The sequence below is a fragment of the Camellia sinensis genome, chromosome 13 (assembly GCF_055761805.1).
Source record: "Camellia sinensis isolate YWXY chromosome 13, ASM5576180v1, whole genome shotgun sequence".
In the NCBI taxonomy this organism is placed as follows: Eukaryota; Viridiplantae; Streptophyta; class Magnoliopsida; order Ericales; family Theaceae; genus Camellia; species Camellia sinensis.
In genome coordinates, this window is record NC_138973.1 from 86,464,167 (window position 1) to 86,608,345 (window position 144,179).

General features: G+C 34.3%; 7 protein-coding genes, 1 long non-coding RNA gene and 1 pseudogene across 33 annotated transcripts; 3 read left to right on the plus strand and 6 right to left on the minus strand.

Moving 5' to 3' along the window:
• Positions 1–10,262: 10,262 nt before the first annotated feature.
• Positions 10,263–13,721, plus strand: LOC114276646 (putative serine/threonine-protein kinase WNK10). Of its 8 annotated transcripts, none has more exons than XM_028218443.2 (7): positions 10,263–11,144; positions 11,420–11,457; positions 11,621–11,848; positions 11,939–12,159; positions 12,243–12,400; positions 12,484–12,877; positions 12,960–13,721. In XM_028218443.2, exons 1-7 carry the CDS (start codon positions 11,040–11,042, stop codon positions 13,580–13,582), a joined length of 1,767 nt encoding a protein of 588 aa, XP_028074244.2. In that variant the 5' UTR covers positions 10,263–11,039; the 3' UTR covers positions 13,583–13,721. The 8 variants fall into 8 exon arrangements, with proteins under 8 accessions (XP_028074244.2, XP_028074246.2, XP_082758882.1 ...); XM_028218442.2 differs by having other exon boundaries at positions 10,330–11,144; positions 12,957–13,721; XM_082902755.1 differs by having other exon boundaries at positions 10,356–11,144; positions 12,243–12,391.
• A 1,039-nt stretch (positions 13,722–14,760) lies between these two features.
• LOC114276648 (uncharacterized) lies at positions 14,761–16,984 on the plus strand. Its single transcript, XR_003634329.2, has 4 exons — positions 14,761–14,970; positions 15,269–15,348; positions 15,641–15,685; positions 16,709–16,984. It is a non-coding gene; the product is annotated as an uncharacterized LOC114276648 (long non-coding RNA).
• On the minus strand, positions 16,551–17,581 carry LOC114276647 (early nodulin-like protein 8). The gene is made up of 2 exons (XM_028218446.2): positions 17,206–17,581; positions 16,551–17,097 (listed from the first exon to the last, which is right to left on the minus strand). The coding sequence occupies exons 1-2, from the start codon at positions 17,414–17,416 to the stop codon at positions 16,688–16,690; spliced, it is 621 nt and encodes a 206-aa protein (XP_028074247.2). The 5' UTR covers positions 17,417–17,581; the 3' UTR covers positions 16,551–16,687.
• Positions 17,582–25,974: 8,393 nt separating this feature from the next.
• Positions 25,975–32,251, minus strand: LOC114276649 (Metal-dependent protein hydrolase). 2 transcript variants are annotated; one of them, XM_028218447.2, is made up of 8 exons: positions 31,744–32,251; positions 31,500–31,646; positions 30,357–30,455; positions 28,542–28,733; positions 28,227–28,346; positions 27,753–27,824; positions 26,987–27,207; positions 25,975–26,389 (listed from the first exon to the last, which is right to left on the minus strand). In XM_028218447.2, exons 1-8 carry the CDS (start codon positions 31,996–31,998, stop codon positions 26,302–26,304), a joined length of 1,194 nt encoding a protein of 397 aa, XP_028074248.1. In that variant the 5' UTR covers positions 31,999–32,251; the 3' UTR covers positions 25,975–26,301. The 2 variants fall into 2 exon arrangements, with proteins under 2 accessions (XP_028074248.1, XP_028074249.1); XM_028218448.2 differs by having other exon boundaries at positions 27,075–27,207; positions 31,744–32,060.
• A 5,835-nt stretch (positions 32,252–38,086) lies between these two features.
• Positions 38,087–41,574, plus strand: LOC114276651 (homer protein). The gene is made up of 3 exons (XM_028218451.2): positions 38,087–38,628; positions 40,656–41,019; positions 41,216–41,574. Exons 1-3 carry the CDS (start codon positions 38,206–38,208, stop codon positions 41,401–41,403), a joined length of 975 nt encoding a protein of 324 aa, XP_028074252.2. The 5' UTR covers positions 38,087–38,205; the 3' UTR covers positions 41,404–41,574.
• Positions 41,575–41,792: 218 nt separating this feature from the next.
• Positions 41,793–46,813, minus strand: LOC114276650 (uncharacterized). Of its 3 annotated transcripts, none has more exons than XR_003634330.2 (6): positions 46,407–46,792; positions 46,020–46,320; positions 44,731–44,889; positions 43,555–43,850; positions 42,086–42,324; positions 41,793–42,007 (listed from the first exon to the last, which is right to left on the minus strand). XR_003634330.2 is itself a non-coding variant. In XM_028218449.2 (6 exons), the coding sequence occupies exons 1-6, from the start codon at positions 46,611–46,613 to the stop codon at positions 41,999–42,001; spliced, it is 1,101 nt and encodes a 366-aa protein (XP_028074250.2). In that variant the 5' UTR covers positions 46,614–46,813; the 3' UTR covers positions 41,793–41,998. The 3 variants fall into 3 exon arrangements, 2 of the variants coding, with proteins under 2 accessions (XP_028074250.2, XP_028074251.2); XM_028218449.2 differs by having other exon boundaries at positions 42,196–42,324; positions 46,407–46,813; XM_028218450.2 differs by having other exon boundaries at positions 42,180–42,324; positions 46,407–46,749.
• A 20,868-nt stretch (positions 46,814–67,681) lies between these two features.
• On the minus strand, positions 67,682–72,056 carry LOC114276652 (zinc finger matrin-type protein). Its single transcript, XM_028218452.2, has 6 exons — positions 70,836–72,056; positions 70,544–70,756; positions 69,869–69,948; positions 68,671–68,746; positions 68,429–68,557; positions 67,682–68,259 (listed from the first exon to the last, which is right to left on the minus strand). Exons 1-6 carry the CDS (start codon positions 70,944–70,946, stop codon positions 68,110–68,112), a joined length of 759 nt encoding a protein of 252 aa, XP_028074253.2. The 5' UTR covers positions 70,947–72,056; the 3' UTR covers positions 67,682–68,109.
• Positions 72,057–76,441: 4,385 nt separating this feature from the next.
• Positions 76,442–107,001, minus strand: LOC114276653 (uncharacterized). 16 transcript variants are annotated; one of them, XM_028218455.2, is made up of 23 exons: positions 106,606–106,937; positions 99,038–99,292; positions 98,764–98,888; positions 98,588–98,632; positions 88,138–88,219; positions 87,986–88,054; positions 87,722–87,892; positions 87,572–87,637; positions 84,583–84,651; positions 84,396–84,467; positions 84,169–84,230; positions 81,875–82,150; positions 80,467–80,603; positions 80,192–80,286; positions 80,085–80,123; positions 79,941–80,000; positions 79,412–79,513; positions 79,265–79,316; positions 79,114–79,175; positions 77,917–77,981; positions 77,748–77,799; positions 77,108–77,246; positions 76,442–76,974 (listed from the first exon to the last, which is right to left on the minus strand). In XM_028218455.2, exons 1-22 carry the CDS (start codon positions 106,768–106,770, stop codon positions 77,178–77,180), a joined length of 2,190 nt encoding a protein of 729 aa, XP_028074256.2. In that variant the 5' UTR covers positions 106,771–106,937; the 3' UTR covers positions 76,442–76,974; positions 77,108–77,177. The 16 variants fall into 16 exon arrangements, with proteins under 16 accessions (XP_028074256.2, XP_028074262.2, XP_028074255.2 ...); XM_028218461.2 differs by having other exon boundaries at positions 79,114–79,169; positions 106,606–106,928; XM_028218454.2 differs by having other exon boundaries at positions 79,114–79,169; positions 84,396–84,488; positions 106,606–106,928.
• A 37,150-nt stretch (positions 107,002–144,151) lies between these two features.
• LOC145805531 (secreted RxLR effector protein 161 pseudogene) overlaps positions 144,152–144,179 on the minus strand; it is a 498-nt pseudogene continuing 470 nt past the window's right edge.

The window sequence follows — 144,179 nt, forward strand, 5'->3', positions numbered from 1 at the left end:
TGTTCTTCTCTACTTTTAGAATAAATCAGAATGTCGTCTATAAATACAACAATAAAGTTATCGAGGAATGGTTTAAAAATTCTGTTCATAAGGTCCATAAATGCAGCAGGTGCATTGGTAACTCCGAAAAGCATAACTAGGAATTCGTAATGTCCATACCTCGTTCGAAAAGTAGTTTTGTCAATGTCCTCTGGTTTAACTTTCAGTTGGTGATATCCGGATCTGAGATCAATCTTAAAGAACACTTGAGCACCCTGTAACTGATCAAATAAGTCATCAATACGCGGCAATGGATATTTATTTTTCACAGTTACCTTGTTCAGTTCGCGGTAGTCAATACAAAGTCTCAGTGAGCCGTCTTTCTTTTTCACAAACAAGACAGGTGCTCCCCACGGTGAAGTACTGGGCCTGATGAATTTCTTATTTAGCAACTCTTGCAATTGAACTTTCAACTCTTTCAGTTCAATCGGAGCCATTTGGTAAGGAGCTTTAGATACTGGCTGTGTACCCGGAATTACATCAATGGTTAACTCAATCTCCCTATCAATCAAATCCCCTGGCAGATCATCTAAAAAAACATCTGGGAATTCTCTAACTATAGGAACATTGGTCACATCAGTATTATCATCAGTAGGTACAGTCAATATAGAATAGAAATACCCTTTACACCAATTTCTAATCAGTTTAAAGGCTTTCATGGAGGAAATCAGATACGGGGGAGGTACTACTCCTACTTCGTTAAACACAAATTCAGGCAAACCAGGTGGACGGAAAACTACTTGTTTCGTCACACAATCTATGGTAGCATGATACTTCGTTAACCAGTCCATCCCCAATATTACATCAAAGTGGTCAATGTTCAATGGCAATAAATCAATATACAGATGCATATCCCCAACAATAATTTCACATACAGGGTACATATAAGCACAAGTCAAAGATCCCCCAACAGGTGAAGATACAGCTAACAGATAATTCATGGGTTCTAATGGTCTATTCAATTTTCGCGAAAAAGAATGCGATACATATAAATGTGTAGACCCCGAATCAATCAGTACGTAAGCATTTTGGGTACAAATAGAGAGGATACCTAACACGACGGTCTCGGTATTTTGTACGTCTCCCGGTACGAGTGCGAACACTCGGCGTTGCCTCATAGGCTCTTTCCCAGTAGCTTTGGGGTTGGGTTTTGGTAGAGCAGTTGATGCTGCGCCGCTGGCTGCAACTTTACTATTGCTTGAGGAGCAGAGGGGCAATCTTTTACCATGTGGCCTACCTTGCCACACCTATAACAAGCACCAGATAATTTATAACAAACCCCTTTGTGTTTCTTACCACATTCGGAGCAGGGCAGTATGGAACCACTTCCCTGACTAGAGCTGGTAGTTGACCCTGAGTTTTGCTTTTTGTTCAGTGGGTTGTTTCTGCCTTTCTTGAATTTAAAATCCCGTTTCTTCCCGCGCCACTCAGTTGCAGGTGTTTCAGTCTGTTTCAAAGCTTCGATATTTGCTTCGCCCATAATGGCTCGATCAAGGACATCCACATACTTCAATAGTTTCAAAACATTAATCCTATCAAGGATTTCAACATTAAGGTCGCCTTCAAACTTCTTGGCCTTTTTGTAATCTGTATCAACCATGTGTGGTGCATAACGGGCAAGTTCTGTAAACTTTGTTTCATAGTCTCCTACGGACATGGTACCTTGTTTCAGTTGTTCAAATTCAGTCACCTTTCTGTCCCTGACACACTAAGGGAAGTACTTTTCAAAGAAGGACTCCTTAAATTGAGCCCAGGTCATGACAGTATTTGTATCACGGATCAACATCCACCACCTTCTAGCTTCTTCTTGTAAGGTGAAGGTAGCTAGCAACACTTTATGTGCTTCAGAGCACGGAAACACTTCAAACAATTTTTCTGTTTCAAGAACCCAAGCCTCAGCCTTTAAGGGTTCAAGGCCTCCCTGAAAGGATGGCGGTTTCATCTTACTAAATTCTGTGTCAAAGCTACGATATCATCATTAACAGGTGGCTATGGTTGTACTGGAGGAGGTGGGGGCTGTTGGTTCTGTTGTTGCTCTAGTCTCTGAGTTAGTAGTTCCACCATTCTCTCCAACCTTGCCATTCTTGCCTCAGAGGATTCAGTTTCATCAACATATCTTGCGTTGTCCATCTCACTATAGGCAGTTATAACAATTATAAACATAGGCAGTTGCATACTTAGACATATTATCACATTAACAGTTAGATTCATGTCTAAGCCACACACACTTATCATGCTCATGTAATGCCCTAATCACTTTTCTAGGACATCCTATAGCCCATTTGGACACGTGTGTGCGGTATAACTCGTGGTTTAAGTATCGCTCTAATACCACTCTGTCACGACCCAAACCCGCCCCTATGGGTTTAGCACCGTAACCGGCCAGTAATCCGTGATTACCGAAGGCATGTTTAACAGTCAAACAATAATACAGAGTACAGGGGCATGACAGAAGCCAAAACAGTAAATAGACAATGTCCAATGAGCTGTGACAGTCTGTATGCAAAAAAACTTTTCATATAGATTCACATTCTGAAACAAAACAGTATGTACGATATATACAATCATTCAAGACAGGGACTTAATCCCTACTAGAATAGTACAGTACAGTAACATTCAGTCTATACAGATTATAAACAAAAAGGGAAAATCTAAAACTCCCCAAGCAGCCTCAGCTTGAACAGATCAGGAACCTCGAAATGAGGCACAAAGGTTGGCTTAACAAAACTGGAGTTTACCCTGACGCTTCTAGCAACGGTTCGGTGCCTGTACACCTACATATATATATAAGCAGTGAGCTAAAACCCAGTGAATAACATAATGCGTAAAGAGGTTAAGAATGAATGTCCTTTCGGTATTGGAAACAGTCAATTGATTCAGTATAACAGTCATTCAGTCATAACAGTCATATGTGGTACATCTATTAGCAGAAACAGTACAGTAAACAGTAGGTCTTGAGAGACCGAACAGTCAATGATGGCCATCAGTAATGGTTCCAAACATGGGAATCGACAGAGATCTCTGTAATAGTAGCTGTAACAGTTCAGTAACAGTATATTGCTATAGAAGCCACAGTACAATTCAGAATAGAGAACAAACATTTATTCAGTTAACAGTAAACAGTTCAAAAAATATTCATTTTCGAACATATCTTTACAACATTGTTACTCACAGAGTTCTAGGCTACAGATAAGCTAGAGCGCGTCTCCGAAAGCCAATCCTACACAGTTACAGAATGAACACACACTAAGCTACACAGTTGGGAAAAATAATAACTTAATCCCCATCTTGACTCTGTGTGGTTCTACCTCAATATCCTCATCAAGATGCCTTAAACTAGGCCTAAGAATGCCTAGAATGAAATGAGGATGTAAGGATGCACTTAGAAAACATTTTCAGAATTTTCAGAAAACAGGGGTCTCGCTCGAGCGTGGGATTCCCCGCTCGAGCGGACATGCAAACAAAAGCCTCCGCTCGAGCGTAAACTTTCACGCTCGAGCGTACTGAAAAAGTACTACATGTGTGAAAATCACGCTCAATTGGGCGCTCGACACCCGCTCGAGCGTGTGACATAAGTCCTCGCTCGAGCGTCCAATACTCCGCTCGAGCGGACTGTAAAATAGTGCAAAGTGTTGGGAGCACAAATTTCACGCTCGAGCGCCAGTCACTCCGCTCGAGCGTGAGTCCAAAATCTGAAAATTCCAAATTCGAACCTCAAGTTCAAAACCAAGTTTTAATGTACTAAATTCAATCCTTTTGGGCTAATTTTCTAGAAAACATTTCAAAACCCATAATATAACATGTTTCAAAGATCAATTTGAGAAATCAAAGCCCAAAGGTAGTTCAATTAATCCCAATTTCAAACCAATTTTCATGAACAAAGCTCAAACATGACATGCATGAGTTTAAACCAATTCAAAACTTCAATTACATGCTCTAATGAGCCAATTTCTTCTAAAACATGGTACAATCATGAACTATGATCAAAAGATGAACATGCACGAAGCAATCTCATGAACAATTACTTCAAAACTCAAAAATGGCAACATGCATGCATGAATTAAGCTACAATACAACATTATAAGGCTCAATTGTAACAACCCTCACCTCAACTTAGTCATACTTGCATACATTTATGTATGATCTTGTTTTGTTATGTGCATTTGCAAATCCTGTCTTGTTTTGCTTGAGTGTTGCTTGCATGCTTTGTTCTTGCCTGGTGTGTTGCCGAGGTCATCTTAAGCCTAGACATCTTAGAACCTTTCCACACTTAGAACTATCTTGGAACCACTTCGGTTGACCTCCATCTTCACCCTGGAATATTGGCCGAGATGTCATCATCTAGGCCGAGGTGTGCATCACCTAGACCGAGATGTGCATCATCTAGGCCGAGATGTTATTAACTAAGCATTCTAAATCCCTGATCCTTGCACTTACTGATTTTGTTCCTGGAATGGTATGACCTAGACCGAGGTGTGGCACAGCTTAGTCAAGTGTTGTCCTTCTTAGCCGAAGTCATTGCCACTCTACTTGCCGAAGCTTTGCCCTTAGCCGAGATCATCACTTGCCGGAGTGCTCTTGCTGTCTAGCTTGTTGAACACACTTTGTCATGGTCTTGTCTTGTCAGTCAGTCGCCTTTTTTAGTAGAGCCAATCAGTCGATGCCACGTGTCCCAGCAGAGGGTTAAGTCAGTGACTGTCGAGAAAAACATATCATTTTGTATCAAATCTTGTCTTTTACAGAGAGAGGCTCTAGGAAGGAGAATGAGAAGTTTTTAGTGAGATGGTATACTTCCAAGCTTGATCGTTGGAGTTTGAACCGTTAGATCCAAGTTTTGAGGTTAGAATCTTAATCTACTCTTGTTGTTCTTATTGATCATTTAGCTACATTGCACGATCGAATCTGTTTTGCATGCCATGCATTGATTTAAAGTCGGTTTTAATAAGAGAAAATAGTGTTCTTGTGTTCTTGAAGAAAAGTCTTGTTTTGATCCGAAAGTTTGTATCTAGAACCATGTTTTTGTATTTGTTCTCACAAGATCTTTGAATATGGGTGCCCAGGTCCATGTTTTCAAACTCAAAGCACGAAATCTCAGACCTTGTAATAACAAGTTATGATTTTAGCATGCATGTTCTTCATCTTTTCCATCTTCATGTTCTTCATGTTCCTCCAAGGGAAACCCAGATTTTCCCGACTTCGCTTTTGTATGAGGCTGTTGAGACCGTACCTCGGCGAGATGGTGTGGGACCTCGGCCAAAACCTGGTTGGTGCCCAGCACGTTCTCCCGAGATAAGAAACAATGTTTTGTTTTGATTTAACTTAGTTTTGATGAATGCCGAGATCATCCGTTTGCATGTGAATCTTGCTTGAAAGTACGTTCGATAGACTTTGTCATGTGTTTGTAGGACTCGGACTTTTGCCTTGATCCCGACGTTTGAAGAACTATGTGAGTGGTATTTTTAATAAAGCTATGTTATCGATGTTTTGATGAACTTTGCTTTGCTTTGTTTTGAAAGGAATTTGTTAAGCATAAATGATTGTCCCTATTTTGTATATCAAGCATTATCTCGTTTTGATGACATTCTTGGGAAGTCCTTAGTGCCAGGGGATTATAATGCAACTGCACATCTTGTTTTGAAAGTCCCTTGTGCTGGAGGACTCTAAACTTTCGTAGTACTCTCGTGTTAGGAGGCTACGGGCCTTCGTAACATAGGTCCTTTGTGCTAGAGGACTCTAACTTTTGTAGCACCCTTATTTGAGATATCTCCCTTGCTTTGTCTTGTTTTGCCACTGACGGTTTACCGCGTGGGTTTGTTTGCCGGAATGTCATCATTTGTAATATGTTGATGCTAGTAAGCATCCCTTGAAGCTTTAAAGATTTGCTAGATGGACGAGGTGCATCCCTTGTTATATAAAGTTTTGATATGTATCGTTTTGAAAGGACTTCGGTCATTATTCATGCAAACCCTTTATTATTTATATCATTCACTGAGTATCCAAGCTCACCCTCTCTATATATATGTAGGTGATGAGCAAGAAGGCGGTGACGCCTAGATGTGATTCGCGAGCTTGTTTTGGATTTTTGTTATGTCGGCTTGACTTGTATTCATCTCGGCAGTCTTGAAAATTATGCTTCTCGACTTGTAATACTTGCATTTTGCATACGTCGGCTTGAGAAGCCTTTTGGTCAAGATGTAATTTGTACTTTACTTCATTTGTAACTAAGTTGTAACCCATGTGAAGATGTTTGCCATTTCATTTGACTTACGCACAGCTCTCATGGACTATTCTGATTTGTATGTATTGCTTCCGTACTTGTGAGCCCCATATAATTACTCTGTTGTGTGTGGATTTTGAAGATTGGCCTTCGGTAATCTCAGATTACTGGCCATCATGGCACCATCCTACTAGGGGCGGTTTGGGGTTGTGACATCAATCTAGGCTTAGATCACTAAGGACACAAGAACCATGCATAAATCAATTCAAAAATAAGTTCAAGAAGGTGGATGTTCTACCTTAAGTCTTGAATTAAAGGTCTAGGAGCTCAATTTTGCAATACTCTCTTCAATTCCTTCAATTTCCAAGCAAAACAAGATGAAAACCAACTCTCTTAGTTCTCTCTCTCTCTATGGTCGGTTGTGCTTAGAAATGAGCTGATGAAATGTGTATGAATGAGTGTAGTAAGGCTCAAATAGGGTCTAAGGTAGTGGCCCACTCACAATGACATTTTGGTAGATAAAACCAACTTTTGTGTTTTACATTATCTAATCTAATTTAATCACACTAAATCACATTTTGAATAAACATGCTATAAATTCGCATAAATTCTAATGATCATAAAACACTAATCGATTTTGGGTTCGGCCGCCGATAAGGCCTTTAATTTGTAGTTTAAAGCATAAAACATAGACAGATAATTTAACAATCAAACAGATAGGAATGCATTTAAACTAGTACATTCAATCTATCAGTTCAGTTTTTCAGTCAGTTCAATTACTTATCATGATCAGTCTCAGTTTCGCAGCAATCAGTAACTTAATCAGTAATCAGTGGTGAGGGTTATTACAGTGTGTGTGTGTGTGTGTGTGTGTGTGTGTGTGTGTGTGTGTGTGTGTGTGTGTATGTGTGACAATGATTGATTTATTTTTAGGGTTTAATTTGTGTGGTGGTGGGTTAGGTTATATTAGTGGTGGTTGTTAGCTCAATGAAAGTGGTCAGTTAGATTGGTGGTGGCTATGTAAGTGGAAATGGCAGTAGTATTTGGCCTTTTTTTCTTTTCTTTTTTTCCTTTTGTAGATAAAGGAAAGGGCGATGATGGTGGTTGATGGTCATGGTAAGAGATGTAAAGTGGAGAGAACAATGGTGGTTAGGGGGGGAAATGAGATTGCAGGAGAGGGTGGTGTTTAGGAAAGGTAAACTATGATGTTGGTGGCCATGTATGGTGGTGTGATGACAATGGGTAGTAATAGTAGTTGTGAACAGTGAAATTAGTAGTGGTTATGTGATAAGGCTTGGTGGTTAGAAAGAGATAGAGAGAGAGGGGTGGCGACTGGAGGAAGAGAGAAGGCAAAAGAGAAAAAAAATTAACTATTTTTACAATTATTTTTGAATTTGTCCAAAAAAAAAAAAGTTGTCATTTTAATTTTTTTTTTCTCCACTCATTTGTTATTTTATTTTATTCTTCCATTTATTGGGAATTTTCTTTGAAAAAACCAAGGGTTGACTAATGATTATGAGTCCAGACCCAAAATTAACCCTTTTGATTGTAATTTGGATTTTCCCTACAAAAACTAAAGTGCTATAGTTATGGGGGGCAAAGCATGTAAATGTAAAGAGTAGCTCTATTTACGTACCATCATTCACGGAGTTAGATTTCGTTCTAGTTTGAACTATAAACGATGTTGATCAAAAATCAACAAATATTATTTTTAGGACTTCAGTGGCATCTTATGAGATATCAAAATTTTCGAGTTTCAAAGAAATATAGTCACGAAGCTCAAACTTAAAAGAGTTGACAAAAATAAATATTATTTCTCACTCCAACTCCATACATGATTTTGATTTTTACTTCTCTCAATTCACACCTCATGATACTCATAATATCTTCATCTTTAACGTCTAACCCTAACCCATCAATCACTGGTGCATTTCTACCGCTGGTACCACTTCACTGTCCTCCGCTACCCTCCTTCCTCATCGTCCCTCCCCAACTTCCAATCCCTTCCCTCCTTCCCAACCTCTCTCATTTCTCTATCACTGATTATCATCATCATTCTTCTTCTTCTAACTTTCAAAACCTAACCCTAGCTCACTACCACAAATCCTCCTCATTCATGAACCTCTTTTTTCTTCTCCTTCTAACTTTCAAAACCATAACCCTAGCCGACCACTCATTGCCACAAATCCCCCTTCTACAAACCTTCAACTGCGAACCTCCGTCTTCTTATAACTTTCAAAACCTAACTCTAGTCTACTATCTGTCACCACAAAACCATCGTCTTCTATTTTGTTTGGTCAGTGATAGTTGTTCATGTTCACCATAATCATTAGTTTAGGAATTGGTCGTGATAATGAGAGGGTTCTACCTACAGTAGGTCAGAGCGGATCCTCTAGAGTAACTCTCTAGAGTGATCTCCTAAAGTGGATGATCGGACGGTTGTGGTTAAGCCTCACCAAAACGACGTCGTTTTGGTGAAGACTTTCAAAAAAAAAAAAAAAAAAAACCAGATTCGGGGAGAGAAACTATCAGAGCCATTGAATACTTGAAAGCAGTTCTGTAGTTGTAGGGGGAGGAGGATGGTTTGGTGACTGGGGGGGTCGTTTGGTTGGTAGAGATGAAGATGCAAGAGAGGAGAGGAAAGGTGCAGAAGAGTGAGAAGAGAGAGGGACAGAGGTGAGAGGGAAGGAGAGAGAAAGAGACTTGTTGACAAGTGTTCTGGACAGTTTTGGGTTTGGGGTTTCTTGGGTTGAGAAAGAGACAGAGCTACAGAATAAGAAAAGAAGGACTAGGATGGAGTTGCAAAGAACCAGAGCCATGGCAGAGAGAAAGATTACTAGAGAGAGAGCGAGGTAGTAAGTGAGTGAGTTCCAGTGGGGATCTATGTGTTTGTGTGTATGGGTATGGTCAATGAGTGAGTGAGAGGCGATTTGAATCCCCCCCAGTCACCAAACCATCATCCTCCCCCTACAACTACAGAATTGCTTTCAAGTATTCAATGGCTCTAATAGTTTCTCTCCCCAAATCTGGTTTTTCTTTTTTCTTTTTCTTTTTTTTTTGAAAGTCTTCACCAAAACGACGTCGTTTTGGTGAGGCTTAACCACAACCGTCCGATCATCCACTTTAGGAGATCACTCTAGAGAGTTACTCTAGAGGATCCGCTCGCACAGTAGGTGGTTTACAATGGCAAAAAGCTAGTGAAAAGGTAGTGGTGGCTGGCAAAAGAATGATAAGCAGTTGACGAGAAGAAGCCATTGTAGTAAAGGCTGGTGAAGAGATGGCAGTGGCTGTTATTAGCTGAAAGTAACGGTGAGGGTTGTTTGGGATAAATAAGTAAATTTTTTAATTTTTTTATGAAATATGAGTTGGGTATGGGTTGGGTTTGAAATAATGTGGTAGAGAAATGATGTGATTTAAATAAGATGATGTGAGTTAAATAGAATAGTAATTTTTTGATTTTTAAACTTTTTTTTCTTTATTATGCCAAACCAAACCTAAATAAAATTGAGAAAGTGGTGTGAATTAAAATAATTGGTAGCCATAGTAGTAAAGGCTAGTGAAGAGATGGCGGTGGCTGTTATTAGTTGAGAGTCACAGTAATAATTAAAGGGTTGTTTAAAATGTTCTAAATAAGTGTATTTTTTAATTTTTTATAAAAAGATGTATAAAAAAATAGAGAAGAGATATTGATTGATGTGATCTAAAAAAGATAAAAAGATAAAAGTATGAACTTATTTAGAGGTTGTTTGGAATGATCTAAATAAGTATACTTTTTATATTTTTACGAAAAGATGTGCAGAAAAATAGAAAGGTGATATAATAAAAAAAAGATAAAAAGATAAATTATTTTTGAGTTGTCAAACTTAACCTTAATCTTCCCCCAAACCAGGCCTAAATAAAATTGAGAGAGTAGTGTGAATTAAGATAATCGGTAGTGTGTAAATACAATTTATCCAAAGTCAAACACAAATCACGTGTAATGCACGGTTGGTTGTATTTGACTTGTATGAAACACACACAATCAATTTGTGTTAAAAATCAAATTATGGATAAGCTCTTATGTTTATCTTCCCACCCATCATCGACTACTACTTTTTTGTTTAGTGTCTCTCCCAAACAAGCCCTCCATTTCCTACCAGAATAAAATCTCCTCTCACATATCCATATATATAAAAATAAATGTTTGGTGCCATAAAAGAAATGTTTTGGTACCAACCATGTCCCTTTATATATAAATAATCACTACCGTCCACCTGTCCTACTTTTTCGATTCCCAGCTATTCTCAAGCAACTCTCATTGATTCAATTAGGGTTTGCTCTTTTGACTCTCTCTCTTCTCTGCTCGTGTTTCATCGATTTTGGGGTCTCTCTCTCTCTCTGTGATGATGGGGGCTTGATTTTAGGATCTCAATTTTCAACCTGTAATCATTGACCCCTGTATTTGTCTCTTTCTCTCTGAATTTTCATTACCAATTTGGATCAAACATTTATATATATGTATAAGCATATGATTGATGGAGAGTTGAATTGAGAATGGCTAGGTCAATTGGAGAAGTTAGCGCTGCTGGTAGTGGAGTGATGGATTTGAAGTCAAATAGAATGAGCTTTGTGGGATGTCGATTTTGGTTTCGATCGGCCATTGACTCGTATTCGGTCGCTTGCGAGGCATTTTCTGAACAGTTTTTCCTCTGATTCCAATTTGGAAAATCGCTTCTTGTTCCTTCTGTTTGGTGTTTTTTTGAATTCTTCTCTTCTTCTTTGTGGTTCTTTTGTTTGATTCGCAATGGATTCGTTAGCTGTGAATGAGATTTATAGGAAATTAAAATCAAAATTAGAGCCTGATGAAGCTGATGTCGTGGAGAAATCTCCAAAGGGTCGATACATTCGGGTATGATAGTATGATAGAGATTATATGAATCTTTTTTTATTATTATTTGTCTTTTTGTATCAATAGTTTGTTTTGGATTCAATAGATTTCATATGATTAGTAATTAATTCAATGTCAATGACTAATTTCAAATGAACAAAAATGTGATTTTTTTTTTTTTTACAATATGCTTTCTTTGAATGTGAAAATTGGAAATTACGTATCCATCAATTATTATTCTCTCTTTTGATTTACTGGGTTTAGTGATACCATCACCGTTGTTTTTCTTCCTTCAGTATAATGAAATCTTGGGGAGAGGAGCATTCAAGATTGTGTATGGTTCCTAGACCCGTCTTTTAGTTTTTTTTTTTTTGTTTTTTGGGCTTAAATTGTGTAGTTCATATATGACATGGTTAATGCTGCTCTTTTATTGCTATAAATCAGCATCTGCTTGTAAAATTAATTTGCTTCGTTTTCTTTATTATTGTTATGCGTAGATATAAGGGATTTGACGAAATTGATGGAATTGAGGTTGCTTGGAACCAAGTGACTATTGAGCATGCATTGCAGTCACCGGAACATCTGGAAAGATTGTATTCGGAGGTTCACTTGCTGAAGACACTTAAACATGAAAATATCATTAAGTCTTACAGTTCTTGGGTGGATGATAAGAACAAAAGTATCAACATGATTACTGAACTATTTACTTCAGGGAATTTGAGGCAGTGAGTTCTGTTGACTTTCTTATTTATTTTCTCACTTTGTTGCGTGGCATCTGCATATATTAATTATTGTATGGTCATTTTGGGGTTTAGATATCGTAGGAAGCATAAGAGTGTTGATATAAAGGCCATCAAGAATTGGGCTAGGCAGATTCTCCAAGGTTTATGTTATCTTCACAGTCACAATCCACCTATTATTCATAGAGATTTAAAATGTGACAATATTTTTGTTAATGGAAATAATGGTGAAGTCAAAATTGGAGATCTTGGCTTGGCAACTATCATGCAGAAGCCTACAGCCCATAGTGTTATTGGTAATTATCTCTTTCTTTGGAAATTTAACAATTCGTTTGAAACATCTCTTTTAAAATTCTTAATCTATTTGTTTTTCTTGTAGGTACTCCTGAATTTATGGCTCCAGAGCTTTATGAGGAGGAATACAATGAACTAGTTGACATATATTCTTTTGGTATGTGCATGTTAGAGTTGGTAACATGTGAATATCCATATACTGAATGCAGAAATACAGCACAGATATATAAAAAGGTCTCATCTGTAAGTTCACAAACCGCTAGTATTACATCTTTCATTCACAAAGTGATCATTTTATTGTCTTCCTTAACTTGCTTTTGTTGTAGGGTATAAAGCCAGCTGCTCTTTGTCAAGTGAAAGATCCCCAAGTCAAGCAGTTTATAGAAAAGTGTCTTGTTCCGGTATATCTGAGATTGTCTGCAGCAGAGCTGTTGGAAGACCCTTTCCTTTCATTTGAAAACTCAAAGGAAACTCTGCAGTTGCAGAGTTATGTGCCTAAATCAATAGATTTGCAAAAGCCTGATTCCCTTACCATGGAAACAGATTCTGAACACAATAAGCTTTCGGTCAGTACTTGTACAAAAAGTGCCATTGAAACTACTCATGTTTCAGCTTTAGAATTGAGGAGATCCAATGGCCACAATGAATTCATATTAGAGGGGGAGATGAATGATGATGACAACTCATTTTCATTCACATTGCGCATTGTTGACTTGTGTGGTGAGTAACAGTCCTACGTGAATAAAGTCTTTCTTTGATTTTCTCATAAGCATGGGCTAAAAGTTATTTTTGTTTCTAGCAGGTCATGCGAGGAATATTCATTTTATGTTTTTCCTTGATGCTGATACTACACTTTCAATAGCTGGTGAGATGGTTGAACAACTTGATTTGCCATATGAAGATGTCACTTTAATAGCTGAGTTAATCGACAACTTGATTGTGAAACTTGTACCCAATTGGAAGCCTTCGTTTGGAAATCCTAGCAATTTACAAAGTTCATCCAAGGGTTCTTCACATGGGAATGATGAAAGCTTTATGAGGTGCTCTTGGGCTTCAGGATCTGCTGGAGTTTCTGGTGAAGTAGTTCTCAAGCAGCATGTTTCCACATCAAATACAAGTAATGAGACATTAAGAAATGAATGGAATAAGTTTTCAAATAGGCTTCAGTTTGAAAGATGTGAAATCATGAAGAATTCAGAGCTTTCTTTTTCATGTAGTGCACTATCAAATGATTTGGGTTCATTGAGTATCTCTACTCAATCTGTAGCTGCATATGAAGATCAGTGTGATGAATTGAAGCTGGAGCTTGATGCAATTAAAATGCAATATCGCCAGTCGCTCCATAAACTCATCAGGATGAGGGAGGAAGCAATAGAAAATGCCAAAAAGAAGTGGATCACAAGGAAGAAGATATCTGTTGTTTGATGTAAATACATTTTTTCAACATATTCTTGCTTGAGAGAGAGAGTTTTGGTCTTCTTAAACAGATGGGTTATTCTTGCGATGTCAGTTTGTTTCAGTAACTAGTGATTTGGCATCTATAGAATTTGATTTGTTTTTGTTATTTTTCAAATATTCACTGCTTATTTTTAAATATTTTTTTAATATTTATTTTAAATATTAAATTTTAAAAAATTTTGGATCACCCATATATATCTAAATCATAATAAATTATTTTGCTAATACTTAAAATAACAATATTTTTTTTCAAAAAAATTAAAAAATAAAATATTTTTCTTCAAAAATAAAAATAAAAAAAATATTTTTTTGAATATATATTTTTTTAAATAGAGTTTTGAAATGAGTTTGATTATGAGTTTTGAAAATAGTTTTTGAATTGAGTTTTGAAAACTTTATTTGATTATAAGTTTTGAAATTTTTTGATTCAAATAATAATTTGAAAAGAGAATGAGACGCCACCCTAGTTTTTATTTTTATTTTTTTGTAATTTGTAATTTCTCTTAGGCTTAGTGGTGAAAAGTTTTTTAACACTGCAAATCTCTGTATCATCTACTATTTGGTGATTGCTTATGTTGTTTATGAAGCCACTGGCTGTCTTATTAAAACCTATTCCTAGGCCTACATTGCAAAAGTGTGTAGTGTAAGAAGCAGGCTGTAATTTCCAATTTGAATGCTTCTGTTATGTCTTGCTCTCAGTAATTCACAGACATTTGGAGCACCACTTCACTTTGCAAATGTCAAGACCAAAAAGAATCTGTGTTCGTGATTGATGATACTTTAGTTATTGACAGGCTATTTGTTGTGAGGAATAGCAAAACCTTGTTTACATATCAATCTATATGCATGTGTATGTTAGCAGTGACCCAACTGTTGACTGCCATCAAACCAACCCTTGCCATGGAGTGCTGGGCATGATATTGTGAAAGAACAGAGCCTTGTATAGGAAACACCTTGCCTGAGAGATTTATATGCCAAGGTGAGCCAATCCTTTTCCTTGACAATCAAAAAGCTTGAAATGTGCTTAAAAAAAAAAAAAAGGCCAATTTCCAGCCATTTGGCATTTCTAACAACCTATGTGAGGGAATAGGCCTTTTGATGTTTAATTTTGTCAATTAATTTGATTTATCATATGGTTATTCAAGAAGGACATTATCAGCTGCATTCATTCATGAATCACGTCCAACATTGATGCTTGTTGAGTTAATAGGCCTTTTGTTCTATGGGTACACATTTCATTGTGGCTGGCTCATATATAACTTTGGGAATTTGAATGTTTTGAGGAGCTTATTTGGGTGAAGACAAATCAACTTCTGCGAATAATCTGAACTGGGCAAACAGGCCATTGGCCTGTGGTAAGTAGCATTGCCTTTTTGGAATAAAGGAAATCCAGTAGTAAACATGAATATTGATACTGATGTCACATGTGAATGCCCGCATCTTTCTTGATTTTATGGCTTATGGTTGTATTGTTTTTCTTCTTCTTCTTTTTTTCTTTTTTCTTTTTTCTTTTTTCTTTTTTCTTTTTTTGTTATGAAGATTGTTTATTGCTATTGTATTCTTATGGTTATTATTGTTGCCTTACTTCACTCGAATATTCTAGTTCTGGCATTATTGAAGTAAAGTTGAGTTAATGTGCATGCCCTTTTGCAGTTGTGCCTCATGCTGGATAGGACAGATCCAACTAAAAGAAAGCTGGAACTGTTTGCTCACATGCATAACACTCATGCAGGGTATGCTTTCTTAATCTGCTTATCTTCTGAACTAAAACATTTATTTTCTGAAAGAGAGCACCTTCTGATTCAACATTTTGGCATGCATGGGGGGGAAAACAAAAAAAATAAGAATACTGGTTATGCTGAGTTTTACCAGGTTACGTATTTGCAAAAATTGTGTTCTAAGAAAATCAGTGTTCTTTTTTTCCCAAAAATCACTCCTCACTTATATTTTTTGCATTCTTATACCATATGTATGGAAGCATTGTGCAATCTTTCGTGTAATTCTATCTTCTTGGTTCTCTTGTAGCTTTTCAAAAATGATCTACATTTGCTGATCTTTCAATTAAATCAGGTGGATGTCACTTGTTCTCTCTCTCTCTCTCTCTCTCTCTCTCTCTCTCTCTCTCTCTCTTTTAATAATAATTTGCACTAACTTCCGTGATCCAAGGAAATGAGACTGGGACAATGGTCAATTCCAGCTATCAAACTTGTTATTCAAGTATTTTTATCAAACTCAAGTTCATACAAACTTTATTTCATGAACACAAATAGTTTCGAACTTATTTTTTTTACTTCTGTTATTTTGTGAAGTCGTATTCTAAAAACATGACTTTATTGAGGTAAAGTCGTGTTTTTTTTTACTCCAATTAGTTTATTGTAAAAAAATTTAAAGCATGATTTCAAAGTTAAAAAGTAGAATTTATTCGAAAACATAACTTGTTTCGGTAAATCTAAAATCTTGTTTCTAAAACATAACTTCAAAAAAATCAATTATGTGATTTAAAAAAATAAGCTCAAACTGCTTAGGTTTGATTTAAAAAAATCCTTATTATTCAAAAATACAATGACCTTTACCAACCCCCGCCGCCCCCCAGATAGAGAGAGAGTATGCATCTTTGTTTTTAACGTACTTTAACACTTTTTGGACTAGAATAGTTTGATTGGTTGTTTGACATGAAAATTGGTGCCATTTTTTCTTAGAAAAAAGCAAAAGAGGAAATATTTGATTCTTTGATGTCTTTTTATGTCTCAAAAGGAGTAGAATCAAAGCAAGAACACATGTTACTGTGTAAAGTTGGAAATAAATAAAACACATTTGCCATTAGAGAAGCATAACACTCCTTACTAGATTCAAACTCTTACCCTCTTATTCTCTTAATTTTCAGGGAGGGAACCAAAAAAAAAAAAAAAATCAGATTAATCAAAATACAAAAATATTCATGGAACTAACCAAAAAACCCACTTCATAAAGGGAAGATAGACATATTGGAATAATAAATGGTTACAAAAAAATCAATGTCAACTGGATATTTATTTTTATGAGATGTGAAATTACCATAATGTCCTCTTAATCTTATATGCTGCCACTGACCAGTGCACACATCAAGAAGAATCCAATGGACGCCGAGATAACCACCGGACTAGTAGTTAGCAGCGATGACGATGATGATGTAGAGGGAAGCGAAGAGGAAGGCGCCATTGGGATCGAGCCAAACACGTTAGGGTAAGAAGGTGCAGTTGCTGGACCATGAGAGGGTGAGAATGCTATCGAAGACGCATTTCCAGCAACAGAAACATGGAGTTTCTGGGATTTCTCGCAATGACCCTGTACGCCGCTGGTGAAGTAAAACTCTCCTGATTTGGTGATGTTGAAAAGAGAATTCCCATTGTTCATGTACAAGATTGGATTTTTAAGATTGCAGGTGTTGTATGATTGCTCTGTGACTTGAATAACTGAATCTTGACTTGGTGGGTATAGGAACACTGTACAGAAACACAAAGCAGATTCAAAATGTGATCAAAATTGATACACAATGTAGGGAAGATGAAAGAAGAAAGGGAGAGAATGAGTGTGTGAGACAAATAACTTACTGAGAGAGTCTCCAATGGTGAATATATGATTGTTGGACTTGGCCCAGTTGGTGTAGACATGTGGATTTGATGAAGTGGGTATGCCCCAAGCATCTAAATCTCCTACCTTGTATTGGTAGCACTCAACTTTGTTTTGCATCAACAAAAGGAGAAACTGAAGAGCATACAACAAGAACTGGTATTTTGGACTAGTAACACCACTACTAGCCATCTCTCTCTCTCTCTCTCTCTCTCTCTCTCTCAAATCTAGGAGGGGGAAATATTATTGGTGAGTGAGTGAGTGTCTGTGGACAGATTGGCAGAGGGATAAAGGACAAGTTGAAGGTGTTTTTACCTGAATGCCCCCTCTTCTTCATTTCTTGAACTGTCCAAAGGCAGGGTTTTTTTGTTCACTATTTAGTTTACTTAAAAAATGTTTACTTAGGTTGTGTGTTTGACTAGTGAATTTTAACTTTTTCCTTCCCCTTTCCTTTCTGTCCACAAATTCCTACTCAAAATCCAAGATCCAAACAGTCAAAAGTCCATATGGGTAACATTCCAATTGTCCAAACACTAATAAATTGGATGCTGAAGATGATGAGATGATTTTGACTTCGATGGTTGGGTGTTAAGTTAAAATCAGATAGAGTGAAAGTGGGTTAATAGGAAGCCAAAAGAGTAAAGGAGCTCTGATATATGTATAGAGAGAACAGGATATAAAATATACAGATATGAAATAAAAATTATTACCATTTATAGTTGCGAACATATTATTATCTCACATTTATATATTCTGTGTTCGATTTTCTCTATTCACTTGAACCTTTTAAATTTTAATAAAGGGGTGGAGTAAATAAAAAGGAGTCAATTATAAGGACGATAGATAGAGAGCAATAGAACATGGGACAGTTGGACAAGAATGGATGCAATCCAAATCCATCAACATGGGGGGGTATGATAGAGTACTGAAGTTGTCATATAGTAAAGTTAAATGCGGATAGTGTCACAAACTCACAACTCATTATCATATATCTATCATTCATACATGTGTAAATGGGACATGAGAAAACAGTGAATTCTGTCTCCACTCACATGCAGAGTCTTCTTCAATTAAATGAGGTCTCTGTCTCTCATATATTATCTTCAACCGACTTTGATAAAAAATACAAAAATTGACTTATGCTAAGTGCTAGCCAGTTCCCCAGCATGGGTGATTGGGGTGAAATGTTTTGGAAATAAGTTTAAAAAATATTATCAAGTGTTTTTAAATAAGTTAAGTGTTACAAAATTGACAGAGAATGTGTCATGTTATTTTCTTTTGTGATGGGACAAAAAATATATTCATCCTTTCTCCTGAAGGTTTCATACTATAGTTTTGCCCACATAACACAAAAGACCCTAGATTCCAGTTAGGGGTTTCGCTTAGTAAGCACTTCAATGATCAAGTCAATTACCTCTCAAAGAATTCTTCATATCTATCTGAGTGGCCAGATATTGCATACCTTTGTTGTGAAGGCTCTTACTCTATTTATAGAGTTCTATTTGTTCTTTTGAAATGATGAATGTACCGTTAGAAGTGATCCTTTGTGACCTTCCTTTTTGATAGGATCTATTCTCCTCTGTTGTTTGTCCTTTCGTACATTTTTTTCTATTTCAAAAGATTTTTTGGCCGCATCAAACCCTTTTGTCCTGTAGTCAGCCATCGACAGCCGATGAAGGATCTTTCCACTTGGCACCTCTTTACTTCTCTGCTAAAGTGGTGGTGCCGATATGGATACCGCTGTCACGCTACGGTCAGCGTCTTCTTGATCATGTAATATTCTCAGTGTTTATAAGTCTGTTCTCCACTCGCACATCTTTTTTCTTTTTGCTAATTTGCTATTGTATTTGGTATAAGATCCTTCGCCCCAAAATTTTTCTATCTCATTGTTCCAATAATTGGATCATACTTTGAATTCACATGTCTTTAGATTTCCAAAAATAACCAACAATTGAGAGTGCATTAGAACATAATTATGAAGGATGCATTACATTGCTATATATCATTACAGATTTTCCATATTGCAATTTTTCAAGTTAGCATGTAGAGCATGTTTGGTGTAGCTTGTAAGAGCATCCACAATAAGAGCATCCACAATGAACTCATTAAGAGTCTATTTGTGTTCCATGTTAGACTGGTTAGCTAGTGAATGTTATCTTGAAGCCACAATAGATTCATTAAGATGGCCAAAACTGTCAGGTGTTAATTGTGGCGAGTGAGTCAAAAAGAAAGGGACTGATTGTTGTTGCAATATCCACTGTACTTTTTATATTTATGTTATTATTTGTTTATAAACATTTTAACACATATCTTAATATCTCCATTGCAACATCCCACACACTCAACTAACCAATCTTAACACACAAAATTGAATTTCACTTTTTGTCATATAATACATTTTAGCCTGGTGCCATGTGCTGCTATTCCATTATATGAGGTGTGTATACATAATAAAATAAAATAAAATAAAATAAAGTGTTTATACAAAGGAAATGAAAAGGAGAGCATTAACAAAAGAAAAGTGAAATATTGCTTTACCAAATTAAATACAAAAAACATAAAGACAAATATTAAATTCCGAAAATTAATAGTCTAAAGTAGAGAGAAAAAATTAAGGACGACAAAGAAAATAATGCAATTAAATTAATTTTATTCCATTGGAAGAAGAGTGGAAACTTCATCATCACTAGATTCACAATAGTTTCCAAAAAAATAAGAGTCAAAAATTTGATTTGAGGGTCTAATTGGATATTCAAAAGGTCAAACTCTTGAACCAATATAAGAGACAGTATTGCAAAAATTTCTTTGTATGCAACTACTAGTGCAGTGTGACCACTGACCATCACTACTTCATTTATTCTCATAGTTTTAATAAATAATAAATAAATCAAAGATCATTTTCAAGGTGTATAATAACATGACCCTATTCGAATTATTTAATTGTCACTAATACAGTTACATTAGCTTTAAGAGCATAGTATTGCAATTGCAATTGCAAATGTGCCAACTTGCCCAACCAACCATTAGTTAGGTTTTAGACCATTCCCTACCACCCTTCATTCGTCAAACGTTGCTCCTTCATTTTTCATCACCATCACATGACTCATTCTGTAAGAATTCCAAATAAGTCTGTATATTCAATTGTGTCAATTTACAAAGAGTTCATCAGCTTATATAGTCCTAAATCTATGACTGAAAAAGGAAATACTAACTAATTCATATTTACACAATTGTGACATATATACACAACATGCCATATATACAATATATTCTTACACTCCGCTCAAACCCAAGGTGTTTTAACAAAAAATACTGAGAGTTTGCTAAGAAAAAACTAAAACCGAGCGATAGTATAAGTCTTGGTGAAGAAGTCCGCAAGTTGCAAAGCCAAGGAGATTAAAGGAAGCGAGATAGAGCCAGACTGCAGATGCTGTCAGACAAAGTAACAATCAATCTCAATGTATCTCGTCCGTTCATGGAAAATAGTATTGTAGGCAATCTGAATAATACTGCGGTTGTCACAATAGAGAGACATCGGAGAAGACTAAGGTACACCCAACTTAGTCAAGAGACAACGAAGCCAAACAATCTCAGCAGTGGCATGAGCCATAGCACGATACTCTGCCTCGGCAGTGGAATGCGCAACAACAGTCTGTTTCTTTGCCTTCCAAGAGATCAAAGAATTACCAAGAAATATGCAGAAACCAAAAGTGGACATGCGATCAGTGACATCACCAGCCCAATCAAAATTAACATAGGCCACCAAGTCCAAAGAGGAAGTAGAAGACAACAGTAAACCCTGAAATATAGTGTCTTGGAGATAGCGAAGAATCTGAACCAAAGCAGCCCAATGGGTAGACCGAGGAGCAGAGACAAACTGGCTAACCACATGAACAACATAGACAAGATCAGGACAAGTAACCGTCAAATAGACTAAGCAACCCACGAGCTCTCAATATAACGTGAGATCATCCAGAGGGACACCATTAGCAGAGTTAAGCTTCACATTAATCTCAATAGGTGTATCAGAAACCTTAGTATCAGTAAGACCGGCACGGTGAATAACCTCATTAGCATACTTGGCCTGAGACAGAAAATAGCCCTTTGGAGAAGTGGCAACCTCAATACTAAGAAAATACCGCAGTGGACCCAGATCATTTATTTCAAAGGTGTGGAAGGGATGTTGCTTGACCTCAGAGATAGCAGAAGACTCAGAGCTAGTGATGATCATATCATCCACATAGAGTAGGAGAGCAACAAAACCAGCCAAGGTATATCTCAAAAACAAAGTAGAGTTGAAAGTAGAAGGATGAAACCCAAGCTCGGTAACAGCAGTCTGAAAGCGATCATACCAAACACAAGGAGACTATTTCAAACCATACAGAGCACGCCGAAGATAACAAACATGCCCAGAGGAGTGGAGAAGACCAGGGGGAGGACGCATGTAGACCTCCTCAGTGAGATGACTGTTAAGAAAAGCATTCTTAATATCCATCTAATAGAGAGGCCAATATCGAACAGCAACAACCAAAATCAAGGTATAGACAGTAGTCATCTTGGCAACACAGGCAAATGTCTTCTCATAATCAATACAATACTCCTGTGAGAAACCCTTGGCAACCAAGCAAGCTTTGTAGCATTCGAGAGAACCATCAAAATGAGTCTTGACTTTATAGACCCATTTGTAACTAACCAGATTCTTGTCAGTAGATAAAGAAACCAACTCCAAAGTGTTAGTCTTCTGTAAGGCAAACAGCTCATCCTCTCCTGACAGGCCTCCGTGTAAGACTATGGTTTTGAAAAAGACTGAATAACAGACAAAAAGGTACGATAGGAAACAGAAAAACATGTATTAGACCAACCCAACTTGTTTGGAGGACGACGCTCACGAGTAGGATATCGGTGTGCAGTAGGATTAGAGTCGTCAGAAGTAGAAGGAGCAGCAATAGGAGTAGAGACAACTGGTGGTAAAGGAGCCTGGTGACGAGAATAGACCAACAACGAAGGGAAAAAAGAAGCCAAATGAGGAGAATGAGCCATAGGTGACATAGACGGAGAAGTAGGAATGGGCTCAAGAGGAACAGTGGAGATGTACTCATCAGACGAGACCTTAGAAGGAAAGGGGTCAATGTGAACCAAATCCTCTTTGGAAACTGGAACAGTGAGAGGGAGAAGCTGAAAGTAAGATAGACGTTCGAGAAAGGCAACATGACGGAAGACATAAAGGCGACGAGAGGCAGGATCGTAACAACGGTAGCCTTTCTGAGTAAGACTGTAACCTAAAAAAACACAAAGGACAGATCGGGCACTACGTTGGGTCCTATCTTTGCGGAAAAGAAAGACAAAACAGGCAGACCCAAACACACGAAGAAGGGAGTAGTTTGGAATTTGGGAGAACAAAGCCTCATAAGGAGACCGACCAGAAAGAAGAGGAGTAAGCATGCAGTTGAGAAGAAAAGCAACAGCCGGAACTGAGGCAGAGAGAAAAAGAGACCTAGCTGTCTCAAGAAGATGACGGTGTTTACGCTCGGCTTGACCATTTTAGGCAAGTGTATTTATACAAGAAGTTTGGTGAATGGTACCCAAATTGGCCAAATACTCACAGAACTCATTTTTAAAATATTTTCCACCCAAGTCAAACGGTAACACTTTAATGGTAGACCCAAACTAAGTAGTAATCATAGACTGAAATGTACGGTATATCTGATAAAAATCGGACTTACGAGTCATAAGATAAACCCAAATGTAACGAGTGCAATCATCAACAAATGACATATAGCATGTAGAACCCCCATTGGTGAAAATAGGAGAAGGGCCCAAACATCAGTATGAACTAAAGAAAACGGTGTAGTAGATATAGAAGTACTGTTACGGAAAGGTAAGGCTGTCATTTTGGCAAGTTTACACCCCCGACACTCGGTAAGTTGACTATGAGAAACTTTACCTAGTATACTGACTGAGCTAAAAACCGTAAGCGGTCAACAGACAAATGTTCTAATCTGGAATACCATAAATAGAAAAGACTGGACAGAGAATCTAACTGAGAAGAAGAAAAGACAGTCAGAGAGGTAATCATAGACAGATACAATCTTTCCATCACATAAAGGTCTCCAATTCTACAGCCAGTCCCTAACTGCTGCTTAGACATCTGATCCTGCACAGAACAGATAGAAGAAGAAAATATAACATCAAAACCAGAGGCATCAAGTTGACTGATAGATAATAAACTGACAACTAACTGAGAAACATAAAAGACAGAGGGAATAGAGACAACAGACATAGCAAATGGTAGGACAAACCCAATAGATATAACAGACATATCAAACTCATTAACAGCATTGACAGTAATAGAAAAGAGATGAGGAGTACAATTTTGAAGTAATGAGAGATGGGGAGTCATATGATGAGAGGTGCCAGAGTCAAAAATCCAGACAGACAAAGAAATACCTGAAGAAGACCCAATCAAACCTGAATGAAGAGAGGAAACAATGGAAACAGATGGTATATACTGAAGCTGACCAATCTGAGCACTCAGGGAAGCCAAGTCAGGATTAATTGCGGGAGCAGATCCAGTATAAGCAGCAAGAGAAGCACGGAATTGGTTTTGAGACTGCTGAAAATATGGGGCAAACAAACGTCCCTTCTTGGGACAATGGTACTTCCAATGACCTCTCTAATGGCAAAAGGCACAATCATTAAGAGCTAGAGACGTCGTAATAACCAGAGCAATGAAGGGTTCAAGTGTAATAAATACAAAATAGACCAAATTAGCCAAACTAAGGTCAAAGGTAATAACCAAACCCAAACTAACTAAATCAGAGATCTTGCAAAACAAAGAGAGACTTCGAGAACCAGAGAGAGACAAAAGGAGATTGTAGTTGAGAGAGACGAACCGCAGTGACGAAACAGATGACTAGACAAAGCAAACGAACCATATCCAATCTCAGATGGATCGCGAATCGAAGATGACGAGCTACGATTTGAAGCAGATAGGTCACAACTGAGAGAGAAATCCTGGGAGGCATAGAACAATAACTGAAACAGAGATGGGTCATGATCTCGATACTAGGTAGATCGTGATTCCGACGAGACCAAATACTGATTGCGAGTCTGGTACAATCATGACTCCAGAGAACCACGAACGAGAAGTCTACAAATCGAGAAAAAAAAGCTTCGAACCAAAGAGAACTTTGAACTTTGAACCAAAGAAAACTTCGAACGATTAGAGACAGAGCTAGGGTTTTACACACGGCTCTGATACCATGTAAGAATTCCAAATAACACTGTATATTCAATTATGTCAATTTATAAAGAGTTCATCAGTTTATATAGCCCTAAATCTATGACTGAAAAAGGAAATACTAACTAATTCTTATTTACACAATCATGCCATATATACATACAACATGCCATATATACAATATATTCTCACACATTCATGGTAAGCCTCATCGCCCTACCCGCAAAAGTAAAGCTGAAATCTACTCATGAACTAAGCATAACAAGTTTTTTTTGCCCGCTTTGGGTTAGGTCACGAGCCAAAACTTTAGACCCAAGCCTTACCCAACAGACTTAATCCAAATGGGCTCGTGATTGGACATGCAAGTCAGGTTGATGGGCAAGCCAATGGGCTACTTCTCATGAAGCAATGAGACAGGCTTGTCGGCTTAGCCCAACGAGCCATGATTTAAATCTTAATTTTTTAGTTTTTTTCTTTTTCTTCGTATTATTTTTCATAAATTTTACGAACTCATAGGCCAGCCTGATTGGAAACCCAGCCGGCCATCTCTTATTTGCCAACAGGCTAGGTCAAGTTTCAAACCCAAGGCCCAAGCCCAATCTTAATCGGGTCAGGTAAAAGCCCAGCAGGCCGGGCAAACCTTGCTGCGTCGCTTTGGAGCAAATGATAGGCTTAATTCATGTTATTCAAATACACACAAACTTAAATCCCTGCAAATCATCAAACGATAACTGCACTTCTTATCCACACCACTAGATAGTGGGATTGTTTAATGCAATTTATATGAATTATTTAGAAAAAAATTACATATTAGTGGTAGTTAGAAAAAATATTTACAAAAAAAGTGATAAATATTATAACTATTAATAATTAAAATTACAAAAAAAATTCAACTTTATGCAATAATTTTTCAAAATTCACTCCGAAAAGTAATTTCCACAATTACTTATAGTAACTTCGTTTTCATTTTCATTTTCATTTTCTAGAAGTTTGATGCAATTTCTTATAACTTATTAGGCAAACTCACATAAATAAACTAAAAAAATGAATTTATGAAAGTTGAGAAAAATGTATTTTTAATTTGAAAATGCTATAGATCTCAAATTTTCTATCAAATAAATAGCTAAATATCTCACATGAGAAGTCCACAAAGGTATAGACTCCATACTTACGTAAGACATTTAATCATTTATTTGATAAAAAATTTGATATCCCTATCATTATTCTTTTTAACTTTTACTTCGTAATTACTAACTTTTAACTCACAAGAAGCAAAACTAAGCAGGCGCAACACTGTTTATGTTGATGCCTTCCCAAGTTCCCATCAAGAAAATTGATAGGGAGATGTTACAACTATAACTTTTTCACAAAATTTCTTAATCTAAACCCAAAATATTATAACTTTTTCACTACAAAATCATAACTTCTTTTCACTGAAAAATATCATAACAAAATCTCAAAATGTCATAACAAAAATCACAAAATGTTATAACATCATTATCATTTCCAATTTTAAGATGCACATCATAAATTTGCTATTCATAACTTTACTATAAAATGTCATAACATACATCACAAACAATCATAACGTTTATCATTAAAAAAAATCTTAACTTTTTTACAATGTGCACTATTTGAAAAGGTGCACATTGTAAATTTCTCCAAATTGGTATGAGAGAGAGAGAGAGAGAGAGAGAGAGTTGAAACAAAATTACAAATTAGAGTTCTCCGGCAAAGTTACAGCCGAGGTGATCACCACCATGTTTAGTATGCAAAATTCTAAGGTTTTGCTGCTATGCGCGCAAAATATTAATAAAAAATAAATAAACAAAAATTACTAAATCTTCTGCCTCTTCTCTGTTCTCTGCAACTCTGTTGTTGGGGCTTCATCCAATTGGTTGCATTTTAGATCTTCTGATGGTGTTCTGAAAAGGATTAGACAAAAACAATAAGCCCATCATCCTCTCGTCTTCCCACAATGTTGGCCCAAATTTTGGCCCCTATATGCTTAAAAATGAAATGTTATAACACAGTAGCTTTGCCATTTTCTATCAAAGCAACGATTATATGCAAGCCGTCAAAAGTAAAGACCAGATGGAGAACCAAATATTGTGTGAGTGAGAGAGAGAGAGAGGCTTGATTTCCCAGCAGCAACACAACCAACTTGCCTAAGTACGATGACCAATTATACTCATTTTGACAACTCAAAAATTGAAAATCGTGGCAATTAGAAAACTTGTGTGAGTGTAACAAATTAATTCAATTGTAAATAATAAATGATGACATGATGATTTCAAAATCAAATGAGTGAACTTTTTTTTGTTTTTTCCTTTCCACTCATTGTTTGGGAAAATGTCAAGCAAAACAAGATCTAAACTCGCACTTCGGTGTTAAATGCCATTGCCATTAGCAGGGAAAATTGGCAGAGAACAGCAGCAATTTCAGCACATCGGGCAGAAATATGATCACAGAAGTATCTAATCACCATATCAAGACACCAGTAAAATGGATTCTCTGCTTACATCTTCAAAGCAGCTATTGCCATAGACAGTGCACCCTCGTAAGTTTGGTTTCCACCAATAAACCCACTCATGTGAACAAAAACACAACCTGGGATTCCAGCCTCTTTTGACAGTTCCTCATCTCTCAAGCCTCGCCATTGAGATGGGAGAGGTTTGCGGCTCTCAAATTTATCAGGAGATATTGCCACAGCCTGCACCCGCCAATGTTTGCTCCTATCATCCTGCAATTTTTATAGACTAAATAAATCAGATGTTTTCTTCGCTAGGTTGGTGACAACACAAAATAAATTAGGAGAATGGATATGAAAGGAGAAAAAAAAAAAAAAAAGCATGGGTTGGGAAAGTCACATAATTATATTTTCTTTCTAATGCCTAGATATTAGGGTAGATAGAAGACAACGGAAACTGCAAGATTATATCACCGAAAAAAGAAGAGGAGAACATGAAATGCTCAGGATTGTTAAAAATTGAAGGTATTGGACAAAGTTTTAAAGATATTAGTGAACCTCGTGTTGAAAACCTGACATTTTCTCCAGTTCCAGATTGGCCAAAAAACCAGAGCAATAATATATATGCAAAGGGGGTATATGAATGCCTATGCTCCCCATACTATACTCATTTTTATCATTTAATTTCAGATGAAAGAAAAACTAATCATTTTCTCATAATTGCATGAAGATACAGTCGGATTTTATCTAAGAAGAAGAAATGACATTGGTCTCATCCAAAAAAGAAACATAGAACTGCGCAAGATAGACATGAATACCTGGTAAAGCACATATTTAATGGGTGGATCAATCTCCATCTCCTCCTCCAGCTCATGCAGGTGAAGCTTCCACTGCCAGGCAGATAAAATCAAATAAGGATCCGTAAACTGTCCTGGACATAGTTGACATAAATAGTTTCTGTATACATTAAGCATGCTCATATGACAAGTTTTACATATATAATATTATGTACTATCATTTTCCAAAGTAAGATGCTCTTATTTAGGTTTAGGAAAAAGTTTTTAAAGGGCACCTTCAATACAGTAAGGTGACATGCAAAAACCTAGCAAGTAAATTTCAGAGAAGTTAGAACAGTGGAAAAGTAAGACTTGCAGGCCTATATACAGGCACTGAAGGGGTGACTCCTTTCCAATAAAACATCGAACTGATAAATTAATATCATCTAAGAAAAAGCTGATAAAGAAGGACAAGACTATATCAGGCTGATGGAGACATCATCAGTGACTACTTACAGGGCAAAATCTGCTCAAAACCATAATTTCTCCACTGCGATCAATTCCTTGTCTCTCTGCAAGACACTCCATAACAATCGACCGTGCTGGTAACCACGATCTTGCATGAAACCTAACACTCTAAAGAACAGGAAAGCATTGTTAGACAAATTGGAAAAGACAAAAAGAAAAATATATATAAATGATTATTCATAAAAATTTCCTTGAGTCAACCCTTTAAAATTCAGCTGATGTTACACATAAACTTCACATTGAGATGTAATGAAATTATTATAAATAAATAACAAATAGTGGTGACTTTCAAGAAAATCTCACATCCAAAAACTCACTGCCAGCCAATGCCATTGCCCGTTGAAAGGCTTCGTTCTCCTGCTCAGGTGACTGATCGGGGTCCATCCAGTCCAAATTCAATCTTCCAACTCTTGCAGACAAATTTGTATTATTCACATATCTTGGAGGCTGGTCTGTGTCAAATTGATTAATTCCATTGTCAATAGCATCAATTGCCTGTAACAAGCAAACAAGAACATAAAAATTACAGATTTACACTAGCACAAAGATTGGGAAAAAAGCATTCACAAACTATCTATCTGGATAAGAATACATCTATCATGAAAAAATAAAAACAAGTGAATAGCACCAGCCAAACAAAGCAGGAAGTGTGTGGAATCTTCCTCCATTTCCTGGACTCCCATAGCAATAGCATTACGTTTGAATGAAAAGTCCAGGGTTCCCATGAGAAATAGACCTAACTTTGACGTTATTTGCAAAATGTGGCTCTCTTATATTTGAACCCGCATTCTCACACTTGATAGCCAAAGCTTGAACTTTTACAATAAGCATGAAATATGGCATTCTAGTTCCCAAGGAAAAAATATTTGTTTATTCAAATCTTAATATATGAAGCCCTCTCTCTTTTTTTTAACGAACTCCTCCTCCCACCCCCATTCTAAAACCCCTACTTATCATTCTTGAACCAAGAAAGAAAAAGTTAAATAAAATAACTGCATAGGCCACGAACTACGGCTAGGAACAGACATGGACCGATGCTCTGCCCCGCCTGCCATTGATTTATAGGGTTTGAGATTCATTCTAGGCCTGTAAGGCTGGGATGGGCAACTTTTTAGTGCAACTTATAATCGTGGGGGGAAATGGGAAGAATGCTTGAATTGTAGCCAAGCCCGGCCGATAATTTCATAATGCCACACCAATTGTTGAATCAACGCAGTCAACATATTATATTTCTGGAATGACCAAATTCCCTTCTTCAAGTCAAAACACCCACTATTTGTAACCTCTCATCCTATCCTACCATCTTTCCATAACTTTCTCCTTCATTGTTCCATGCCAAAATCACAACAGACAAATTACCATCATCTCTCTCAACAACAGTTCATTGGAAATTATCTCTTCAAAGCTCCTCTGTCTCGCCCCACCAAAACCATTTTGCCCATATTTTTGCATTCTTCAAAGATTGAGCAAACCAATTGATTCTGCCCAGATCATTTAGGTATATAAAATTGCATTTACACTATATTCCTTCTCCGCAGAGTATTTGCTAGAGTTATATGCCAACATATATTAATATAAAAGTAAATATACAACATTCAAGCATTATTCAATAAATCTAACAAAAAAATAGATTGAAGCTAATAATCAAGTAATCATAGAGAAAAAGGGGAAGGGGGGGGGGGGGAATTAAAAAAACACGACACTTTTGAGAAGGACAAAAAAAAGTGCTAGAGAACTAAGCTCATCTAGCCATGATAGCAACTTCGTCTTGTAGAAATTTGAAGACTGAAAACTCAAAGCATGTAGATCTAAAAAGTGTGCAATGTAATTTTTATATGACTTTAGCAATTAAAAATGAAAAAAAAAAAATAGGCTTATAAGCAGAATTTGTTGACAATAGAGGCGTAACAGCACTGTAACGACTTTTACAGATGTTACATAACCATAGTGGCTATTACAGCGATGATTTTCAATCACACCACTATGGTGGTTGTAATGAATGTCGGTAAGGTAACCACCCATACGATTATGTAACAGCATTACACAATGATTCAATTCCTTTTTAAAAACAATGGTCACCATTGGAAAGAAGCACAAGAAATATGCAAAATTTGATACCTCCATGAAACTTTTATAAATAGCCAAGTATAATCGATGCACATCTGGATGTCTATCATCAAGCTGAAGCTCCTTTGCAATTAACTCCATCCCATAATGCTAAAGATAAGAAAAACAAATTAGATGACAACTATAACAACGACAATGCTATAATAAATTATTAAAATATATATACATATATATATTAGAAGTTATGCTACACTTTCAAAGTGAACACTATGCATCATTTTTTTGTTGGGCAGAAACATTTTCGACAAACATCTCACATTTTCTAGCATTTGGCTCAACGGAAAACAAGTCCATATATATAGAAAATGTTTTCTATTTTTAAAATAGGAAAACGTTTTCTGGACTAAAATTTACCAATGTCACTACACTACTACACTACCACTGCCAACATAACCTCCACAACCACGTCACCACCGCCACTGCCACCGTGGCTGCTGCCACTACCACAACCACCATCTCCTCAGCCCTACCACCACCACCACCACCACCACCACCACCCCACCACTAATACAATCATTCACTTCGTTGCTACTGGCTTTCATTCTTGACATACCAACAATCAATCTAACACTCTATTTGGATGGTGTGATTTGATGAGAAATGAGGAGAAAGAGAACTCCTTTCTCATGTTTGGTTTATAAGTTGAGTAAAAAGTGGTGAAAAAATGTGAGAAAGAGAACTGTCTTACTGAACATATTTCATTTCTAACCAAAAGTGGTAAGATTCGGTGAGAAACAAGTTGATTAGTTGTAAAATATTTGTGATACCACGATTGTCCTTTAAAATACAAAGAAAGAAAGAAAGAAAAAAATCTCATTCATATCCCTCTTTCACCTGCCTTTGTTTTTGCACTCATCCAAACATGATAATGAGAAAATACAATCTTTTCTTTTCTTTTCTCTTCTTTTTCTCACTTAGATGAGAGAACACAATCATTTATTTTCTCACATAAAAGAGGCCTTGCTTCTTCATCCGTATTCAGAGTACATTAGTAGTTTCAAGAGGCAATCAAACATAGGAAAACATTTTTTTCCGGGATAAAAATATTCGTAAGCAAACAAACGATAAGTAAATTACACTGACTGCAGAAATTGAAGCGTAAATGGGAATGAGTAATAAAGTGAGCATTTTTACCTTGTAAATAAGGCCAGCACTACTGAGCTTAGTAGTGAAACCATGTCCAAAAACCTCCTCGAAACCTTTCTGGTGATGATCGTAGCGATCTCGACTCGGATCATACACTCCTCCAACATCAAGTACAGCATCAAGCGTTTCCAGCACCTGAAAACAAAAAAAAAAAAAACGAAAAACAAAAAAAATTATGAATGGTAAAAGAATCTAACTTGATACAAAAACACAACAATTGAATGATAGTGACCTTAGGATCTCTGGTTCGAACGATTTCGGCTGCGGAGAACTTGGTGGTGAGGCGAATCATGAAGCAGCCCAAGGCTTCGTCGCAGTGGAAGCTTCCGTCGTGAGTGCCGACTAGTCGCTTTGGAGTGGGCGAAGCAGAAGCAGCTGAGAAAGAAGGAAGCCTAGGGTTGGCCATGAGGAGAGAGACAAGGAGGGATGGTCTCTGGAAGTTGAATAGCTTCAGATTGTTCTTCAGCCCCTTCGCCACTGAGAACATGCCTCTCCCTCTCTCGCTTGATCTACCGTGGTATTACGAACCCCACCCATAAGACATCATCTGGAGTGATTTTTCCGTAAAGTTTCCTTAGATGTAACAGTAAATTTCAATCACCCAATATAGCACTCTAAGGAAATTTTACGCACTCTAGGAAATTTTACGCTGTGTTTGGTTAGGGGATTTGAGAAGGGAAATGGAAAGGGAAATGGAAATGAAAGGAAAAGGAGAAAGAATTAATAGAATTTCAAATCCCAACTATGTTTGGTTGTGTTGGTTATAAAATAGAATTGATGTCCTAAAAGGTCTCCTATTTCTTTATTTATTTCTGACCCCCTTTCTTTTTCCATATATTTTTTATTATAACCAAACATAAATAGGATTACATTTCTCATTCCTTTTCCAAATCCCACTCCAAAAACCCCAACCAAAAACAGCATTAGAAAAATTTCACTCTAGAGGATCCTTGGTGCACCCATAAACCCTCTATTTTGGGTTTTCGACTTAATAAAAAGGACAAATTACACTTTTTCCTTCATAGTTGGTTAGTTTTATATTTGGTTAGTTTCTCACTTTTATCTCAAAATATGCTATTTTTACCGCAATAATTTAAAGTATTAATTTTGTTATTTTAATATAACACTAATAATCTGATATGGAAAACAAAAATAAATCAAAATTAAAACATCACATTACATCACAATAGATGAGATTTACTATCAACTCATTAAAGCTGGTTTTAAATCTCAAGAATTAAACTCTGAAACATTTTTCTTATTTTTACTTTGATATTTTATATTTTAAATTTTTCTCAATTTATTTTAAAAATTAATTTTTATTAAAAATTAAATAAAAAATAACATATTAATAATCACGTGATATAAAAATGTTTTACTATATATAACTCACATATCTAATATAAATTTAAATTTCAATGTAATAAGAACATCTCCAACGATTTACCTAATTTTTCACTAAATCTGAGTAAAAAAATGACCATTTTCTCAATCTGATACAGAATGCTCCAATGGTTGATTTTCATCAAATCTGCTCCAAGGACAACCGGCTGGTCGACTGGTAAGGCAATTTTTTTTTTTTTTAATTGTTTGAACCTACCTATTTGAACTGTTTGAATCTTTTAGTGGTCGACCGGCCGGTAAAGCAAAAAAAAAAATTTTTTGGATTGTTTGAACCTACCCATTTGAACTGTTTTAACCTTTTAGTGGTCGACTGGTTGGTCAACCGACCGAGCAACCGGCTGGTTGATCGGTTCCTTTCCTTTAATGGTCACAAACAGTAATTTGCTGAAATATATATCCTGTTCTCAGTTTGATGATTTTTCTGTTCAATTCTCAATTTGATACCAGTTTGGTGAAACCGTTGGAGCTTCAAAAAGTACCTTTTTCACCAAATTTAAAATTTGATGCCAGGTTTGGTGAACCGTTGAAGATGGTCTAATATATTGTTTTTATTTTATCTGATGGTTATTATTAGGGGTGCAACTTGGGCGGGCTCAACCCGAGCAACCCGAATCTAGCCCGAATTTTTTTAGGGCTTGGACAAGATATTTTTGAATTTGGTACGAGTTTGAGCAAAAATTCAAAAGCCCAAATTAAATTTGGACGGGCTTGGACAAAGACGTCAATCAACCCGAGCAATCTGAAACCCGAATTATATATATAAAGATATATAAAAATATTAAATATACATATAAATTATTAGTTGTTACATGATATTAAAGTAATTTAGATTATTAAATCATATTGAATGTATATTATTATATATGTGAATAACATAAAATCTTACTTTTTTTTATTTTCACTCATAAATTATAAGGACTACTATAGCGGCATCTGTCTTACATTATATAAATTATTTGTTTTGGTGGTATTAATGATTTTCTATATAAAAAATATATAAATACAGTCAAATTTTAATAATTTAATAATGTAACTAAAAAAAACTAAAATTCATTTACAATTCTAGCAACTCGGGCAATTCAAGTTTAACTCGGGTTGGGCTTTGACAGGCAACCTCGGGTTACAATTTGAGCCTAGCAGGTCTGGACAGGTCTCAACACAACTTGGGCCGGGCTTGGACAACCTCCCAACCTGACCTAACCTGCCCAAGTTACACCCCTAGTTATTATGGCATTTTTCTGTCTAATTTTGAACGTAAATTAACTTTATAAGTAAATTAGAAAAAATATGAAACATGAAAAATCAAAGTAAAAAAATAAATAAATTTTAAAGATTAAAATGAAAAATTAACCAAATATAAAAGGGATAAAATGTAATTTACCCGAATAAAAATGAGTAAATTACATTCAAGGTTGAAAACGAGCCGTGTAATTGAAAGTTGGATAATTTAGTGGATTTAAAATTATATTTAAATTTGATTTATTTATATAATATAGTTGATTTTAAACCATCTTTTAATGAGTCAAACACAAATTGAACTTGAGTTTTATTTTTATAGTGTATTAAATTTATCTTTTTTTTATTCAAATGAAAAGGATAACAAAGTAGCAGAGTTTCAGAACAAACAACTAGACAAATAGAGGGCATCAAGCCCTGTGAGAATTAGCAGAAACCATGTTTGCAATGAGAAAAGAGAAGATAGAACTAGGAGGGTCATCAAGGAATACCAAATGCTCCGATTGGTTTACTCCAATATTGGCAAGTGCATCAGCATATTGATTTGCTTCTCTAGGGGTATATTGGATTCTGCACTTGCATCTCTTCAGCATGAAATTGGCATCCTCTATTAAGCTTTGTAAGGGGATATTCTTTCAACTCCATCCTGAATCTGTTGCATTACAATCTGGGAATCTGTCTCCATCTTTATGTTTGTCATATCTTTTTGCATGATAATGGTGAGGCCTCTGTAAATTTCTCAAAGTTCTGCTTCCAAGCTTGTGTAGTTTCCTAAGTACCCATGGTAGCTCCACAACCAGGTGTATGTGTCATTCCTCAGTAAGCCTCCATACCTAGACTAACCTGAGTCACCTTTAGAGCATCTATTTGTGTTCAGTTTTAATTTTCCTGCAAAATGAGCAAACTAATTAATTAGTCTTGGTTCAGAGTAAGTAGGGTGGAGGGGGTTTTGAAAAGCTTCTTAGATTTCTTTGGCCTGTTGGAAGATTTTAGCTATACTGACATGGGCAGGTTGAGTTTGATTGTTGAAAACCTCCTTATTCCTATCTTTCCAGATATTCCAAATGGTTTAGATTGCTGGCCATGGGAGATCAGCTATCATGTCTTTACATTGGAGGTTAGACTTTAACCATTCAGGTAATGTTTTACTGTCTACTGTTATCCACCAATAAAGGTATTTCAGTTGGAGCCAGATGGCTTTTACTTTGGTACAACCTCTAAGCAGATGTGGCATGTCCTCTGTATGGGTTTGACATCTGTAACAGGTATCAAAATTAGTGAGTTTTCTTATCAGTCGAATCTGATTGGTAAGGAGCCTACCATGCATGGCCAACCAGGGGAAAGTTTTAAGCTTGTGAGAAGCTTTCATTTTCCATATCCTTGGCCAGTCCAGTCCATCTTCCTCCTGTTTAGTAAGAGCATGGTAGGCTGCTGAGGTAGAGAAATTGTCATTTGTAGTTCCTGGCCATTTATCAAATCAAGTAATAAATCGTTCAAATTTGACTGGAAATTTAACTAATTTAAAATTGTGTTTATATTTGACTTATTTACATAATAAAGTCAATCTCAAATGAGTTTTTAACATATCAAATACAAACTTAAATAATTTGATTATTTTAACACCTTTAGGCTCCATTTGTCTTTAGAGGTAGAATTGAAGAAATTAATAGTGAGTGAATTGTTAGTGAGGGAATTGATAGTGAGGGGATTAAGTAAAATTGTATTTGTTTTTATGATAGTTATTTAGTATAGGGATTGTTAAATTATTTTTATATAAAATAATAAAACAAATAAAAAATACAAAAACATTAAACATTAATGTTAAAAAAAAATGCCCAACATGTAAAAAATTAAAAAAATAAATAAAAAAATTTCCAAAAATAAAAAATAAAAAAAATAAAACAATGAATTTTACTTAATAAAAAATACAAAAAATTTCAACATTAATGTTAAAAAAAAATGCCCAACATATAAAAAAATAAAAATAAATAATTTTTTTTTAATTTGGCGGACTATTTTTTTAATACGACATCACCTCCACCTCCACCTCCACCTCCTTCATTCCAATCCCCCTTCTAAGGCCCAACCTAATCCCCTCCTCCATTTCAATCCCTTCCCCAAATCTATAAACATAACATTAAATGAACTCCACCTCTATCATAATCTCATCCCTCCCTCTATACCCAAAAGAAATGGGGCCTTACACTCAACTATAGTTCATATCTATGCATACTCTATTTTATAAGCAGTAAAAATAACTTGCAAAAAATCAATTTGAACCATATTACTAAGATCTCTTTTGGAAAGTTAAAAAAAAAAATCAGATAATTGACTTATTGGCTTATTTGAATTATATTATATCTCTATTTTTTTACACATCTTTTCATAATAAATAAAAAAAATCAAATTTTTTAATACTTCTCAAAACAAACCTTCTTTTATTTTTTAAAATAGATAACAATTATAAATTCAAATTTAAACTATTTATTTTATAAAATAAAATATGTTTTATTCATCAATATGGATTAAAGGTTATTTTGAGAAGATGGTAAAAAGTGACTTTTTGACTTTTAACTAAGTTTTTGGCTTTTTTAGACAAATAATTTGAGAAGTTAGTAAAAAGTTACTTTTGATTTTTTTGATTAATATTTGTTTATGATGCCAAATTACAATAAAATAACCAAACTACCCCCATTCAATTTAAAATATTTGCAACTTCACTCATGTAGCACATTTTGACTCATGAAGGGTAAAATTGTAATTTCATTTATAGCTAAAAACCAACTTTCCAAATAAAAAAAAATGCAAAAAAGCCAACTTTTGGCTTTTGCTACAAACTAAAAAAAGTGACTAAAAGTCAAGTTCCCAAAACACCCCTAAGTTAATTTTCATAATTAAAATCTTCATTTCCTTTTTTTAAAAAAATAAGAAATTAATTTGCAAAAATAAATAAAAAAATGTTTTTATAAATTAAGCCTACTCTCAAACCAAATAAAATATAAAGGAATATTGTTGTGAGCATCTTCTACAAAGATGAATGATCACATTTATTACTATTTTGGTAATTCAAATAATATTTCTACTATTTGGCTTTGTTCTAAGCAAAAAAACCCAAAAAACAAAAGTGATGTGAAAAGAAAAGAGAGAAAGGGTGAGAGCCATATTAAAATAAAATTCTTAAAAAACTAAACAAGAGTTTTTTCTTTTATCAAATTTGAATAAAAATTTAATGAAAAATTTGACCTAATATAATGTATTTCAATAATTTTCATTAATTATGTCGATCGTCCGATAAAGAGTAAATTTTTATCAAATTTATTTTACAATCCATTTCTTCGAGAGATTATCCACTCAGTGTCACCTGTAAAATTTGATAAAATATTAAATGTTCTCTTAAAATATATTCAGTGTGTTAGGTTTGAGTTTTTTAGATAAAATTTTTTGAAAATTGAGTTTTTTAATTTTCATATTCTTTTGTTTTTAGTAAATATTTTTTAAATTTTAAACATTTTTTTTACTTTTTTAGATGCACCTTGGTTAGATGTATCTAAAAAGTAAAAAATTTGTGAAAAAATATTTTAAAAAATTAATATATACATAAAAATACAAAAAATGTACTAAATTTTTGTTTTTTTTTTGTATTTTTGGTATTTAGTGAATTTAAAAAAAAATTACAATTTTTTTACTTTTTAAATGTATTTATGTTAGGTGTCTCTAAAAAGTAAAAAAATTATTTAAAATATTAAAAAAATTCAATAAAAACAAAAAAATACGAAAAATAAGAACGTAAAATTTTTTTAAATATATTTTCTGAAAAATGAAAATAAACAAGCTGATTACTCACTCCATTTGATATCAATGATAAAATAATTGAAGAACTGTTTTTATTAATTTTTTATCAAATTAAAATTTGATGAAAACGTACGTATTTATATTTTTCATTTTTTTTTAATTAAAACGAAGTGACGAGGACAAGTACAAATCCCATATCCCTTCACCATCCCAAGCTCAAAGCAATCCTATCCCATGCTCTCTGAAAAATCAAAAGTTGACAATGGCAACCACTGTGAATCCCACCTTGATCTCTTATCGAAACCCTAATTATCCATTCCTACTCAGAGATAATCTCTCCTTCTCATCATCACCGACCCTCACGAAATTCTTTAGCAAGCCCTCGTCGTTGTCAATTTCTCCCCCAACTCTAATAACTGTGAAATGCTCCAACAATTCGGAACAGGGACAATCGGACGGTGTTGGTGGTGGTGGTGGTCTGAAGGAGGTGTTGTCAGGAATGGTGGACGAGCGAGTGGAGGAACTGTTGAACAGAGAAGAGAACAGGGTTTTGCTTGATGGGTTAGAGAAAGCGACCCAGAGAGTAGAAATTGCGAAGAGAGAGCTTGCAGAGATCCAAAAACAGGAAATTGAAGCGAAGCAGTTGAGGGAGTACGTCAACCAGCTCGAATCCAGAACTTCTGAGGTCTCTCCTCTATCTTCCTGTTCCTCCCCACGTTTGGGAAATTCTATTTTCGCACCTCTATAATATTATATCAAAATACACCTAAAGTAAAGTAAAATGACTATAATAAATATCAAAATATATTTTTAAGATTATATTTTAATTTTCTCTATACATATATTTTTTTTAAATCCTAATTTAAAATGTAAAGGACGATTAATTTTGTTCTTGTGTCAAGAATCAAAAATTATACACAGCAGTTAAAATCTAGATTGTTGTTTTCTTTCTATCACATCAAAAATCTCTTTCTTGTTTTTCTTCACCTACTCTGTGTAGTGGTTACAACAACTTTTATTTTTTTCTCTTTTCACTTTTTGTTTTGGTAAACCAAATTATCATACTAAAACACTCTGATCTTCGAATGAGGGTTCATCAAGACATTGCAGTGATGATTCATACATCAGGTGTGTAGAAGAGGGCTTTCAACCGAATGGATAAAGGTGTGTGGAAAGAGGGTTTAGGTGGGGTGTAGAAGGATATGAGTTAGGATATAATTGGAACATAAAATGTATGGAACGAGAAGAATAACCAATAACCAAATTAATAAGTGTGTGCACTGAGAAATGATGTGTACTGAGATAAATAGGTGTGTGGAAATAGAATTTTTTCCCACTTGATACGTGTGCAATTGAGGTAAGTAAGAATAAAAACAAATAATACAGAAATTAGTATCATAATATGTATATTGTCTGAGTGGTAAGAATGTTATTAATAAAATCAAAGGTTTGGGTTCAAACTTTGCTCATGCCTTCAAATCATAATTTTTTATTTTTAGGACAGAGCCTACCAAAGACTTGGATACCAAATTCAGTGCTGACATATATAATAGTATAGATATATATACTAGTGTTGATGCATTTGTAATATTATATTAAATTTTTGGATAGTTTCATGGTTGAAGAAAATTGATTAGCTGTTTTGGTGATTTTTGATGAGGGTCCTACTAACAAGGCACAAGAAAAAGACCAAAAAAAAGTGCACTTTTTATTGATTTCATAATTTCACCCTTTTTTAAACTATAATATTTTTTACACAAATCTCAAACAATGCCGACGGGGCACTTATTAGCATTTGACTTTGATGAATGAAAAAAATCATTTTACAGCTTTTGACTGTGGTGATAATTGAATGTGAATGATATTTTTGAAAAAATAAAAAGCGTGACAATGTTCGTACTAAATTAGGTGTATGGTTTATATAGTAAAATAGTTGTATATGTTTGTTTTGACATACATGTATACCTTTCTTTTTGTGAGATGTACTCTTTCTTGTGGCAACATTGTTGATTGAATATATGCTTGAACTAGTTCCTGTCTCTTTTAGGGCCAATACATTACTGTGATACTGCTAGCTATTCAACTACCAGAACTATGTGAACTTTGATGGCATAAAATTTTGAATCCCAAACTTGTCATTCTGCGAGAGAAACTTGCAATCATTTTACCCAAAAGAGAAACGGATGAAAAAGAAAAACATGAAACAATGCTCAATTTCCATTCCTTGTTCAATTGAAATGTATTTTATGGAGTTGAGCTTGTTCGCCGACTTTGAATTTATATTCATAAGCCAACTTCCTAAACTAAATAGTACTCTGCTTCAGAGTCAAATTAAGTAACAAAAATAAGAGAAAAAATATGCAACTTGGATCAAAGAGTCTAAATATACAGTTTACAAATTGAGATTTGCTTTGTAGGACCAACTAAATTACAAAAAGAAGTTGCATATGTCAAATACGATGGCACTCGTTGAACAATGGAACGACTTATATTATTCAAGTAGTAGTTTGATTTGCTTCATGTACAGCTTACAAAAGTGTTGATCTAGAGATTTTGACGGATTGTATAATGCATATGTCAAATACAATGGCACTCGTTGAACAATGGAACCACTTACATTATTCAAGTACTAGTTTGATTTGCTTCATGTACAGCTTACAAAGGTGTTGATCTAGAGATTTTGACGAATTGTATAATGCATATGTATTGAAGATTGCAGAATGTGAGAGGGAAATATTAGAAGCAAGGGCAATGGTGGAAGAAGCACAGCGCTCTCTAAACATTGATGGGGATGATTATGCTATTATTGAGGAGGTAGAAACTGAAGAAATCGATAGAAATGAAGAGAGGTTGGAGTCTATAAAAGCTGCTTCTATTTCTGCCTTAGTTGGCAGTCTTGCAGGGCTCCCCATTTTCTTCACTCAAGTAACCGACATTTCTCAGCTAATTCTCCCTTTAGCAACCACCTTCATCAGCTGTGCTCTATTTGGAGTAACTTTTCGATATGCAGTAAGAAGAGACTTGGATAATTTTCAGCTAAAGACAGGGACTTGTGCAGCCTTTGCCTTTGTAAAAGGTATAATAATCTATCTTACTTTGATTCACCAAGATTAGGGCCTGTTTGGTTGTCTTCCCATTTTCTGTTTCCCCAAAACATAACTTGTTTGGTGAACTATTTTCAAAAACTGTTTTCGCATGAAAATAGAAACAATGGGTATTTTCAGAGTTTTCATCGAGAAATATACAAATTGAATTTGCATTTTGCTATGCAGGTGTTGGTACAGTAGATGGTGGACCACCTTTGGAATTGGAAATTGGGAGCTTCTTGTCACATGCTCTTATTGGTGCAGTTTACATATCTGAGAATCTTTTAATCTTTTTATTCGCTGCGGTCGCTCTGGATTTCTGTTACAAGATGAGGGTATTAAGTCCATATCCTATTCAAAAATCGGCTTCATAGACTATTAGTAGGTGAAGGGCTATTTTTTGACAACACAGAAAATTGCTTTCTTTTGGTGGATGTACAATTTCTTGGTCACCTGGTTTTAATACCCATCACTTGAATTTCAGACGTTGTAAATGAAGTAACCAAAATCTTTCAAGCAATTAGTTAAGAAAATTGTTTTATTCACTGGATTTTTTCACACTGCTTTGTATTACTGATTGTACTGACGATTGATTCTTTGTTTGGAAATAGTTAACAAGGAAAGAGTGAAGGAGGGTAATATTTTTTCGCCATGTAATTGGTGATATGAAATGGTGAAAGTGTATAAACTATATTTCATTGCTCATCTTCAACACCTATTATTAATGGATATACAACAATCATACAACATCATAGAAAACAAGTGACAAGAAAAATATAGTAACATATGATGGTTAGACCCATTACAGAGCAGTTATAACTAGAATCTAAATCGGAATGCAAACCTGTGCCACCCCGAAAGAAAAAATATATATAAATATATTCGTCAAACAATACATCTTTATCCAAGTATTGAATTACGTAGACATCCAATCGAATCTTGAGAATGCCTGCTACTTTCAGAATAATTCTAGGAGTCCTGAAAATAAAAACATGAACATGTCATATTTCATGAACTATATAGAATTAACAAAAAATGCACAATATAAAAGCTAACCTTAAACTAAGATGAAAAAGAGTTAATCTAAACGGTTATCAGCGTCTAACTGAAGGGTGATATTTGAGACACCAAGAACTTAATAAGGCCCTACTATTGTAAACTTAGACCTGATAATCATCTTGCCCGCTAGGTGATGACCAATAACTCAACCTACTATGTTCACTCATGCTGAACTTCGTCTTTCTTGATGTAGCGAAAGCTTTCTCGAGGTCCAACTGTGACAAAGGCCTTGGTTCCTGTAAAAGAATACAAACAAAAGACCATGTTTAGGATATACATATACCTAGTTTTCCATTGGATTCATAGTTCAACTTATAAAAATATACATCAAGTCAATTAGTGAAATCTTTTGAGTATTAAGCAACTACAATCATATAAGGTTCGCAACATTGCAACTTGTTTGCCAACATTGTCCATCTGGTTGAGCCAATCCAGGAAAAACCACGGGTCAAAAAAGTGATTCCCATCAAAATTTGGGTCGAAATTCAATCCAAACTGGCAGCTTTCTTGTTAAACTCCTCCAACTCAAAAACCAGACTCCAATAACATTCCTGTCTAGAGTTTAGGTTTGGGTAGGATTATGGACATGGGCTTGGCTAATGATGCACGCCCCTCTAACGTCAGCCCTAGCAAAATGGCCCATAAATCCAATCATTTGTTTTTTTTATCACCTAATAGTTCATGCTCTTTAAAGCTAGCAAGGGGTTCAAAAGTATTTTACGTGTTGATTGAGAAAAGGAACCAAAAAACATAGAAAAAAAAATTCAAGACAAACTTTAGAACTTCAGGAGCAATGACAAAACAAAACTGGGACAACCGATATGGACCCGTTGGAGCAACAATTTTAAAAATATCAAAATATCAGAACATGAAGCAATAGATACACAAGAACTGATATATACCATACATATATAAATGATTTTTTTTTTTTTACAAACATTTTTACCTTACAAATACATTTATATTTTATTACATCAAAATAGTAAGAAATCATTTCCCAGACATTCTATAAATTGGAGGAAATCATTAAAAAAGTCCTATTATGTATTTCATTAAGCTCTCTGTTCATTAAACAATTGGAATTTTTAGGCTATAGTATTTCTAAAATTTAAAAACTTGAAGTAGGAAATTAATAGCTATAAATTCATATTACTTTCATTTCAATTATTGGCCCAAGTTATTTTCTTTAAACTTGTAATGTGTCTAAGCAATAGTCACATTTGTCTCCTAAGTGTTTGAAGTGTGTCTGATTGTAAAATAACTAAGAAATAATATGAAAACTTTGGACGAGTGTCTGACATGTGTCCAATGTCGGTGTCCGACAGACCGAACATCGACGTCTCCATAAAGATCTGTTCACACTTCACCCTTCCATTAATTTGTCCATAACAGATGTCCTCCCACTAAACAAAACAATAACACATCAAAAGAATAATTAAAGAATATAGGCTAAGATGAAGACTTACAAGAGGCCGTTTCCCACTCTTTTCCTCTTGTAAGAAATCCCTCAGAGGAAAATAGGCCGCCTGCTTGCAAAGCTCAAGCAAATCTGAACCAGTGTGCCCCTCGCACAAGCTAGCAATGTGGTTGAGGTGAATATTATCATCTAATCTCTCACCCTTTAAAATCACCTTCAATATCTTCTCTCTATCACCAAGATCAGGTTTTCCAATCTCAAATACCTGAGGTAGACGCCTAAGTATTGCCTCATCAAGATCAGCTGGCCGATTGGTTGCAGCAAGGACCATAACTCGAGCATTCTCTGGATACAAATATGAATTAAGTAGTCAAATTCCATCACAAAACCGCCGTATTCAAGATACAGTTATTATTTAACAGGAACCTGCCCAACAAACAAATCAAAGAACTACCTAATGCTCAGTTTAGTCATCATGAACACTTTTCTAACAAATAAATCAGGCTGAAACAACTCCCTCTAATATTTCGATCTGTCTTCTCAGCAAACAAATAAAATAAGCAAATTTGTCACGCATCCATGCATCGTAAATAAATATATGAACAGCTTTAGGACAGGATCAACAGCACTTAAAAATTATATATCATCAGCCTACCCCAGGAAAGCATAAGGCCTTCCTATTTAAGAGTCCTATATCTAAATGTCCAAAGTTGTTTGGGATGACCTAAATAAGTGCACTTTTTATCTTTTTACGAAAAGATGTGTAAAAAAGTAGAGAGGTGATGTGATGGAAAAAAGATAAAAAGATGGATTATTTTAGAGTTGCCAAACTTGGCTAAATAAACAAAAAACTGCCAATATAGGTATTTCTTAAGGAAAATAGTCAGTTTGATAGGAAAAGAATGAAACACAAGAATATTCTCCAGTGAAAAGATCTAGGCCAAATATCAACGCAAAAACACCTTGTCAGTTTGATAGAATTCCATAAAATAATTTATCGCATTATATTTTAAAAAATAATGCACAGTTGCATAAATGATATGTTGATTACTACAATAACGAGGCAATCATGATGTATAATAAATTAATAATACAACAAAATAAACAAATAAAATATTTATATGAGCATAAACGAAAAGTACATGCAAATCATTATGGTTTTACTTATGATATTTGAACCTAATACATATAAAAATTGATAATTCATCCAGAGAAGAATACTCACGATCTGTGGTAAAACCATCCCACAAAGCCATGAATTCAGTTTTCATGTTTGTCAACACTTCGTTATCTGTCGCACGGCGTTGTCCCAAAAAACTGTCAACCTCATCAATGAAGATGATTGCAGGCTGGAGCTTATTGGCCAAGGTGAACACAGCTGACACTGCAACAAGTTGATACATCAGATGGTCTAGAATGCTGATAAATCTAACTTACAGGAAGAAACAAAAGTTTAAATTAAGTGTACATACATGGGATATGATTGGCTCTGTTAGAATAGTCGTCTTTTATATTATATTAGTGAGGGTACTATTGTCATATTATAGTTTTTAATATAAATATCTGCTAAGGTAGAGGGTTTGTTACACAACCTGATACCTATTCATTTAATTCTCTTTTCTGATCTCCTCTCTCTTTCCTTCTCCACTCACTCTAACCCTAATTTCTCATTTTCTACACTTCAACTAGCTCCATATACATCTGATTACAATTGGGTATACAAGAAATGCAAGGATTGGAAATTTTCCCTTACAAAAACGTCTACACTATCAACTAAACTTAAACTGTAATTATATGATATGTTTGTCATTACTATCATCTCTACATATGAGTGCTTAAAGTTCAGGAACTGTTATCAACTTTATTTCTTGTTCATAATGCAGTCAAATGCCTATGTGGGCAGTGGGGAAAAAATCTAGGCTGATGATAGAAAAACACTACGGAAATCCAATAACTAAGTAGTGAGTCCTCTTATGATGGTAATTGTATTAGGCCATAGTATGAAATACCCTTAACTAGGTAACTGAAATTCCTAAATCAAACTAACAGATCTCTTAAGAGCTTGATGCAATCAAAGATTTCAGTAAAACCCCACTCCAATTTGCTACCAACAAGCAATCCCTTGTAGGGGGTAGCCGCCATCAGCCCAACACCAATCGACACAAATATAAAAAATCTCTTTCCCATCTCCAAAATTTAGTCACCATATTCAACAGAACTATTGAATCCCCAGTGATAATTGTTACTTATATCAAGTCCAGTATTATTGAGGCTTAGCGGATATTGATAATCAAAGACTCCCAATTTCGAATTTTTACTACATTGCCACATAACATTTGTTGATTCACTTATTGGAAGTCAAATATTTTCACCCTGGTCTAAAGATTTTAATACACACGAAATAAATTCTATGAATGCTATGAATTCATTGAAAGATTCTCCCTTTAGTCAAATTGAACAGCCTATAAATGCCTTTGGTCACATCACAGACTGTGAACAAACAATGATGCATACCTAGTTTCTGAGCATCACCAAACCATTTACTCATCAAACTGGAAACCCTAACATTGATGAACACAGCACCAGACTCCTTCGCAATGGCCTTGGCAAGCATGGTCTTGCCAGTCCCGGGAGGGCCGTACAACAACACACCCTTTTGGGGACCAAGAAGCTTTCCATAGGCAAACAAATGCGGCCTACGCAAGGGAAGAATCACCAATTCGAACAACGACTGCTTAATGTTCTCCAATCCCCCAATAGAATCGAATTCCACATCGATGTGGTCCGGATTCACGACATCGCATGCTATCACATCCTATTGACCAAAAAATATAAGTTGAAACAAATTGTAAAAATGAGAGAAATTGAAGGAAAATGAAAAAGGAGATATTGAAGAATTGCCTCGTAAGGAGTGGTGTGAATGAGAGGACGACCTAATCGCTTGGAGAGTTGTCTCTTTTGTTCGAGTGCTTTTTTGGAGGCGTCGCGATTGGTGTTGTCTAGGCGTCGAAGTCCTGCGAACAAAACTAAACAGCTTAGTGCGGCGCTGGCTGCGTAGAATAAGAGTTCTTGCAATATCTTCTTCCTCATGTCTGTACTGTCTCCCATGGCCGCGAATTAGGGTTTCAACATTCAAACCAATACGAAGGTGTGACCGACGCAGAGAGAGAGAGAGAGAGAGAGAGAGAGAAAGAGCAGTTGCGTGTGTGTGTCAGCCGAAAGAACCCGAATGGCATTTGTATGGGCATCAGGATCCCTCCTTAATTTCTATCCTTCTAACTTCTTCCTTGTTGGGTGAAAAAGTGGGTCTAATTTTGATAATTGAAATCGATCACATCTATACCATACATGAAGTAAAAGAGGACGGCTGTGGGAGTTTTAATATGTCAATTTAATTTTTTTATTAAAAAAAATTTAATATTTATTAATTTAGTTAAAAAAATTTTATCGATATTTATTAATTTTTTTTAATCAATATATCTTTTTATACACTTGTATTTATTGATTTGGTCAAAATTCTCTGATCAGTATTTAAAATTTCCTCATACAATTAATTATAAATACAATTTGTGTATAGTTACTGCAGTACTATTTTCAACTTCTCTCGTATACTATGGTTAGTGATAAGATTGTTAAATTATTTTTATAAAAAATCTTAAAAAATATAATTTATATATTAAAAAAAATCTAAAACAAATATAAATATGTATAATTATTCCGTGCATAGCACGGGTGATAGACTAGTTTTAAGATTAGTTGAATATGTCATATTTATAAAAAAAATCAAATTAATTAAATATTAAAAAGTATACAAACTATTTTTAAAAAAAAAATTTAATAAATAATTTTTAAAACACATATTTTCTGTGACTTACAATTTTAGAAAATTCAGATGACTTACAATTTTTTATTATTATTTTTATATTTATGAAATCCCTATAGAAGCTCTCCATTAATTGGACAATAGTAACATACGAAAATAATATTTTTAATTTGTTATAAATTCAATTAAGCCTGATTTTCTTATTATATTATTGTGAGTGAGTTATGAATTTTCAATTATAAATTTCTAATATTTCTTTGATAATCATGTAAATTGTTAGCCTTTTGGTCAAATTTTATTTTTTAATTTTAGGAAATATAAATTGCATTTATAAAAGAGCAAAACAAAGAGTTAAAATACAAGGAGTTCATGGACATAAAGAAAAATGTCTAAGACCCCCAGTGGGGGTCATTGGGGGTCGTGCGTCTAGACCCGTGATTGGTCCAAAAAAAATTTTTTTTTCAGTGAATGGCAGCACGCCACGTCACTGGGGGGTCGGAAGCAACGCTGGGACATAAATTAGGAGAGTATCGGCTAAAAAATAAAAGAAATAAGCACACTGATGACCCCAGTTACCCAAAATGAAGACACCAAGGACCACAATTGAAAAATGCATGGAGCTCCTCCAAGAAAACTAAAAATCATAAAATGGAGCACAAAATAAAAGCAAATCAAACCAAACCTTAAGTCCTATCAAATGTGATTGGCTACATGAATCCTTCTTCTCCATGTGGCCCTATCAAAGGCCATTTCGTTTGTTAAATTAAGTAGATCCATATCTTTATTTACAACGCTAACCAACGTTAATCTAGGCCTACCCTGTCCCCTAACACTTTCATCTACCGTTACAGCATCGTATCTCTTCACTACGGCCTCTGTTGATCTCCGTTGAATATGACCAAACCATCTTAATCGATTCTCTCTCAACTTATCTTCTATCAGTGCTGCTCCTACTCATTCCCGAATACACTCATTCCTAATTATATCTTGTCTAGTCTTACCACACATTTACCTTAGCATTCTCATCTCACCTACACTCATGTTCTTTTACATGTTGTTTCTTTGTTGCCCAACGCTCCGTCCCATACAATATCGCTGGTCTAATAGCCGTTCTATAGAAATTACCTTTAAGTCTAGTGGGTATTCATTTAGCGCACAGTACTCCAGATGCACTTCTCCACTTACACCATCCCGCCTTAATCTTATAGACCACATCCGCATCAACCTCCCCCGTTGTCGTGATAATCGACCCTAAATAACAAAAATATTCACTCTTAGACAGTTCTTGGTTCTCAATCTTCACTTCTCCTCAGCTTTGATTATTACTGTTACTAATTTTACATTCCATGTACTCTGTCTTAGTTCTGCTTATCCGGAATCCTTTAGATTCAAGAGCTTTTATCCAAATCTCTAACTTTGTATTAACTCATTCTCTAATCTCATCCACTAGCACTCTATTGTCTGCAAAAAGCATACACCATGGCACGTCATCCTGGATATTCCTCATCAATTCATCCATAACTAAAGCAAAAAGATAAGGACTTAAGGTAGATCCTTGGTGTAACCCTACAGTGATAGGAAATTCATTTGTCTCTCCAGCAGATGATCTAATAGTGGTCACCAAGCTTTCATACGTGTCCCTAATCACATCAATGTAACCTTTGTCACCCTTTTCTTCGCTAACACCCACCATATCATATCCCGAAGCACTCTATCATATGCTTTCTCAAGGTCGATAAATACCATATGAATGTCTCTTTTCTTTTCTTTATACTTTTCTATTACTCTCTTCAAAAGATAGATCGCGTCCATTGTTGACCTGCCAGGCATAAATCCAAATTGATTCTCTGACACCTCTGTTATATCTCGTAATCGGCATTCTATCACCCTCTCCCACACTTTCATTATATGACACATTAGCTTGATTCCTCTATAGTTGTTGTAATTCTGGATATCTTCTTTATTCTTATAGATTGGCACTAAAATACTCTTCATCCATTCATCTAACATGTTCCTAGTCAACAAAATTTTGCTAAACAACCTAGTCAACCAAGCAACCCCTTTTTTATCCAAATACTTCCAAGCTTTAATAGAGATATCATCTGGTCCTAAAACCTTATTTAATTTCATCTTTTTAAGTGCAATCTCCACTTCAAAGTTCTTAATCCTGCGATAGAACCTATAGTCTTGGTTTATCGTATTACTGGCTATTTCTTCTCCTATTGCCGTACCTCCATGTTCCTCATTTAATAGTTTCTCAAAATAGCTCTTCCATCTTTCCTTAATCTTTTCATCCCTCACCAATACCTTAGAATCCTTACTCTTGATACACTTAACTTGATTAAAATCTCTTATTTTCCTCTCCCATATCTTAATATGTTTGTATACCCTCTTCTTTCCCTCCTTACTATCTAGTCTAGTGTATAGGTCATCATAAGCTTTCAACTTAGCCTCTCTCACTACTTTCTCGACCTCCTTATTAGCCAATCTATAACTTTTAAGGTTTTCCTCAGTTCTATCATTTTGCCACTTTTTAAAACACTTTTTTTTTGCCTTAACTATTGCTTGAACCTCTTTCCTCCACCACCAAGTTTCCCTAGAGCTGGGTCCCATTCCTATTGACTCTCCAAGCACTTCCCTTGAGATTCTCCTCATACAATTGGCCATCGAGTTCCACATAGTGTTAGCATCATCTTCCAAGTTTCAAGTACCTTCCTTATCCATTCTTTTCTTAAATATTTCTAATTTATCCCCTTTTAGGTCCCACCATCTTGTCCTACGACGCCCACTATCCTTCCTAGCTTGGTATTGCCCTCTAAAACATAAATCTAGTATCAAGATCCTATGTTGAGAGGTCAGGCTCTCTCAAAGAATCACCTTACAATCATTGTATTTTAGGCAGTTCACTTTTCTCACTAAGAAGTAATATATTTGGCTCTTAACTGACCCACTCTTAAAGGTTATTTAATGCTCCTCCCTCTTCTTATACATAGTATTGGCCAATACCAAGTCAGAAGCTAATGCAAAATCTAAGATACTCTTTCCAACCTCATTTCTGTCACCAAAATCTTATCCACCATGCACCCTTTCATAGCCTACTTTATCTATGCCTACATGGCCATTAAAATCGCCACCTATAACCAGGTTCTCTCCTAGGGGTATCTCCTGTAAGATCTCATCCATTTGCTTCCAAAATCCCTCTTAGTCTAATCATCTAATCCTACTTGAGGGGCGTATGCATTAATAACGTTCACTATATTCCCACAAATAACTAGTTTAACTAATATAATCATATCCCCTTTCCTAATGACTGCCACTACATTCTCTACAAGTCCCTTGTCAATTAGGATTCCTACATCATTCTTGCATCTATCCTTACCACTATAATACAATTTAAAACCGGTATCCTTAATTTTCCTAACTTTCTCACCCGTCCACTTAGTTTCTTGTACGCAAACTATACTAACTCTTCTCATAATCATAACATCTACCAACTCCATCGTCTTACCAGTTAAGATTCCTATATTCCAAGTGGCTATCCTAAACTTATAGTCTTGGACTAGTTTCTTTACCCGCGCCCGTCTAGCAAAACGCGAGAACCTTTGCCCATTTTTCACCGCACTGAGGCGTCGATGTGGCGCCTCTTGCTCACTTTTCGAAACACCCGGAGCCAGGCGCAACGCGTAGGGGTGAGCATGGTCCGGATTGGACCGGATTGGGATAAAACCAGGACCAATCCGTTATTTACGGTTCCTAAAAAATTGGAACCAATCCAATCCGTTTAAATCATGGAACCAATCCGAACCAATCCATTTAAATACGGATTGGATCGGTTTAGGACCACGGATTCACATAATTAAATAACAAAAATATATATATAACACTTGAATTTCATAAAAATATAAACATAGCGCTATATTAGTTCCATAATAGCAACATGTTTTTCTATAATAACGACATACTGTTCTAGAATTTAAACAACCATAAGAAAACTGGTTTCACCATAAGTATTTAGACCATTGCAAATTAAAACTTAAAACTAACAAACAAAAGTAATAAAAGAAGATATTATACGATTTTAGGTTTGAGTTTAGATTTTACATAGAATAAGAAAAGATACTATGGGGGAGGATGTATAATAAAAATATAGACTATTTGTATACGGTCCGGATCGGTTCCAATCCGGAACCGTGGGATTCAATCCGGAACCAATCCGTGAACTGCGGATTTTTAATTATTCAATCCGGAACCGAACCACGGATTCAAAAAACCAATCCAAACCTATCGGATTGGACTGGACTGGATCGGATTACAGATTTCACGGATTCCTTGCTCAGCCCTAGCAACGCGTAACTTGAGGGAATCGACCTAGCATTTAAACGATTCAAAGTAAGATTCATTGTTATAAGGGATCCAAGTGGTTTTTTTTACGTGTCGGCTATTGGTTACCTAACGCACAACCCTCCTCTTTAACCCGAGCTTGAGACTGGCAGAGTTGTTAATAACCCCGACGGAGTTGAGCACAAAACAGTAAGGACATAATCCGACTACTGGATTAAAAGATATTGTCGTTGAGGAGATCAAAAAAGACTTGAGTTGCTGTAACTATCGTCTATAAACAACACTCTCTTTCGCTTGCCATAAGCATGGACATGGGAGGGTATGTCTTTAGTAACTTGCCTTTTTTGCGAAATCCTTGGAGTGGTGTCTGGGCACTAGAATTCGCGTAGAGCCTTGCACACAAAATGTCATAACTTTCTCTGTGACCAGTGTCAACATCTGCTCTTCAAAATCATTAGTAACTTGTGAATATTGTAGTGGCATTGCAAAATCCTCTAGTTGTTGTGGTTATGGGTCAATCATGGTGATTTGGGAGGTATTATACTCTTCTTCCATTTTGTGAGGTTCTGTCATATCTTTTGCCAAAGTGTGAGGTTCCGCCATATCATTTGCTAATGTGTAAAGCTCCATCATATCATCTTGTATATCGGACTTGGCCAATTTTTTTTTCTTAACCTCCACAATCAACAAACTAGACCGGTGTAGGAATTTAAATTTCCCATCAGCCGTAAGATTTTGGCAAAAGTTGCAATCAATGAAAAAAAAAGTTCCGACCCATAATAATCTTTTTCTTTCGAGGCTTTTTGTGAATAGTTTCTCCTTTTGTACACCTTTATGTCCCACTGTTATGGCCTGCAGATAGACCCTCAAACGGAAATGGACCACCCATATCAGTCTCCTTACCTGTGCGACAAATATCAGACGAATCTAATGGAAAAGTATAAACCACATCAACAACACCATTATCTCCCAAATCGAGATCGGCATGACTAGGCATAACCATGTTTTGCTCTCTAGGAAAATCATTCCTATTTGAATCTTCCATCATAACATCTAAGTCCATAGCTTTGAGCATTCTCTCAACAGTTTCCCAATCAAATTTGAAGTCATCACACAAGGTATCTATACTATATATTAAGCAAAAGGGGGTTTTTAATCTCAAACCTTGTGGGAACTCTAATCTCCCAATCTAAGTTTCATGATTTTTTGATTTTTTAAAAAAAAAAAAAAATCTTAACATTTATTAACTTCTCCCAACCCCCAAGTCTTACCCTCATAATAATACTTTGATGCATTAATTAACCCCAAGACTTGTGGGAGTTCAAATCTCCCAATCTAAATTTCCTGATTTTTTAATTTAAAAAAAAAAACCTTAGCATTTATTAACTTCTCCCAACCCCCAAGTCTTACCCTCATAATAACACTTTGATGCATTAAGAACAAGTATATAAAAAAAATCTTTGAAATCCAACACATATGAATTCCTTGAAAGTTCTAACACATATGATTATTACCCCTCGTAATAACACTTTAATGCATTGAGAACAAACATAAAAAAAATTTCTTGAAAGTCCAACACATATGATTATTATCAAAATATTAGACTTTAATATAATATAACACATGATTATTCTCCTAACCCCCAAGACATTTAATTCCTTAAAAAGTCTAACACATATGATTATTATTAAAATATTAAACTTTAATATAATATAAAAAAAAAGAAAAAAATAAGGCATTTAAAAATAAAAAAAAGAAGACATTTAAAAATCGCAATTCACATATATAGATAATTATAAACACAATCCGTGCATAGCACGGGTGATATGCTAGTATCTATACTATATATTAAGCAAAAGGGGTTTTTAACCCTAAGTCTTGTGGGAGCTCTAATCTCCCAATCTAAATTTCTTGATTTTTTTATTTTTAAAAAAAAACCTTAGCATTTATTAACTCCTCCCAACCCTCAAGTCTTACCATCATAATAACATTTTAATACATTAAGAATAATCATAAAAAAAATTCTTTAAAATCCAACACATATGAATTCCTTGAAAAAGTCCCAACACATATGATTATTATCTCTCATAATAACATTTTAATGAATTAAGAACAAGCATAAAAAAAATTTATTGAAAAATTTAACACATATGATTATTATTAAAATATTAAACTTTAATATAATATAATAAAAAAAAACGACATTTAATTTCTTGAAAAGTCCAACACATATGATTATTATCAAAATATTAAACTTTAATATAAGATAATAATAATAAAAAAAGACATTTAATTTTTTGAAAAGTCTAACGCATATGATTATTATCAAAATATTAAACTTTAATATAATATAAATAAAAAAGAAGGCATTTAAAAAAAAAAAACATTTAAAAATCGTAATTCACATATATAGATAACTGACCTATCACCCGTGCTATGCATGGAATAATTATAGATATTTATATTTGTTTTAGATTTTTTTAGGGTAAATTATACTGACACCTCCTGAGGTTTATGTTTATTATAGTTTCTCCACTCACATTTGGGAAAAAAATTTCTTTTAAAATTACATATATTTTATGCTAATAATTTAAAAATATGTTTGGCATAACTATAAATAGTTTTTTTTTTTAAATTCAATCCCGTGCATAGCACGGGTGATATGCTAGTATTATATAAGGAAAGGGGAGTTTTTAATTCACAGGTCTTGTGGGAGCTCCAATTTCTCAATCTTAATTTTTTAATTTTTTGATTTAAAAAAAAAAACTCAACATTTATTGATTTGGTCAAAATATCCTAATCAGCATTTATTAACTTTTTTCAATCCGCATGACTTTCCACATGTCTGCATTTATTGATTTGGTCAAAATCTCTTATCAACATTTAAAATCCCTTCATACAAATAATTATAGATACAGCCCGTGCATAGTTACTGCTGTAGCCTTTTTAATTTTTCCTATACACTATGGTTAGTGATAAGATTGATAAATTATTTTTATAAAAAAAATCTTAAAAAATATAATTTATATATTAAAAAAATTAAAACAAATATAAATATCTATAATTATCCCATGCATAGCACGGGTGATAGGCTAGTCTATACGATATATTAAGCAAAAGGGGGTTTCTAACCCCCAAGGCATGTGGGAGCTTCAATATGCCACTCATAATTTTCTAATTTTTGGTTTTTTTTAAAAAAAAAATTAACCTCAGCATTTATTAACTTCTCTTAGCCCATATGACTTTTTGACTTCTCTTATAATTACTGTAGTACCTTTTTTAAAACAAATAATTTGTATATTAAAAAAAAATTAAAACAAATATAAATATAAATATAAATATCTATATCTATATCTATCTATTTATTTATATCTATTTCTAACCCACAAGTTTTGTGGGAGTTCCAATATCTGAACCTTAATTTCTTAATTTTTTTGATTTTTTTTTATAGAAAAACTTAGCATTTAATAAATTCTTCCAAGTCTTTTTAACTTCTCCAATACACACACTCTATTTAACTTTTTACATACCTATTACAAACAGTGAGTCTCCTTTTTGTTTTTTCCGTCTTGACTTCTTACTTTTACACTTTCAACTTCAGTGACCACGTATACAGACAGAAAGTCTTCTTTTTGTTTTCTCTTTCTTGACTTTTCCTTTTGTTTACTATTTTAATATTATAGCTAGATAGCGCATAAAAATATTTGTAATTTGTCTAACGAATAAAAATTATAATTTGATTTTTTAATATGATTGAAGTTAGATAAATATAAATCCTCAGAAAGTAAAAAATGTGATTATAATTAGTTGAATGATTTTTTTTTAATGTGATTGTAGTTAGTTTAATAGTTCTTTTTTTCATTTATTTATTTTATTATAGGAAAAATGTGTTGTGACTGTAGTTTGTTCAATGATTCTTTTTTTTTAATATGATTGCTGTAGTTAGTTCAATGATTTTTTTTAATGTTATTTAATCTTTTTATTTACTATTTTAATTTTATTTTGAATGTGATTGAAATTAGATAAACATAAACACTCACAAAGAAAAAAATGTGATAGTAGTTAGTTCAATGGTTCTTTTTTTTTTTTATGTGATTGTAATTAGTCAATGGTTCTTTTTTTCATTTATTTATTTATTTTTATTATGAAAAAAATGTGATGTGAATGTAATTTATTCAATGGTTCTTTTTTTTAATGTGATTTAATCTTTTGTTTACTGTTTTAATGGTTTTTCTTTACAATTATTTATGAAAAAAATATGATTGTAGTTAGATAGCATAAAAATATTTGTGATTTGATTTGATTTTTTTCTGATTTGATTTTTAAAGTATCAATTATTGATAATGATTAGATTGTATTTTGAAAAAAAAAATTGTAATTGATTTTTTTAACTCATTGTGTTTTTTGAAAAAAAAAATTATTGTGTTTTTTAACTATCAATTCACTTAATTTGTAATTTGATTTTTAACTCACTGGATTTTTTGAAAAATAAAATGGATTGTACTCATTAGGGTCACATAATGTACCAATTATTGAAAATGGTTAGATTGTATTTTGACCCAAAAAAAATTATAATTGATCTTTTTAACTCACTATGTTTTTTGAAAAATAAATTATTATGCTTTTTAATTATCAATTGACTTAATTTGTGATTGATTTTTTTAATTATTGATGATGATTAGAAAGCATTAAAAAAATTGTGATTTGTATGATTGAAGTTATCTCCTTTTGTTTATAATTTTATTTTTTAATATGATTGAAATTAGATAAACATAAACACTTACAAAAAGAAAAATGTGATTGTAATTTGTTCAATGGTTCTAAATAATTTTTTTTATTTGCTATTTTAATTGTTATTTTTTTCAATTATTTTTTTTTATGAGAAAAATGTCATTGTAGTTAGATAGCATTAAAAAAATTGTGATTTGTATGATTGAAGTTATCTCCTTTTGTTTATAATTTGATTTTTTAATATGATTGAAGTTATCTCACAAAAAGAAAAATGTGATTGTAGTTTGTTCAATGGCTCTACATAATATTTTTATTTACTATTTTAATGGTTCTTTTTTTCAATTATTTTTTTCTATTATGAGAAAAATATGATTGTAATTAGATAGCATTAAAAAAATTGTGATTTGTATGATTGAAATTATTTCCTTTTGTTTATAATTTGATTTTTTAATATGATTGAAATCAGATAAACATAAACACTCAACAAAAGAAAAATGTGATTGCAGTTTGTTCAATGCTTCTAAATAATCTTTTTATTTACTATTTTAATGGTTCTTTTTTTTCAATTATTTTTTTTATTATGAGAAAAATGTGGTTGTAGTTAGATAGCATTAAAAAAAAATGTAATTTGTATGATTGAAGTTATCTCCTTTTGTTTATAATTTGATTTTTTAATATAATTGAAATTAGATAAATATAAACACTCAAGGGGTTTTTTTAGCAAAAGGGAGGTTTTTAACCCCAAGGCCTGTGGAAGTTTCAATATTTCAATCTGAATTTTCTAAATTTTTTATTAAAAAAAAAAACTCAGCATTTATTGATTTGGTCAAAATCCCCTTATCAGCATTTATTAACTTTTTTCAATCCACATGTCTGCATTTATTGATTTGGTCAAAATCCCTTGATCAGCATTTAAAATCCCCTCATAAAAATAAGTATAGATACAATCTATGTATAGTTACTGCAGTATCTTTTTTAACTTCTTTTATGCACTATGATTACTGATAAGATTGTTAAATTATTTTTATAAAAAATCATAAAAAACATAATTTATATATTAAAAAAATCTAAAACAAATATAAATATTTATAATTATCCGATGTATAGCACGGGTGATAGGTTAATATCTATACTATATATTAAGTAAAAGGGGATTTTTAACCCCAAGCCTTATGGGAGCTCCAATATCCTAATCCAAATTTTTTAATTTTTTGATTTAAAAAAAAAATCTTAGCATTTATTAACTTCTCTCAACTCCCAAGTCATATCCTCATAATAACACTTTAATGCATTAAGAACAAGTATAAAAAAAATTATTTGAAATCCAACACATATGAATTCCTTGAAAACTCCCAACACATATAATTATTATCCCTCATAATAACACTTTAATGCATTAAGAACAAGTATAAAAAAAATTTCTTAAAAAGTCCAACACATATGATTATTATCAAAATATTACACTTTAATATAATATAATAATATAAAAAAAAAGACATTTAATTCCTCGAAAAGTCCAACACATATGATTATTATTAAAATATTAAATTTTAATATAATATAAAAAAAGAAAAAAAAAAGACATTTAAAAAAAAAACATTTAAAAATCACAACCTATCTATCTATCTATACTATCTATTAAGCAAAAGGAGGTTTTTAACCCCCAAGGCCTGTGCGAGTTTCAATATATCAATTCTAATTTTCTAATTTTTTGTCTTTTTAAAAAAAAAAAAATTAACATCAACGTTTATTAACTTTTCTCAACCCACAAGACTTTTTGACTTCTCTCATAATTACTGCAGTACCTTTTCCAAAACAAATAATTTGTATCTTAAAAAAAATTTAAAACAAATATAAATATCTATATCTATATCTATATGTATCTATTTATTTATATCTATCTCTAACCCACAAGTTTTGTGGGAGTTCCAACATCTGAACTTTAATTTCTTAATTTTTTTGATTTTTTTTGAAAAAAAAAAAATTAGCACTTATTAAATTCTTTCAATTCTTTTTAACTTCTCTAATACACACATTCTATTTAACTTTTCACATACCTATTGCAAATAGTGAGTCTCTTTTTTGTTTTTTCATTCTTAACTTCTCACTTCTACGTTTTCAACTTCAGTGACCACGTATGCAAACAATAAGTCTTCTTTTTGTTTTCTCCTTCTTGTCTTTTCCTTTTGTTTACTGTTTTAATATTGTAGTTAGGTACCGCATAAAAATATTTGTGATTTGTCTCGCGAATAAAAATTATAATTTGATTTTTTAATATGATAATAAACCATCACAAAGAGAAAAATATGATTATAATTAGTTGAATATTTTTTTTAATGTGATTGTACTTAGTTTAATAGTTCTTTTTTTTTTCATTTATTTATTTTATTATGGAAAAAATGTGATGTGATTGTACTTTATTCAATGACACTTTTTTTTTAATATGATTATTGCAGTTAGTTCAATAATTTTTTTTAATGTTATTTAATCTTTTTATGTACTATTTTAATTTTATTTTTAATATGATTGAAATTAAATAAACATAAATAATCACAAAGAAAAAAATGTGATTGTAATGTGATGTGATTGTAATTTGTTCAATGACTCTTTTTTTTAATATGATTGTTGTAGTTAGTTCAATATATTTTTTTTAATGTTATTTAATCTTTTTATTTACTATTTTAATTTTATTTTTAATATAATTGAAGTTAGATAAACATAAACACTCACAAAGAAAAAAATGTGATTGTAGTTAGTTTAATGATTTTTTTTTTAAATGTGATTGTAGTTAGTCAATGTTTTTTTTTTCATTTATTTATTTTTTTAATTATGAAAAAAAATGTGATTTGATTGTACTTTGTTAATGATTCTTTTTTTTAATATGATTTAATCTTTTATTTATTGTTTTAATGGTTTTTTTTTACAATTATTTATAAAAAAATATATGATTGTAGTTAGATAACATAAAAATATTTGTGATTCGATTTGGTTTTTTTTTATTTGATTTTTAAAGTACCAATTATTGATAATGATTAGATTGTATTTTGAAAAAAAAATTGTAATTGATTTTTTTAACTCATTGTGTTTTTTGAAAAAAAAATTATTGTGTTTTTTTTAACTATCAATTCACATAATTAGTGATTTGATTTTTAACTCACTGTATTTTTTGAAAAATAAAATGGATTGCACTCATTAGGGTCACATAATGTACCAATTATTGATAATGATTAGATTGTATTTTGACCCAAAAAAATTGTAATTGATCTTTTTAACTCACTATGTTTTTTGAAAAATAAATTATTGTGTTTTTTAATTATCAATTGACTTAATTTGTAATTGATTTTTTTAATTATTGATGATGATTAGATAGCATTAAAAAAAATTGTGATTTGTATGATTGAAGTTATCTCCTTTTATTTATTGATTTGGTCAAAATTTCCTAATCAGCATTTATTAACTTTTTTCAATCCACATGCCTGCATTTATTGATTTGGTCAAAATTTTCTAATCAGTATTTAAAATTCTCTCATACAAATAATTATAGATACAATCTGTGTATAGTTACTGTAGTATCATTTTCAACTTCTCTCATACACTATGATTAGTGATAAGATTGTTAAATTATTTTTATAAAAAATTTAAAAAAGCATAATTTATATATTAAAAAAAATCTAAAATAAATATAAATATTTATAATTATCTCGTACATAGCACGGGTGATAGGCTAGTACTATATATTAAGCAAAATGAGATTTTTAACCCCCAAGGCCTATGGGAGCTTCAATATATCAAATCTAATTTTCTAGTTTTTTGTCTTTTTTTAAAAAAAAAAAATTAACTTCAGCATTTATTAATTTCTCTCAATCCACAAGACTTTTTGACTTCTCTCATAATTACTGCAGTACTTTTTCTAAAATAAATAATTTATATATTAAAAAAATTTAAAACAAATATAAATATCTATATTTATATCTATATCTAACTCACAAATTTTGTGAGAGTTCCAATATAATATTGGGGGTTGCTTGGTGATTGGTTCGAAGATTATAATTACACTACGGTTGATAAATGGAGAGAGAGAGAGAGAGGGGCTATGGCCATGTAGGTATGTGGTGTGTATATGTGTGATGATAAAAAGGGCATTTGCCTTTGGGGGTACCTCCTTGGTTAAGCGCCCACGTTCCTTACTTCTTTTCTCTCTCTCTCTCTCTTAATTTTTTTTTTTTTTTTTGAAAAAAAAAATTAACACTTATTAAATTCTTTTAAGTCTTTTTAATTTCTTCAATACATACACTCTTTTCAACTTTTCACATACCTATTACAAACAGCGAGTCTCCTTTTTACTTTCTCCTTCTTGACTTTTCATTTCTACACTTTCAACTTCAGTGACCACGTATGCAAACAGTAAGTCTTCTTTTCGTTTTATTCTTCTTGACTTTTCTTTTTATTTACTGTTTTAATATTGTAGTTAGATAGCGTATAAAAATATTTGTGATTTGTCTAGCGAATAAAAAATTATAATTTAATTTTTTAATATGATTGAAATTAGATAAATATAAATCATCACAAAGAGAAAAATGTGATTATAATTAGTTGAATGATTTTTTTTTAATGTGATTGTAGTCAGTTTAATATATATATTTTTTCCCCTACTTTCTCCTTCTTGACTTCTCACTTCTACGCTTTCAACTTTAGTAACCACGTATGCAAACAGTAAGTCTTCTTTTTATTTTCTCCTTCTTGACTTTTCTTTTTATTTACTGTTTTAATATTGTAGTTAGATAGCGCATAAAAATATTTGTGATTTGTCTAGCGAATAAAAAATTATAATTTGATTTTTTAATATGATTGAAATTAGATAAATATAAACCATCACAAAGAGAAAAATGTGATTATAATTAGTTGAATGATTTTTTTTTAGTGTGATTGTAGTTAGTTTAATAGTTTTTTTTTTCATTTATTTATTTTATTATGGAAAAAATGTGATGTGATTGTAATTTGTTCAATGACTCTTTTTTTTAATATAATTGTTGTAGTTAGTTCAATGATTTTTTTAAATATTATTTAATATTTTTATTTACTATTTTAATTTTATTTTTGATTTTTTAATATGATTGAAATTAGATAAATATAAACCCTCAAAAAGAGAAAAATGTGATTATAATTAGTTGAATGATTTTTTTTTTAATGTGATTGTAGTTAGTTTAATAGTTCTTTTTTTTCATTTATTTATTGTATTATGAAAAAAATGTGATGTGATTGTAATTTGTTTAATGACTATTTTTTTATTATGATTGTTGTAGTTAGTTCAATGGTTATAAAAATATTTGTGATTTGTCTAGCGAATAAAAAATTATAATTTGATTTTTTAATATGATTGAAATTAAATAAATATAAACCTTCACAAAGAGAAAAATGTGATTATAATTAGTTGAATGATTTTTTTTTTTTAATGTGATTGTAGTTAGTTTAATAGTTCTTTTTTTTTTCATTTATTTATTTTATTATGGGAAAAATGTGATGTGATTGTAATTTGTTCAATGACACTTTTTTTTTAATATGATTGTTGTAGTTAGTTTAATGTTTTTTTTTAATGTTATTTAATCTTTTTATTTACTATTTTAATTTTATTTTTGATTCTTTAATATGATTGAAATTAGATAAATATAAACCCTCACAAAGAGAAAAATGTGATTATAATTAGTTGAATGATTCTTTTTTTTTTTTAACGTGATTGTAGTTAGTTTAATAGTTATTTTTTTCATTTATTTATTTTATTATGAAAAAAATGTGATGTGATTGTATTTTGTTCAATAATTTTTTTTTTAATATGATTGTTGTAGTTAGTTCAATTTTTTTTTTTAATGTTATCGAATCTTTTTATTTACCATTTTAATTTTATTCTTAATATGATTGAAGTTAGATAAATATAAAGCACTCACAAAGAAAAAAATGTGATTGTAGTTAGTTCAATGATTTTTTTTTTTTAATGTGATTGTAGTTAGTCAATGGTTTTTTTTTAATGTATTTATTTTTTTTATTATGGAAAAAATATGATGTGATTGTAATTTGTTCAATGGTTCTTTTTTTAATGTGATTTAATATTTTATTTACTGTTTTAATGATTTTTTTTACAATTATTTATGAAAAAAATATTATTGTAGTTAGATACCATAAAAATATTTGTGATTTGATTTGATTTGATTTTTTTATTTGATTTTTAAAGTACCAATTATTTTTAATAATTAGATTGTATTTTGAAAAAAAAAATTGTAATTGATTTTTTTAACTTACTGTGTTTTTTGAAAAAAAAAATTATTGTGTTTTTTAACTATCAAATCACTTAATTTTTGATTTGATTTTTAACTCACTGTATTTTTTGAAAAACAAAATGAATTGTATTCATTAGGGTCACATAATGTACCAATTATTGATGCTGATTAGATTGTATTTTGACGAAAAAAAAATTATAATTATAGATTGGTCTGAAGAATGTCTATACCTTTCAGAAAGTAAAAAAAAAATGTAAGTATAACATTTTTACTTTATAACATTTTATAAATACATAATATATGTATTGTTCATTAATTATAATATTAACTATCATGTTGACAATGAAGGAATGCTGATGGAAGGCCCACAACAATTTAGATTTTAGTTATTTTTTGTTTTACTTATTCAGTGAATTTCGAACAAATATAATAAATTCTTATTTTTATTACTTTAATTATGCAATGTCAATATTTTCTTTTAAAATTACATATATTTTATGCTAACAATTTAAAAATATGTTTGACATAACTATGAATGTTTTTTTTTTTTAAATTTAATCCCGTGCATAGCACGGGTGATATGCTAGTCTATACTATATATTAAGCAAAAGGGGGTTTCTAACCCCCAAGGCTTGTGGGAGCTCTAATATGCCAATCCTAATTTTCTAATTTTTTGTCTTTTTTTAAAAAAAAAATTAACCTCAACATTTATTAACTTCTCTCAACCCACAAGACTTTTTGACTTCTCTCATAATTACTGCAGTATCTCTTCCAAAACAAATAATTTGTATATTAAAAAAAATTCAAAACAAATATAAATATCTATATCTATATTTATTTATTTATTTATATCTGTCTCTAACCCACAAGTTATGTGGGAGTTCTAATATCTGAACCTTAATTTCTTAATTTTTTTGATTTTTTTTTTAAAAAAAAACTTAGCATTTATTAAATTCTTCCAAGTCTTTTAACTTCTCCAATACACACTAAACCTTAAATCCTAAACATAAACACTCACAAAGAAAAAAATGTGATTGTAATGTAATGTGATTATAGTTTGAATTTTCTAATCCCAATCTGAATTAAAAAATTAAAGTGTGATTGTAAAAAGATTTGTTTGAATTTAATAAGTGCGATTGTAAAAACTTTTGAATTTAAAAAATCAAAGAAAGTCAAAAAAGACTTGGAAGAATTTAATATTTATCACATTTTAAATTTAAACGATCACATTTTTTAACATTTTTTGAATTTAATATGACATGGAAGATTTTAACATTTTTTAAACATTTTTTAACGATCAAAAAAGACTTGGAAGAATTTAATATTTATCACATTTTAAATTCAAACGATCACTTCTCCAAGTCTTTTTAAAAAAGTTTGAATTTACAATCACACTTTAATTTTTTACAATCGTTTGAATTTAAATTCAAGAGACTTTATCACATTTTAAATTCAAATATTTATCACATTACATTACAATCACATTTTTTTGAATTTAAAATGACCATCGTTTGATTGTAATGTAATGTAATATTTATCACATTGTAATGTGATTGTAATGTAATGTGATCATGGGTCTAATATTTATCACATTTTTTGACTTGGAAGAAAGTAAAAAAAGACTTGGAAGAATTTAAAGAAGTTAAAAAGACTTGGAAGAATTTAAAAACTGTTAAGGTTTTTTTTTTTTTTTTATAAAAAAAAATCAAAAAAATTAAGAAATTAAGGTTCAGATATTGAAATTTCCACAAAACTTGTGGGTTAGAGATAGATAAAAATAAATAGATAGATATAGATATAGATATTTATATTTGTTTTAATTTTTTTTTAATATACAAATGATTTGTTTTGGAAAAGGTATTGCAGTAATCATGAAAAAAGTCAAAAAGTCTTGTGGGTTAAGAGAAGTTAATAAATGCTAAGGTTAAATTTTTTTAAAAAAAAAATTAAAAAATTAAAAAATTAGGATTGACATATTGAAACTTCTACAGGCCTTGGGGTTAAAAACTCTCATTTTGCTTAATATATAGTATAGATTTAATTTTCTGGTACTAAGTTTTTAATTAATTTATTAGATACCACACACTACACAACAACGCTGCAAGGCCTATTTTTGAAAATGTTAAAACTAATTTTTACCAAAAAAAGAAAATGATAAGACTAAAGAAACTAAACAGTAAAGAGGATTCATAAAGACTAGAGGTATGGGTGTTGCTTTTCTTTCACAATTCAAACCAAAGCAAAATGGAAGGACCATATATGGTGCCCCTATTTTGGGTTTCTATTTCCATCGTTTTTTTTGGGACCACGTGCCCCATTTGAAACCTTTTGATAGATAGAGGTCAATTTTTTGGTTTAGTGGATAGTTATGGCTAGCGCTAGGAGGTTTTATTGAATTTGATGGTGGTGTTGTTCCTTGGCATGAGATCTTAGGCTGATTGTTTGAATTTGATATTGTCTGAGGAGAATATATAAGAAGTTGTGCAATTTTTGAGAATTATTTCGGACTTTATTTTCATCATCCGAACCGTTCAATTTTTAAAGAACGTCGAGTAGAACATACCTGTAAAAAATCAAGCTGATCAGATATTTATAAACCCTTCATCAACTCGAATCTGTGTATATAAAAAATAAATATATAAGTATTAAATTGAATACAAATGTGAGTTGATGAAGGGGGTTTTTAACTCCAAACCTTGTGGGAGCTCCAATCTCCCAATCTAAATTTTTTGATTTTTTGATTTAAAAAAACAAAAAAACTTAGCATTTATTAATTTCTCCCAACCCCTAAGTCTTACCCTCATAACAACACTTTAATGCATTAAGAACACGCATAAAAAAAATTCTTTGAAATCAACACATACGAATTCCTTGAAAAGTCCCAGCGCATATGATTATTATCCCTCATAATAACACTTTAATGCATTAAGAACAAGTATAAAAAAAATTTCTTGAAAAATCCAGCACATATGACTATTATCAAAATATTAAACTTTAATATAATATAATAAAAAAAAGACATTTAATTTCTTGAAAAGTCTAATACATATAATTATTATCAAAATAATAAACTTTAATATAATATAAAAAACGAAAAAAAAGAAAATATTTAAAAATCGTAATTCACATATATAGATAATTGTAAACACAATCCGTGCATAGCACGGGTGATATGCTAGTCTATATATAAGGAAAAAAGGAGTTTTTAACCCCCAAACCTTGTGGAATCTTCAATATCCCAATCTTAATTTTTAAAATTTTTGATTTAAAAAAAAAATAAAATCTCAACATTTATTAACTTTTTCCAATCCACATACTTGCATTTATTGATTTGGTCAAAATCTCCTAATCAGCATTATTAATTTTTTCTAATCCACATGTCTTTTGAGAGCTTTAGTCAAAATCCCTTCATACAAATAATTATAGATAGAGCCCGTGCATAATTACTGTAGCACCTTTTCACATTCTTCCATACACTATGATTACTGATAAGATTGTTAAATTATTTTTTATAAAAAATCTAAAAAAAATAATTTATATATTAAAAAAAATCTAAAACAAATATAAATATTTATAATTATCCCGTGCATGGCACGGGTGATAGACTAGTACTATATATTAAGCAAAACGAGATTTTTAACTCCAAGTCTTGTAGGAGCTCCAATCTCCCAATCTAAATTTTCTGATTTTTTGATTTAAAAAAAAAAACCTTAGTAATTATTAACTTCTCCCAACCCTAAGTCTTATCCTCATAATAACACTTTAATGCATTAAGAACAAGTATAAAAAAAATTCTTTAAAATCCAACACACATGAATTTCTTGAAAAGTCCCAACATATATGATTATTATCCCTTATAATAACACTTTAATGTATTAAGAACAAGTATAAAAAAAATTTCTTAAAAAGCTCAACACATATGATTGTTATCAAAATATTAAACTTTAATATAATATAATAAAAAAAAGACATTTAATTTATTGAAAAGTCTAACACATATGATTATTATCAAAATATTAAACTTTAATATAATATGAAAAAAAGAAAAAAAAGAAGATATTTAAAAAAAAAAAAGACATTTAAAAATTATAATTTATATATATAAATAATTATAAACATAATCCGTACATACCACGGGTAATATGCTAGTTTTTAATTAAAGCAACTTCCGATAGATCCACATATGAGAATATGTCAATTGGCGATCTATCATTAACTGTCGTGTTTTAAATCAGTGTTTACTGCAATACCCTTATTTTTTTGTCCTTGGATGATTGCGAGGTCGGCTCCGACTTGAGCAGAAACCCCTTTTTCAACATATATGCAAACCCCAAGAACAAGAAATACACCAACAACAAAACACAACAAAACTACAAAAACCCCAACCACTACCGCAGCAACTAGAATAATATAAAATACAAATACCACAACAAGTATAACCACCTAGAAAGAAAAGCGATCACAAACAACTAAATAGAACAGAAGGAAAGGTTAGGTTGTCTCAACTCTCGCTGGAAATCTAAGTCAAGATTCAACCCTCCCAATCAAAATAAAATACTAGAAGGTTTCATGGAATAAAATAACGTAAGAAAATGATACTGTTTTTTTAGCGTGTACTAAACTTTTAGGGAAAAGAGAGCATTTTAAAATTTCCTTTTGTGGAACAAGTTTTGAAGAAAACTTACTTTAGTGCGAATTCAAGTCTCACAACTATCTTGTTAACTAAACTTATGGAGTGTTGATTTTTTTTTTTTGTATTTTCCTTTCTTTTCTCATAACTAAACTTATGAGTGTTGATTTTTTTTTTCGTATTTTCCTTTCTTTTCTCTTTTTCTAACAACTGAACGGAGCCTGGCACAAGCCAATCTGTAGGTTAGTGTCACCACTTACCGCAGCCTTATCTTTTCTGGTTGAGGGCTTTAAATCTTTGTCAAAGTGGCAATAGCTCTACCACAAAGTTATGAGATAAGTGAAAAGAAACCATGCAGGTCAATGACAAAAGAGAAAAATTATGGTGATGGATTAACTTCACTGAACCATGGTGATAATTTTGGGGTGACCGTCTCCCAACATCAGTTTGATCCAATTCTGAGAAAGCTTCCCTAATATTGATACATATCATTAACTTTAATATTCAAATTTGTATTCAGAAATAAACAAACATAAAACAAACAAACAACTACATCTTCCATCACATTTCCTTTTTACTCGTAACTTCAAATTTGAAGTAAACTGATATAAATCAGTGTGAACCTTTCCTTCTTACCATTGTCTCTCCAGTCAAGGTAGTTTACCCCCTTTTAAATACTTTTTTTTGCATGCCCATATAAGAATCTGTTGTGTGCCAAAGATTTTCAGATTTTTTATTTGCAGCCATAACAAAACCCAAGTATTGCAGCCGCCACCACCACCACCTCCACTTGCAACTCTATTCTTTCTAATGTTTCCTTTCATCGTTAGCACCTCCATCTTCATGCAAGTGTTCAGGATCATCCTGTAAAGGCTTTTGAGGAACTCCCCACCCCCGAATCTCATTCCTAGACTCTTCTTGAGCAGAAGACAGGTTCATGTAGTCTTTTGCTCTTCCCTTGGTATCAAAAATTCAAACCACATATCAGAAATGGATATGAAACTTAATACAATATATAATATGTATTCTCAGTGGATGGATACAAAACATATACGATATATATATATATATATATATCTACATCATATGTAAGATGTATCATCTGTGGGTCAAGTGGAGAGAGTACCTCTTCAAAGACTCTTTCATCGTGCTTCAGATGTGTTTCTTTTTTTCTAGTGACAGATGAAAGATTCTTCGAAACCTCACTAAATAACTTGAAGCCTTGAAAATCTCCATTTTTAATACTCGCTTCTAGCTGCCAATGTAAAGAACTGTGAATCAAGACACTAATAAACAATTGAGAAATTTTGAGCAAGATAATTGCTGCTTCATAAACCAGCCACTAAAGAGGAATTGGGAAATATCCACCTGAATGTGAATAATGCAGAAGAAAATGCTAGCAATAGGCAGCCAGCTCTCCTCAGGCGACAGAGACAAATTTGACCTATAAACACAAGAAGCTTTGTATTAAATCCTGCATTCTGGTAAGTTCCATATGTTCTGATTAACCATCAAACATGCACTCAATATTACTATCTAGTCAGGAATATCATAATGCCCAAGTTTTTTGTTATTAAGAACACCAGAATAAGTATAATTAAAAAACATAATTTTCCCCTTTTCCAAGCATTTAAGGTTGTGTTTGGATCATGGATTTTAGTAGGGAATTTGAAAGGAAAAGGAAAAGGCCAGAGATTTTGAATTCTAGATGTCATTTCTCCTCCTCCTTTTCAATGACTTCTTATAATTTTGCCCAAAAACAAATCTAACATTTTCTAAAGTAGAAGGGAGAACATGAAAAATGGTTTTCCTCGCACTTTTTCCCCCCCTTCTCCCTTATCATGTCCAAGTAGCATCGTTGAACTTAAACATCAACCAAATTCAAAAAGTCAGTTAAACACAACAAATAATCTCATTGTTTCAGCTTATACGGTTGACAGTGACACAGCAAGAACAGACATAATTAACATAAGATTTGTTGCATATAATCACAGCATAAGCAAAATTTGAAGTACAATATTACATTCAGCCTAAGAAAAGAAATAGAAAAACAGCTATTCAACTGGCATTTATAAGCCATTTCCAAGTAATCTAACAGTGGGTATATTGAATTCTCTTCAGAATAAATAATTACATTTCTTCCAGTTCTGAAAATTAACCTGTGGTCAAGATAAGCCTTGAATTATCATTATTCTAATGTTGATATGTGAAATCATTCAACCATTTGCATGACACCCAAAAGCAACTTCTCTCATTATATTGCTAAAACTGTTATGTGGGTCTAGATTTCCACAAAACCAAACACAGCCTCAAGCAAATACTTAAATCAAATGTGATTAGATGATGCATTATAGTGCCCAAAGAATTATCCACTGAAACTTCAAATTCTCAACTTCAAGCATTCTAAGTTAATGTATGAACCAATTACTAAGTCATCCTCTCTCTGCCTTACAATCACTAGCCAAAAAGATTTCAAGTCAAATTTAACACATTCAATTCAAGTAAGATAAGTCTGGAGTCATTTGACTATCGCAATTGAAATCCATTTGGAAGGTGAGATTAAAACCTCAAATAGGGAGCCAAGTATACAAGTGAATACACGACATAGCGCCGCTTCCCAGTATCCAACCAGGCAAACACCCAGCTCTGTCAATCAAAAAAGAAAAAGAAAAAAATCAAAACAAGAAGAACAAATTCAATGAGGAGTTAATTTCATATTTATCCCCAAAACTTGCCTTCATTTTCTTTTTTTTTCTCTCCTTTTTTCCCCTTTTTTCCCATCCGTAAACTATTAATTTTATTTATTTAGTCCCTAAATTTATAATCTCTGTTCATTAGGTTTGTCCAATTGGAAATGATTGCACAAATCAGTAACCATTAAACTCTAATTTAATGATTAAAAAGATAATTTTCTAATTTGAACAACTTAAATCATAATCAAACACCCAGTAGATTGGTTGTTTGTGAGGTATAATTTGTTCAAACTAGTACGAAAAATGGTGTTTTGTAGGATATAAGTTGTTGAAATTCTGAAATAAACGTTAAACCATTATTAATTTGTATAAATGTCTTCAATTAGACCAAAGTAACATAAATCAAAAACTTTAAAGCAGCATAAATAGAAAAAAAGAGGGATAATTTAGGGGATAAAAAGTGAAATTAACCCTTCAATGAGAAATAAAATTTGAAATACATAGATATGAAAGTATATGTATAGTGAAAGTGTGTAAGAAAGTCTCACAAGCCAATTGAAGTAAGGAATGAAACTCATGATCCCCATAACAGCGAACCTCGCATCAGTGGAATCGATCAAGGAGTCGCCTTGGTCGTCATCGTCAGGACCGGAAGTGATCGGAAAGACGACCGAATTGAGAATGCAAGCACCGATTGCGACGGCGAATGGCGCGTCTTGAGAGAACTCGGCTCTACAACACGTTCCATTTCTGGTCCTTTTCTATACACCAAATCACAAAACTTAGGGTTACACAAACACAGAGAGAGAGAGAGAGAGAGACAGAGAGAGATTTGCTTACCAGGTAGGGTTTTTTGGGAGGTTTGAGAATGGATATGAGAGATGGCTTGAAGGAGGAGAGAGAAGCAGCACAGGATAGGGAGAGAGTGTTGTTGAGACAGAGAGAGATCATTTGCGAGGCTTTGAGATGAGAGTAGCATCAATTTCAATTTTCAACTCTTTTTCAAAACTTCATCACCAAACACAAAAAAGTCCACTAGATCCACTTTTTTTTTTTTTTTTTTTTTAATCCCTTTACTGTACGATTTCAAATTTCAATATTGCATTTTTAATTTATAGTTTTATTGTTGTGGATAAATTATAAATATATCCTGATATTTAATTAAGATACGAATTGCCTTTGTGTTCTGAAAATGACATTTTACTTTTGATTTTTAATTTTATAATAAATTGTTTATTTTATTAATAAATTATCAAGTTAATTAACAGTTTTTAATAATGTTATAAATATGTTTCGATTAATAATTTAAGTAATTTTATTATTGTATAAGAGAATCATTATAAATTTTATTTTTTTAGTTAATTTTATTAAATAAAAAATTTTGATAATGGAATATTCGTAATTTTTCAAATCATAAAAACAATCTATACATTAAGCAAACTTCAAGAAGTATGTTTATAATTTATCATTTTATTAAAAATAAGTAAGTGTTTCGACTAAACTAAAAAAGTGTATTTTTTTTTTGTTACCTATAATACTTATTTGGGTCATATTTATTAACATTTACTCTTTACTTTTCTAACCACTTTTTGTACTTTCTACACATTTTTTTATAAAAAATCAAAAAATACACTTAGCCTTTGTTTGTCATAATCTAAAAAAATCAAAAAATCAAAAAGTTACTATTCTATTTAAATCACATCATCTTATTTAAGTCACATTATCTCTCTACCATATCACTTTAAACTCAATTCATATTTCATAAAAAGTCAAAAAATACACTTATTTAAATCATACTAAATCACTCCTTACTTTGAACATCCTAAATCACTCCTAAATATGTTTTAAATATATAATGTTAAAGGCTTCACTAGTCTATTAATTCAACTTTAAATTTTTAACCGTCCATGTGTCACATAAGGTGTTTGGCAAGTTATTTTTTTTATTTATTAAAATAGTCCATAAATAAAGATAAAATAGATTAAATTAATCAATATAATAAAATATCATATTCAAATCATAATTATTTTACTTTTTTTCTTACAATTATCAAATTAACTGCCAAAAAAATTAACCAACCTCTCAAATATAATTTTTTTAATCACATTAAATAGCCAAAAATTAAAAAACTAACTTCCCAAAAGAGCCGTTAATTGTGTCCAAAAAGATACACTTTAACGAAGTGAACAAACTGCCCCTTCCGTCGGTGGAGTCATGCTTATTACCCATGCATAGCATTCCTCCTTATCTTATTTGTACAAATTTGTTTCTCCCTCTCTATTCAACAAACCTATTTCTCTCTCTCTCTCTCCCTCTCTTCATGATTTCTTTGTCTATATCTCTCATCTCTTAATCACCAAACCCATCTTCTTATCTATACAACTTTCTCTCTCTGTAAAACCCCTCTATCATCTTCACCATTCACATTCTCCAACACACACACACACACGCACATATATATATATATATATATATTTGATGAGCTCAACAGCGGCAATGAGGTCGTCGATGATGTTGGCTATGACGAAAAACTCGAGGACGATAAAGGTGGAGAAGAGATGGGGTCTTCGAGGTCCTGGCAAGCGGAGAGGGGCTCAGAGTGAAGCCGGATGATAGAGGCGGAGAACCAATTGGCACTACTGAAGGTGGAGGAGAAGATGTCGGTGATGGCGAAGAACTTAATAGCAGCGTCAAGGTAGTGTTTGAATCATCAAGGGCTGAAATGCAAACGGAATAACATCAAGGGCTGAGTCAAGACACTATTGAGTATCATTGTGAGGTTCTCAAAGAATACTTGGATCAAAGTAGGAGATATTTTACTTCTTCAATATTATTAATAATCCTTTTTTTTTTTTTAATGATTAATATAAAGAGCCAGCCTTTATTCATGTACTTAACGGATCAAGAAAATCTTTACAAATCGAATGGTTGCCAATTTAGATGGAGCAAATCTCTAGTGTCAATGAACAACGTCAAAAGCTGACAAATCATCGAAGGCTTTATGTTATGCTCTTCTTGCCTACTGTATTTTCACTCCTAAGACTAATTTTGGCACTGCTTGAGATGATTCATAAAGCACTAACAAGATGGATTAATTACAGATTTCTGTGAGTTAATATTATTTTTACCCTAATTCAGATAGCAGCCATTTTAATCCATTTTATTTTTTTACAATTTTATAAAAGAAAATGAGCTTATCAAATTTTCATTCATTCCCGTAATATCTGCACCCATCATCGTCGTTTCAAGATTTAGTCCTCGTCAAACTGACACCATTAAAGCCCATTACCACCATCCAGCCTTTATTGGGCACCACCACCACCCAAAAGGGTGGTTTCTTTGTACAGATCATTGTTTCTAGTAATCATCTCTCTCTCTCTCTCTCTTTGTCTCTTTCTTCTTTTTTTTTTTTTGTTTAATTTGTACAGATCATTGTTTCAATAAATAAATAATAAAAAAAAAATTGAAGATTGTGATTGGTTTGTTGAACCGATAAGAAAAAAAATAGATTAAAAAAATTCAACAGACAAAAAATATGTCAACAGATAGGTTAAAAAATTTAACAAATAGATTAAAATTTTCAACCGATAGAATAGAATAAAAAACTCAACATATAGAATAAAAAATTTCAACAGATAGTAATTAATAAAAACTAAAAGGGTAAAATTATAAACAAAATGTCTCCAAAAATAATAAAATGTACTTTTCACTACAATATTTCACAAAAAGTGTACTTCTTACCAAAAGAAAATACCCAACAGACTTAATGCCTTACACCCTCTTTAAATTGGATTTTTTACCAATTTTTTATGATTTTAATTATTTTACATATAAAATTTCGTTACAATCGCATTTTAAAAAAAAAATACCATTTTATGTATTTTGAAAACACAATCTAATAAAACAACTTAAGTTCAAAAAATTAGTTTTCAAAATCCTACATTTAGTTGATATATATATATGTTTAAAAAAAATTGAGTCTGGTAAACAACTTAGGAAGGATTGTTTCAACAATGCTATAATAATTTTTTTTTTTAATTTATCAAGTTTTATTTGGAAAATTTGGAAAAATTGACTCAATTTCAAACTATTGAAACAATAGGAAAGAATTAAAAAATATGACAAATTATACTTGTAATCCATATAATGTGTTTGTTGCGAGTAATTCTATTTTTACACACTAAATTTCCTCACAATATATTGTTTGGGGTATGCTATATAAATACACTTTTTATCTTTTTATTTTTTTGGATCACATCACCTCTCTATTTTTCTGCACATTTTTTTCATAAAAAGTAAAAAAAATACTTATTTAGATCATTCCAAGGTTGAGATGATCTAAACAAATACACTTTGACGCATCAAAAATAAAAATATTTTCAGTATACATCTATTGTTTTTTATCCACTCACTCTTCCTCTATTGAAAAATTTACAATGTCGTCGCTGTCACCACCACTTTCAGCCCTCAATCACCACTCCCAGCCCATCATTGCTCCAGTTTAGACCTCCAGAATCTACTCTTATTGCCCACCATCCCTTCAAAACCCTAACCTTTGCGACCCTCTCTACCACGATCCCAACCACAACAAACCTTTCTATTGCCATGAACCCAATGGCAACAAACTCTAGATTCAATCAAAGATTGATATCCAACCAAGCCCTATAAGTTCGGATGTGTGTCGAGAAATTAAAATTTGATAATTTAATTAAAGGATCAAAATGTGATTTTGAAAAAATTTATAATGTGTGCGCTCTGAAAGGATTTGGTGTGTAGAAATAGAATTACTCTTCTATTGCGTCAATTTAATCCTTATAATTCCAATTGTATCAGTTTTGCTCTTCAATTTTTCATATTGTCTCTGTTTGATCCAATTAATGACATTTATTAAGAATGTTAACAAAAATTAAAAGTAAAATGATTCATTCAAAAGCGAATGAATCATTTCAAATTGGACACCAAGCTCTCAATCACTTTTGAGAAAAGTAAATACATTATTTTGTTCATTGATTTCAATCTAATTTTTAAAGGTACATTATCAATTGAATTAAATTGATACAATTAAAAATACAAGAACGAAATTAACATAAAAGACAAACTATAAGGACTACAGGTGTAAATAGTTCTAAAAAAATATTTGCAACATGGAACATCAAAATTAATTTTTAAAATATAATAAAATTACATTTTTACCCCTATTTTCCTTCATCTCCTCTTTCTTTCTCCTCCCTCAACCACTAGCCACCCACAAACTACCCTTCCCCTACTATTTTCAACCACTACCAACCTCCCTCCTCCGCCTTCCTCTGCCTTCCCTACCCATTTTCCCACCTTCTACAGTTGCCAATAACCCCTTCTTTACTCCATCCAATTGCCAACGACCCCTCCATTGCCCCTTTCCCACCTTGTGGTACCCCCAACCCTTCTCCACCCACTACCAACCCCTCTCATCCACCTTCAGCCCTTTCTACGCCACTGCCACCCATCACCACAACGCCCATACCTTCCTCACATCAGCATTCTCTCATTAACCACCAACGTGAAATGAGATATCAAAACCCATACATATATATATAAAGAGAAAGAGAGATAAACCTGATCGCAGTGGATGCTAGAGTGTTGTAGTGGTTGTCACCTAATCACGATGTTGACTAGGGCTAAGAATGGTTGTTCGGATACACTATGGTGCAACAAGGTAGAGGGTTAGGAGTGGGCAATAGGAGGTTTGGGAAGGGCTAGGATTAGGTAATGATGGTAGTGGGGAAATGGGTTAAGCCTTGCGGTGATGGAGGCAGAGAGAGGTTAGAGTTAAAGGGTGACAATGGGATTGCCAACAACTGAGAGGTGCAGAGAAGTATAGAGGACTAGCCAATTGCTAGAAAAGTGTGGTAAGGAGGAACATAAAAAGAGATGGGAGGAAGAGGGCAAAAGTTAAACAAGCATGTAAGATTTATCATGCTTTTGTAATTAAAATTTAAGTTGCCATCTCTGTTATAATTATTTTTGATGCTTCACATTTTTTTTGCAATTATTCTACCTCATCCTATTTTCTTGTAATTTTTTAAATTTTATTTAACACATGATGTGTCATGGTAAATATGAATTTGGATAATTCATTAACCCAATAAAGCCAATACTGTAATAATACATTATTATAATTACATATAAAAAAAGAACATTATAACATTACTGTTGTCACGGATCCTCCTCCTCTGGTTAAAACAGTTTCTTAATTTTTTCTCCATTCTCTCGCTTTCCAAATCTTTATCCAAATAATTTATAAGCCCTATTTTGAATCAAACTTTTTATTAGTTTTATTTTCAATTGTTTGATTTGTGTACTTGCTTTAAATTTTGAATTTTGCCTCTTTTTTTTACCAATATATATATATATATATATATATTTCTTTTCTAAGAGCCGGAATGGCTGAATGTTACAACCATGACTTTAAAAGACTAAAAAAAAATCTGTATTAATATTATTATTTTTTTCTGCGAAGTAGCAGAGTTCTCACTGGAAGAAACAGAGGAGCACTTCCACAATATTATGCTGCAAAAATAATATAAACATTTGACTACTCTTAAAATAGCCAAAAAATTACTTGCCACAAAACTCTTTAGCACCAACAGATGGAAAAGCCCTCCGACACTAATCAAGATTCCAAGATGATCATAGCAAAGACGAAAGTTCAAGAACGCGAGTGAGAGACACGGAGCATACGCACAAACCCTCCCACTAAATATCTATTCACAAAATAATGGTTTAACGATATGGATCTATGGTTACAACTTAAAATAGGATACATATGGGTTCTGTACATACAAATCAAACACCCCCACAACTTTCTTCTTTTTCACGGCGACTGTTTGAAGCAATGAAAAGAAATTGTACCTTCTGCTGATTATTTTGCTCATTTGCTTATTCATCACGGTTCACGAAAGGAAAAATTCCAGAAAACACAAATGCGGTCCACTTCTTTCTATGTTGTCAACAGCACGATGAGAAAAATTAGAAGAGGGGATAAAATAGAATGAAAGAAAAAAAGGGTGACAAATTCAGTAAAAAAGATTGAAGGTTTCACAAAATTGACTTCAGCTAAAGAAAACCTGTACCTGAATATACATGTGGTCTCACTTTACATTTAATTTCTCTCGCTTTTTTTGTTTGTTTGTTTGTTGGCATTCAAGCATTCTCGTCTCTTCTATCACCATCCTCTTCTCGACCAGACACAGCATTTAGCTGCTGTTGCAACTAGAAGCAGGCAAATCATGGTAACAAAAACTATGTAATTAGCAATTATCAATGATACATGCAACCCATACCCACCCTCCATTAAAGACAGTCACCCCTTTCCTCTCTATAAGGTAGTGTTTGGTTCACTGGAATGATCATTCCATTAGAATATTCATTCCATCCATGTTTGGTTGACTAAAAAAATAATGAAAAATGTATTGCAAATGGATTCATCATTGTAAGGGAATGGACATTCTATAGGGAAGCTAAAAGGATGATCATTTCATTCCATTCCATCTCATTCTGGTGAACCAAATAAAGCATAAGAGGGAGAGGAAGGAAATACATAGAGCATGCCTAGGAAGTAAGGTCACAGTATTTTACTCATTTTAAAAAAAAAGAAAAAGAAAAAAGAGGTCGCATTATTATATCAATTACATTTCCCAAGTCAATAACCAACCCAAATAAAAAGTTAAGTTCCACCCACTTCCAAACTATTAAATTGTCAAAGCGACTCACCTGTATGAATTTCAGTTTTTCAGAAGTTAACTCGCTAGTCAGGGTAATCATCCTGCAATGAGAGAGAGGGTGAGGAAGGCAGAGCATTAAATAAACTTCCCATGAAAATTTACTACAATATTCAACAGTACTGTATTTCAGTATTATTTTTAAATATTTGCAGACTAACCTAGCTTGAAGCTCAGAAATCTTGATAAGCAGTAAATGCTCCCTTTCAGAAACAGCTGATTCAACCTGTGAAATAATAATAAAAAAAGCTTTAGGGCTTGTTTGGTTTGTTTTTGGGAGAGTTGTTTTTGAAAAAAATTTTGGGGAGAGAGTTTAGAAATTTTTTTGGTTTGTTTGGTTGTATATTTTGGGAGAGTTGTTTTTTTGGGAGTTTGGGATGATTTGATATTTTGGGAGAATTTGAGTAGATGTGTGTGAGAGAAAAAGTGATTGAGAAGGAGAGAGGAGAGAGAAAAAGTGATTGATTGATGTGTAAGAGAGAAAGTGATTTTGGAAATTTTTTGAGAAAAACTCAAACCAAACAATTTTTTAGAATTTTTTTTCCAAAACTCATCTCCCAAATGCAAACCAAACATACCCTTAATGTCTATGATTGATCATTATATTTTCACTCCAACAGGCCTTACAGAAAAATGATTATAAAGGTTTACAGAGATGCCAAATAATCTAAAAAATGGATAATGAATCATCAAATCATGGTGTCAATCAAAAAACTGAAATTTCATATATTCTATAGAAAATCACTTCAGTCATATCTATCACCTTTCTGAAATTATAAACAAAAGCAAATTGCAATATATTAATACTATTGTCTAATATATGAACTTCTACAATTGACCTCGATGAGATTTTATATTTTGAAATTGTTGCATAATAACCTTGTTATCAATGCTATGAAATACTTTCTTTCCAATATATGTAACCAAACAATCATTCATCCATTGAAAACTAAGGTCGTGTTTGTTTTACTCCATAAGTGGTGGGATATGATTGGCAATCTGGTAGATCACACACAAATCATGTTTATTTTGCAAAAATGCCATGGGTCATCAAACAAGTCCAATAATGAGAGGAGACAACACACGTATAGTACAGAACACGACTGTTAGATGTTTTATTAACTATGAACCTAAGCGTTGACCATCAGTGTTGACAGATGATATATTCCATTGTTCCTATAATCTGAAGGAAACATTGAAATGGGAACGCTAATTTGACAAGAGACTAAAGCAAGGATTAACAATTGCATGTGTTAAGAAGCACATATCCATATGACAAAAAGATCCTTATGAAGAGCAGACGTATTTAAGCACTGAATTCAACTCAAGCCAAAAAACAAGGTAAAAAATGCACTTACAATTCCGTTATTCTCTGAACTGTGAGGTAATGGGAGCAACTGCCCATTTTGAGAAGCTGAAACTAAAAGCAGGGTAAACCAATATAATTTATGAGAACCACCTCTCACTAATGTACACATTAAATACTGCAATGATGAATCTTCTACTCACCATCTGCTAACTCAGCTGGTTGTAAGCTACTCAACAAATTCATAATGAGATCCTGGTATTACAAGAGCAATAACAATAAGAAAGTCATTGGTTCCAAAAATAAAGTGTTTTGAGGCAACTTCAGAATCAAATTTTGAACTATATAACCTGTTGAATTGATGTCTGGTGGAAAAGGTTCTGAAGGTGGGGCATGAGAATTGATGCAGGTAAATTACTGTTGTACATTTCCTTAGGTAACTGACCTATGGGCTGAAAACACAGTTGAAAATATTGCATCTTTCACTTATTACTCGAGTACCATTAAACAGTACAGTTCACTCTACTAATAACCAGTTAGATAATTATAGCTAAACACTTGGAGGAGATAAAATTGTCCGTCACTTCATTATACTATTATACATGAAAAAAAAAAGAAAAAAAATTCATTTTGACTCTTTAGAATAGCCTATGGGCTGCTATGTCTCACACTGGTGACATACACGTACTCCTGTCCCTGTATGCATGTGTCCACATATATGAGAAACATCAATCATAATGTTCTATTTTCAGTAGATTTTATTCACTGTAACATCTTCGTTGATTTTTTACTTGACCTTATACAATAAGGTGATTTTACATCACTGGAAGCTAAAAATTTAGCTGAACTGAATCATTCAAAAAAGCTCAGTTCACAAACCATTTGTTTGGACTCAAATATCCAGTCTCCAACACTAGCAGACTTCCTTAGTGGTGAACCCTAGAAATCACAAGAATCTAACATCAAGAACTACACATCCAAAATAAGTTATATTATAAAATCACCTCAACATCGGCCACTCACCTGTGAAGATAGTCGAGGAACTGTACATAATGGAATATCCTAGAAAACAAAGTTAAATTAGCAGAGGTCAGTAGATAAACCAAAATATCAAAAAAATAGAGCTGTACCTTTACAAGATCTACATTTTCTGAGGTTACAGAAAACCGTCCTTTTATTTGCACTAGATTGGTCTTTGACTTGTCCTCCAAAGAATCTCTAAACCCTGTTGGTAAAAAAATGAAAAAAGAATATATTGATGCCACAAACTTCTTAGCAGAACTGCTTTCAAGAACACATTGCACAAAAATGCTTTCAATAAAACAGTAGCCACCTGAATTGTAATAATAATAGCAATAAAAGCGCTAGTGATATGTCTTCATTTCAAATTGGACATTATCATTACCTCCTGAAGATTTTATGGGAGCCGATAAACTGTTTGCTGAAGCTCGGTTAGGAAGCTTCAATGGACCACTAAAGCTGGGTGCTTTTCGCACCTCACGATGAGGTTTTTCGACTAATGGTTGATTTTCATGGTCACTCCTGACAACAAATAAAACATTTATTCTCTGGCTGGAGCACATGACAATATCCTAAAAAGCAGAAACACTTCTATGAAGAAGGCGTGTCGTGTCAAATAGGACACTCTGCAAAACTCCTAAAAGCATGTCCAACACTTCTTCAATGCATCTTAATTAAAATTTTAAATTCATAATAGTGAACACTTAACAGATGGTTCTTGGACTTTTCAGCAACACTTGAACCCTCTGAACATGACCTATGTGATGAATCTCTTCAAAGTAAGAATGTTCTGCATTCTTTTTGCAATTGTTTTACATTCTTTAAAATGCAATTGTTACTTGAATGATATCTTGACGTTTAAGTTATATAGCCTTTTTATTTTAATTAGTGTTTTGGTTTTTTTTTTAACTTCGAATAAATTATTCATTTGGTTGACATATAATCAATTTTTAACGTATCCCAAGCATTTCATGTTTTGTATTTTTTTAAAATCACCATGTTGGCGTGTTTGTGTGTGTGCTACTTACGCAATATCAATTGATAAGCTATTGAGGCTTCACATAATGAAACTATGCAAGCCTGACATATTGCTTACGTTGATTACATAGTAAGCATGTATTCCATAGAGGAGTCCATGTAAGGGAGAAAAAAAAATACAAAAAAACACAACATGAGTTTCCCAAAAGTAAAAAAAGTTTATTATTTTATTTTTTGCCCATACTTGAGGAAAATATTGTGGACTTTAACATAAAAAAGTTACTAAACTCTTAACACACTCATCTTTACAAGAGGTTAAATTCTGCATCCCAAGCTGTTACCCAAGAGTAGAAGTAATAAGCCATTCATTTCTTCTGACATTCATTATGCTAGAGGTTGACTAGCACACAAATTAACTAACAAAAACATGCAATTTCTGCATTTGAAGTTGCTGCCACAGGAATAACTATTTACCCACATATGGCAATAAGCAACATAAAACTTCAAAGTCCAGTCAGGCTACATCAATTAAAACACACCAACAAATAACTAATCTACATCAATGACTGCTTGTACTGTGGTCGTTATCACTTGATTGATCTTTTGCAATTAAATTATCAGAAACAGTAGCCAAAAGATAGCGATATGATAACACATTATTTGAAATATACAGTAAAATATGACAGTTTAGTGGAATAATTCATCCCACTTCACATATGATTGAAGACCATCTTGTGTGTGTTCCTATTGCAACATAATTTCAAACAGTTGCAACTTATATGGACAGATAAAATAAGAAATGAACTAGGATCAACCTTTCAAAGATATGCCCCCTTTCTGTTACTGAATGATTTAGAACAATGCTAGGCATGAGTGGCCCACTCTGAGTCTGGCGGCTTTTGCTAGCTGATGTTTTAATCTTGGCTAGTACAATATCCTTCTCTGAGGTTGATGGCAGCGGCTCAGTTCTTGATCCATTTTTCTCCAGATCTATTTTCCCTTGATAGTCAGACTCAAGTAAATCACTTTCTGAAACTTTTCCCTTATTGCTCAAGCACTCAGCTGAAGAAAATTCATCACTAGTTTGTTCACTGAAACAGTAATGTAACAAAGAGAAAAATTAATGTAGACTAAAAGTGAGCAAAACCAAAGACAACAAATGAACAACAGAAACCAAGTACATAATTTTGAGAAACAGGTTGAAAAGGATGGTTTGGTCAAAGAAGCTAGCATCATACAGAAAACTGCAGAAACAGTAAAGTTAAATTGGAGAGGAAATACAAAAACAAATTGGATACTTAACAAACACTGATAGTAGATCGATACATAGCCTGGAGGTTAGGAAGTCAGGTCAAATTACCCAGGCACTACAATGACAGGAGATAAGTTAACGATATTTTCATCGATTAACTCATCCAAATATGTATTTATATATATACACATGATATATATACATGATAAAACCACAAAGTAGCAGTAAGAAGATTATTCATGCTTCTAACAACTGGATGTTGATTTTAATCATGAAGATATTCACACACTAAACATCCTTATTATACAATGCTAAAAATAGAAAGATAACAAGAAAACCTTACAACTTACAAGGGTTAAAGGAGTCCTCCCATAGAGGCTGAGGAAACCATGTCCAACAGCCCCCAAACCAATAAATAAATAAATAATAGACATATTTTCAAGTCCCTAGAACACTGAACTTGGCCAAATTTTTGCATTTGTCAAAGAGATTTATGGAATGCTTCTGAGTTTCAAATCTCTTTGCACATGACCATCTTTACTATACTTTTTTCTCATCGGAAAAGCTCACCAAATTAGCTATTTATGTCCTTAGCAGTAACTGGCACAACACGTGATAAAATCCATCATCAGAATTGTTACATCCCATAATAGTCAACAGTTGAGCAATTGAGACAATAAATGGGGTTGCATCTTTCTTTGAACTAGTTTACAGTTCTAAGAATTATATCAAATCATTGGATTTAAAACCATACCAAAATGCACTTCATTCAGGGAATATTTGCTTTAGGGTTCTAGATTCTTATCATTTGAACTGAATATTACAGAATCAGTCCAAAATGTGCAATCAATTCAACAATAACACGCAAGGTTCTGAAAGCGGTTACGGTCGCCGTAACGGTGGCGGTGGGGCGGTCGCGGTTGCGGTTGCGGTGTGTAAAGGCAGTAGCGTAACGGTTGCGGTAACCGGAACCGTGAATATTTTTATTTTTCGCACAATTTGAAAAAAAACTTACCGATACGCACATTTTTTTTCTATGATCATATTTATTGGGTTTTAAAATAAATATTGATCAATTTTTAAAAATTTTTAAGTTTGATCTAATATATTTCATATTTTTAAATCACTATAAATTGAGTTTTTTACATTTTATTTTAATAATTAATGACTTTATATTATACAAAAAAATCAATCACTAACTATTATATATAAGATAAACAATGAAAAAAGTAAGAGAATAAATAAAAGCCTAAATATATATATATATATATATTTTAATCAAGCCAAATAGACAATGATCACACTTATTATTATTATCATTATTATTTTCAAACAATATATAGATAGACACACACAAACAAAATGGTTGAGTGATAGTAGCTGAATAGAATAGCATAGGTCTTACAGTTTCAATAAATCAATAACATGTTTTTCATCTTCCCTCTTCTCTCTCTATCTCTCTTCCCCCATTTTCAATTTTTTTTTTTTTTTCTTTTTTTGTGTTTTTTCGAAAGAAGCAATTCGGAACCGTTACGTAACGGCGTGTAACAGGCCGTTACGGCACCATTACGACCGCTATAGCAGCCGCTACGGTCGACACACCTGTGAATCTTAATCACACTGCAAAAGCGGCCGTAACGAGTGGTGGTAACTACCACAACCGTTACGTAACGGTTGCGGCCGCTTTTTAAAACCTTGATAACGCGATAGAAATTATCTACATTTCAGACACTTAAATCGGTTTAATTTGAAAATGTGCCACGAATTTGACAATAACTACCATTTTAAGATTAATATGTTGAAACCAAAATGGAGTAGCAAGTATATGAATGCTAATACAAGCCACAGAACAATTACCTGCAAATAATGTCATTTGTGGAAATTGATTTCCCCACACTAAATCTCGAATTCGATGCTTTCTGCCAATTATAGCAAGTAGTTTATACATTAATTTCTTTATGAATGCACAATTTTCAAGTGAACAATTGCCTGTGTGAAATATTGGTAACCGAACATCTAATCTGGCATACATGGAGAGCTACAAAATAAAATAAAATTAATAAAGATTAAAAAAATGCAATGACCTTATAATTAAAAACTGGTTTCATGCTTTCATATTCTTCCCTGATTTCTTGTATTTCGTCATCATCTTGGACCTGTAGCAGGATCAGTTCCACCTTTCAAAACAATTAAAAAGCAAACTACACAAGAAGATCATCCTTGCATGAAGAATTTGATTGATCATTTGTGAGTAAAGTGTAGGACATTTACCAAGGATGCTTGGACTTTCAAATCCTCAATATCAAAGTTCCAGGCGCTAACACCTCGCTGGTACTCACTCTGATCAGGACAAGTGAGAAATTACAACCAGAAAAGACAAAGAGAAAGAAAGAAATACAAATCATTTCAGTCTACACAAAATCCACAAATTTTATTTCAATTTATGAAGTTTTTGTTTGATGCAACTGATTAGAACCACAGTTATAACTCAGGTATTTACATAAAAGACTCAAGAATATTATAACTGCCTGCTCCTTTACTGAGAGTATTTTTGCATTATATATTACTCTAAATATATATACAAAGTGATCAGGTGATTGTACAACATGTTATAACACAGCAGTGTTACTTCTTCGCATGGCAGTGGAGTTAGATAGTAAGAAGTTTAAATATAGATTGAAATATTACACAAGAAGGCAATGTGTCAGTTTTGCAATACTTGTGATGAAACTACGAGTCACGTACTCCTTCATTGTCCCCTGGTCTAGAGGATTTGATCGAATATAATGCTTCGGTGGGGGTTACAGTGGGTTTCCCCTGCTTCAGTTTCTGATCTGCTTAATTGGTGGTTTGGTTTCCGGTTTAAAAAATTGGAAAAAAGGATTTGGGAGGGTTTACCATTTGCAGTTTTATGGTCTGTGTGGAACGTGAGAAATGATTGTAAATTTAACGGGGCTCAGTGTGCGATCTCGTTAAACTTCGAGTTGCTCTATGGCTCAAGTATAATTCTGGTAGAGTTGATGCCTCAGTTGATGATATTATCTTCAGGTTGAACTCTCTGCAGGGCTGCTAGAATAGCTTGTTGCATGAATGGTAGTTTGGGAGTGTAGTGTTGTCTCATCCAAAGATTTGTGGGATGTGGTTTGTTGTCTGGTATGTCTGTGGTGTGGGCTGGGCTGGTGGCTTGCCATCCCTGTTGTTGGTTGTGGTTCTTTGTATTATGTCTTCTTATTCCCATAGGTGCTTGCATATGATTGTGCATTTCATCTTGTGCCAACCTAGTTGGAATAAGGCGATTTTGCTATGATGCTCGTTGCACCATCCTTGCTCTTATCTTTACTAATTGCATCCTTTGATAGTATTAATAAAGATTTCTTCTTTGCCAATCAAAATAAAATAAAATAAAATAACAACTATGTATACTGCTGGGACAACTGTAATTTGGTTCTGTAGTAAAAATAATTGACTAATTGGCAGGACAAATTGTCCAGAGAAAATTTTGATGATACAAACATCGACATATGTAGATAGAGTTGGACACTGTTATTCAAGATCTTGTGAATCTAATATTGTTCTTCTTCTCATTTCTTTTTTTCTTGTTGGGCTGGTAGCTATATACCTTTTTCCTTTGTGGATAGTTTCAATATGGATAATTTATAGCCCTCCGGTTAAAATTCTCGACAAATGTTATTTTCCCACCTCATTCAGCCAGATTGCTGCTTATAATTAGAAATCTTTTGGGCCAAAAGAAGCAACTATCCGGATTCCTCATGTATAAGGAACACAATAATATATATTTTTATATTGTTCTAGTAGTCATCAGTTGTCACTGCACTTAATAAATCTATCAACTGCATCTTTCGTTTGACATACATTATATGATAAGCTATCTATGAAACTATGATTTCTGGACATGTTACTCATTTTGAGATTATAATGACAAGAAGTTGAGAAATGATTTTCATGATTGATTACTCTTGTTAAGAATGCTATCCATATATATACATATATATATTTAAACTTGCTCCAGTATCATGTTATTCACTGAGCTTGTGAGCTCACCCATTTTTGTTCACATGATTTTAGGTGATCAGGACAAAAAATGGGTCCCCCCCATGGGGTATGTGCTTAAAGACTATCTTGGCTTGGAGGCCGATGTGACACTTTTGGACTTTTCGAGACCTGTATATATTTTTAGAGAAAATTACAAAAATAACCTTGTAATTTCAAACATTGCATTTTAATTTTTTCATCAAACCATGGAAGTTTGAACTGGTACCAATTTTAACCATTTGTTTATATCCATTAACTTGCCTAACAAAAGAAAATACATGTGGCACCTCTTACTAGCTCTTTCAACTTGATATCAATAGCCCAGCCTCACTAAATCACAATCCCCTTTTATCAACCATCAACCATCAACCATATAAAAACCATTTTTATTGTCAACCCTATCATGCACTAAACGCACCCAATCAAACCCACCTCTCATTTTTTTTCTTCCCTTTTCTTCAGTAGTTTGATCTCAGGTTTCTGTAACAAATTTAGAAGATTTGGAGTCAGAGGCGCTGGATGGAGCCGGAGTTGAGAGGGGCAAGGCATTGGTAGTGGGCTAGGGGTTGAGTAGAAGTTTGTGGGGGAGGTGCTGAATGTGTGGGAGGGGGAGGCGGCAGGCGCTAGTGGTGGGCTAGGGGCAGGAGAGTGTGAAGGAGCTGTTGATGGTGGGTGACGGTGGAGGAACTTGTAGTGGGCGGTGGAGGGGAGTCCGAAGTGATGCTGTGTCGTGAAAATAAAAATCAATTTCAACCACCAATCAACTTTCGAACAATGTAAATTCGCAAATTGCTCATGTGAAAATCAAAATTCACATATACAAATATTGTGTATATAATAAAACTTCATTGTCTGATTGTAAGAAATTTCTTTGGCAATTAAGGTTGCTCTGGTGTAAGGGCTTAGTCCGTTTGTTTAGTTCTTCATTGTACATTTGTATATTGTGTATATAATAAATCTTCCTTACCTAAAAAATTTTGGTCAGAATGCTACACGCAAGGATCTAAAAATGAGATACAGCAAAGCAGTCACTTGTAGTAATCGTGTCCATACATAACAGGTGCAACATTTTGCAGGTATGGGTGTTGCATGAAGGAAGGTCTACAAAGGGGTATAATAACACTGAGAATACAAAAGAGGAAACTCAAAAGAGAACAAAATTTTTAATCCAAACATTTACTTCCAAGTTCGAAGTACTATCTCTAACCTGTGATATTGCTTCTTGTTCTGCTGAAGGCATTTTCTTCAATGCTAGTTGCGCAGCATCTTTACGCTGCACAATTTTCCCATGTCCATTAAATAGATATAACAACAAAAGAAAAAGCAAGTCCAGTTTCATTACACTATGACAGCATACCTGGAGGGCTTCCACACGATTCCACAGTGGTGGCAAGTCAGCAAAGAGTTTCTTTACAGAAAGCTCTGGAGGCTTGGCCTGCTTGAAAAAGGAGTGTTTTAACAATTTTTCTGCAGTTGGCCTCTTTGTCTGATCTTTCACCAAGCACATTGCAACCATTTCTTTAAAAGACTGTTCACAACAAAAAAATCCTTTAATATGTTATAATGTGAACAATATAGGTCTATCCCAAAAATGTTCACCAGCCAAAATGAACACTGATACCTTAGAAAACTTTTTATCACGGTCGGAATCAAGTCCAGGAGGGGCATTTTGTATAGTCATTAAGAGAACCTATGGTAGAAGAGAAGTAAACATATGTTGAGGTTAGCATCCTTGAATATTTTGTGAATCATCCTCGAATGGTAAGCATGTACCTTCATTGGAGGGTACTTTGAAAAGGGTGCATGACCATGAGCCAACTCCAATGCAGTAATTCCAAATGACCAAATGTCAGCCCTGTAAAACAATGATAGCACAGTAACCAAGTTAGTAAACTTCGTATCCTACCAGCTGAACTCACCTACCTACCCTAACCTTCAGTGGGGGAGCTGCATAGGGCCTGGTTTTAAGAACTTCAATTTTATCAATACCTGTGAAAAAATTTCTCGCTCTGAAATTTCATATATGCCTCCTAATTCTTTATCGCTCCTCTTTCCTTTTCTAAACAGGTCTACTAACACATAGTATATTTGATGCAGGACAAGTAGTGGATTTACAAAACAGAGGCTATTTGAAGGCCTAAACAGTGTGTGCTTTAGGGTTTTAAGGGTTAAATTAAAGGCTATTAGGTAGGGGAAGAGATTAGGGTTGCTTTGGAGATGATTGGATAGGGTTTTGAGGTTGAAAAGTGCACTTCTAGAGGGCTGTGAATAGTAATCCGAGAATAGTAAATTAAAATAGAAAAGAAGAAGAAAGAAGAGAAGAAGATAGGTCTAGGCATTGCACCTAGATTTTATAGGCATTACACCTAAGGTTTGATTGCATCATACAATCTATAAAGAAGCTTCAAAGTTCTCAATTTTTTTCCCTAAAATATCAACTCTATCAATTATAAGCATTATATGGCTTTATATAGGACTAGAAGACTTTCTAAACCCACTAGAACAAAAAAAGGAAACTATTAAAATATCTTCTTTTTTTTTTTTGATAAATAAATGGACTTTATTAGAAAAACATCAAGATGATGCAAGGAATACAAAAACCACCCACAAAGGGCCAAACCAAACTATCCAAATAAATTCTCCACAACATCTACAAAAACCAAAACACTTGGATCAGCTGAACCCGTAACCCAACTATGCAAAACCAGCAATAACTGACTCTCAAGCCAGGAAACAGAACGGCACTCATTCTGAAAAACACGCCTATTCCGCTCAAACCACACCAACCACATCAAACAGTGAGAAGCAAGAACCCAAGCCTTCCAACGCCGCTTCCCCAACCCTAGCCCCACCCCAACTTTGAACCACATCCAATATCGACACTGGTTGCACCCAAACCATCCCAAACAAAGCCACAATAGAAATCCAAAGTCGAGACGCAACTGGACAATGCAAAAGCAAGTGATCCACCGTTTCCGCATCCCTACAGCACATGCAACACCAATTAACCAGAACCTGCCCCCGCCGATGCAAGTTATCAATAGTCAAAATCTTCCCCAAAGCAACAGTCCAAACAAAGAAAGCCACCTTGGAAGGTGAATCCGTTGCCCAAATGCTCTTCCAAAGAAACACTACCCCACTCCCCCCCTCAAGCATACCATAAAAAGAAGACACTGAAAACACCCCTTTAGATCTTGAACAATCCCACACCAAAGAGTCCGCTCCATACTCCCCATCCTTGACACCATACGAAACGCCCAGTAAGTCCACCAGTTGATCCAACTCCCAATCGTGTACATAACGGCGAATGTGAACATTCCAAACAAACAATTGCCCCTGCCTAACTCTAACAGACTCCACCAACTCCTCCCCATCCGCAGCAAGAGCATAAACCATAGGAAACATACTCACCAAAGGCACCTCGTTACACCACCGATCCTACCAAAAGCGAGTCCTATCCCCTACCCCCTCCTTAATCCGAGTCCTATCCCAAAACTCCATCCACCCTAGCCAAATCCCTTTCGACAACCCACGACCATGAGGATGGACCACCCCCTTTGAGCACCACCCCCCTCTGGCCACCCCATACTTCGCCTCCACCACCCTCCTCCATAACCGCTCCCTCTCCATAGCAAAACGCCACAACCATTTCCCTAAAAGAGCCCGATTAAAACCCACCAACCTCCTGACGCCTAGGTCCCCCCTCTCCTTAGGAATACAAATCCTATCCCAAGCCACCAAATGATAATGAAAATCCTCCCTCCACCACCCCACAAAAAATCTCGTTGCAACTTTTCCAATCGTCTAGCAACCGCCACAGGAATACATGCAACGACATAAAGTATGTTGCAATACTAGAAAGGACACTCTTGATCAATGTGAGCCGCTCTCCCTTAGACAAATACTGCTGCTTCCACCCCGCCAACCTTCGCTGCACTCTATTTACCACCCTATCCCACACCCCTTTCGCCTTAAAAGTAGCCCCCAAAGGAAGCCCCAGATAGGAAACTGGTAACTCAGCCACCTTACACCCCAAAATAGCTGCCAACATCGGAAGACAAACCACCTTGCCCACAAGAATTAATTTTGACTTGGCCAAATTAACTCGGAGCCTAGACACCGCCTCAAAGCACAACAACACACATTGTAAATGCCCAATTTGATCTGCATCCGCATCACAAAAGATAAGCGCATCATCAGCATAAAAGAGATGTGAAACCACCAGAGGAGCAGGCCCCTGCCCCACCTCGAAGCCCCTGCCCCACCTCGAAACCCGTCAACAAACCCCCTTGAACCGCCTTGGACAATAAACGACTCAACGCCTCCATCACCAAAATAAACAATAAAGGAGATAGAGGATCCCCTTGCCGTAATCCTCACCATGTAGGAAAAAAGCCTGCCGGAGTGCCATTAACCAAGACTGATAACCGCACCCTAGAAATGCAAAACTGAATCCACTGCCTCCATCGCTCCCCAAAACCCATCCGCTGAAGCACATACAATAGAAAATTCCAATTCACATTATCATAAGCTTTCTCAATATCCAGCTTGCACATAATCCGCGCCTTCCCTTGCCGAACCCACGAGTCCACACATTCATTAGCCACAAGCACAGCATCCAAAATTTGACGATCCCCCACAAACGCTTTCTGAGACTCTGACACCACCCCCTCCAGGACACCCCGAAGTCTATTGGCCAGAACTTTAACCAATAATTTGTAGACACTACCCAAAAGACTGATTGGCCGAAACTCTCTAATATTCTCTACCCCGCCTTTCTTGGGAATCAAAGTAATAAAAGTGGCATTAAGACTCTTCTTAAATTGTCCCTCCTGATAAAACTGATTAAATACAGCCATCACTTCCGCCTTCAACACCCCCAACATTGCTGGAAGAAGGCCATGGAAAAGCCATCCGGCCCAGGGGCTTTATCCCTGGACATACTTCTCAATGCACCCCAAACCTCCTCCTCTGCAAACGGGCACTCCAACATCAACACCACCTCATCTGAAATAGTATAAAAAATAACTCCCTCCAAATCCGGTCGCCACCCCTCTCCTTCATCTTTGAAAAGATGCTGGTAGAAACTCACGATACCATTCTTGATATCCACTTCTGAGGAAAGCAGCACCCCATTGACCGACAACCGCCCTGTCTGATTCACCCGCCAATGAGCATTTGCCATCCGATGGAAAAATTTAGTATTGCGGCCCCCATCCTTCAACCACAAGCACCTGGACTTCTGGCAATAACTAGTCTCCTCCATCCTAACAATCCGCCCATAATCCTTTCGCGCCCCCTCCCGACACACCACATCATCTGCCGACAAGTCCTCTCTTTCTTCCTTCTCATCCAACCCCTGCAATATCGACAAAGTACTCGCCTTCTGTACCTCCAACTGACCAAACACCTCCTGATTCCACCACTTCAAATCAGATTTAAGCAGCTTTAACTTTTGAGCCATCCGGGTACTAGGCAACCCGGCCACACTATAACTCCCCCACCACTCCTTTACTGTCTCGCCAAAACCTTTGGCCTGTAACCACATATTCTCAAAACGAAAAGGTGTCGGGCCACACCGCACTCCCCCACTATCCAATAGGACAGGCCAATGATCCGAAACCGGACACTGTAATCAAGCCTGGAACATCTGGGAAAAATGCTCTTCCCAATCCCCTGTGACCAGGAATCTATCAATACAGGACATTGCCCGACCTTCGGACCAGGTATAACCCCCTCCCTGTAAGGCATATCGATCAACTCCATCCTATCAATAAAAGAGGAGAACGCCTTCATCGGCCCCGTCACCTGCCTGTAGGGGTGAGCAGCGGATATACTGATTCTCCAAAACCGAACCGAACCGAACCGCCGCATTTTGAACGGATGCGTGATGACGAGCGGACGGTTACGGATTGATTTTCTCAAATCCGCCAATTTGGCGGACGGATGGCGGATTTGAGATTTTTTGGCCGCAATCGAACCGCCAAACCGCCAAATCGCGAGCACTCCTAGTAATTTATAAGACTTTATATTTTCAATTTGTTTAAATATTACGTTTGTGTTTTCAATTGAAAAAGAGTTTAAATATTCTGTTGAAAAAAAGTTTTCAACTTGAATATATTTTTTGAATTGAAAAAAATAAACGTATTATTCATATATATTTTTTAGTTTTTAAATGTAACTCTAAAAATAATAAATAGAAAATATGATATATGCTGGTTACTTTTTGTTTTCAAAAACATATGTAGATGTAACAATACAGAGACATTCAATCTCTACTACTGCTCTGTTCATGTTTTTGGTGGTTTGAATTGTTATTATATTTTAAGAATCACAGATTGTAATACTTTATGGGGATGAATCATACTGTGATTGTAATATGTGGATGAGGCATGCAGTGATCGTGATATTCTAAAGTTTCAAACTTTTTTTCTTTGGATAAGGCATACAGTGATTGTAATACTTTTTTAAGTCATTGACTGTAATACTTTTTTTTTCTTTTTTTTGTTTGAGGAAGTGCACAAGTTGAATTATATTGAAAATTTATAAAATTTTAAACCGCCAAACCGATTCGCATCCATCGGCTAAACCGCCAATCCGCTCAATCCACATCCACCGGATTGGCGGACGGATGCGGATTGATTTTCTTCAATCCGCCAATCTGGCGGACGGATGGCGGATTGGAGGTTTCGTGACCGCAACCGACCCACGCCCACCCCTACCCGCGCCCACCCTTACCCGCCTGACCCCTGTTTTCTTTTCTAGACTCTGCACAACGTTGAAATCTCCACCTACACACCAAGGCCTCTCCAAGCAAAAAGCAACAGCCTATAACTCCTCTCAAAAAACCACCCACTCCGATCTCCTGACCAGCCCATACACCTCCGTAAATACCCAAAGAAAGTCATCATCCACACATCTGAACAGACAAGATAAGAAAAAACCTCCCACTTCTACCCCCTCCTGCACCACCACCCGATTATCCCAACACATAAGAACACCACCTGCTGCCCCTATAGCTGGTTGGAAGGCCCAATCCACATGCCAACCACCCCAGATATCCCTGACAACATCCACCCCCACACACTCCATTTTGGTTTCCTGAAGGCACATCACATCCGCTCTAGCACTCTTCAATAATGATCTAACCACTGCCCTCTTTCCTTTGTCATTTAAACCCCGCACATTCCAAATCAATAATTTCAAACGCATGGCAACAACAAAAATAATTTAAGACTAAAACCATGTTTAAAGACTAATTAAATAATTTAACCCATAAGATGACCCACGGGTGACCCATATGACCCATGTCAGCAAATATAAAATTACCAAAATACCCCTAACCTTAAAAATGATAGAAAACATAAAAATAATAATAAAACAAGACTCTAATAACACTAGAAACATAATTATAGAAGATTTTTATTAGTTTCTCTATGAAATCATGCCAATGTCCAAGTATCATCACTTCTCTGAATTTAGCTTTCCTTGAGCTTCTTATACTCTGCATCATTCTCCCTTGGTTGGAAAAAACTCAACCTCGAGTTTGAAGTGTTAGAGTATAAGAACTCACAATTTTTGAAATTGTATCCATGGCTTCACATTAAAATATTCAAGTTGACGCCGCCTTTTCTTCGTTGGAGATTGCAAAAAAAATAATAATGAGAGATTGATCTTTTCAATCATGTAACTAAATTTTTCTACAATAACAAAGTCAATTGACATAGAAATCAAATCTTTGAATTCATCCAAATCAGTTTTCATAAGGCTTTTTTCAATATTCCCAACGACTTCGATTCTATTCTTTTTAGCTTCTTTTCCTAGCTCAAGGTCATCTTTTCATTCATTATTGGCCACTTCATTGATTATGATTGGAGCAAATTCACTAGGTGACTTTGTAGGCACTACATCGGAGACCTCGGGTTGCAATATCATGACCTTTAAAGGCATAATAAGATCTGGAACAACAGCAGGATGCATTAATTCTTCACTCCTTACAGCTTGTGTGACATCTGAGTCTTCTATTTTGACCTCATCCTCTTCTCGGGTAACAATTAGATCTTCTTGGGGTGCTTTTAAATCATCAACAAGAGCCCTTTCACCCTCATTAACCTTGTCAATAATCACTTTGGCTTGATTTCCATTCTCTTCCTCCACTTGTAACTCTAACGGCTTAGAGCTTTGATGTCCAACAACATTCATTCCCTTTAATGGTTCATCAGAGGACTTAGGTACCAAGTTAGCCACCTCCAGGTGCATATTAGATGCAGGACTAGCAGTGGAACTTTTGAATGGTGTAGTTATCTTGGCACAAATATCACTCAATTCCTTACTTTCAACTTCTTGTGCTTCAAGGATGATACATGCAGTTTTGATTGGAGACATCTCAACCTTCATAATCTGATTATCCTGTATCTTGTGCAGATTTTGACCGTTCTTCTTCACTTGTAACCTCAATTGCACAAGGTTTTGGTTTTCACCAATAGGTTTTAGCTTTGGTGCAACTTCTTATGCATGCTCCATGCTATATCTTGATTGATGTGTTACTTCTTGCTTAATAATAGGCCTTAAACCATGTTTAAATCTAGCTAGTCTTTGGCGTGTGTCTTCCACAACTTGATTTCGCGTGTCAAGTGCCTCGAGTCTTTGCATATATTCTTCAAACACAGTATAGCCATGTCTTGAACTAACAAGTTGCTCAAGTGACCCTACAAGATTATTCGAAGGCATATACTTCCCCTGAAGCTTGACTTTCATCTCTTGCCATGTATTTATTGGTGGCAATTCCAATCTTCTTATATTTTCTCGATACCACCAAAGTTGTGCCAAACCTATAAGCTTCATCTTAGCAAATCTCGCGTTTCGATCACCCGTCCAATCATAGCAATCAAAATATTCCTCAATTGAAACAAGCCAATTAGAGAACACCATAGGATCATCCTTTCTTTCAAAATCCGGAACTTCTTTGTTACGGGGTATAACATATTGTGGCACATGGGATCTCCCACTTTGTACAAACAAAGGGCGAAATCTTAAGCTCTGATACCAAACTGATGCAAGACAAGTAGTGGATTTGCAAAATAGAGGCTATTTGACGGCCTAAACAATGTGTACTTTAGGATTTTAAGGGTTAAATTAAAGGTTATTAGGTAGGGGAAGGGAATAGGGTTGCTTTAGGGATGATTGGATGGGGTTTTGAGGTTGAAAAGTGCACTTTCAGAGAGCTGTGAATAGTAATCCGAGAATAGTAAATTACAACAAAAAAGAAGAAGATAGAAGAGAAGAAGATAGGCCTAGTCATCGCACCTAGATTCCATAGGCATCACACCTAAGGTTTGATTGTACCACACAATCCATAAAGAAGCTTCAAAGCTCTCAATTTATTTTCCAAAAACATCAACTCTATTAGTTATAAGTATTACATGGCTTTATATAGGACTAGGAGACTTTCTAAACCAACTAGAATAAAAAAAGGAAACTACTAAAATATCTTTGATTTCTAAAATTAATTTAAAACCAAAAAATAAACAAAAACAAAGACTAACTAAATAATTTGACCCACAAGACAACCTATGGGTGACCCATATGACCCATGTCAGCAGATATAAAATTACCAAAATACCCCTAACCTTAAAAATCATAGAAAACATAAAAATAATAATAAAATAAGACTAATAATACTAGAAACATAATTATAGAAGATTTCTATTAGTTTCTCTATGAAATCAAGCCAATATCCAAGTATCATCACTTCTTTGAATTTAGCATTCCTTGAACTTCTTATACTCTGCATCAACATTCTAATAAATACCCATTGGTGTAGAACCAGAAGACAAAACGGCACAAATACCACTCTAGGGTTTCTGAAAATTCTTTCAATCAATATTCTTATCAACAGTAATCATTCCCTTACAAGTTGCGGCCCTTGTGTTTTCATTCTCTCTCCTATCTCTCTTCTTTCTCCCTCTTGGTGTTACACCACCCACAGGTATGTCCTAGCATGAAACTAACAAAAATTCTAACTGGCAATAATAATAACAACAACAATTACAATAATAGTAATAATCGTCCTCCAAAAATTTGTCGCCCCCTTTCGAAAACACCCAACTCCATTTGAGAGAGAAGAGCCGTGAAAGTTCTGGTGTTGACCCTCAAATGCAGCTTCAACCTTTCATCATCAATTGACACATGCAAAGGGAGGCAAGAGCATAGGCTCCTCAAAGGTCATGGGCAGGGTAAAGGTCATCGATGTTGCAAATCATTTCGTTTCTAGAACTCAAGTCAAGAACCTTCTTAGTCTTTAGTTTTTCAGTGCTTGTAACTTCAAGATTTTAGCCACCTTATGCATAAATACTTCTGGTTGAGTTTGCACATATGCTTCATAGACATTGGTCCTAGCATCAACAGCTTACATGCGTATACAACTTCCATTCTTTTGGACCACAATATAAGATATGGATGCTGGAGCCAGTTTACAAGGGCACATTTTTTTTCTCCAGAGAGAATACAATATTACAAGCATGGATAACGATAGTCATAAATATTGGACAGAGTACACAATTTATTGTCATGGAGGAATTTCTAGATGATAAATATATATATATATATATATATTAAAAAACAGTGTATGAATAACAGCCTACATATAACAATGCTCCAAAATTAGTAAGTACAATTTTTAACCACTGTTATGGCCTTAATGTTAAGTGCATGAGGAGATTTAGACATAACCATGTTAACAGAAGTTGAGTTTAATAAAGAAGTGGGAACACATGTCGTATTGTTGCTGACACATAAATTTCAATAAGATGACCAACTATGAGCATTAAGATCACAAATTGTCTCAAAAACTTAAGTTGTTAGGAAATGGATCCAACAATGTATATTGAGTTATCTAACACTCCCCCCTCATCTGGAACTTGACTCACACGTGTAGAGGCAGATTAACTGAACCAAACAGGTGCACAATCTCACACAGCACAGAGCGCACAATAACAGACATAATGGGGGAACACGTATAACAGGACTTGAACTATGACAACCTGGAACCAGAGCTCCGATGTCATATTAAGATCATCAATTGTCCCAAAACCTTAAGCTGAAACATATCAAGCCATCTAACAATGAGGACTCTACAAAAGGAGGTCCACATTAAACAAGCATGTCCAACTTTCAAACTACTAAGGTCCAAAAAAAAGATTCTATTCAATATTCTAATGGATCATCAACTGCATGGAAGCCCCATAATTTATCTGGATTTTGCGACCTCACATTCAGACTGTATGGTTGATGGGAGAAGCAGCCTTAGACAGACGTGAAGATATTCAAATAGGCTCACAATATTGTAAAGCCAGCAAGATCCATGGCATGAAACATGTAGAAACTACAGCACCAATACACGTGATATGTGCAGGGATAACAATTCCATGAGTAGGCTCCAAATTAAAGATCATCTTCATTTAAAATGTAAAAAAGTTATGATCTAAAAGAGGCTCACTTCTAATAAAATCCAGTGCCCTTGATACAGCATGCTCTTCGTTATTTTGGACATGGAGTTGCTAAAGTAAATCATTCCAACTCCACTTCTAGTGAAGTAGCAAGGAAATCCAACTCTGCGGGCCTGAAGTGATTAATCAAGGGCTTAAATGCCCATTAATTGAATGAAATTTGCCATTATACTTCCTTATTTTTAACATGGAGATGCTAAGGTAAAGCAATCCAACCCCACATCAAGTAAAGTTGCATGGAAATCCAACTATACATGGCCAAAATGATGTGATCAAGGGCTTACAGGCCCATTATTAAACTAAGTTCATTTTATCTTCCATTAGTTGTCAGTTATTTCTTAATCTGAACTCGTTTTCCCTTTTCTTTGAAAGAAGTAATCAATTATATTGCGTTTGACAGTTTGAAAACTCAGTTCTAAAAAAACAATCAACTCCTCTAATCTAAGGATTGAGAGAGTTATAGGGTGATGATGAATTTTGAATAGAAAATAATCTTCTATTTGTGCTTTCCAATAGTTGTCTTAAATATGGGTAGGTCATTTACGAACAGGCTTCAAGGGTCCCACATCCTCTTCCAAATTATTTACTCCGTTTTCAATTATTGCAGGGAGTGGACCACGGGGGTGAGGGAGTATAATACATAGGCAGGAAATACTTTTAATCACTAAAGCTTTAAATTAGTAAAATGACATCTGCAGCTATGGAAAAGTACTCACTTGAAATCATATCCACTCCCTGGCTGCAGCACCTCTGGTGCCATCCTATAAACCAGAGAGAAATTAAAATCTCATACACACAAATAAGAAAAGATTTCTAAAGAGCTGGAGAGGTCGAAGAAGAAGAAGAAGAAGAAGAAGAAGAAGAAGAAGAAGACTTTCTCAATATAGCTTACCAGCAAGGAGTTCCTACAAAAGTATTTCTTGAGCGTTTTCTATCACCTCTGTCAAACATGCAAGCTGAAACACCAAAGTCAGCGACCTTTACCATCCCATTACTATCAAGAAGTATATTTCCAGCCTGCAACAACAAATGTTCAACAAACCAGATTGCAACCTAGCCAACCTAGGTGATTTAAAAGAAAAAATGAAAAATAAAAAGAGAAAAAAAGGGGGAGGGAGGAACAGATCTAATCACTGCAATAATGTGTATCTTTAGATTTTACAAACCTTAACATCGCGATGAATATGTCCATGTTGATGTAGGTACTCCAAAGCCTTGAGAGTTTCTTTGAGGATAGAACCAATGGCAGACTCTTCAAATCCATCTGAATATGCAATCTTCATGAGGTGTAGACAAGAACCCTCAGCCATGAATGGCATAACCACCCAAAGGTTTTGGTCAACGACAAATGAGCAATATGCACTAATTACATTGGGATGATCTATCAAACTCATTGTTTGTGCCTCCCTACGAATGTCATCCTGCAAAAAAGCACAGGGTTATGCATAAAAAACTAAAGAGAACCCATAATTCACTGGACTCATAACAAACGACCCATGACCAGTGTTACTGTATAGGTCATTTCTGCAAGACCTGAACTATTGACCATTTACACGCTACATTTATAAAGTCTGGCCTTCACAAACACAAAAGCATTTAACTAGCCTAATAATGAAGGAGGCAACAAGTAAAAACAATGAATAACGATGTTTTAAAACAAGAAAAATGCGAGACAGCATAGAATATCAGAATCCAAGCAGTTGAAATGTGTGGAACACAAGAATAATATGAATGCAGTGTACAATTGCAGATAAACTGCAGAATATCTGCAGAAGAATCAAGAATTCAGATCAGAAGAAAAACATGTTGATTATATAATTCATTTACAACATGAGGGGGAAAATGGATTCATCTATTAGTGTTATGGTTATTTAGAAAGGAACAACCCCCAAAATGCATTGAAGTGATTGTCTACCCAGTCATTATTACTCACAAGGCATCTTCTTCACAGAATTGAGGGTACAATCAGGAAGAAGTCCATGGTCAAAAAGTTGCAGATTTTGAAAGTCACCATCATGAAATCACTACAGAAATGGAATTCTCCATAAAGTAGAAATAGTCTAAAGACATAGTGGTAGTGATGCAGGACAACCCTATGAATAATTAAATCTAGAATTCTATAAGTTTTATGGTGGTTTAAAGTTAAAAATCAGTTGAATTTTTAGAGTTTCAATTAATGTATGGAATGAACTAGGTTTTGGATTGATAAAAATGGGGGAAAGCATATCAAAAAAGGGCTGTTTAGGAGCTGTGAACAGTAGCTCATGAACAGTAAACTGAAAAGAAAAGAAAGAAGAGAGGAAAAGAAATTGGAAGAAGCATAATTGCTGTATTAATTCTCTCAAAACTATTCTCTATTAAATTAGAAGCAATGCATGATTTTCTATAAACTTTAGAGACTTCCTCTTCCAACTAGGACTATGATTCCAAAATAAATAGGTAACTACTAAACTTTTGACTTCTAACACCCATCCAAGACCATATAAAACCCAAAATAAAAATTAAATATATAACTTGACCCATATGAGGGTCACCTCTACAAACCATGCCCAGCAAACCTAAAAATTACCAAAATACCCCTAACCTTAAAAACTTAAAGAAATTCATTTCAAATTAACCAGTAACATATTTAACCAAAAAAAAAAAAAAAAAACACAAATAGGACTCTAATAACACTACTAGCTTGAAACCATGCCACTTCTTTAACTTTGCTTCTTTTTTTTTTTTTGGCCCTTCTTATGGATTGCATCATTCTCCCCTAGTTAGAAAAAACTTGACCACAAGTTTTAAAGTGTTAAAGTATAGGAATCCATGAACTCTGCAATTGCATCCATGATTTCATATCAAAATCTTCAAGTTGATGTTGTTCTTTCTTATTTAGTGGAGGTAGCAATGAAAGCAAATGAATGTTTTCCTATTCCAAAGGAAATTTTTTTGGGAATGACAAAATCAATTGAATAGAAAATGAATCCTTTAATTGGAAGGGTTGCAAAATTCAGCCCATTCATTCCATTATCATTGGCCTTGCAATGCCCTGCTCATACTTGATTTGAATAGTCCAATTTGTATCAGCAGTTATGGATCCCAAACTCTAAATCTTTTCTTCAACCAAAATGTCAATGAACAATTCAACCTTGTAATCCTCTAGAATAAAATCAACACCTAGTAGCAATATTTTGGGCATATTATACTTGCTCACAGGTGTATTATATGTCGGAGGTTATGACAATTGTGACTCTGGCATAGAGTTCATATCATACTGGACATTATTCATAGGTGGAGACTCAATAGATGATTTTATCAGAAAATTCAAGCAACACATTGGTGAGCTTTAAAGAATATTTTGCTCAAAATCAGCCTCTGGTTGCTTTAATTCTTCAGTCTCTACAGCTTGTATTGCATCCAAATCCTTAATTTGACCTCTAGCCTCTTCTTGAGCAATTTGGGAATCCACTTGTAGGTCTTTTTCCTCATGAATGTAGCCCTTTTATCCTTAATAATCTGGTTTTCTTTCGTTTTGGGTAGGATTTGATTGTTTTCTTTCACTTGTGACTTCAATTGTGCAAGGTTATGATCACTGACAACAGACTTTGGTTTCGATGCTACTTATCTCCCACAATTTTGACGCTGCAATTCTCCCCTCGTGGTGAGCTTAAAATCAGCTTTAAGTCTAGTGCATGGTAACATTATTCCACATATTGTCTTTGAGTTTTAAGTGCCCCATATCTTTATGTATAATCCTCAAAAAAACTATTTCCATATTTTGAATTTACAAGTTGTCCACATGACTTTACATGATTAATTTGAAGGAATATACTTTTCTTGAAGCCTAGCTTTCAACTTTTGCCGTGTGTTTATTGGAGGCAATTTCAATCTTCTTATGGTGGTGTTTGGGAACCTAGGTTCCAAATTTTTTTCTCATTTTTTTCATTAAAAGACAAACTTTTTACAAAACCAAAAAAAACACATCCAAACAAAATATCACATCCAACCCTATAATCATTTCACTTTTTCTCTCACAAACATCACATCCAACCACATAAAAACCCAACTATCTTCCCAAACACCAAAAATTTTTTATCCAATAAAAACCTACAACTAAAAAAACCTACATAAAAACCCACTTCCCAAACACCATCTATATCTTTCTTCAACACAATACCACCAAAGTTGTGACAAACCTACAAGTTTCAACTTAGCAAATCTTGTTTTCCGATCATCTATCCAATCATAGCAATCAAAAAATTCCTCAATTAAAGCAAGCCAATTGGAGACACCATGGGACAATCATGTCCTTCAAAATCTGAAACTTCTATCTCGCAACATGTGATATATTGTGACTTATAGGATCTCCCACTTTGTAGAGATGTAGTGGCGAAACTTAAGCTCTGATACTAAAAATGATGCAGGATAGTACTGTGAATAATTAAATCTAGAATTCTAGAGTTTTTATTGTGGTTAAAGCCAAAAATTTGTAGGAATTTTAGGATTTGAATTAACGTATGGAATGAACTAGGTTTAGGATTGATAAAAATGAGAAAAAGGAGATCAAAACACGGCTGTGAATAGTAGCTCATGAATAGTAAACTGAAAAGAAAAGAAAGAAAAAGAAAAAGCCTAGGCATTGCACCTAGATTCCATAAGCCTCAGACCTATGTTTGATTACATCACACAATCTCCAAAGAACTATAATTGTTGTATTAATTCTCTCAACACTATTTACGATTGAATTAGAAGCATTACTTGACTTCATCTAAACTTTAGAGATTTTTTTTACCAAATAGGACTATGATTCTAAAATAGGTAATTACTAAACTTTTGACTTCTAAAACCTATGTAAGACCAAATAAAACCTATAAATAAAAATAAAATACATAACTTGACCCATATGACAACCCACGGGAGACCCTTAAAACCCATATCTAACAAATCCAAAGTTATCAAAATACCCTTAACCTTAAATATTAAAGAAATGCATTTAAAACTTCCCAGTAAATTTAACCCAAAACAAACACAAACATTTTTTTAAAATTTTTTTTGCTACCTGGTTATGCCAGCTGAGTCAACCTGCAATTGACTAGTTTGACCTGTGAAAGTTTGAAACATCCATCGAAATGTGTCATTGGCTAGTCGGAATCCAAGACTATGATCTTAATGTGTCAATGGCTGTCCTAATTCCAACAATTATGATCTTAGATCCAAGCTGGTCACTTAGGCCGAGTGACCAGCTAGAACTCAAACGAAAGCCAACAAAGATATGAGAAGAAAGAAGTGTGCAAAGACCAATTTTTGTGTGTGTATGTTTGAATCTCTCTCCTTCAATTACAAAAACCACGGGTTAGTTAATGTAGTTTAGAGTTCTCTAATTTGCATCAACATAATTCATATCTATAAACCTAATATTGCATCACTAGTCCATTGAATGGGAACAGATTAGAGGTCTCATAATAGCAAAATGTTGGTACAATAATGATAGAGAAGTATCATATACACTGAAAATGGGTGAAAAGTATAGTAAACAATTGTGTTATACATATTGTACTTGTGACAATCAATGGTGATGTGGGCAGACATAGACCTTTAAAAAATCATGGAAGGCACTGACATGGCACAAGACCACCGAAGGTGAAGTGCGAGAGAACTAAGGTAGCCTTAGAGTGAAGAGAAAGAATGGAAATGAAGATGAGCCTATAATATGTGGAAGAGCTACATTTTGTATGGAAGGGCCCTTCTTTTATAAGAGTTTTGGGTCATGGAGGCCAGCTTACCCTCAATATTGTATCAATGAGCTGTAGTGAGTAGGTATCATACACACTTCGAGGAGCTACAGTAGCTATGTGTGATACACCGTACGAGGTGTTACATGCCTTGGTTAAAGTATAATATTGTAGATGTGTCTCTCATATAAGACTGGTTGAAGTAGAGCAAGCTTGAGGGGATGATTCGGGCAACTTTGATAATCGCTTAGATCTAGTTGCCAACCTAGAAGTCCTTGGTAATCTCACATGGGGTTGTTAGACCATCACTAGTCTCAAAAACTTAGGGTGTGTTTGGTTTGTGTTTGTAGAGTAGTTTTTGAGATAAAAAGTATGAAAACTTGTTTGATTTGCCTTTTTTTAGAAATGGTTTTGGAAAATTATTTTGGGAAGAGAGTTTTAAAAAAAGTGATTGATTTGATGTGTATGAGAGAGTGAGTGATTTTGGAAAGTAGGTAACCAAACAAAATTTTGAGATTTTTTTTGAAAAATTTTATTTGGTTTGATTACTCTTGAAAATTTGTTTGTAAAAAATTTTTCTCAAAAATTTTTCTGAAAAACAAACCAAACAAGGCCTTAGGCTCTCCAGCACCCTTTTTCAAGTGTAACCCTGTCTTGCATGTGAAGATGCAATCATCCAAACACAGAGAGAAATAGAATGCAATGGAAAAGAAAAATGCAAACAAAAAGACTTGAACTTAAGACCTCCCCCAACCTAAGCTTTGTTGTCATGTTAGCTCATGACTAATTCTAAAAGTCTAAGCTATTAGGAAATGGACCCAACTATATTTATTAAGCTCTCCAACAAAGGTCATAGATTGCTGGGGCATCTTATGACTTAGGCAACCCAAGTGGATTACAGGCCCTGCTCTAAACCTAGGTAGGGGTGATAGAGCCATGGTGCAAGGTCGAAGTCAAGCAGGGCCTTGGCAAGTCCAGGCAAGGCAAAATGGTTGTTTAGTGGTCGGTGTACATAGAACCTAAGCAAGACTTGGGGCAAGACAAGGCAAGGTGGATGAGCCGTATAGCAAATGAGGTGAGGCAAGCATTGAGGCTATGCAAGGTGCCTTGTCCAAGTGAGGTGCCTAGGCGAGGAGAGGCCATGACATGAGGCAAGGCTCATGCCTTTGTGATGTGGATACAACCTGTTAAGTTTTTGTAATTAGCAATCTTGTTGGATAAAACTCCATTCAGTTGTATTTTTATTCACTCTATTGTATCTATGAATTATGAGAGTTTAGATGCGAATCCAACCTGAGTTATGCCTGAGTAGAGGAGTTTGTGTTGACATTCCGTATCTTGTTTTGAGCATTCCTTGTTTACCACTTCGCTGACTAAGTACGGGCCTGGGACAGTGCCCAGGTAGGGTCGAAGGGCAGCACCCCGAAGCCAAGAAGAAGTCAAACTAGTTTAACCACTTGAGCGGTCTTTTGTGCACTCAGGCAGTAAAGTGGTTCATCCGGTATCTTTGTCTGCGTTCTGAACTTCTAGAAGATAGGTTTTACCGCTTGAGCGGTGGATGTTGTGCTCGAACAGTTGGCCTATATTGCCTTTAGTTACACAGCTCGAGCGGTCTTCACGGCTCAATTTAGTATAAAGTGCGCTATTTGCTATTTTTAGGGTGGAACCTGTTCAGATTCTTAGAGATGAAGAGAAAACAAAGTGTTCTATATTAGAGAGTGTTTATATATTGTTTTCCTTGATGATTTGAGGGTGATCGATTGATCAACGAGCTTCATATTGACTATCATCAAGGGTTGTTTTGTTCTTTCATTAAAAGAAAGAGGTGTTTATCGGTGGATTCTGAAAAACTTGGGCCTAAATCTTTGGTAGATTTCGGAATGGCTCATCGTCGTAGATTCGATATCGGCATTGTAGATTTAACGTTGGGCAAAGCAATTTCGTAGTAAAGAAAATGGTGGAAGAGGCACATCAGGTTTGGTTCAATTCGGGCGTGGATTCGCTAGGTAATTGAGGGTTCTCGTTTGTAGTTTTTTTTTGTCTTCTTAGTGGATTGTTTTATAACTTTGGCCCGTGATTTTTTATCACAATTGGAGGAGTTCAATAGTGATTTTTTTCATATTAAATTGTTGTGTCGATTTGTTGTTGATTGTTTGATTGGAATTATTATTTATTGTTTAAAACTGAATCATAATCACAAATCAATATCTCAGGGATTTTTAGAATTTTCACAACCCTTTCTAGATGATAAAGTGGCAGTACATGTGGGTTCAGATACCTACACTACTTAACTCGGGTTTCTCCTCGGGCCTTTTCAGGTTATAAAACATTCTTCCATTCTGCGCATGCAATAACACAACATTTTGACAAATTAAAAGCTTTTAAAATCAAATATGGGTGATAAAAGTTCGATGGCGCATTCGATCAGTGGATTTTACTAGTTGAGCAATAAGAACATATCATCTTAGTGACAGCAATGAACCTACATAGATAGCTTTTCGTAATACTACTGCTTCCAAGTTCCATACCAAATGAGTGGCCTTTTGCCATCACATTGATTTATATTGCACTTGGAAACACATTCAGTGTTCTCACAATCTCAACTCCAAATGACAAAAGGTTAATGATTTGACCCAAAAATCTACTCTGCTACCAAATGCTCGTTACTAACTAACTCAATGCCACCTTAAAGTTAACACAAAGAGTTCAGCAAATTCAACAATCCAACGCAGCAATTAAAGCTACACGAACTCAGAATCTACTAGAACAATAAAAAATGAGAGATTTTATCAAATTCGGGATCTCAATTCTCACTTTGTTTAGTCTTCCTCGATCAAAACAATCAAATGAAAACCACAACACAAGATCACAAACTCAAAAACTGAAATCCAACCACTGTTCCCAATCCAATCTCAATCAAAAAACCTCATCTCAGAATCTCACTAATTCAACTTGCATAAATTCAATCCAATCCAATTCAATTCAACAAAATGAGTGAAGAAGATAAGAAGACGAACCAGATTGCTGTTGCAGCGATCGAGATCCAAACACTTGACGGCTACAACTTGATTGAAAGGAATATAGATCGCTCTATGCACGGTCGCACTCGCACCATGACCGACCTCTTCCAGAAGCTTGTAATCCTTCGGATTCACCGAGTAACTCTTCCCAACACTTCCCATACCTGGAGAATCGCTCTGAAAACCACCGAACGATGATCGGAAAACAGCTTCGGAAAGCCGTCACAAACCGCTATGTAGCATGGACTGCCATGGACTGCCTGTGTCGTATTGGCATTTTCTTTTTTTCTTTTTTCTTTTCTTTTTCATCCGATTACTTTAGCTACTTTAAGATACTTTTGATTTTTTTTAATTTTTTTTAAAAAGAAAATTGATGATAAATCTAATATAAATAAGGCATAAAGCATTAGGTTCCGTAAATATATATATATATATATATATATATATATATATATTTTGTTAGTAAGAGGTCCATTTGTGAGATAGTTTGGTGATAAGTCTTTTATTTGTTTTGAAAGATATTTTATTTATAATTTTACCCCTTAATTTATCTGTTGATTTTTTTTTTTGTCTGATGACTTTCTTTTGACTATTTGTTCAAATTTGTATTTATCTATTCAAAGTTTTTAGACTATTTGTTCAAATTTATATTTATTTGTTGAATTTTTATGCCTTATATGTTAATTTTTTCCCTATTTGTTCAAATTTTGTGGGTTTCTCTCTCTATCTGTTCAAATTTTGTGGGTTTCTCTCTCTAATTTTCCCTATCTGTTGAAATTCTTGTGCTAATTTTTCTTATCTATTGGAGATGAACATCAAGTGCCATTTCATTAAGTTTTTGCTAGATTTTGGTTTTACAACGATTAGCATAATCTGTTCTATACATTTCTAAATATTCTTTTTTCATTTGGCTAGGCCGCGATTTCGTGGGGATTTCGTGCTCATCAAAGTCTGGTTATATACGGGAGAGAAATAATATGTTTCTTGCGTTCCCAAAAAGCATTTGGAACATTACTGCAAATTTCGGTTTGAAATTCTTTTTCAAGTATTTTGATTTTATTCTGTAAAGAGGATTATTGTAACATTTGTTCTGTTGTAAGAAAATGAATTTTGTTTGAAGAAATTTAATTTGTTTCTCCTTAAAGCTGACTAGATCTTCAATTTGATCTAATTCCTTAGTATAAGGTTCTGTAATAAATTCCCAAATAAGAGGTTGATTACTGATGGTTGTGTTAATACCTATGGGGTCTATTTTTGTGATGAGCATAAGTAAACACAAAATGGTGTTCTCAGAATAATAGTTTGGGACATGTTTCGAATGAGGGCAAATGAGGTTAGAAGACAAATGCCCTGGTTACAGATTAAAACTTCTGGAAGTTTATACCTAATTTGCATCGAATTACCACTTGCACTGGTTAAAAATTGAGTGGTTTTCTAGAAATATTTGGTAAAAACCAAACCTTCTTGTATACAATTCATGTCACTGCCACTATCAACTAAGGCTACTGTATCTTTTATCATAAAATATGATTTTATAATAAACGTAATTTTGATATACCATTTTTGGAAAGTAACTTGATTCATAATCATCAAGTATTGATTATCAGTTTGTTCTTTACTGGATTTTTTTTCTGTTGCAAGACCTTTATCTTTGGTTGAGTATTTCTGTTGAAGCTGAGTATTAATTTTCTTGATATCAGCTATGATGGAAAGATTTCTTGTTTAAAGATGTTTAACCTCTGTTTTTAAAACATTAATTTCCATTTTTAAGTCCTGGATAGTTACTGGTTTTTCAATGGTTGAAAAGTTCTGAAGACGTTTTAATACTTCTTTCATACTATAATGTTCTACAGGGAGAACTTCTTCTTTTTTTTTTATTTATTTTGATAACACATTTCTAAAAATTTTAACTTCATTTATGGATCTTTTATCTGATCGACCATGCTTAACATGGTCTACTGGTCATCTGTTAGGACGTTAAGACTAGGTCCTTCTATGTCTAATCCGTTCATTTCAACTATTGCTTTCCAATAGTTGGTTTCGGTTAAAGGATTTATTTTGGATGTTTTATAGGAACAAAGGTCTGGAAAGTCGGATTCTTGTTCTGACTCAGAGGGAGAGTAAAGTTCAGCTAATCTGTCGTCTGAACTTGTTTCTGTTTCGTCTTCAGAAAGAGCTTGAAGAATCTGTTGTTAGAGATGAACATCAAGTACCATTTCATTAAGTTTTTGCTGGATTTTGGTTCTACAGCGATTAGCATAATGACCTATTTGTCCACATTTATAACAAGTTATTGTGGGTTTATCTTTCTTTTTATACAAGGATTTTTTCTGTTTGCCTTTATATGTTTTTTGAGGTTGATTTGTCTGGTAACTTTGTTTTGGAGTTTTATATTTTCTAGATTGTTTGGAATAGTGTTTCTGAGCTTTTCCAAATTTTGGTTTCCTATGTTTGGAAGGATACTGAATTTTTGTTTCATAAGCAAACTGATTACAAAATTCACCTAATTCTTTCTTTCTTGTTAAATTTTGTCATTTTATTTGATACTGGAGTTTAAGTTCATTGCATAATGCAAGACCTTCTTCGGTAATAATTTTTATGAGTTAACCATAGGTATAATCTCCATAGGGTATAGACATCCTATTGTGTCTATCCCTAAGTTTTTTTTTCTGATTCTTTCAGCAAAAAGGTTAGAAAGCCCATTAATAAATTTGGCTTTTCAATGTTCGCTATTAGCGTCTGATCTCTTCATGATTTTCATCAGGAAAACATCTTTATACCATCTAAAATGGGTTAAAGATGGGCATCTAAGATTCTGTAAAAGCTCGTGACTTCTATCATTGGCGGCTACATCAGATCCTATAAAATGATGTATAATAGTATGGACAAGAGTATAAACAACATCTTCCTTACGAGTAGCTGTCCCTGTTATGGGATCTGTATCAATTTTAAAAGAATTTAAAATTTTATTCTGTTGGATGTGTGTAAGAATATTATCCCACCATCCTTTGAGGACACTAGTAAAGCCATTTACGATAAATCTGGCAGTTTGCTGCTCTGTGTTATCATTCTGTGTACACACAGTTGCATACATCAAAAGTTAATGTATGAATTCAAAGAGCTGGTAATCGATATAACCATCTATATTCCATTCATAAATGATTTTTCCATGATAGGTTTTTTGAGAATACATGAAGTTTTCTTCACAAAGAATATCTTGTGGAGTAGGTCGTGGGTAATAGTACCTACTTGGTCCTGTTAATGCCATTATGTTTGTGTTTTTGGTGTAATTAATTTTATTTATTGATGGCATATTTATATCCTGAAAATTATTCTGGATTTCTAAGATTTGTGAGGGTGATAATTCAGTATCACTTTCTTCTTGATTATATGGAGTTTGTTGTCTGGACAACATATTAATTTGAGAGGATGATCCTATCTTAATATCTTTGATTTTCTGGATTAGGGTGTCCATGAATTCATTATCTTGTTTATGACTTAAGATTAAACTTAGTCATTTCTAATACTGGCTTTACATTAACTGGTAAGATAGGTTCAACCTTAAGATGGTTTTTATAATTGTCTTTAATATTTGTGACAATTTCTTCAATTCTGGTTAATTGTTTTCCTACTGTTTGACAGTGGAGATTGGTATAATTGTTCTGTTTTATGACTGTAAGGCTTCCTGGATTCATACACTCCATGAGGTATTTGGTTTTCTAATACTTGGATCCCTTGAACAACTGGATCGATAGGGTTATCTGGTAATGTATTACTTGGTGGCCTAGATGGTATTCCTTGTAATACAAATTCAATGGGTTCTGATGTTGACTGTCTAGATGACTCGGGTAGATCTACTTTATAAGCGAGAGCAGTTCTAAAACTGGTATTAGACATGCTTCTAGATAAGGGTCTGGAAGGTCGGTTAAAGGTGAGGTATTCATTACCTCCTTGAGTTTGGACAACATCATCAATAGTTTGCCTGATAATTGGTCTAACTGGTACATCATTTGGAATTTGCCATCATTCTCGAAAAGTAATGTTTTGCCAAGGTATCATCTTAGGCACAACTACTTGACTACTGAAGAGGTTTGTGTCAATTAGAACTGTATGTTCTAATTCACTTTGTTTTCTAGTATAAGGATTCAAGGTGGTTAACACTTTTAAGTGAATCCTAGAAATTACTGTATAAGGTGGTGATCCTGGTAAATATTGATAACCACGTGACAGAACTCTAAGTTCTAGGACTTTTGACAAGTTGGGGTCAATAAGTGCTATACTTAGATTTGGGTATATGTTGAAATATACTGGACCATGAGAGAGGCTAGTTTTTATGGCTCCCATAAGTGATGCTTTCCAATCTAAACATCTCCCATCTCTCAGGGTACACTGGATACTGGTATTTTGCCCAAGCAAGGTCAAAGGCTTGAAAGCTATTTGAGCAAGTCCTATATGGACATACTTATACTTCTGTAAGAATGGGTATAAGTCCTACATGTGAAAGAGATACATTATGTCATCATCATTCTATATAGGTACAACATGTTCAAAAGTTTTGATTATTTTTCTGCTGGTAAAGTCAAAGGTTTCTATTTTATAGATAGTATCTGGTTTGACTTTCGGGATAGTCCATTTATCTAAGGCTTCCCTTACATCCTGATAAGTGACTAACTCGGCTACTTCTGATATAGAAGCAACTGTATTGGCTACTTGTAATGATTGTACCTTCCAGAAGCTTATAATCCTTCGGATTCACCGAGTATCTCTTTTCAACACTTCCCATACCTGGAAAATTGCTCTGAAAACCACCGAATGATGATCGGAAAACAGCTTCGGAAAAGCAGTCACAAACTGCTATGTAGCATGGATTGCCATGGACTGGCTCCTAGTGTGTCGAATTAGCATTTTCTCATTTTTTTTATTATTTTTCCTTCATCCAATTACTTTAGCTACATTAAGATTATTATATATTTTTTTTATAGAAAATTGATGATAAATCTAATTTAAATAGGGAATAAGGCATTAGGTTCTGTAAATATTTTTTTTTTGTTAGTGAGAGGTCTATTTGTGAAATAGTTTGGTGAGAAGTCTTTTGTTTGTTTTAAAAGATATTTTATTTATAATTTTACCTCTTAATTTATCTGCTGGTTTTTTTATCTGATGACTTTCTTTTGACTCCTTGTTCAAATTTATATCTATTTATTCAAAGTTTTTAGACTATCTGTTCAAATTTATATTTATCTGTTAAATTTTTTTGCTTTATATGTTAATTTTTTTCCCTATTTATTCAAATTTTATGGGTTTCTCTCTCTATCTGTTCAAATTCTGTTGGCTCCTCTATCTAATTTTCCCTATCTGTTGAAATTCTTATGCTAATTTTTATTATCTATTGAAATCTATTTTTTTCTATTCAATTTTTGGAATGAACAAATTGTTGGTATAATCTAACCCTAGTCAATTTTTTATCTATTGAAAATCTAGCAGATGATCAACGAAGCAACACACTACACAAATTTTTACAAATATGTTTAAATTAACACAGATATATATAGAGACAAAATCTTTTTTTTATCTGTTACAATCAACAACAAGAACAAAAAAAAAATCATATCATCATCATCATCAACAATAACACAAATCAATAACAACAGCAACAACAAAAAAAAAAAAAAAATTGGATTTTGTTTGTCTAACAACAACAAGAAGCACTGATCTAAGGATTTTTGCCCCAGATTTGAATAGATCTGCTTAAAAAAATTGTTTTCCTTGGGTTTTTCATAGCTACCATGGAGCATAGCATATCAAAATCCACCACCAAAAAATGGACTTTACACCAACAAAAGAAGAAGAAGAAAAGTGATTGTAATTTTTACAGATATTTGGAAACCCTAGATAGAAATAGAGATGAGAGAGACCCATGAAACCCTATGCAGAGATATATATATATAGAGAGAGAGAGAAACCAATGGAAGATGAAGCACCGTAGGGGGAAATCAAAGGGCCAGTTGAGAATCTCCTTGGCAATAATGGATTTGAGCTGGGCTTGTGTATGGTTGCTGCCGATCTAGCGCATTAAGATGCCTAGCTTTGACGGAGCAATCTTGCCGTCGCCATCAGTCTCGAAGAGCATGAATGTCTTGGTCACTGCTCAAATCTTTCTCATCGGAGAATCGGTTATCATCGTCGTCGAATGTTGCATTTCCCAATACGATTGAAGAAGTTCACTAGAGAAAAACCTGAGAGATAAGAGAGAAGATAGAGAGAGAGGAAGTGGAAGACGATGGTGTCGCTAATCTTGGCTCTCTGTTGTCAATTGGGGAAGTGTAACAACCCTCATACTGTTTACCGATTAATGACTGATTGATTACCGATAACCATCGATTACTGTTAAACTGAATTGATTATGACTGATAATTGAACTGAATTGACTGAGTATGTACGTTTGAATTGAATTATATCTGTCGATTGTTTAATTGATCTGTTCGTATTTTAGTGTTTAAACTGCTAATTGAAGGCCTTATCGGCGGCCGAATCTGGAATTGATTAATGTTTTATGATCGTCATAATTAATGTGATTTTATGGTATAATTATTTGGAAACTGATTAGGTATGATTAAATTAGATTAAATATTGATAAAATACAGAGTTGGCCTTAATTACAACCTTGCCCTTGAGTGGGCCACTACCTATACACTTTTGAGTTCATTATACTTGAGCCAAAAACGTTTACCTCAGCCTTCTTCCTTGCCTTGCCGACTAGAGAGAGACTAGAGGAGAGAATTGAGTTCATTTTGTTGAATTGGCTTGAATTGCTTGGTGTATTGCTTGCTAATTGAAGGGTGGATTGCTAGATTAAACACCCTTGGGCTTTGATTTCTTAAAATTGAGCTTTGAAACATGTTATTCTATGTGTTTATAAATGTTTTCCAGAAAATGGGCCCAAGAGGATCGGTTTTGATGCTTTTGAACTTGGTTTTTGGCTTGGAGGTGCAATCTGGAATTTCCAGATTTTGCATTTCTGCTCGAGCGGGGAAATCGCCGCTCGAGCGTGGAATCCGAGCATCCAGTATCTCTGCACTGTTTTACAGTCCGCTCGAGCGGAGGATTGGGCGCTCGAGCGGAGTCATGTCTCAAGCTCGAACGGGCGTCGAGCGGAGATTTCACCCATCCAGTACTTTTACAGTACGCTCGAGCGGGAAAGTTTACGCTCGAGCGTGTACCTTTGTTGCATGTCCGCTCGAGCGGGGAAACATGCGCTCGAGCGGGACTTTGTTTTTCTGAAAACTCCGAGACTGTTTTCTGATCACATCTTTGCATCCTCATCCCATTCTAGGCATTCTTAGACCTAGTTTAAGGCATTTTGTTGAGGATATAGATGTAGAGCACACTGAGGCATTAGGGATTAAATTATGATCTTTCCCAGCTGTGTAGCTTAGTGTGTGTTCAACCTGTGAACTGTGTAGGGCTGGCGACTGGGGAGACACGCTCTAGCATACTGTAGCCCAAACTCTGTGAGTAACAACTGTGTAAAGATATGTTCAAAATGATTATTTTCTGAACAATTGAACTGTATTGCTTTCTGAACTGTTACTGTTAATTGAATGAATGTATGTCCTCTATTCTGAACTGTATTGTGGCATCCTTAGCAACTACTGTTACTGACTGTTACTGTTATAGAGATCTCTGTCGGTTCCCTCGTGGAACCACTACTGTTTACTGATTGATGGCCATCAATACTGTTCGGTCTTTAAGGCTTACTGTTTACTGCTATGCTAATGGATGTACTACATATGATTGAATAACTGTTCTGACTGAAATACTGATTTAATGGACTGTTTTCATTACTGTAAGGACATTTCATTCATAACCCCTTTACGCATTATGTTATTCACTGGGCTTTAGCTCACTGTTTATATATATATATGTAGGTGCTCAGCCACCAGATCGGAGCTAGGAGCGTGGGTTAGACTCCAGTTTTGTCAAGCCAGCCTATGTGCCTCACTGCGAGGTTCCGAGCCTATCGTGTTAAGGCTTAGGGGTGTTTTACAATTTCCCCTTCTGTACCGTCTACTGTTCTGTATAGACTGAATGTTTACTGTACCGTTATCAAGGGATTAAGTCCCTGTACTGTGTGACTGTAAATTTTGTATAGACTGTACTGTTTGTATATGTGAATGCATGAAAAATCTTTTTGGCATACAGACTGACACAGCTCAATGGACATTATTCATTTACTGTATTGGCTTCCGCCAGGCCCTGTACTCTGTTTTACTATACTACTGTTCTGCAGGCCTTCGGTAATCTCGGATTACTGGCCGGTTACGGTGCTAAACCCATAGGGCCGGGTTTGGGTCGTGACAGGAAAACAACAGTGGTGGTGGTCAGGTCAGTGATGATGAAGTAGTTGGAATTAGAAGGTAGATCTATGCAGATAGAGAGACAAAGAGAGAAAAAAAGAAACAAAGGAGGGAGAGAGAAAAAGAGGGGACTGAGATTTTTGGTTCATTAGGGTTTGAAGTTGAGAATAGATAGAGAGTATGCATATATCTGTATGTGGGTATTTTTATCATTTTGACTAAACATGTCCTTATTGACAAAGTATTTCAGCGTTTGGTCCTTTAACCAAACTAAATTGAGATTTGGATTTATAGACCGAGTGCCTTTTTATTATAGATCCATGCGCCTTTTGTTTAAGTCCACAAGGACAATATATCTATTAGACCAAATTAGCAACAAGGAACATAGATGTCAATCTGTCTAAAACCACTAAACTCCCATTTGTCTCAAACATCTTTTCTCTCTTTTCTTTATCTTCTTGTTGTTGTTGTTCTTTTTCTTCTATCTTTTGCTACGTCTCATTTTGAGCTCTCTCACTTTGTTGTCAATGGTGGACTCACTGATGCCAAAGTTTCGTACATCAAGCAAAGAACACTCATATAGTACATAAACGAGTTAAGAGACAGAGAAAAGTTTGTGATCGTTGACCTATCTCTGGTCTTCTAAAACCCTTATCTCTGATCCACCACCGAGTTATCTGACTCATCATCATCTTCATTTCTCTCTCTCTCTCTCTCTCTCTCTCTCTCTCATACACACACACACACACATACACATACACACATCTATGGCTGCTAAGGTTGAATATAGGTACTTTGTTGGCAGGCATGCATGGGCCACCAACGACTATGCCCTTGGGAAGACCTTCTCTCAATTCGATGAAATTCTTAAATCGAAGGTCCATTTGTCGTCCCACGTCACGGAGATCGGATTAAAACCAATTCAGCTTTATTGACTTCTAATTGTTCTCTGTTATTACTACTCCTATTTAATTTTAGGTGTTGATATGTTTTCTCTGTTAACTCTTTCTATATATGTTACTTTTATTGATCCCCTTAAACAGTAATTTCATCTTCTTCTTTTATTAAAAGATAAAGATCGATCGATCAATTTTGAGTTTGAGTTTTAGTTTCAGTTTCAATTCTAATTTTGTATCTACTTTGATTTTATCTATTTGTATGTTGTATATTTTTTTTTAGATCTGATTGATTTATGTTTGATTTGGTTTTTAGATCATCAATGATCGCAAGACTGGTAGATCAAGGGGGTTTGGATTTGTGACACTCAAGGATTACTAGTCGATGAGGAGCGCCATCGATAAGATGAATGACAAGGACCTTAACATTCGTAACATTACCATCAATAAGGCCCCAATTCATGTTTCTCCTTAATTTCCTCCGTTAACAATCACACCCTTTGTCATCTCTCAATTTGTTTAATTTGGACAAATAGATTCAATTTGGGCAGATTTAGTTTGTTTAATTTGAATAGATAGATTCAAGCGTAGTTTATTTAATTTGGATAGTTAGATTCGATTTGGACATATTCAGTTTGTTTAATTTGGACAGATAGATTCAATTTGGATATATAAGGAAAAAATAGTAACACAGATAGGTTAACATAATTTGGATAGACATGTTCAAAAAATCAAACAAATAAAATAAAAAAATGAATAGATAGGTTCAAAAAATTGAACAGATAAAAAAAAAAAATTGAACAAATAGGTTAAAATAATATGGACAGATAGGTTCAAAAAATTGAACAGATAAAATAAAATTTTGAACAGATAGGTGGTTTTTATGAAACTAAATATGTTAATAGACTTTTGATCAACAAATTCAAGAAAATGGTCCTTATGTCCACCAAAGATTCATCGCTTGTCCTCAGTGACTTATAGGGTTGGTAACCTAGATTTATCATGGATTGTCCACACACACACACACACACACACACACACAAATCCAAAAAATAGCAAATCACAAGTGATAATTTGAAGTTAGTTTTTGGTGTTTATTTTCATTAAATTATTCTAAAAAAATATTGATAAAAACTCAACCAAAGAGAATGAGTGTTTGTCTATAAACCAAATCCAACCCACCTCCGTATACCAAAAAATATAAAATGGGATGGAGAAAGAGAATTACTTTCCAATGCACTGCATAGGGTCTGAACTCATAACCTACATTATGAGGTTTTGAGAGTATACCAGTTAGGGGTAGACAAATCTCAGGTCGGACCAAGTTTAGGTTGGACTTACACTACATAATAAGACGATATGTGTCATCCCAAATTCAATCTGACCTGACATCGAGCCTAATCTAACCATTTCAAAGCCAACCCTATAACAAAGATAATTCAAATTTCAAGCCTACCTATTTAACCCAATAGATATAAGTTATTAATTTTTTATTTTTGTCTTTAATGAATATTACATTATTTAGATTATTTTATTTATTATTTGAATTTGAAATGTTGACAAAATTCAATAATAAAATAAATATGATTTTTAACAAATATTTTAATTCAAGTCCTAAAAATAAGTGTATATAAACTTTTTTTGTCTTTTAATTTTTTTCTATTTTATTTTATAATTAAAATATTGTAAAATTACAATTAATATTATATAAATGATTGGGATGGCCGGGTTAGAACTCTTCATTCCAAGCCTAGTTTGAATATTAAATGGGTACAAAATCTTTGTTTAGACTAACCCTATGAGCAAATTTTTGTTGTAAGCTCTAAAAATATCGAACTCAGGTGGTCAAGTTGGGCGGACCATCGGGCCGATGGTCAGCACAAGGCCATGAGTTTATTCCTAATTTTGATTGCTTTCTATATTTAGAGAAAAACTATTGGGTAAATTATACTTTGCTCTCTATATGTTTTATCATTTTCTTAGTTTGACCCTTCATATTTTAAATTTTTGTCAATTTACTTTTAAAATTAACTTTTGTTCAAAATTAGACAGAAAATACCATGTTGATTGCCACGTGACATAAACAAAAAATTTATTATATTTAGATTTAAGTTTGAGTTATAGGTGTAGGTTGAATATAATAATATACTTCATGTCTTGCAGTTGTTAATGTGATGCTTTCTATGTAATTTTGGACAAAAGTTAGTTTTAAAAGTAAACTAGAAAAAATTTGAAATGTGAAGAGCCAAAGTGAGGGGGGAAAAACCCTATAAGGACCAAAGTAAGAAAAAGAAAAAAAAAAAAAACCTTTAAGAACTACAGTGAGAAAATGGTAAAACATAATGGGGCAAAGTATAATTTACCTAAAACAAATCATTGCAATGGTGATATCATGTTGTCAATGAGAAGTGGTATCAATGGATGGTGAATTTGTCTTACACTAATTGAAAAGCAAGATAAGCTTCAAATTCCTTGAACCTTACATAACAAACAAGGCCACTCTTTGCTTCCTGACCTGATTATTGGTAGGGAGAACGTTTCGACAGTCAAGTTAGTACTTTATATGGTAATAAGAAATAATATTTAAATAGGCGTTGTTTGCGTACCTGGATTGTTACTTTCCCCCATTTATTTTTACTACAATCTTTCTTATATTTTTTGGTGCTGATGTTGTCATTATGTCAAGTAGCGTCATTTTAATGCTTGCCATTTCATTCGATTTTATCCACTTAAATATGTTTTTTACCTAACGTAGTTGGTCAGTCAAGATAGTCTTCTTTTTTTGACTTACTTTTTATTCGTGTTTCTTTCTTTTTTGGGCCTCAAATGTAATTAGACCTTTTGGTCTTAGACTTTAGGACACCTTCCTTGAAGTTGGGCCGACCTTGGGATTTTTACTCCCCAGTATTTATTATCCAATAATAAACTATCATGTAAGTGTAATATACTCTACTATACAAATATGTGAGTTAGTGGCTGAGTTGGATAGGGTAATTATATTTAGATAGTGGAGTCCACTATTATATGATGTCTTATTATTGACTAGCAACACTACATGCCAATGATGGCGTATTGTCATTATTACAGCGTGTGATACCCACAGTGGTGTGTGTAAATTAAATGTATAAATTAAATAAACAATAAAATAAAATAATTCAAAAAATAATTATATAAATTATTTTTCAAATTAAACGCTTACATAAATTAATGTCGAGGCTTGTGTTGGACACAATCTCTTTAAAGTAGATTTCGCCCTCACACCAATGCTTCGAGTTTTACCGGCGTCTACTTCCCAGGATACAACGACTAACACTTAAATTTGCAACACTACAAATTTAAGTCTGGTGAACCAAAACTCTGTTGTTACTTTTTTTTTTTTTCTTTCTAAAAAATAAATACAGAAATAGATGTAAGAGCACAGGAAGAACAGAAGAAGAAGGATGAAATTCTAAGGAAAAAAAATGCATGAAATGAATTGCTGGAAGCAACCTTTATATAGGTAGATCGGTGGCTATTCGAACAGGTGCCAACAGATAGGCAACTGTTCGGATACATTTCAATAGATAAGAAATCTGTTTGAACTGTTTGAACAGTTCCAGATTTGTCCGGGAAGGATTCAATAAGTTCAAACCTGTTCTGGTGGGTTAGGATCTATTTGGGTGAAGAAAAAAATTTTGGACCAATTTATTTTGAATTTTGAAACCAAAATTAAAAATAAATAAATAAATTACAAGTGTTTTTTGCCCCAAAAGATAAGTATTGGGCTGGACAAGCCCAACCCAACCTCACACTACGTATTTGCGTCTAAGCCTAGGCCTAGCCCAGCCCGACCGACCGGATGGAAAGCTGCGACGGCGTGCCTGCGCGGTTTTAGTTTTGGGTCCAATGGGTCTAGCCCACTTCACCCATAACCTCACCCTTTTACAAACTTGGGTACCCCTTGGGGCTCATTCTAAGTATCCCAGGCTAAGGTATATAAACCCATTCAAAACCTTAAGTCTTTCCAATGTAGGACAAGCACATTTTATGAATGTGTAGGAAACCCACCTAAAACCATTCCACGAACTCGAAAATGAGCGTTGAATTCTCATTCATCCGAAAATGGTTTTGGGTAACCAAATACATAGTTTTATTCACTACGCGGCATTAAACATAAACCCAATTAAAAACGTTAAAAGTAACGCTTGGGTCCTACTTTAATTAATGCTCAAAGTTAGCAAAAAAATAAGGTCATACAAAAGTCATTTTCCAACAATCCTCCACATGAATGGAATTCACGAGAACGGACATGCAACAAGATGCAGACAAAGAAAGAGTACATTAAGAAGATACACCACATTGAGATAGGTAGCTTTTGGCTTTGAACCTCCTCTAGTGAAAACCTATCGGACTTACTAGCTAACCAGTGGACGCGATGCCTTGAACTATTCAGCTGTTTGTGTAAGTCAAGACAATAGACTACACATAGTGTATCCGCAGATACAATTTGGTTCTTACAGTTGTGTTCATTTTGGCCCTGAACAACACCTGGTAATTCATGAGTGCTTTAGAGAATTTAGCCTTCTCAATTCTCACAGAATCGGCCCAGTTCACACTCGTATGGGTGATTTCTTATTAAGAGTATCCTGCTATACCCCACTTGGATGTCCAAGCTATAAGAACCATTAAAAGCAAAGCTTATCCTACTAACGCTACAAGTATCACTCTTCTTATCATAGAAATGGGTAGGAGTAAACCTCTTTAGTGATATGTGAAGTCATCCATAATTCAGTTGTCCCTTTGAACATAGATCTTGGGATCTCTAGTCAACTAGGTAGGGTTGCCATTATGGCGACTTTTAAGTAATAGGCTTTAATCCTATTCCCCTCAATAAATAGTACACTTGCTCTCTGGCTAGCCCTTTAGTCAATGGACCCGCAATATTCTCCTTTGACTTTACATATTCTAAGGAAATTATTCCATGTGAGAGCAAATGCCTAACGGTATTATGTCTTCGACAAATGTATCGAGACTTATCGTTATACATATGATTCTGTGCCCGTCTTGTTGCTGCTTCACTATCATAGTGAATGCATATAGCTGAAACAGGTTTAGGCCACATTAGAATGTCTTCTAAGAAATTACGAAGCCATTTTGCTTCTTCTCCTGTTTTATCTAATGCGATAAACTCAGATTCTATTGTCGATGTAGCTATGCATGTTTGCTTGGAAGATTTCCAAGAGACTGCAGCACCTCCTAGGGCAAAGACATATCCACTAGTGGATTTTGAGTCTTTAGTATTCGATATCCAATTTGCATCACTGTACCCCTTGAGTACTGCTGGATATTTGGTATAATAAAGGCCATAATTCTGGGTATGTTTTAGATACCTAAGTACCCTAATTATCGCTTACTTGTGTACCTACTCAATTTGCTTACAACATAGGCTATATCTGGCCTAGTGCAATTCATTAAGTACATCACACTTCCGATTATCCGAGAGTACTCTAATTGTAATATGCCTGCACTTGTATTTTTTGACAAATGAAGACTAATGTCAACAGGTGTTTTAGTAGGACGGTCGTCATGCTTTCCAAATTTCTCTAGAATCTTCTCTATATAGTAAGACTGAGATAAAGCATATCCTTTAGATGTTCTAGTAATTTTTATTCCTAGAATTACGTCTGTTACTCCTGCATCTTTCATGTCAAACTTTTTGTTTAACATTTTCTTTGTGGATTTAATCATGTCATTATTGCTTTCAATAATGAGCATGTCATTTACATAAAGACAAACTATGACATAGCCTTTGTTTGTGCTTTTAACATAGACGCATTTGTTACATTCGTTTATCTTAAAACCATTCAAAAGCATAGCGTGATCAAATTTTCCATGCCATTGTTTCGGGGCTTGATTTAATCCATAAAGGGATTTCACAAGTTTACAAACCTTTTTCTCTTGGCCGAGAACTTGAAACCCTTCCGGTTGTTCCATATAGATTTCCTCATCTAACTTGCCATTCAAAAAAGCTGTTTTAACATCCATTTGATGCATTTCCAGATTATACAAAGCTGTAATCGCAATCAACAAGCGAATAGATGTTATTCTTGTCACTGATGAATAGGTGTCAAAATAATCAAGGCCTTCTTTCTGCATGTATCCCTTAACAACAAACCTAGCCTTGTATTTATCTATTGAACTATCTGCTTTCATTTTTCTCTTGAATATCCACTTATATCCAAGAGGTTTACACCCTGGTGGAAGATCCACCAGTTCCCAAGTATGATTATGTAGTATTGATTCAATTTCACTATTCACAACCTCTTTCCACAATGGTGCTTTAGGACTTGACATTGCTTCCTTGAAGTTTTGAGGCTCATTTTCTAACAGATATGTCAGAAAATCTAGACCAAATGATTTAGAGATCCTAGCCCTTTTACTACGTCTAGGTTCATCTGATTCATTATCATTGTGGTCTTCATTGCTACCCATAGCAGTATCAAAAGTTTTTTTATTTGAACTTTTCTCTTTAGTTTCCTTACTTGGAAAAATATGTTCAAAAAATGACGCATTTCTTGATTCAATAATAGTGTTTACATGCATATCCGGATTTTCAGATCTATGAACTAAAAATCTATATGCACTACTGTTATTGGCATAACCAATGAACACACAATCAACGGTTTTTGGTCCTATATATCTTAGTCGTTTTGAAACTAGGGACTGGCACCTTGGCCAAACACCCCCACACTTTGAGGTAATTGTAGGTAAGTCGTCGACCTTTCCATAATTCATAAAGTGTTTGATTGAGTTTCTTGTGGGATACCCCGTTAAGGATAAAGTTAGTAGACAAAATCGCCTCCCCCCGCAAGTTCTGAGGTAACCCTAAACTAATCAACATGGCATTCATCATCTCTTTGAGAGTTCGATTCTTTCTCTCAGCAACTTCATTTGACTGAGGAGAATAAGGTGCAGTGGTTTGGTGAATGATGCTATGTTCAGAACAAAATTCTTCAAATGGTGCATCATACTCACCACCTCTGTCACTCCTCACTATCTTTATAGTTTTGCCAAGTTGATTTTCAACCTTAAGTTTATATTGCCTAAAAGCTTCTATGGCTTCATTTTTACTTCTCAATAAGTAAACATAGCAATATCGAGTGCAATCATCAATAAAAGTAATAAAGAACTTCTTACCTCTTCTAGTTTGAACAAATTTTAAATCACAAATATCTATATAAATTAAACTTAGAGGTTCAATACTTCTTTCTACTTTATTAAATGATGCCTTAGTGGATTTTGCCTCAATACAAATCTCACATTTATGATTAGGATCAAATTTTAAGTTTGGTAAACATTCTAAAGCAACAAGTCTGTACAAAGAATTAAAATTAACATGTCCTAATCTACCATGCCATAAGAAAGAAGACTTAACAATATAAACAGAAGATGTGTTCTTATTATTAAAAGCCAAATTAGGTACAATGGTTATTACATTGAGCTTAAAAAGCCCGTTACTCATGTAACCTCGCCCCATATACATTTCACTCTTGGAGAGTACAACTTTATCAGATCCAAAGACTAATTTAAACCCATTCTTAATCAACAATGACCCATAAATCAAATTCTTGTGAATCTCTAGCACATGGAATACATTGTTAAGAGTGAGTTCTTTCCCTGAGGTCATTTTCAGCACGATCTTTCCTTGTCCTTCTACAGTTGATGTAGAGGAGTTTTCCATAAAAAATTGTTCCCCACTTTCCACCACTTTGTAGGTTGTGAACATTTTCTTATCTGTACAGATATAGCGGGTTGCTTCAGTATCCACCCACCACTCTTTGGGATTGCCCACCAAGTTGGCTTCAAAGACTACTGCAGCAAGATTGATGTCTGCCACTCCATCGAAAAGATAAAAATCCTCGGCTTGTGCTGGCTTTTTGCTCAAACTTCCTCCATCCTTGCGAACGTGACAATCCTTAGCACAATGTCCATCTATACCGCACACAAAACACTTGTCTTTGAACTTCTTGTTGAACCCATTGTTGATCTCTTTGTTGATCTTACTAGTGTATCCTTGTTTGGGACCATTGCCATCATGCTTCCGCTTCTTGTTGTTGAATTTTGACCCTTGTTCATGTTCCACAACATTTGCTTTAGCCTGCATGACATGGTTTCCTGACTTTTTGTCGGAATCACGGTTGTCCTCCTCAATTCTGAGTCGCACAATCAATTCCTCCAATTTCATCTCCTTGCGCTTATGCTTTTGATAATTCTTGAATTCTTTCCATGATGGTGGCAATTTTTCAATGATTGCCGTAACCTGGAAAGATTCACTAAGAACCATCCCTTCCGCATGTATGTCATGGAGAATTAATTGGAGATCTTGAACCTGGCTAATAACTATCTTAGAATCCATCATTTTAAAATCCAAAAAATGACCTACAACAAATTTCTTTGTACTGGCGTTCTCTGTCTTATACTTATGATCTAGAGATTCCCACAGTTCTTTAACAGTTCTTTTGACACTATACACATTGTACAATATATTGTTCAACCCATTGAGGATATAATTCTGACACAGAAAATCACCATGTTTCCATGCATCGACTGCAGTAACCACTTGCTAGTCAGTTTCTCCCTCGTTTAGTGCCGATGCCTTTTCATGAGTGAAGTGAGCCAAATTTAATGTCGTAAGATAAAACATCATTTTTTGTTGTCATCTTTTAAAATCATTACCATTTAATTTTTCTGGCTTCTCCCCACCAGTACTGCCAGAGTCATCACTTCACAACAGGTGTGGGGTCGGTGTAATAACAGTCTCAGTACTGTTAGTTGTCATATTTCTGACGAAATTAAAAATGTACCAATCACAATTTTATACAAAAAAGAATTTACACACAAAATATACAGAATAATATTTTGTAACAAAATTTCAATGATAAATAGTATGTTATTTCTATGTTATCAAAGAAATCATTAAACAATATATTACTGCTATTTAAAAAATTAAACAGTATATGATTACTATTTAATTTCCCGAAACAAAATATTTGTCTATCTTACACAAATAAATTAAAAATAGAAATCTACTTTAAGATTGTGATACCCAGCGTGGTGTGTGTGTGTAAATTAAATGTATAAATTAAATAAACAATAAAATAAAATAATTCAAAAAATAATTATATAAATTATTTTCCGAATTAAACGCTTACAGAAATTAATGTCGAGGTCTGTGTTGGACACAATCTCTTTAAAGTAGATTTCGCCCTCGCTCTGGTGCTTCGAGATTTATCGACGTCTACTTCCCAGGATGCAACGACTAACACTTAAATTTGCAGTACTACAAATTTAAGTCCGGCGAACCAAAACAAGACAATATGAGGGAATGATTAAAATGATCTCCTATGATATTTATCAAAAAAAGAAAAGAAAATCTTCTATGATGTGCCTAAACTCATCAATGACAAAAGGTTGCTCATGCGCATGTTCAGTTGCTGATTGCTCCACCTCTAAATTTCTTAGAAATTAAACGCTTACAGAAATTAATGTCGAGGTCTGTGTTGGACACAATCTCTTTAAAGTAGATTTCGCCCTCGCTCTGGTGCTTCGAGATTTATCGACGTCTACTTCCCAGGATGCAACGACTAACACTTAAATTTGCAGTACTACAAATTTAAGTCCGGCGAACCAAAACAAGACAATATGAGGGAATGATTAAAATGATCTCCTATGATAAAAAGAAAATCTTCTATGATGTGCCTAAACTCATCAATGACAAAAGGTTGCTCATGCGCATGTTCAGTTGCTGATTGCTCCACCTCTAAATTTCTTAGCTCCAATCCATCCAAGTGAAATCCAGGAAAAATGAACCCCTGATGAAACTTCTATGAAATCAACAACTGATTTAGAATTACAACCCATGTGGTGAGCCCTCCTACACCCTGGATGTTTGAAGAATAAAGGTTAGTGAAGTGGTTTAAGAAATTATCTGCTCACAACGTCAATAAAAACTGTATATAGTTCACAATGGCACTCCAGTAGGATCACTCAGAACTACGCCATAGTGTTTGTTGATTACCAAGAATCACTAAATCTTGAATCACATTAGCTTTCAATTCTAATGCAATAATAATCAAGCTAGGCAATAAAAGGCAACGATTTCATCGCTCGTCGTTTTTCGAGTTTAAATTTTTTTTTTTTCAAATGTAAGAAAGCCATTCATCAGAGAATGAGAAAATAACATGCAACTGTTGTTCTCAGTCTCCATTCCTACAATTTGGCTACTTAAAACTTCAATTTGCCCTTGTTTTCATCAAATAAATCCCTACGCACTTATGTCGAAAAATAATCTTCCAAATTCTATTATACAATTTCATAAAGATAACATATGGTCACCTATATCACTGCTATTTGCCTGGGAATCTGATAGTAGGGTATATAACTGATTTCAATAAATCATGGTTATGCCGATTTCCAATCAATCTCAGTGTAGGCATGAAAACATCTCAACCACGATAAAGTTAAAAAAAAAAAAAAATTAACATTAAAAAATTTGATAAAAAAATATGTTCATTATAAATACATCCTTGTCTTTCTTGTCATGATATGATTAAAAGTTTGTCAGTTTAGTTGCAAATTTCTATGTTAGTAGTTTTAAGGTGAATTGAACTGACATAAATAGGGGAACCAAATTTGATTGTAATTTTTTCGGGTTGGTTGCCTTTTTTATGATTCCAAACTTGTGGTCTTTGAATTGTTCTTCTGGGAATCAGTTCAATTAAATACCAAAAGGAAAACTCTTTTAGAGATTAGTTTTTTGTGGCTTAGAAATGTAGTTTCTTTTTGCTTGTGTAGCTAATGTAGTTTTCCTGTGCAAAATGGACATCATATAAAGTGGAAGATTAATGTGCACTTTATTTTTCTTTAGATGGGCTTTCAATGTGTATTGAATTAAGCATGACAATGGCTTCTAAATGTATGTTCTTGCAAATAACGCTTTGGTTTTTGTTTTTATTTTTAAATCTCAAGATAGGCATATAAGTGGGTTTTGTTGATTCAGATTTCTTTAGCTTGAATGTGTTCTAAACTCAATTCAATGAACCTATTGATCATGTATTCAGCCTAATTTACTTCCAAAAATTGCTATTAGAATCAAAAGAAATCTAATCAATTTGTTTAGCCAATACAATGGATTAAGCCTATTAGCCTAACTTGTTGTTTTCCTTAATTTGTATATGTGTATGCTAGCTTTATTTGCTATCAAGGGGATGTACAACTATTATTGATAGATTTAGTAGTACTTAATGTAGTTGCAGAAATTGCTATTATAATCAAAACAAATCTAATACATTTACCAAGAAAACTTAAACCCCATTGAAGACAAGGAGCATATTTATTTTGTAATCCTTAATTTGATTGTACTTTTCAATCCATAATACACACTCAGCAATTACATAGGCCTAAAAAGTGTGAAGATCGAACAACAATGAATTTATTTTTTATTTTATTTTTGTAATGACCTGTGATTTGTCTTTCTCCCCCTCCCTTTTTTTGTTTTGTTTTTGCTTTGTTCTTCGTTACTGTTGTGATGATTTCAAAGCTTTTGTTGATGTTCTACCCGAATTAAAGAGTTTTTTGCATTATTATGTTCATATAAAGCTCGATTTGTGAATCAACAAACATGTTTGGTTTTATGAAGACCATGCCTTTAGCTACCTGGTTTTTTTCCCTTCCAAATCATGGTCTTAGTTTCTATTAGAATCTTTAATTCTACAATCTCTTTCTTGGTGTTGCCTTTTCTTTCTTGTTGTCTTATTAGCTATAAAAATTTCAAAGTCCTATAATATGGTGTAATAATTCAAAGTCCTACACTCACATTACTCTTTTCAGAAATTAGAAAGTACTTCCTAGGTTTCTTTGGGGGCAAATCTTGATAATTTAATCATTTCTTTTTAAAACTTGATCATAGACTTTCAATTGAGCCCCATGAATATCTCACATAGCCCAATTTGAAATAACCAAAGCCTAAAGGACATGGTTTCTTCAAAGAGCCTTGTTGACCAACAGCTATCCCAAAATCTAATTTTCTAAGATTGCTGTTAGCAACACAATATAAAAAATAAGGTTGATTACATAAAGACATCTCAACTATTAGAGAATATCTACTTACCTCCCACATCTATGAACCTATACATTTTGACTGGAAATTTGATGGAAAAATATAACATGAATTTTAAACACACAATTTTAATAGTGGGTAAAGAACACTTGACTTCTATATCAATTCATACAATTTTGTAGGAATTTCCAATTCACCTTTTGAGATCAAGAAGTATGGCCAAAGTCAAAATTATCAAATTTTATCTCTTATGATTTTTTTTAGGCTTCACTCAAGTGATAAAGACTTCTTTATGGTCTTCGTTTCTCTTAGAATCTTTAATTCTACGATTTCTTTCTTGCTGATGCATTTTTCTTTCTTGCTGTCTTATTAGCTATAAAAATCTCATAACTTCGGAATTATTGTCTTTGTCTGAGTGGGTTTGGAAATTGGATGGTTTCGAAATGTTGGAATTTTCCCCCTCTTTATGATTGACCATGCCTTTAGCTGCCTTAGTTTTTTTCCCTTGCAAATCATGATCTTGGTTTCTAGCAGAATCTTTCATTCTAGGATTTCTTTCTTGCTGTTGCCTTTTTCTTTCACCCCAATTGAAGGCTCTAATAGAGTATATTGGATTTCTGAGATTTCAATGTATAAATTGTGATGAAATATCAAATTTTGTCTCTTATGATTTTATCTCGTATGATTTTTTTTAGCTTCACTCAAGTGATAAAGACTTCTTTCTTTTTTTTTCTTCTCCTTATAAATTTCTTTTTAATCTAAGTTATGTTTGATTTCTGTCAATTTATGATTTACATGATTTAAACCTTTTATGACAATTCTCATGGTGTATGACCTTGTAGTAGTAAAAGTATTCTATCACTATTTACTTTGTGGCTTCTACTAATTTGTTCTCAATCTTCCTCTCCTCATAGTTATTATTAGACCAACCATCATTAAACCTTCTGTTGGAAATGGTTGGAAAATTCTGGATAAAACTAGAAATTTTTCCTAAGTTTGGTCTATTTTTTAGGTGGGCCTCGTGCGTCGATTGTCGCGGGTCAAAGTGGTAACGCGTTCTATGCCGTATTCTGATTCACGTGGTATATTTGGTTGCTCAAAACCATTACCGAGTGAATGGGAAATTGAAGCCAAAGTATGCTCCATGGAAATGGAGTTTTGGTGAAAGATCCTTAAAGGTTTGAATAAGGTTTGTCCTACATTGATTTGGTGGGAAATTGTGAATGGGTTTATAAGACATGGGATTGGAACTTAGGGTGTGCCCCAAGGGGTATCCAAGTGTTTTAGAGAGGGAGGTTATGGGCTAAACCCATTGGAGCCAAAAATTACAACGCGCGCGCCGCCGTCCGTCCGTCCGTCCGTCCGTCTAGGCGGGCTAGCTGGGCTGGGCGTGGGTGCGGGGTGTGAGGTTGGATTGGGCTTGTTCGGCCCAATACCTATCTTTTTGGGCCAAAAACATTTGAATTGGATTTTATTTTACTTTTTCTGTACACCTAAATAGGTCCCTTTCGATTTTTGAACCCAACAGATTTTAATATGTTCGAATTTCAAACCAAACAGTGCCTAAACAGATTTGTATCTGTTTAATTCAAATTGAACAGGTACAGTACCTGTTTATTTCAAAATGAAAGGCCACCAATACATCTATAAATAGACTAGTTCCCCATTTGGATTTCTGTTCCAATTTTCATACTCCATCTTCTACTATAAATCTCTGCATTTTGCTGCATTTAATTTTTGTAAGAAAGAGTGTAAACACTTAGTATGTTTGTTAGGCAAACAATTTGTAGTTCGGCTATTATTTGTAGTTGATCATTTCATCCTGGGAGATAGATGTCCACATTCTGAAAGTATCGTGGAGAGGACGAATCTGTCTTAAGGACACAGTGTCGAGCACTGGACTTGATCAGAATAATATCCAAGATTTAATCAAGTAAGTTATTTATTTATTTTCTGATTTTATTATTATTTATTTAAGTCAGATTTTAATTTTGTTTTGGTAACAAAATAAAATCTTTTTTTATTTATTTATTTTTATTTCTAGTTTGATTTTGGTAATCAAACAAATTCTCTCATTTCTTTTATTTCTTTTTTATTCTGTTTGTTATTAAGTACACAAACTGAATTAATTAATTAATTATAGTGAAGATTGTCCAACAATTTTAAGATAGAGCTTTCTTTTCTGGTATCTCCATTGTATTTAATTTTCTGTAATTTCATAAAGAGATATTCTGGTTGGAAAAACAAATTGTGATTTATGCTATTTGACAGATAGTAGTAATATACTGTCTCTTTTATTTGACAACTAGTAGTAATATACTTGTGTCATTAACAATTGCAGAATATTAATTTGTGTTACAAAAAATTATTGTGGTATTTTATTTTCTAGTTTTAGTAACAAGGAAAATAAAATTATTTTGTGTAATAATTTATTTTCTGGTTTTAGTAACTAGAAAATTAATTTGTGTTTTAATTTTTCCTGATTTTTGTAATCAGAGATTATGGCTACTGCTACTGAAACTGTAACTGGAAGTGGTACTCCAATTGTTACACCAACACTGGTCCCTATCCAGAACCATGTTCATGTACCAATAAATCATGGAGAAAAATCGAAAAAATTTAACGGTACTGAGTTTAAGAGATGGCAGCAGAAGATGCTATTCTATCTTACAACTCTTAATTTGGCCTGATTTCTCCATGAAGAGGCTCCAGCATTTAAAGAGGGTGAAAGTGATCGACAAGTTGTTGTCGCTGTTGATGCTTGGAAACATTCAGATTTCCTGTGCAGAAACTACATCCTCAATGGCCTTGACAACATGCTGTATAATGTTTATAGTCCTTTGAAGTCAGCAAAAGAATTGTGGGATTCTTTGGAGAAGAAATACAAGACAAAGGATGACGACACGAAGAAATTTGTTGTCGGTAAATTTCTGGACTTCATTATGGTAGACTCCCAAACGGTAATTTCTTAAGTTCAAAGTTTTCAATTAATTTTACATGATATTCATTCTAAGGGTATGTCTCTAAGCGAGTCGTTCCAAGTCGCTGCTTTAGTGGAAAAGTTACCACTGGCTTGGAAGGATTTCAAAAATTATTTAAAACATAAACGTAAAGAGATGACCATGAATGAACTTATTGTAAGACTGAGAATTGAGGAAGATAACCGTAAGGATGAAAAGAGGAATGAGAAAAATCCCATTGAGTCCAAGGCTAATATGGTTGAACAAGTTCATAAACCACATAAAAAAAAGAGGAAGTTTACTGGAGATGGTCCAAAACAAGGCGATAGCAACAAGAAGTTCAAAGGAAAGTGCTATAACTGTGGCAAGATTGGACATCGAGCTTCTGACTGCCGCCGCCCTAAGAAGGATCAAGGAAGTACAAGCAAGAAGACTACGAATCAGACCAATGTAACTGAACTAGATTACATCTCTGACGGGGAGAATGACATCAACTTCTCTGCTGTGGTGTCTGAGGCTAACTTGGTTGGAAATCCCAAAGAGTGGTGGGTTAACACTGGAGCAACTCGTCACATATGTGCAGACAAGAAGATGTTCACTACCTACAATGAGGTTGTAAATGGTGAACAACTTTTCATGGGCAATTCTTCTACTTCTACTGTGGCTGGACAAGGAAAAGTGATCTTGAAGATGACATCAGGGAAAGAACTGACCCTCAACAACGTACTGCATGTACTTGACATCCGGAAGAATTTAGTTTCTAGTTCTTTGTTCAGTAAAAATGGTTTTAGGCTTGTTTTTTAGTCTGATAAATTTGTATTAACAAAGAGTGGTATGTATGTTGGTAAGGGCTATATGAGTGATGGTCTCTTTAAGTTGAATGTAATGACAGTTGTACCGAAAGTTGCTATGAATAAGAATAACACATCTTTTGCTTATATTCTTGAGTCGAATTTATGGCATGATAGATTAGGACATGTAATTTTGATACTTTGAGTAGATTAATTGGTTTAGATTATATACCAAAGTTTGAAATTAATCCTAATCAGAAATGTGAAGTTTGTGTAGAAGCGAAACTAACTAAGGCTCCATTTAAATCGGTTGAAAGGAAAACCGAACCTCTAGAATTAATTCATACTGATGTATGTGATCTAAAATTTGTTCAAACTAGAAGAGGCAAAAAGTATTTCATAATATTTATCGATGATTGCACAAGATGTTGTTATGTTTATTTACTTAGAAGTAAAGATGAAGCCTTAGAAATGTTTAAACTCTACAAAACAGAAGTTGAAAATCAACTTGGTAAAACCATTAAAATGATTAGAAGTGATAGGGGTGGTGAATATGATGCACCATTAAATGAATTTTGTGCACAAAATGGCATTATTCACCAAACTACAGCACCTTATTCTCCACAGCAAAATGAAATGCTGAAAGGAAGAATAGAACCCTAAAAGAAATGATGAATGCCATGTTACTAAGTTCAAGCTTACCATAGAACTTGTGGAGGGAAGCAATATTGTCTGCTAATTATGTTCTTAACAGAATACCCCACAAGAAAACCAACAACACTCCTTATGAATTGTGAAAAAGGTTGGCCGCCTTCCTATAAATACTTAAAAGTGTGGGGGTGTTTGGCAAAAGTTGAAGTTCCTGTTCCTAAAAAGACTAAGATTGGACCAAAAACAGTAGATTGTGTGTTTATTGGTTATGCTCAGAATAATAGTGCATATCGGTTTCTAACATATAAATCAGAAATACCTGATATAAATGTGAACACTGTTATAGAGTCAAGGAATGTTGTGTTTTTTGAACATGTCTTTCCTTACACGAAATGATATGAATTAAGTTCACAGAAAAGAACTTATGATTGTACAGAAAGTCAAGAGACTAATGACAATCAAACACAAGAGACTAGTAATGGTCTCGACCAACAGAATTTAACTGATGATGAACCAAGAAGAAGTAAGAGAGTGAGAACATCAAAATCTTTTGGTCCAGATTTTCTGACATACCTGTTAGAAAATGAACCTCAAAGCTTTAAGGCAACAATGACAGGTCTTGAAGCTCCTTTGTGGAAAGAGGCTGTTAATAATGAAATTGAATCCATTATACAAAATCATACTTGGGAATTGGTGGATCTTTCACCAGGTTCTAAACCTCTTGGATATAAATGGATATTCAAGAGAAAAATGAAAGCAAATGGTTCAATTGACAAGTATAAAGCAAGACTTGTAGTAAAAGGTTACGGACAAAAAGAAGGTCTGGACTATTTTGACACATATTCCCCTATGACAAGAATAACATCCATTCGCATGCTTATTTCTATAGCAGCATTGTTTAATTTAGAAATACATCAAATGGATGTTAAGACAGCGTTCTTAAACGGTGATCTAAATGAGGAGATCTATATGGAGCAACCCAAAGGGTTTGTAGTGTCGGGGCAAGAAAAGAAAGTTTGTCAGCTTGTAAAATCTCTTTATGGATTAAAACAAGCACCTAAGCAATGGCATGAAAAATTTGATCATGCAATGCTTACTAATGGGTTTAAGATAAACGAATGTGACAAATGCGTCTATATTAAAAACATTGACCAAGGATATGTCATAGTTTGTCTTTATGTGGATGACATGCTTATCATTGGAAGTAGTCAAAACATGATCAAATCAATTAAGCAAATACTTAACAAAAGATTTGATATGAAAGATATGAGGATCTTAGATGTTATATTGGGAATGAAAATTACTAAAACATCTGACGGATATGCATTATCTCAATCACATTATATTGAGAAAATTCTTGGTAAATTTATCAAGGATGATATGAATTTAGCTAGAACACCTGTAGATGTTAATCTTTATTTATCAAAAAATAAAGGTGATGCAGTGTCTCAGTTAAAATACTCCCAAATCATTGGAAGCCTAACATACCTAATGAATTATACTCGTCCTGACATAGCTTATGCAGTCAGTAAATTGAGTAGGTACACAAGTAACCCTGGAGAAGACCATTGGAAGGCGATCATTCGGGTTCTTAGATATCTAAGATTTACCCGTGATCATGGTTTGAACTTTACTCGATATCCAGTAGTACTTGAAGGTTATTGTGATGCAAATTGGATATCGGATACTAAAGATTCAAAATCCACTAGTGGATATGTCTTTACACTGGGAGGCGCTGCTGTTTCTTGGAAATCCATGAAACAAACATGTATCGCACGATCCACAATGGAATCCGAGTTCACTGCTTTAGACAAAGCAGGAGAAGAAGCAGAATGGATTCCTCACTTCTTAGAAGACATTCCTATGTGACCAAAACCTGTGCCAGCTATTTGCATTCATTGTGATAGTCAATCTGCAATAGGCAGGGCCCAGAATCACATGTATAACGGTAAGTCACGACATATTCGTCGTCAACATAATACCGTAAGGCAGTTGTTGTCAAATGGAATAATCTCAATAGATTATATAAAATGTAAAGAGAATATTGCGGATCCGTTAACAAAAGGTTTGACAAAAGAGCTAGTGTATAGTTGATCAAAGGGGATGGAATTAAAGCCTATTACATAAGAGTCGTCATAATGGTAACCCTACTTATATGACTGGAGATCCCAAGAACTAAGTTCAAAGGGATAACTAAATTATGTATGGCTCGCCAGAAATCACCAAGGGATTAAAATTCCTTACCCATTCCTATGGTGAGAGTGATATCTGCAACATGTGTTGTCTGCAGGGGTATAAGGATAAGCTTTGCTTTTAATGATTACTTATATCTTGATTGAGGCATAAAATCAAGACGAGTATAAGGAGATACTCACAATAAGAATCACGTATATGAGTGTCGAACTGGGGCCGGTTCTATGAGAATGAAGAGGCTAAATTCTCTAGAAGCACTCATGAAAACCAAGAGCGTTCAAGGCTAAAATGAACACAACAGTGAGAACCACGATGTGTTAGAAGATATTTTATGTGAAATCTATTGTCTTGGCTTACACAAACGGCTGAACAATTCAAGGCGTCGCGTCCATTGGTTAGCTAGTAAGTCCGATAGGTTATCACTAGGGAAGGTTCAAGGCCGAAAGCTACCTATCCTGATGCAAGATATTTTCGACTTATACTCTTTCGATAAAGTCTACATATTGTTGTATTTCCGTTGTCATCAAATTCCATTTATGTGGGGGATTGTTGGAAAAGGTTGGAAAATTCTGGGTAAAACCAGAATTTTTTCCTAAGTTTGGTCTATTTTTTAGGTGGGCCCCGTGCGTCGATTGTCGCAGGTCAAAGTGGTAACGCGTTCTATGCCGCGTTGTGATTCACGTGGTATATTTGGTTGCTCAAAACCATTACCGAGTGAATGAAAAATTGAAGCCAAAGTTTGCTCCATGGAAATGGAGTTTTGGTGAAAGATCCTTAAAAGTTTGAATAAGGTTTGTCCTACATTGATTTGGTGTGAAGTTTTGAATGGGTTTATAAGGCATGAGATTGGAACTTGGGGTGTGTCCCAAGGGATACCCAAGTGTTTTAGAGAGGGAGGTTATGGGCAAAATGGGCTAGACCCATTGGACTCAAAAATTACCACACGCGCCCGCGCACCGCCGCCGTTGTCGGTCCAGTTAGGTGGGTTGGGCTGGGCTTGGGCGTGGGTACGTGGTGTGAGGTTGGGTTGGGCTTGTTCGACCCAATACCTATCTTTTTGGGCAAAAAATATTTGAATTTAATTTTATTTTTTGGTAAAATAAAATCCAAAATTCAAATTAAACTGGAAATAAACTGGTCCGATTTTTTCTGTACACCTAAACAGGTCCCTTTCGATTTTTGAACCCAACAGATTTAAATCTGTTCGAATTTCAAACCAAACAGTTGTAGACGCACCTGAACGTCCCGAGAAAATCCCGTTTTGTTCATTGGGCTCACTACAGTTCGGACTCAAATGTCACGGCTCTTAATCTGATCTTGCAAAGTGCAATGCGAGATTGATAAATCACCAAAAGAGTCCAAATCCGGCAAATCGTTTTGAAAATTTGATTTTTAGAAAGAAGTGCCAAACATGGACTGCTTTGCCAGATACAGAGTCACCACCTAAATATTTTATTTTTGAGAAATTTAGGAAACCCTGACTCGTGCCTAAGGCCACGTGTCCGTCATCACCAAAGTTGCCTCGGCTCGAGAACTTGGGTACGAGAGGGGAAGGTCATGCAATGAGCACCCCCGCTCGCCTGATCAAAGATCGGTCTTTACTAACATGATATCTTATTTTTGAAAACACATGTGCTCTTATTCCGGCTATTAACCTAGAATTACTATGTGACACGCACAATATACAAGTATAGACTGGATCGCCTAGATTGGAACAAAACATCTCATGTTTGTTTTTGAAAGCGGTTTACTACTCGTAAGTAGGCTAAAATGCGGATTTTGCCACCCTCAAGTGGGCTTTAGAAAACACGATGGTTTGCCACTCTCAAGTGGGCTTAAAACTCGCAATCAATGAATTGTTTCAATTCAAGTAACCCAACCTTCACCCACAGGCATTCAAGCAGTTATATCACATAAGCGGTTAGCCTCATGGCAAGCAAGCATGCTATCATGGCAGTCACTCACACACATGAGAGGATGCTAAAGCATAAACACTTACCAAGTACTCCGAGCCAAAACAAAAGCTATGTTAGAAATCAATGCATGATTCTAATGATACAAGATGCCTAATGCAACGCATGCAAAATGCAACTAGAATAGGCACGGCTAGCTAAGATGGCATATGAATGCAGCACTCGATAACATGCTGTTAAACACGTATTCAAGTAAGTATTTGAAATACAATGCAATTTGAATGATGCGCCGAGTCCGGTGCATGCAAGACAGATGAATGATGCACGCATGCAAGAATAAGGATGCTAATTGAAATATGTCCTAAAACTAACCATCAAAGGCTGATAAGTAAAATGGAGAAAGAAGTGGGGGTTGGAAGACATGCACACACACACGCACCCTTATTACAACATTTGCTCTTTCGACGAAGGGTCCGAATGAATAATACAGAACCAACTAGCTAATCTAAGCTAATCTAATTAAACTAGTTATTACACAACAGAATGAATAACAAGCTACAGCTAATTATTACATAACTCTAACTAATTAACAAATTAACTATGTTAGCAATTGAATAAACATGTAAACTACATGGAATAGGCTGTCTCCAATCTGCCTTGGATGACGAAGGATGCGTGCCCGGTCACCTTGTGCAAAAATCCATCGCGATGCCTTGATTTGCCTCTGTTTGCAACTGATCTTAGAACACTGTAAAAAGCTCCAGAAGGCTGAAACTCCATCATGGGAATCTGTAGGAGGGAAGTCGACTAGTTGTTGGCATTGGAGAGCACCTGCTAACCACTTTTTATGCTAAAAACCAGAAAAAGTGGTCGGCCAGCCACTTCATTTGGTTGTCCGACCAGTTTTTACTGCTGGTTTCTGGTTTGCTGCAACAGAGAGCAAGAAATGGACATGTCAAAGTATTTGCAACACATGTATGCACAACCACCCTCCCTCTCATTACATAAGCTCAAGGGAGTGTAGTTCTCGACCCTCGGGCCACCAATCACGCATCTCGATGCATGGTGGCCGAGGAGCCAAATTGCACAACTCAATATGAAATGAATGCACACACGAACACATAAAGCCTAAAACTCCATCATGCATAGGCAAGAGTGTCGGCAACTAAGAATTGAGGCACGTTTCATCACTTCGAGTATGAAACGTCCCTCGTTTCCCGTGTTTGGACTAACTCCTATTCCAAATACAATGCAACAAATAACATGGCATGCACAATGCTATGAAACATGGAATATGTGATATGACTTAAGCATGCAAACATGCAAGGGACAAACATACAACAACATATAATGCAACATGAACAACCTAACAAGGCTAATGGCATGCACAATGCACAATGCTAAAGCATGCATACTCAATGTAAGACAACATAAGTATGCAACAATATGATACAATGCCAACTAGCATACACAATGTGAATGTCAACTAGCATACTCAATGCGAATGAGCTACATGGCATACACAATGCAATGATCGATATGGCATACTTGATGCAAATGGCAACTAGTATATGCAATGCAATGAACATGGCATATACAACGCTATGTGACCTAAGCATACGCAATGCAAAGGATAAGGCATACACAATGCAATGAATCACATGGCATACACAATGCTCGATGGACTTAAACTGAAATGGATAGATCTCAGCCATGTCCAAATCAGTGGCCATACATGCTAAGATGGAAACTCTAAATGCTATACAAACATGCATGCATATTGGCCCAAGTTCAAGGCACAAAATACAACTCTCCAAAGGCATTGAAAGGATGAAACATGGAGTACAATAGCATATGTTCCAGCACTGAAATGGCATGCAAAATGACTTAGAATCATGCAAACAACTCATGTAATGCATGTTGAAAGACTCAAGCATCGAAGCTAGTGAAGTGTATTACACTAGAGGCATGCAAGACAATGCTCAAATGGCCAAACCAGCCCCAAATAGACCTTATGCAAGCTAAGACAGTAGCCAAAATGGACTGAGATGATGTCTTGAAAGGCAAGAAAATGAGGCTTCTGCAATGACTTACAAACAAGGCATAAAGGTGCAACTCTCAAACACATTGAAGGAGTGATAAACACGAGAATATGATAAATATATAAGCTCTGAAATATCATTCCAAATGATGCTAAATCATGCAAATAGCCCAAGCAATGCATGCTAGTGGCTTGGAAACTCAAGGCTAGTAAGCTAAAATGCACTATGGCTATACAAAGCATGGCATGCATGACCAAAATAATATAAATCAGACCTTAAGCATGCTAAAACATGAACAAAGTCTTCTCAGAGTTAAGCCAAAAACATGCTAAAATGACATGTTGAAGCATGATGCATGTTAGGCTATTTCATGGAAATACACTACAAGTGTATGGAGCATGCATGGGGACATCAAACCAACCCAAAACAGAGTTATTACATGTCAAATGATGGCCAAAAATCCACTGAAATGGAGCTAATACATGCTAGAAAGACATGCTACTTTGATGAGCCACAAATGGGATTACACTACACATACAAGAAACATGCAAAAGGTGACCAAACCAGCCATGGACAGAGTCAAGGTAGGTCCTAGAAGTCACAAAAAAGTGTCTGAACTAAGCCTCAAAATGGTAGAAACACATGCTCCTTTGATAGGCCAATAATGCAAGCAAACAAAACAAGAAAAGAGGGGATCACCCCGCTCTAATTTGAGGCCTCAAAACCACACGCCTACCACTGAAAATCCACTGGATTTCAATGGTTAAAAGGCCAAGCAAAGACTAATTCAAAGGACTCAAGGCATGGCACAAAACAAGGCCAAACAAGGCACAAAAGGGGTAAAACACCCCCAACACCCAAGAAGCCTCAAACAAACATGTTAAGTACTCAAAAATAAAGCTTTTTCTAGTTTAAAGTTAAGCCAAGAGAAGCATGCAAATATGGCTAAGAGAGTGATCAAAATAGAGCTAAAATGGGGGGAAAGGGGTTACCCTTGAAGCACTGCAACAACAGCAATTCATCCTGCCCAAAACCAACTCTTTTGGCCCAAAAACCATCTCCAAGGATCTCAGCTCAAATATGGTGGTGTGTGGCTAGGAGTTGTAGTGCAGAAGTGAAGGAATAACACTCTTTAAGGCACAAAATATAGAGGGAGAGAAGAATACAGAGAGGGAGATGTATCTATTACTCTTAGCAAATTTCAAAACCTCTAGAATGGAGAGGGAGGCTCTCTTTTATAGAAAAACCAAAGCCAAAGCTTCTTGGAGAAGCTAGAAGCTTGGATAAATCCCTCCATACACGTGTATGGAGGATACAGTCTGTGCCCTCTAGCTAGCACAGCTGGCATCCACAACACCTGTAGAATATGTAGGAAGGCCGCCGACTAGTTAAAGAGGTCGGCCGACTACTTTTACTAGTCGGTCCACCACTTTTCATGAGAAAGTGGTCGGCCAGCTACTCTTTCTGGTTTTTCAGGACAAAAAGTGGTCTCTCAGAAATAAAAGTGGTCGGCTAATGGATGGAAAGGACAAAAAGTGGTCATCCAGTGCCCAAATTAAAGCCCCAGAAGTTAGCTTTCCAATGGCACCAGCCTTGCATCAAAATTCTAACTGTGCAAAAAGTTATGCCTGTTTTGATGAAGCCGCGCAGTTTTGGTCCAACCGGATTGATGCCCTACTTCAACCAACCATATCTCCCCCATCCGGACTTGGCTTTAGGAGATTCTTGAGTGAAAAATGAAGCCCCGGAAGTAAGCTTTCCAACGGTGGTGGCCTCATAGATGAAATCCATGTATGTAAATGAATAGGACCGATTCAGCGAGGGCTGCTCGACTCTCTCTTAACGGTTCATGCCCATTTTCTCCCCCAACTGGGTTTCTTCCCTCTTCTCTTATTTTCTTCAACTCCGAACCCGTAAACAAGGTGTTTTGAAGGATTTTTCAAAAATTTCATCTCTCTTTCATTCATTTCCACTTTGTCCTTGCTCAGTTTACCAAAAAGGGCGACATTTAACAAAATACGAGCGTCGGAACATCGTAGAAACTTCCTTTTCAAAAATGTTTTGAAAGATAGGGTTTTAAGTTGTAAAAACCATCCAAAATAGATTTGGTCTAAAATGGGTGTGAGGTTGGGATTTGACTCTCCTCTTGCCAAAGAAATCGAACCTTTGCCCTGCACATCTCTCATCACCAAGTAAACCATCAGTAACGCTCAAGTCTTAAGGGCGGTCAAAAATGGGGTGTCTACAATAGTGCCTAAACGTGTATTTGTTTAATTCAAATTAAACAGGTACAGTACCTGTTTAATTCAAAATGGAAAGTCACCAATACATCTATAAATAGACTAGTTCCCCATTTGGATTTATGTTCCAATTTTCGTACTTTATCTTCTGCTATAAATCTCTTCATTTTGCTGCATTTAATTTCTGTAAGAAAGAGTGTAAACACTTAGTGTGTTCGTTAGGCAAACAATTTGTAGTGCTGCTATTGTTTGTAGTTGATCATTTCATCCTGGGAGATAGACGTCTATATTCTGAAAGCACCGTGGAGAGGACGAATCTGTCTTAAGAACACAGTGTCGAACACTGGACTTGATCAGAATAATATTCAATATTTAATTAAGTAAGTTATTTATTTATTTTTTGATTTTATTATTATTTATTTAAATCAGATTTTAATTTTGTTTTGGTAACAAAATAAAATCTGTTTTTATTTATTTATTTTTATTTCTAGTTTGATTTTGGTAATCAAACAAATTCTCTCATTTCCTTTATTTCTTTTTTATTCTGTTTGTTGTTAAGTACATAAATTGAATTAATTAATTACAGTGAAGATTGTCCAACACCTTCCAGGATGTGGACTTTTGAAAAATCCAACTGTCTTAGCTATAAAAATTTCATCACTTTGGAATTATTGTCTTTGTTTGAGTGGGGTTGGAAATTGGTTGGTTTGGAAATGTCGGAATTTTCCTGTTTCTTTATGATTCGTGACAAAGGCTTTGTTTATTGAGACCCATTGACAAACACATGGTGTGCAGTAGCAGGGTGAAAACAAATAGGCCACAAACATGTGTGCAGGGGTGAAAAACAGTGTGGGTAAATATTGTTCAACACACTTGTAAATAGTAGGCATTGCAATGGCAGGAGCGAAGCTTTGGATACTTAATTTTGACAGCATCCCGGCAGCAACAACACCGACAGAGATGGAAAGAACAAGATAACAGCAACTTCATCCACTAGATATGCATATATATGTTGTTCGAAGAGGTACCCTTTGTTTTCTTCTTCATTGTCGGCACGGCTAATTTTAATTCCACATGACTAATCGAAATTCTGCAGCTAAATTTGCCAGAGAGGAGCTTTGGGAAATAGGCAAAGAGCAGACCACCGTTTTGAAAAATTTCTACAAGGAGCTTTGGAAATTGTTGGTTTTTACCATTGTGTGTGGACGTAGCCAAGAAGCCCCATCGTTACACCACTCTTACCTTCTTTTTATATATGTTATAGATTTGCCAACTTGTTATATTTTTTATTTATTTATTCAAAAAGTCAAAATTTCGAAAATAAAAACTCAAAAAACTACTTACAAAATTCAAATACTTTAGTAATTTAGAGTTTTCAATAAAATTACAAAAAACTAATCCCAAACATATTAACTTTTCTTCACCATATAAAAAAATTAAAAATCTAAAAAGTTATTAAAAATCAATTCTAAAACGATGCCACGAAGGTCACGACTAATTTGTGAGTAGCCCGTTGGTACAAAGGTTTTGATGGAATATTATGCTAAATTTTCTATAAATATTCAACAAGAAATAACAATAGCAAGAACAATAATTTAACTAGAAAAATAGAAATATAGAAAAAGTATATATGAATTGAGGTACATATGAAAGCGCTTTCTTAAAGAAGAAATTGTAAGATTTACTTGACAATGGCAATTGATCGGAATACCCGTGAGGGTGTTTATCATGTGAGAATATCAATTATTCAAAAGTTAAAAAGTAGAAAATCTTCTAGTTTATTCAATAATTTCCAATCCTGCTATTATGCATTTATATACACAATAAGTGACCTTTGGGAATAGGCATACTATTTGAATTTGTTTCATATAGCACCAATCACCATGGTTCACTAAAAGCTGTGTCTATAGATGTTTTAATTCAAACCGTTAACTAACTGACATATGGCTTCAATATTCTTGCGAGAAGGTTCTTTACAATTCAAGAGAGAAATGATTGAGTGAAGTGAAACACACCAAATTATGGTGTGGTCACTCTTTATTCCATCATCTCCCATTAAACACACCATAATAAGATGATAAACCTGAGTTGAGCATTTTTAACCTTGGTACCAAAATTTTGCCTCATGCCAACTTTCATCTATGAAATTACTTCATAGATCGATGTCTAATCGTGACTTGGCCATACGTGTGCACGTTTTTCCCACCAATCTGACCGCACCCGTACGAATGTATTCTCCCACTGACAACACATTCCAGATGACTTCAATTCACTATATTTCAAATGAACATCATCAATTTTTAGTGCTAGGTTCATAGTCCATACCTAATCACCATTGACGATTTCAGCTGCACAAATTCCTCATGTGTCAACCTGCGTCGAAATTTTTGTTAAGTACTTCCTCTAAGGCCCATTCCTGAAGGTTTTCCATAACACACCTTATCAACGACTTTTTGTTGATCAAGCAGACAACATCACCTAGTCAGCACGTTGCATATCATGGACTTTACATCTTATGCTGACTATGATGTCCGTAACTTGTCAGTTCCTCTATCTTATTACCTGACCAAACACATGTTTCCATGCAAGATAGAGTCGCAAAACATCGGTTATCTAGGCGTCCCCAGAGTCATCCAACTATGCTCTTATATATGTAGCTAAACCACTTAGCTAGGCATTTTTCAATCCCATATTAGCTACATGTTCTCTGAATTTTTCTAGAGACAACCCTTTGGTCATAGGGTCGGCCACCATCTCTTCTGAGGGTATATAGTTGACTTTAATTTCACCTCTCTCCACTATGTCTTGAATATAGTGGTAACTCATATCAATATATTTTCCCTTAGAGCTATTCGCTTCACTTTTTATTAATGAGATGGAGGACTGATTGTCACTAGGGTTGCAAATGAACCAAGTTGTTCATGAACAAGCTTGGCCGGCTCGGCTCGGCTCGTTTAGTAAATGAGCTGAGCTTGAGCTCGAATATTAGGCTTGTTTAGTAAACGAGCCGAGCTTGAGCTCGAATATTAGCTTGTTTAGTAAACGAGCCGAGCTCGAGCTCGCATAAGCTCGGCTCGTCAAGCTCGACTCGTTTATCTTTATTTAAATTATATAATAAATATATTATTTATATATTAAATAATATATAAATATATATAAATACATTTTTTATATATTAAATAATATAAATAATATATTTTATTTAAATATTTATATTTAAATAATGTAAAGAATATTAAAAAAATTTATCAAGATGAACCGAGCCGAGCTGAGCCGAGCTCGAGTTTCATTAATATTAAAGTTCCTTATCAAGCCGAGCTCGAGCTTAATAAACGAGCTCGATAAGTAAACAAGCTGAGCTCAAGCTCAGCAAAGCTCGGCTCGGCTTGGTTCATTTGCAACCCTAATTGTCACAAAACATATTGATCGGT

Bases quoted from the DNA above. Each gene is read 5' to 3' on its own strand.
- LOC114276650 (XM_028218449.2), bottom strand. From the start codon at position 46,613: ATGGGAGACAGTACAGACATGAGGAAGAAGATATTGCAAGAACTCTTA. The intron at 46,321-46,406 runs GCAATTCTTCAA...TTTGGTCAATAG, and splicing joins TTCACACCACTCCTTACGAG to GATGTGATAGCATGCGATGT. The intron at 42,325-43,554 runs GTAAGTCTTCAT...ATTCTTTTACAG, and splicing joins AGAGTGGGAAACGGCCTCTT to GAACCAAGGCCTTTGTCACA.
- LOC114276653 (XM_028218453.2), bottom strand. From the start codon at position 106,770: ATGGGAAGTGTTGGGAAGAGTTACTCGGTGAATCCGAAGGATTACAAG. The intron at 79,176-79,264 runs GTGAGTAGAAGA...CCCTGCTTTTAG, and splicing joins ACCAGCTGAGTTAGCAGATG to TTTCAGCTTCTCAAAATGGG. The intron at 77,247-77,747 runs GTGAGTCGCTTT...GCCTGCTTCTAG, and splicing joins AAAAACTGAAATTCATACAG to TTGCAACAGCAGCTAAATGC.
- LOC114276651 (XM_028218451.2), top strand. From the start codon at position 38,206: ATGGCAACCACTGTGAATCCCACCTTGATCTCTTATCGAAACCCTAAT. The intron at 38,629-40,655 runs GTCTCTCCTCTA...TATGTATTGAAG, and splicing joins TCGAATCCAGAACTTCTGAG to ATTGCAGAATGTGAGAGGGA. The intron at 41,020-41,215 runs GTATAATAATCT...TTTGCTATGCAG, and splicing joins AGCCTTTGCCTTTGTAAAAG to GTGTTGGTACAGTAGATGGT.
- LOC114276646 (XM_028218442.2), top strand. From the start codon at position 11,040: ATGGATTCGTTAGCTGTGAATGAGATTTATAGGAAATTAAAATCAAAA. The intron at 11,849-11,938 runs GTGAGTTCTGTT...TTTGGGGTTTAG, and splicing joins ACTTCAGGGAATTTGAGGCA to ATATCGTAGGAAGCATAAGA. The intron at 12,401-12,483 runs GTAAGTTCACAA...CTTTTGTTGTAG, and splicing joins TATATAAAAAGGTCTCATCT to GGTATAAAGCCAGCTGCTCT.
- LOC114276652 (XM_028218452.2), bottom strand. From the start codon at position 70,946: ATGATCTCTCTCTGTCTCAACAACACTCTCTCCCTATCCTGTGCTGCT. The intron at 68,558-68,670 runs GTGGATATTTCC...TTACATTGGCAG, and splicing joins TCTGCATTATTCACATTCAG to CTAGAAGCGAGTATTAAAAA. The intron at 68,260-68,428 runs GTACTCTCTCCA...TTTGATACCAAG, and splicing joins ATGAAAGAGTCTTTGAAGAG to GGAAGAGCAAAAGACTACAT.
- LOC114276649 (XM_028218447.2), bottom strand. From the start codon at position 31,998: ATGTTCTCAGTGGCGAAGGGGCTGAAGAACAATCTGAAGCTATTCAAC. The intron at 30,456-31,499 runs GTAAAAATGCTC...TCTTATCTTTAG, and splicing joins GTGCTGGCCTTATTTACAAG to CATTATGGGATGGAGTTAAT. The intron at 26,390-26,986 runs GTAAGCAGAGAA...AATCCTTTTCAG, and splicing joins GCAATAGCTGCTTTGAAGAT to AACACCATCAGAAGATCTAA.
- LOC114276647 (XM_028218446.2), bottom strand. From the start codon at position 17,416: ATGGCTAGTAGTGGTGTTACTAGTCCAAAATACCAGTTCTTGTTGTAT. The intron at 17,098-17,205 runs GTAAGTTATTTG...GTTTCTGTACAG, and splicing joins CACCATTGGAGACTCTCTCA to TGTTCCTATACCCACCAAGT.